This window comes from Mus caroli, unplaced genomic scaffold, assembly GCF_978045245.1.
Source record: "Mus caroli unplaced genomic scaffold, Mus_caroli_1 scaffold_14, whole genome shotgun sequence".
Taxonomy (NCBI): domain Eukaryota; kingdom Metazoa; phylum Chordata; class Mammalia; order Rodentia; family Muridae; genus Mus; species Mus caroli.
In genome coordinates this window covers 67,770,874-67,915,052 of record NW_028227269.1, presented here as the reverse complement: position 1 = coordinate 67,915,052, position 144,179 = coordinate 67,770,874, and the positions used below count along the sequence as shown (strand labels likewise).

Below are 144,179 nucleotides of genomic sequence, written 5' to 3'. Positions count from 1 at the left end.
GAGGGAGAGGGGGAGGGGGAGGGGGAGGGGGAGGGGGAGGGAGAGGGAGAGGGAGAGGGAGAGGGAGAGGGAGAGGGAGAGGGAGAGGGAGAGGGAGAGGGAGAGGGAGAGGGAGAGGGAGAGGGAGAGGGAGAGGGAGAGGGAGAGGGAGAGGGAGAGGGAGAGGGAGAGGGAGAGGGAGAGGGAGAGGGAGAGGGAGAGGGAGAGGGAGAGAGCCTCTGGGGAGAAGGACAACCCAGCTCCTGGGCTGGAAAGGTCAGGGTTAAGGGTAGGGTATGCCAGGGGATATTGGGAGAACCTGGTGGCTAGGTCTGCTCTGATATATAAAATATGCACCTCAGTCCCTTATCCTAGGGACCAAAATAAAATAAATCTTAAAAAAAAAAAGAAACATTTGAGTTTTTCCTCTTAAAAGGTCATATTCTCCTGAAGAAAAAGAAGTCAAAATTATCACTAAAAGGAAAGCACTGGGTTTAAAAAAAAAAAAAAAGTGTTTTATTTGCATAGTGCCTTCATTAATGACACAGGCTGTCTGGCTGACTGTTTATATGAAATTGGAATCTATTAGGGAACTTGCTATAAACTGTAAACTGTGGTAAAGGCAGAGATGGTAAAGTCCAGTGAGCTAGCAACATTTTATGTGATTCTGGCCTTTATGAAATATCCTTTGTGTGCCAACCAATCACGATGCCAGCTGCTTCTGAGAACTCAGGAGGCCCAGTGATGAATGGTGTTTGCCTTTGAGGCATTTAAGGTTAAATCAGAAAAGGCAGTGCTGAGGACACGGACATAAATATCCAACTCTAGCGGGGTATGGGCAGAGTAACCGGCAAGAAAGAGTACAGTGCTGGACGTGGGTACAGGACCTGGCTGGTTAGTGCTGGATGTGGGTACAGGGACTGGCTGGTTAGTGCTGGATGTGGGTACAGGGCCTGGCTGGTTAGTGCTGGATATGGGTACAGGGCCTGGCTGGTTAGTGCTGGATGTGGGTACAGGACCTGGCTGGTTAGTGCTGGATGTGGGTACAGGGCCTGGCTGGTTAGTGCTGGATGTGGGTACAGGACCTGGCTGGTTAGTGCTGGACGTGGGTACAGGACCTGGCTGGTTAGTGCTGGATGTGGGTACAGGACCTGGCTGGTTAGTGCTGGACGTGGGTACAGGACCTGGCTGGTTAGTGCTGGACGTGGGTACAGGACCTGGCTGGTTAGTGCTGGATGTGGGTACAGGACCTGGCTGGTTAGTGCTGGACGTGGGTACAGGGCCTGGCTGGTTAGTGCTGGATGTGGGTACAGGGCCTGGATGGTTAGTGCTGGATGTGGGTACAGGGCCTGGCTGGTTAGTGCTGGATGTGGGTACAGGGCCTGGCTGGTTAGTGTGGATGTGGGTACAGGGCCTGGCTGGTTAGTGCTGGATGTGGGTACAGGGCCTGGCTGGTTAGTGCTGGATGTGGGTACAGGGCCTGGCTGGTTAGTGCTGGATGTGGGTACAGGGCCTGGCTGGTTAGTGTGGATGTGGGTACAGGGCCTGGCTGGTTAGTGCTGGATGTGGGTACAGGGCCTGGCTCAGAGCCTTACTCCCAGCAAGGCAAGGACTGGAGGTTTCAAGAGGTTCGTGATCCAAGAAAAATAATGTTATAACACCATATTTTTAATAACCAAGATTAATACACTAAAGCTATAGTGTGCAAAATTAGCAGTGATTTAAGTTAAAGATATCTGTGCCAAGCCACGTGTGAGCCAGAGGCAAGAGAAAAAAATGTACACTACTTTATACTGTTACAGTATTTTTTCATCATTAATATTTCCCCAGAACATTAATATTGCTGAAAAGTATGTATATGGATGCTTCTGGTTCTATTTAAAGTTAAATATTTTAATGACACACAGAATTAGAAACAAAATTATATTCCTGGTTTTAATGGAAGTAAATATATTATAAACTTTGTAGTCCTGGGTGGGTTTTTAAAAAAACAAAAAACAAACAAACAAAAAAAACCAAAAACACCACACACACACAGACACATACACAAAATAAAATAAAATAAAATAATAAAAAACCAACAACAACCATCTGTGCCTTAATTTTCTTTTGTATAAAAAAAGGAGAGGGGGTAGCTTAGTGAGTAGAGTGGTCCCCTAGCATGCACAAGACCCTGGGTTAAATCCCTGACACCACATAAACTGGGGATGGAGGAACACTCTAAAGACAGGTCTGTCTCAAAATAGAGAACATGATGAGGGAGATAGAACTGGTGGTGGGTAGAAGAAGGAGGAGAGAGGAGAAAGGGGGAGGAGGAGGAAGAAGGAGGAAGAGAAAGAAGAAGATGAAGAAGAAGGAGGAGGAGGAGGAGGAAGAGGAGGAAGAGGAAGAGGAAGAAAAAGAAGGCCAGTCAAGGTGCCTGAGGCAGGAGGATCACCGTGAGTTTGAGGCCAACCCAGGCTACAAATGAGATCTTGTCTCAAAAGTAGGGAGACGGAGAGAAAACAAGCAAGGAGCTTAAGGCACAGACTCTCTCCCACACTGAACAGAAAGTTGAAGGTGTTTTGTCATAAGCTCCCAGGACAGCAGCTACCCCCAGCAAATAATCTTCAAGGCAAGTTCATGTCATTCTGTCATTATCCAGACGATTAGGATTCTGGGTATCAGAGGTTGGAGAGATGAGCGCCTTCCTAGCACCCAACCCTCAGCCTTGAATGGATGCTAGGTGGACAGAGGACTTTGCAGCTTGCTCTCCTCTGTGCAGTCTGACCAAGGCCCAGTCCTATAACAAACATTCAGGAATTATTTATTTTTTTGCCTGAAAAGTATATCAGAAAGTGCTTTGTTGAGATGAGACTCATATTTGACTTGAATAAATATTAAGGATAAAAGTAAGAGAGAAGTGGGGAGGTGAGGGAAGAGATGCAAAGGTTAAGGGTTTCTAGCAATATGCCCAGCTGGAAATGGCCCACATGGTATGGAAATTTGAGCTCAACACTTGGAAAAGAGACCAATCAACTTGCAAATACAGGCATCATTTGCATGGTTGTGATAGGAACATCATGTGACCAGGGGCCTCCCTGAGGGACAGGAGACGTTCTCTAAACAATAAGGTGGTGTCTCAATTAGGGTTTTACTGCTGTGAACTGATACCATGACCAAGGAAATTCTTAAAAAGGACATCATTTCATTGGGGCTGGCTTACAGGTTCAGTCCAATATCATCAAGGCGGGAGCATGGCATCATCCCGACAGGCATGGCACAGGAGGAGCTGAGAGTTCGGCTTCTTGTTCCAAAGGCAAACAGGGGAAGACTGGCATCCTCAGGTTGAAGAGGAAGCTCTCAAAACCCACCCCCACAGTGACATACTTCCTTCAACAAGGCCACACCTACTCCAACAAGGCCACACCTCCAGAATAGTGCCAGTCCCTGGGCCAAGCATATTCAAACCACCACAGTAGGCAAGGTCAATATGTGTCAGCAGTGAGTGGATGTGTGCTTGGGGTTGAAGGAAAGACACCTGAGCCTCGGGGTGAATCTCAACAACCAAGAACCTCCGCATCATCTCCCCATGCATCCCACCACAGCTCCCTGATTCCTACGTCAGCCCTGAAACAGGCAAGAGTGATATCTGCAGAACCGTCATGGGGGTTTATATCTGCAAGCCCAGTGTTCAGGAGGCAGAACAGCCCCAAGTCGGAGGCCAGCATGGGCTCTGTAAAAAGATCCTGAGTGGGAAAAAAATCCTGAGTGGAAAAAAAACAGAGAAAGAATAAGAAAGCTCATGAAAGATTCCAAGAAAGTAGAATATTTAGCATCATGACTTGACATCTGTTGTTGTAATTAAGTCCCCCAAGGAGATGCTTATAAATGAGCTAAGTGACACTATCAAGAGATGCTTTCAGAATCTGGAGAGCACAAACTCCACTCAGTGCTATTTCTTTTTATTCCGGACTGCTTCATATTGACCCCTACGTATAAATTGATTATTATTCCAAAGGGAAAAAAATCAGTTTTTTTTTTCAAGACAAGGTTTCTCTGTGTGCAGCCCTGGCTGTTCTGATACTCTGCCTCCTTAATCTTGAGATTAAAGGCATGTGTCACCATGTCTGGCTCAAAAATTTTTTTTTTTTTTTTTTTTTGGTTTTTCGAGACAGGGTTTCTCTGTGTAGCCCTGGCTGTCCTGGCACTCACTTTGTAGACCAGGCTGGCCTCGAACTCAGAAATCCGCCTGCCTCTGCCTCCCGAGTGCTGGGATTAAAGGCGTGCGCCACCACGCCCGGCCAAAATTTATTTTTTTAAGTCAGTAATTTGAAAACATCAGAAATGTGGCTTGGTTTGCAGTCTACGTTGTCCATGCAGCATCCCCACAGTGCCCTGAACTGAATCAAGATCGCTCCCTTTTCTCCCTGCTCGGTGGTAGAAACCTCAGCCCTGGTGTAGCCCAGTCTGCTTCTTTCCTGAATAATCTCATTGAAGACAGAAGCTGTGCTTTAATTTCTTCCTATCCTCAACACCCTTCCAGGATGATGTATTGTAGATATAGTATATCTAATATTAATATATATTAATCTGGGCATGGTGGCAAGGGCCTATCATCCCAGCATGTGAGACATAAAGGTAAGAAAATCAGGGGTTCAAGGATAGTGTTAACTAATAGAGATTCCAGCTTGGGCTACATGAAATTCTATTAATGGGCAGGGACAGGGGCACTGGAGAGATGGCTTAGCAGTTAAGAGCACTTACAGCTCTTGCATAGGGCACAGGTTCTGTTCTCAGCATCCATATGGTGGCTCATAACCACTTGTAACTCCAGTTCTCTAGGATCCTATCCCATCTTCTGGCCTCCAAGGGCTTCTGCACACACACATGGTGTTTACAAACTCAAGTGTACACACATACATAACAAACAAATAAGTCTTTCATTTTTAATCCTCCTCCAAATAAAATTTAAGAATAATGACAAAAGGCCAGGCAGTGGTGGCTCATGCCTTTAATCCCAGCACTCGGGAGACAGAGGCAGGCGGATTTCTGAGTTCGAGGCCAGCCTGGTCTACAAAAGTGAGTTCCAGGACAGCCAGGGCTATACAGAGAAACCCTGTCTCGGAAAAAAAAAACACACACACACACACAAACAAACAAACAAACAAAAGAATAATGACAAAAGAATAGATGGTGTTCTGATCTTCTAGTCTTATCCCCAAAGAGGGGATCCTCTCAAGTTTTAAGTAGAAGGCTTCTGGGGACATGAAATGGGGGCACCTGGTGAGTGTGAGTTGGAGAACACACACCCATGCCTGGTAAGTGATCTCTGAAGCTCAAGAACTGTGGTACAGCTTAAGAACTGGGGTAAGCTGGCGCGACACACAGCCCTGCTGCTAACTCCCTTCCTTGTAAAGAAATTGTCCCTGAGCCCCAATGCTGGAAAGGTCATTGTCAGGTCAAGCCTTGGGGGAAAATCTCCATTCATTTTGAGCCAGTGAATGGGGCGTGACACTGGGGGCAATTCTTAACCTGTTCAGTTGGGACAAAAAATCTGATTGTCACAGGCTTGGGAAGCCACACAGAGGATGGCAGGATCCGGCTCTTCCCGGATGTCACTAACCCTCCCCCAACCCCTACCCCTGAACAAGCCAATCCTAGAACCAACCTACCACTGTCCCTATTAAATGGAACAATGAACACTTGTCTGCTGTGGGCCCTTTTGAGTCAGGGTCCTTGTGATTCACATCTACACTGGTAGTGGACTCCTAAAGACCTGCCTGCCTCCTTCTCTTTCAACTGATAGTATAGTGATGGATCGATTGTGCTAGGATCTGCCCTTCATATTGGTGCATAGCAGTTTCCTCCCAGATTAAAACCTTCCATCTTGGAGGGAACATATTCAGACCAGGACGTTAGAAAGGAGGTGAGACAACAGGATATTCTAAGGGGAGGTGAGGCTTTCCATCCTGTGAGGGATGGAAAACAGGGTTTTCCTTAGCTCAGGAAGTAAACAACTCAAAGTCTTCAGGAAGTCCCAGAAAGTGACCAGACACACTAGGCACCTCCTTTCCCAATCGTATGTAAGCTGTAAGGATTGCTAAGAGACTCTCTCAGACAAGCTAAGCTGCCTAGAAGAAACAGAGATCAGCCAAGCCATCAGGAAGACTGTCAGACTGCCTTAAAAGAGACACTCTACAACCTGCTGAGCCACCTGCAGGCTGGGCCCCCGTGCTTCCGGTCCCCAGCTGAGCTGTCACCCATGCTGGGGTGGGCTTTGGTACTAAGCTGACTTTGGGTCATTTCTGCTCTTGTTAGTAACCTCTAACTCATTCTTGTAAGTAACCCAAATAAAACTCATTGGTTCATCAAGTTGGATTTTAGTGGTACCTGCACTTTGGTCTTTCATCGGTTCTCTATCTGGTGTGAGTAGGCGTTTGTTTGCTCATGTCTCCCCAGAAATAGTGACAGATAATATATATGTATGACCTGGGGATGTAAATTCCAAAAATGTGGATCCGTGGCTTCTCAGAATCAATATTTATAATGACTGTTTGAAAAATAGTATAAGCTTGTTTTCAGCGGTACAATGAATTATTGGGCTCAACTGCCAATAGATATTCCTCACCCAAGTGGCTTTGCTGCCCATGTCTGCAGCAGACATTTTCCATTCAGAGAAGCAGCTGCACTGTGAGAGCCATAAGGAGCTAGACTATGGATTCTATAATGTGCTAGTTCATTCCTAACACAAATATTTGTTTTCTGTTGAAGTAGGGACTCCATTCTAATTAGAGATAAAGTTCCTGGCTTGATTTACCAAGGGTGAATAAGTAGCTCTCCTCATCTAAAGGTCATTGGTGATTGAGGAGGGAGTGACATCCATGGGATGTAGCTTAGGGATCACACAGCCTTTCTCAGAAAACCCCAAAGACTCCCAGGAGATGGTGACATTAAATAAAAATCCAATTAACCCTTCTACTTGGCAGCCGATAGCATTTAGAATTTCTGTTTTTCCTCTCATTAATTTTAGATAGTGTTGACAAAACTGTTTTTTAAAAAAATCAATTAATTTTTAAAAAAATTATCCTCCAACCCCCCCCCCCATCCCGGTAGGGACCTATCCTCTCCTTCTCTGTGAAAAAGAACAGAAAAGGCTTTGTGCATCTGGCCTGATGAAGGTTTTCCATACGGCAGAAAGAATACGTTCTCATGTGAATTTCCCCACCCCCACTTTGACAGGTCTTGCTATGTAACCCAGGCTGCAAACTCACAGGGATCCTCCTGCATCAGTGTCTGTAGCACTGGGATTATAGATGTGTACCAACATACCTGACTGACATTCTCCTTTAGGATTTTTTTTTTTTTTTTTTTGATTTTTGGAGACAGGGTTTCTCTATGTAGCCCTGGCTATCCTGGAATTCACTCTGTAGACCAGACTGTCCTTGAACTCAGAAACCCACCTGCCTCTGCCTCCCAAGTGCTGAGATTAAAGGCTCCTTTAGAATTTTTAATTTAAAAGTTTAAGCTATTGATTTTATTAAGTAGTGTAGAGGGCCCTATAAAGGAAATGTAAATATATAAAGAAAGTGGAATGTTTATCAGATTAAGAGAGTCCTGGAAACAGGAAGGAAGGTCAGGATTCCTCCATCGTCAGCAACCCGAGCCATTTCCTTGGGAGGTTGTCACATCTTCAAATCTTAACTTTGTGGAAGACCCAGGGACGCATAAATCTAGGCAGTGGCCTTGTCAAAAATCCTCATGATCCAAAGACTACCACAAAAACGAAGAGGGAAAAGCCATCTGGTTTGACATGTCCTACACTGGCCAGGACAGTGGTGGTCTCAGCCATCATTAATACAATTTGGGAACTAGAAACTCTCTGGATGTCAACACTGCCACACTCTGAGCTTCCAAATAACCCTTGAGAATTAAAACACTGTAACAACAAACAAACAAACAAAACAAAACAAACAAAAAACAAATGATCCTCAAGGTTCCGGGAACCTGGGACAGTCTAGGACGAGTGAGAAGATAGTTTCTTAATCTTAAGTAGGAAAAAGTAAAATTAAAATCAAGTTGAAGAATGTGACAATGTGCACTTTTAATCCCAGCACTTAGGAGACAAGTAGATTTTCTGCCGAGGCAAGCAGATCTCTGGGAGTTCAAGGCCAGTCTGGGCTACACAGGAAGACCCAGTCTAACGACAAAGTTCTCTTAAGTTGATTTCAGCAAGGCCTGGTGCTTCAGTCTTCTGACTCCATTACCTGGAAGACAGAGGCAAGGTGCTCACAGATCCAAAGTCAGTTTGGGTAACCTAGTGACACCTCGTCACCAAAGTAAAAAGAAGACTTCGGATCTAGCTCAGTAGCAGAGTGCCTGCCTAACATACATGCGTTCAGTTCCTGGTGCTGGAAAATTAAAATGTTAACTTAAATATATGAAAAAATTCCGTTTCTCTTGCTACTGAAGTGTGGGGTTTGTAGAGACTGTACTCTATGGGATTTCTCTGTGCATTCAGATAATTGTGTCCACTTTAAAACACACCCAAAACCTTGTCTGTAAGTACAGCTCTCTCATGGAGGAGCAACCATGCCTGCTGCTAGATTATCCAGTTAGAGGCACCGTCTTAGTCAGGGTTTCTATTCCTGCACAAACATCATGACCAAGAAGCAAGTTGGGGAGGAAAGGGTTTATTCAGCTTACACTTCCACACTGCTGTTCATCACCAAAGGAAGTCAGGACTGGAACTCACACAGGTCAGGAAGCAGGAGCTGATGCAGAGGCCATGGAGGGATGTTCTTTACTGGCTTGCTTCCTGTCTTAGTCAGGGTTTCTATTCCTGCACAAACATCATGACCAAGAAGCAAGTTGGGGAGGAAAGGGTTTATTCGCCTTACACTTCCATACTGCTGTTCATCACCAAAGGAAGTCAGGACTGAAACTCAAGCAGGTCAGGAAGCAGGAGCTGATGCAGAGGCCATGGAGGGATGTTCTTCACTGGCTTGCCTCCCCTGGCTTGCTCAGCCTACTCCCTTATAGAACCCAAGACTACCAGCCCAGGGATGGTCCACTCACAAGGGGCCTTTCCCCCTTGATCACTAATTGAGAAAATTTCTTACAGTTGGATCTCATGGAGGCATTTCCTCAACTGAAGCTCCTTTCTCTGTGATAACTCCAGCTGTGTCAAGTTGACACAAAAATAGCCAGTACACTTCCCCTGGCTTGCTCAGCCTGCTCTCTTATAGAACCAAGACTACCAGTCCAGAGATGGTCCCACCCACAAGGGGCCTTTCCCCCTTGATCACTAATTGAGAAAATGCCTTACAGTTGTATCTCATGGAGGCATTTCCTCAAATGAAGCTCCTTTCTCTGGGATAACTCCAGCTGTGTCAAGTTGACACAAAACTAGCCAGTACAGGCACCAAAGCCACCTAAGTTTATGGGTAGGAGCCAGTCGAACTCTTTGATGCAGAAGTGTAGATGTAGCACTGGTTAGTTTTTCCTAAGCTGGCGTGAACTGGAAGAACTGAATAGTCCACAAGGTGGGCAGGAGGGCTTCGGAGCAGGGATTAGGAAATGGACTGGAAACCAAGAGTTGATGAGAAACCACAATGGCCATCACTATCACACCGTAGGACCCCAGGCACAGCATGACACCACCAGCACTGGAGGCTTTGCCCATCCTTAAACTTCTACCTTCCTCTCTTGGTATTCCAAGTCCTAGAAAGGAGGGTCTGGCTAGCTGAGCATGCCTTAGGCCCCAGACCCTCCATGTCTTTGGTAGGGAGATGAGGGTCACACCTGAATACACTATAGAGCATTGCCTACTCAAAACTATGGGACGAGGAATTCATTCCTGAATGGGACACAGAATGCTAAGGCAACAATAACTCCAAGGCTGAGAGTGTAGCTGAGTGATGAGTGCTTTTCTAGCACACCCAAGGTCCTGGGTTCAATCTACAGACACATACATGTATACACACGCTCATAGACACACATATACACATGCATATGCACACACATAGACATATACACATACACACATACACGTACACACTCACACATGCACACACACACGTGTATACACTCATAGGCACACATATACATATGAATATGCACACACGTACACATATAGACATATACACATACACACATATACACACTCATAGACACATATACACACATACATACTCACATAGGCATATATACACGTACTGAAGTATGCACTCACACACACACACACACACACACACACCATCCATACAGACAGGCGCAGTCACATCCCTAGAGAGAACAAAGGGTATTAAGGCCTAACCAGCTTTAGCTTTCCTTTAATTCCCTTGAGGGATGGCCCTTTGTTTCCTGGAATGTTGCTTCTGCAAAAGCTCCACTCAGGCTCAGAACTTTGCAGATTTCTGACCCCTGACCCCGACTCCTGCCATGCACTTGGCCCTCCCTGCCCCTTGACTCCTGCATCACTTCCTGTTCAGTGTATATTACTGTAGCGACTCCCCAGCTCGGGGACTGAGCGACTTGTCAGGTGCCTAAGTTTAGAATCACATTCTGCACTTCCCAGCTCTTACTCTGACCCTGAGCATGAATCCTGCTGCTTCCTGGCTGTTAGAAAAGACGGTGAACTCAAGGACCACAGATGGGAGAGCTGTTTCATTCCCCTGCTTATACACAGAATATCTCAGGAAAAAATAGAAAGAGGTCCATGGTTAATCTCTCCAAGAAGCAAGAAAATACTGTGATCAATACAGCAGTAAATAAAGAAAATGCTGTTTTAGAAGAGTTAGCAGTGTGAGGGACAAAAGAGGTGTTCACAGACATCTCCAAATCAAAGTGCATAGAGGAAAGGTGACAGTGGCCAGCAGTGCTCCCTCCCCATGGCTGTCACCCCTCGATGCCTGTTCAGCATTGAGGTTGAACACAGAGAACAGGTGCAGAATGCAGCCTAAATCCAGGCAGAAAGGTGTCCCATCATGGACCTGGAAGCAACAGGAGGAACAGCCTCAGAATGTGTCTATCAAGAGAATCATCTTAGAGAGGTTGGTTGGAATCCAGGACTCAGGACAGGGGACAAAGGTTCTGGTGGGGATGAGAGCGATGGGACCTAAGAGCCCATTCCAACCTAGACTGAGACAGTGAGCACTTTTTACTTTCTAAAGAGTACCCAGAAGGCATTTGCAACCAATCCACACATTATAAATGTTTACTGCCTAATTTTATTTTTAAAGAATAAAAATGGTGCTTTTCACCTCTTGCTTCTCTCCTGCTCTTGCTCTCCCCTTCCCCATCCCTTCCCTTCCCCCTCCCTCCACGTGCTCATGGCCATGGCCGGCCTCTACTTCCCTACTCGCTCACTCCCTCTGCCTTTCTCTGCCTCGACTACCCTCTTAACTCCCCACCCCATGCCCTGAATAAACTCTATTCTATACTAAAGAAAAAGAAAAAGAGGAGGAGGAGAGGAGGAGGAGGAGGAGAGGAGGAGGAGGAGGAGAAAAGAGAAGAGATGAGATGAAAAGAAAAAAAAAAGAAAAGAAAAGAAAAAGAAAAAAAAAGAAAAAAGAAAAAGAGAAAAACGTCAAGCCAGATAGCTCAGTGGATAAAGGCACCTTGCTACTCTGCTTGAAAACTGGAGTCTGTACCTAGGACTTTCTTGGTGGAAGGAAAGAACTGACTCCTGAAAGGACAATTTATTCTTTGACCTCTGTATGTGTGCTGTGGCAGTATGGGCACATACTAAATGTAATAAAAGAAATAAAAGGGAAAAAGTTGAGCCAGGCATGGTGGCACTTGTCTGTAATCCCAGCACTCAGAGGCAGGAGGATTGTAAATTCAAATCCAGCCTGGACTGCAGATCAAGATGAAGGGGTGGAATTGGGTTGGGAAATTTTAAGTAGAACCAAGATATTTTTAAAGATTATTTTCCTTCATTTTCTACTGTATACTTAAAGGTCTTGTTCGTTTAGCTAAAGTAAGAACACTGTCCCTCTGAGATGTGCCTCTGTGTTCTCCAGCTCTATGTCTCTGAACACACCAATTAACAAGATTTTGAGAGCCACGGCTCTAGGGGCCTCCAGGTTGGCCACTAGCCAACAGCAAGCAGGTTCTGGCTGGTTGTCCTTCAGGTTTGGAGAGCTGCTAGGGGCCCGGCCCTGAGGCGTGGTGAGTAGCCTGAGCAGGCACAGGCAGGCTTCTTCCGTAGCAGAGTAGGTGAGCCTGCCCCTGTCCACAGGAGTACCCCAAATTCGGAGGCAGGAATCTGGGGCCGAGATTCAAAGCCCCAAAGCAAAGCAGAGTGAGGTTTAAAATTCAGAGAGGCCTGAGTACCCCGCACCTATCATTTTCCTCATGGCCGACCTCTCTTCTGGTGAGGAAGTTTCCATCACGTGAAGCAGCAAGTGTTAAACAGAGCAGGAAGTACAGCTACATGGCTGAGACTCCTCCAGACCGGAAGCTGCAGTCCACAGTGGTTAAGAGCTACTACGCGAATACACCAGCCCTTTCCCGAATGTGATTGACAGTGGCCGAAGGATACAGAATGCAGATTTTGATTGACTCATATTTCTTTCTTTCCGTTTCTCAGCTGCCACACCTACCCCGACTATAAAAGGCTTTCTAGTCTATTATTACATCACGAACAGTACAGTTTCTCAGGGGGACCTCCCTACCCTAAGGAGTTTTCCACTTTCCTAAGGAAGAGCTCAACATTCTCGTGTTCGTTGATTCATCGCGTTTGCTCAGCCATCCATCTTTATGTCAAGAGGACTTGCACGGAGCTGGGTAGATTCACCCCAGTAAGCCAGGTTGCACACTAGAACCAGGCTTTCAGCTGGTCAGAAGTTCCCGCATTGGGTCCACTGCCCGACCTTAGACGTCAGCTTTTATTTCTTAAGCATGGCCACTGAGGTTCAAAGGAAAACAAGTCAGAGTGTCCAAAGTAGAAATGTAATATATGAGGCCTAGAAAAGAGAAGACCATATTTCTTCATTTGTTTGTTTGTTTGTTTGTTTGTTTATGGGGTGGGTAAATCTATCAGTATGTACGTGGACATTCTGGGACAGCCCTGAGCATTCTTTTCTTCCCCCAAGTGGGTCACGGTGATTGAGTTTAGCTTTTCAGCCTTGGTGACAAGAGTCTTTACCCACCGAGCCATAGCATCCACCAATGCCTCCTTTTTATTTCTAGAGACCGCCAAGCTTGGGGGCTTCATCCTGACGTCCTGGCGCTCAAAAGGCCGAAGCAAGAGGGTCCCTGCCATTTCAAAGGCCAATTGGGCTGTGTAGTTCCAGGCCAGCCTGGCCGACAGTGTGAGATGCTGTCTCAACAGAAAAACAAAGGCAACCATTTCCAAGCTGGGGATGGTGGCTGAGTCTAGAGAATACAAGTTTGAGAAAATAAAGCCTGGGTATCAGGAAAGGCGGGTCAGCGGATAAACTGTTTGCTGCACTAGCATGAGAGCCTGAGTTCAGATCTTCAGCATCCATGTAAAAGCCAAACATACAAGACACATCCGTAACCACTGCTGATGGGGTGGAGACAGGCAGGTCGCTGGAGCTCACCGGCCAGCTGGACTGGCCTGAGAAGCTTCAGTGAGAGAACTGGTCTTTACGGAAACTGGAGCGGGAGTGCGCGCATGGGTGCAGAGAATAAGCGCTATCTCACAAGCGCTCAGCCCTAAGTGAGATATCCCTATCACACCCCTCCCCCCAAGGCTCCAGGATCTGCGCAGAAGAGCAGATGCAAAGATTTTAAGAGCCGGAGGTGCCGATGACTTCAACGCGATCAGGCAGATGCTTGTAGGAATTTACAGCAATTGTGACAGTACACGCCTGATAAAGATCACAGCATGTAGAAAGAGAGGTAGACGCGAGGTTCCAGCCCTAACAGAGGGGCTATTGGCACTTGATTGCTACTGGAAAAAAAGAAAGTTAGTTGTCCTTAGTGGAATGACAATTGGTATACAGACCACACTCCAAGGGCAGACTCCATGACTAGGAGTAGTTGACAAACTGGGGTTTTGTTTATTTGTTTATCTTTTTAATTTTTAAAAGAAAACCCTCCACTTTACTTACCTTCTGTGACCAGGCTGGCCTCAAACTCACTCACTTCCCTGACCAGCAGCAGCCTGGACTTTGGGAGGATAGGGTTCCTTCCCAAATCTCCTGCTTCTTTGACTGCTGGGTCTTCTTCCTCTGTCCATCCCATAATGCCGTTTTAAAACCTATGCCCTCTCCGGATCTCTGCTATCCTTGTGGCTTTGCCTATTGCTTACAAGCTGATAAATCCAAAGATCTGTGTCTACCTTTGAACTCTCTTATGAGGCCATTTTCCAGACCATTTCCAAGTGTATTCTGTCTCCACCTTCGTAGCCTGGAGGCCACTGAATGAACAAGTCTACATCCATACTCGGCCATTCTTTCATTTCTTATCTACCCTCGACCCCCTGAAAATGCCTAGATTTTTAACAACTTAAGTGGTATCTTCAAATAATGGAATTGTGTGAAATGTTATTACCAAGAAAGGGCCATAAGTTTTAAGTTACAGTCAATGATTCCAAAGATACAGGGTAGTACAGGGACATCTAGAACACCGTGACTAAAAGAAACCAGTAAAAGCCCTGGGAAATGACCTGAGAGATTACTGAATAAAGAGGTTCCAGAGGGATAAAGATGTTAAAATGGGAGTTTAAGTGGTGTGTTAGAGAGAGCTGGTAAAGACCAGACATGCCTAAGAGTTAAGAAGTAATTAACTGGTGTGGCTTGCTTAGATTCAAGTTACTTAGGCTTATTTTTCTAATCGAAAAGATCAAAGGGCACCACTGCCTGAACTATAGCATTTACTGTTGGCTGAGTGGCTTTGCCTGATGGATCTGCCCAACAGGGCAGGAAAGCATTCTTCCAAGAAAGGAACTGTGTGACTCACAGCCTTCCACCCGCTCTCTACAAAAGCTCTCTCTGCAGACTCTCTCTCTACAGCAGGGTTTTGCCTAGGGCACACACCATGGCAAGCCAGTGCTGGAGGACCAAGGGGAAGTGCTGAAAGGGAAGACCAATGCTGGGAAGCTTTGTCTAGCAATAATGAGGCCATGAGTTCAATTCTCAGTCCCCACTTACCACCCCTCACCACCAAAAAATAAAAAGGGTCCAGTTAAAAACTTTACTTCACCAGATCTGATGATATGCCTGTAATAAAGGTACTTGGGAGGCTGAGGCAGGAGGATTACAAGTTTGAGGCGTGGCTGAGCCCTGAGCTATCTAGCAAGATGACTGTTGCTAAACAAATGAACAAACAAACCAACCGTGCAACAATATCAGACCCAAACTCAACCAAAATGTTGGAAACTTCTAGCCTTACCAGCTAGCTGACTTCTGGACGGCTCAAACATAACTTTCCACTGCAAACGATGGACTAAGGTTAGCTAGCATTTCTAGGAAATGTCAGATGAAGCAATCTGAAAAAGCCACGGGCTCTCCAGAAGCCCCACAATTTAGAAAAGCAAACAAACCATTTTTCCCTGGAATTTGGGTTCTACTGAATTAATCTTTTTACTAGAGGAGAGCCTGAGAGTAAATATGATGAGTCACTCCCCACACCACGCTTGCCTGTGCAGCACTCGGAACTCAGCCTTCCTTGTCAAGCGCTTTAATGCGACTGTAATAATAAGTAAACAGAGGAGTGAGCAAGCGAGCATCCGCATCTGAAGCCATGTGAGCCCCAGATGCTCAGCTCCATTACGGGCACTCTCCCAGGAACATCCCCCAGATTTAATTATCCACTTACCTGAAGCCCACCGACCAACGGACCAGGACCTCTGAAGCATTCCACTGCTCCTCACTGGCTCTCTGTACAGAATAATGCCCAACCCCACCATCTTGACGCAGAAGTTTTTGAGGGAGATGTTGAGGCAAAGAATGTGCGTGGTTTACTGCAGACAAACTCATTCTCTAGAAACTGCTGGGAGTACTGGGAATGTAGCCTAGTTAATAGAGTGCTTAGCTTAGCGTGCAAGGAGCCCTGGGTCAAATCCCTAGCACGGCATCAAAGTGGAACTGGTGGGACACACTATGATCCAGTTCTAGGGAGGTGGATACAGGAGGACCAGAGGTTTCTGGGTTACCCTTGACTACGAGCTAGTTCGAAGGCAGCCCTGGCTACATGGGATTCTGTCTCAAAAATAAAAGGCTAAATTGTCCTGAGAGTCGTCTGAACTGAAGCCTTCACATGACGTGGTAAAAGAAATCCGGTGACACACAGAGACCTGTGTTAGCAAGCTAGCTCTTTAGCTAGGTTAACTCCTAACTCATCTTTCCTCACTTACTCTCCCTAGTTAGTGGGACAGAGGCGGCCCCAGCTGCTGTGCTGTGTTACTGTTCCTGTACCCAGCCACTCCAGGAGTATAAATGCTCAGAACACCCGTCTGCTAGAAGATGAGCTTTCTAGGAACTGATATAAGCCCATGAAAGGCAATCACTTTAGGGACCCTGTTGGCTCAGGAGGCTGGTGTGAGGCTGGAGCAGAAGGCCTGCTGCCCATGGGGTGTTGGCAGATGGTGTGGGGATATTGGGCAGGTCTGTTCCCTTGTCTGGCAGAATCCCTGACTGTGCGCAGAACTCTTTCTTGGTGGGAATGAGCCAAGTCCTTGTGCCCAGCTCAACCCAGGCCACCAAGGCCACAGTAACTGGGAGAAGGAGAGACCTGCGACTCAGGCCACAGCAGAGATCACTCTGAAATTGTCTAGGGGTCCAGCAGGGGCTTTGCCTGGTCACTGAGGTAATGATGAACGTCTTGCTTAGAACTTGAAGACAGCCTGCCTGTGAGATTGGGCAGGAACCTTCCTTCCCTGGCTCTGCCATCTGGGCAAGCCCAACCTCGAGCCAAGTTTAGGATAGATTTTGCTCCGTTTTGCTTAAGCTACTTCCCACCACGTGGCTATTTCCTGAAAGTTCCCTTGTTCATTAACATCTAACCTCGTGCCCTCCCCGGGGACTGCCTAACTCTTTCAAGCTATAACCTCTATTCCTCTCACTGCCTTTGCGGTACACCCTCCAATCTTTCTACATTTTAAGCTCAGGCTGACATCTAACGCCTGGAGAGGGATTCCCCCTCATTAACGCCTACCTCGAAAACTCTCAGAGCATTGAAAATTGTGCATATAACTATGCTCCATCCCATAATCATATCGCGAGCTCTATCCCATAACGCTCACTCTGGCCTGTTCTTTAACCATGATGTCTTAAATTTCCTCCTGAAAAGGGATGGGGGAAGGGGGAGTAGAGATTGATTCTTATTTAAAATGTCTTACTGATTTAAAAAAATAAAAGAGGGAGGTAATGGGTATGAGACACTGTGTGGTGTGTGTGTGTGTGTGTGTGTGTATGTGTGTGTGCTTGTGTGTGCTTGTGTGTGTGTTTAGACAAATGTTTGAGTGCTTACTGTGAGCCTGACAATATACTGAGCACCTTGCATACATTTTGTTTTCTCACAAGTCCTTACGGGGATCTTATGAGTTAGGTACTGTCATCTTCTATTTAATGACATATCAGGCTCTGAGGCCACACAGTTAGCGAGTGCATGCAGAAGCTATGCGTTCTGAGTCCAAAGGCCACTCTTAGCATCCCCTGCTCCCACCCACACTCTGGGGACCTGGTGAATGACTTCCTGGAAAGCCCGAGTGGCTTCCTTTGGAGTTGCCCTGCCCTCATGATTCAGAACAGGCAGGTCGCAGTGTTAACCCTCACAGTGTTAACCAGGGTGACTCACAGCCCCTCCACCCTCATTGATCCAGGCAGAGATATCCTCCAGTCTGAAGCCAGACCGTGAACAGCCCCACCAACTGTGTTCATTGAATGTTGCTATGGAAGCATTACATTAGGCATTTGTCAATAGTATCGATGTCTGTTTTGGACCTTCAAGATTAAATATGTTTTTGAATCCTCGTCCATGGCTGTCTTACACAAATGAAAACTAGGAAATGGAGACGGGGGATGTAGCTCAGTGGTGTTTGGCTCCTGTCTTAGTTAGGGTTTCTAATTGCTGTGAAGAGATACCATGTTCATAACCACTCTTATAAAGGAAAGCATTGAAAGGGGCCTGGCTTACAGCTCCGAGGTTTAGTCCATTGTCATCATGGCAGGAAGCAAGGCTGCTTGCATCAATAAATCCTCAGGGTGAGTAGGGACAGGAAGAGCCTTTAGAGAGGCATAGGGATGGGGCAGGAGCTGAGAGAGAGAATCAAGAAAGACCAGCCAGCGTGCCAAAAGCAAGCAACTAAAAGCTGAAAGAGTTCTGTCAGCACCAAACACCCTAGCTTCAAGTATACTCTTCCAGTATACTTGGTGTTTGGTATCAGACTCTGTGTGTGTGTGTGTGTGTGTGTGTGTGTGTGTGTGTGTGTGTGTGACTGGTAGTACTAGGGACTGAGCCTGGACCCTCACATACTAGGTCATTGCTCTACCCTGAGATATTTCTCCAGTCCTGAAGTAATTCCATTTCCTTATTTATTTATTTATTTATTTACTTTTCTTCACTATTTGAGACAGTGTCTCACGTAGTCCAGGCTGGCCCCTCACTCGCTATGGAGGTGGCATAACCTTGAACTCCTGATCCGACTGCCTGCCCCTGCCAAGTGCTAAGGTTACGTTTCCCACCCGAAATGACTCTGGTCTGGTGTCACTCACAGCCTCGGGTAGTCTCCTTCCACAAGAAACAGACCTGACCTATGTGACTGACCTGCCCCTGGGGAAATTATGGAGTGTGACACATGGAGCTGGGGGAGGCACTCACCGTACAAGCATGAAGTCTTGAATTCAGATCCCCAACACACACATAAAAGGATGGGCATGGTTGCACACATGTGTAACACGTGTGTAACTCCAGCATTGTGGGAATGGGGCAGTGACAGAAGACTCCTGGGGCTTGCTGGGTCTAGCTAGCTATAGGGTCAGTGAGGGGACTGGCCCAAGGAAGTAAGAAAGAAAGTGACAGAGCAGGACACCTGATGCCCTACTCTGGCCTCCACACAGGCAAGAGTCTAAGCACACACCAGCCCACTGTTAAGTTTCAAACGTGTTAAGGGGGCTGAGGTGCCTATTTAACATATCAAAGCCTCCAGGTTCTCCCAGCATCCCTCAGTTCCTACCTGTCACAGGGCCCTCCTGGCTGACTTACCCTGTTTCCTACTCTAAACTCCGCAGCCCAGGAGCTCCCTTCCCTATATAACCCAGCCATCTTGTTTACCTGCCCCTTTTGTACCTTTGGCCTCCTGGCTACTGCAGCTGGTTTCCCTCTGTCTTCCCCTCCCTCACCCCTCCCGGCCTAGCTCAGTCTGGTCACATCTGGACTTTCCCAGATGTCCCTGCGTCTGCTTCTGTTCCTCCTCTTATCTCCAATAAACCTTCTCCTCCACCATACCCAGGAGCAATCATGTCCTTTTCCTTTTTCTTCCTTCCTTCCTTTCTTTTTTTTTTAACAGAGAGAGAGAGAGAGAGAGAGAGAGAGAGAGAGAGAGAGAGAGAGAGAGAGAGAGAGAGAGAGAGAGAGAGAAGATGAGGAAGAGGAGGAGGAGGAGGAAGAAGAGGAGGAGGAGGATATAGTAAGAAAGGGGCTCGGTGAGATGGCTCAGCAGCTTAAGGCACTGATAACCATGATGATCTAAGTCCAGTCCCTGGGAATGGCACTGCTGAATCACAGAGCTGAGTCTAAGCTGTCCTCTGACCTCAGCACATGAGGCTTGGCACTCCAGTGCTCTCCTACCCATGCCCACACTAAACAAATGCAATTTTTAAAAAAAAAAATCATAAAGTTTCAAATATGTTCAAAGTTTTTATTTTCACATAGTTTCTAGAGGCTTTAACCAATATCAAAGTTTGGAGGCTATGGAGACAGAAGGGGTCGCATGATCAATTTGTATAGCCACTAAGAAGCCAGTTGTTGTGGCACAGGCCTGAGTCCCAGCGCGAAGGAGGCAGAGGCAGGTGGAGCTCTGGGAGTTCTAGGCATCCTGGTCTATTGAGAGCATTCCAGACCAGCCACATACTGAGGTTTTGTCTCAACAAACAAACAAGCAAACAAACAAACAAACAAAGGTCACTAGTGTGAAGGTTTACCAGTAGATGCATCAGATCCAAGCAACAAACCTCTTCAGACCTTGTTCCGGCATATAACTGGCCAAGATTATTAAAGGAAGACCTTCTCATTCATTCTGTTGGCCTTACATTTAATGCTTAAGCTCAGCCCAGTCTGGTAGGCAGCTTAGAGTTTGTGTATATGTTGGTATGTCTATACACACACGAGCGTGTTAGCATGTATGTGCATGTGTGTGGCACACATATGTGCTGTGTGTATATGCCTTACAGACACTTACGAAGTTAGTGTTGTTTTTTTTTTAATTCTGTGTGTGTGTGTGTGTCCATGCACATAAGTGTGAGCATATGAGTGCAGGTGCCTTTAAAAGTCAGAGTTATTGGACTGCCCTCTGGAGCTGCAGTTATGGGCAAGTGTGAATTTCCCAGCATGAGTGTTTGAAAACAAACTTGGGTTCTTAGCAAGAGTTGTATGCAGTCTTAACCACTGAGCCATTTCTTCACCTCCTCCCCCACAAGGTTAGGATGTAAAAGTGATAAAAGCAGCCAGGCAGTGGTGGTGCACACCTTTAATCTCAGCACTCAGGGGGCAGAGGCAGGTGAATCTCTGAGTTTGAGGCCATCCTGGTTTACAGACCAAGTTCTAGGCTAGCCGGGGCTACCCAGGCTAGCCAGGGCTACCCAGAGAAGCCTAGCACCTGCCCTCCAAAGCTTGTTAAGGAAAATTCAAACATAAGCAAGAAACAATAAACACATGCAGAAGAAAGCATGAGTTGAAAAAACTGATAGAACCGCAGCTCACATTATTAATCTCATCTTCACGTCTACCCAGGCACATCAATGCTGGCCCTTGGCAGTGAATACGGCAGCGTTCAAACCCAGCCCTGGTGACCCAAGTACAAGCTCTGCTTGACCCTTCATCTTTTTCTTTTTATAGTTCATTTCCAAAGATACAGAAATTACAGTTATAGAAATGTGTATGTAAATATGTAAATAAACATGTTTGCATAAATGTACATTAAGTGAGCTTTGGTAAAATTTTAAACAAGCGATTCTTCAACATTTCCTGTATATGCCACATTAAAACAGCTGTTTCCGGCAATTCTAAAGAAGACAGTTCCACCCTTAAAGTGGAACTTAAAGTCGAAATCACATCTTATGCTACTGTTCAGTTAATATCAAAGCACATTTGTCTTGTCATTTCTCTTAATTGCTTTATAAAACTGATGGCTTTCTAAACATCAACATCCTGTATTCTCCTAGGACCCATTAAAGCTCCAAATATGATGTGTATGCACATACATATGATATGTCTTCGTGTTTCTAATCACACTTCTCCACTGAAGAACAGAAACACCACAGTGAAGCGAGATCCCAGCTCAAAACAAAACAAGCCAAAGAATCAAGTCAGTGCCTCTGTCACCGAGCCGTTACTGGTTATGTACTTGTATTCTATGTAGACCATATCTGATCCTCACACCAGCATTAGAAGGCAATATTTATGGATCAGAACAAGATTCAGAGAAGCCAAGTCTCTTGCTTAGATCACCCAGTTCCTCTCCTCAGCTGAAGGCTGGTGTGCTCTAACTCACACTATCCCACCCATGACACATGACACACGTTGCACCTGACCCCACCCCCCCTACTCCCAGGTCTCCTGTTACCTTCACGAAGCTATCTTTACAGGTTTTTCTACTCCAGAAGAAAACTGCACTGTCTCAGGAGTGTCAAGGCAGGGTGTGTGCCAATGGGTAGGAAATACAAAGGAAACAGCCCAGCTTGGCCACCATACTTCTACAGAGTTTGTGGGAGTCAAACACCTTGCCCCAAACACCTTGCCCCAGGCTTTTGTTAAAGATGCGTTAGTTTCTTCTAGGTATAATGACACAGACCTGCAAGGCCAACACTTGGGATGTGGGAATAGAGTGAGCACAGGTTCAAAGCCAGACTGGGCTACACAGCAAGACCTGTCTGTGCTGTCTCAAAACAAAATGAGCCTCCTGAGGCTGATGTTTTACTCCAAGTTAAACTGTTCACAAAGCACACATGTCTTGTCCCTGAAAGCTGAGCTCCTGGCCCTTATTTATTTATTTATTTATTTACTTATTTATTTTTACAGGAGACACAATTTTTTTCCAGTTGGAAACCATCCTGAGGTCCTTGCTCCTCCTTCTTAGCCGGAATGTGTGTCTGAACATTCTCACTCTGAAATGACCTTTGGTTCTCCCAACTCAGCCGACACCCACAGAGGCCCATGTCCGGGACGTGCTGCTTGGAGATTTCAGGTGTTTTGTTTTTTGTTTTTTTCTCTTGAATGGAATTTCCTGTCTGGTAGATACTGACGCTCAACTTTGGAGTCCCTCCTCCACACAGAAGCTCCCGGGTCAGTGACTGATTCTAACAGTGGTTTCTCAAATCAGCTAAGGTCGGTAATTCTAGTGGATGGAGAGCCACCCTGGTGGTTTTGCTCTGAATCCAGGCAGTAAAGGAAGTGAGTAAGTAGTGCTTGTCACCACAGCCGATGCTCAGGCAGTGGGTCTGGCCACTTCAAAGTGTCTTACAAACAGTAATATATTTTATAGTCAGGTGTGGGGGTGCACCTATAAGCCCAGCACTCTGGAGGCAGAAACACTCAGATCTCTGTAAGTTCAAGGCTAGCCTAGTCTACATAGCAAGTTCAGATCAAGCAGGGCTACAGAGTTAGACCCTGTCACAAACAAACAAACAACCCATACTCTACAGGCAGAGAAATTGAGGCAACAGGGAACTTACAGAACTTTTCCTGGGAGGCAGCAAGATGGCTCAAAGGGTAAAAGCCCACAGCAGCCAAATCTCATTGATCTGATCCCAGAACCAACATAATGGAAGAAGAGAACTGACTATTGCAAGTTGTCTTCTGACCTCAACCACACACACACACACACACACACACACACACACACACACACACGCATGCACATAAACGTGATTTAAAGTTTTATTTTATTACATATTTATTTATTTTAAATTATGTCATTATTTATTCTTATTATATAAATGCATTGCCTGCATGTATGTCTGTGTGTCTGGTCCCTGTGAAAGTCAGAAAACGACATCAGATTCTCTGGAACAGGATTTACGGGAGTTTATGAGGCATTATGTGGGTGCTGGTATTGAACCCAAGACCTCTGCAAGAGCAGCCAGTGCTCTTAACCACTCAGCCATTTCTCCACTCCCCCACTTTATTGTTTTCTTTTTAGTATAGGGTCTCACTATGTAGACCAGACTGGCCTTGGACTGCCTGCCTCTGCTTCCAAAGTGCTGTAATTAACCACAGCCAGCCAACATTTAGATTTTAAAGAAAAATCTTGCCCAAGCTAACATGGGTATTAGAAGCAGAACCTGATGTAAACCCTGGCAGTCAGGCACAGAAGTGTCCAGAGATGAACGTTGTTCCATTAGGTTTCCCATGTTTACCTTAATGATGCCTAGGGATGCTCAAAAGTCAAAAAAATCCCAAATACCAACCCTGACCAAAAGTATTTCTGTAGTTTCCCTTGCTTCTCACAATCCTGAGCAAATAAGCAGTTAAAGGAGATGCCTGAAGTGTTCAAGTGGTTTTGCCTTCTGTGCGAGCAACCATATCCATTACTCAGCATGCATCACTCGGTGAATGTAAGTGCTGATTCAGCACTCTAACATCGCGCTGAGGCCAGAGGGGCATAACTTCAAAACGGACAGGCTTGGAGAGACTGCAACAGTCAGACCTGCTATTAGCCCTTAATGGAATCAAGTATTTAATAGAACATAGTGGAAAGTATTACAGGAATAAATCTCAATGGATCAGCAGATTCCAGGAACATTTTAGAGCTAAGAATTTTTGCAGCCTTACTGAAGAAAGGAATGGCTATTCTTGGAAATGAGTCCCTTAAGTTGACAGAATAGATTTAGGTTATTTTTTTTTTTAGTGTCTATTTTCAGAAATGTCCTACTTGAGTGGGAGGAACAAGTGATCTGAGCAAAAATTGTTAGTATTATCAACAGCTTTTCCATACTATATAGTTATAGAGATGCGGTCCACACCTATTATAGACTGAGAGAAGTAAAAGACAAACTATAAGAAAGTCAAACAATGTGTTGGTCTAGGAGTATGTGATCCCCATACCACATGAAAAATTATTACTAAAATGATATGATAATAGTTATTAGATTAAGGTAAACAGCACAGCTGTTTATGGTGACTGTAATCTCAATTCCAATCCAGGAGGATTCCCACAAGTTCAACCGTAGCTTTGGTTACACAGTGAGTTACAGGCCAGCCTTGGGCTACAATGTAAAGTCCCATCTCCAGAAATAAGTAAATAAACAATAGACTCCATGTGCATTGGGATGACTATTATTTAATAGAATGATTCATCTGTTATTTTAAAAACAAACAAACAAACAGTATGGAAGTTCCTCCCAGAATTAAAACAGAATTGTCACACGATTCAAGAATTCCAATTCTGCTGGGCAGTGGTGGCGCACACCTTTAATCCCAGCACTCGGGAGGCAGAGGCAGGCGGATTTCTGAGTTCGAGGCCAGCCTGGTCTACAGAGTGAGTTCCAGGACAGCCAAGGCTACAGAGAAACCCTGTCTTGAAAAACCAAAAAAAAAAAAAAAAAAAAAAAAAGAATTACAATTCTGTGTGCACATCAAAAAGGACACTTCCAAAGAGGCATGGTATCTGCAGCATACCTTCAATTCCAACACTCAGGAGAAAGAGACAAGTGGGTGTCTGTGAGTTGAGCCAAGTCTGGTCTATATAGTAAGTCCCAGGCCAGCCAGGGCTACATCATATCTCTCTCTCTCTTTCTCTCTCTCTCTCTCTCAATAAATAAATAAATAAATAAATAAATAAAAATAAAAAACCTTCAAGGCATTATTTGTACACATCACCATAGTTATTAAAGCTCACTATTTAACCTAGGTTGGCCTGGAACTCACAGCAATTCTCCTGCCTCAACCTCATGGGTCGTAGGAGTATAGGCAGAAACCATTATATTATGCCCAGCTTGTTTCTGGAGTATTTGTGAGTTTTTTCCTTAAAGAAATCGACATGTAGGTTTCTTTCCTTTCTTTCTTGTCACTTTGTATTGGAGATGGGACCTAGAGCCTTAGCATAAGTTACACGCGTGCTCTACCGCTGCCTCATGGCCAGCCCCAGAGGTTAGGCATCTGCATCTGCATCTGCAACCTGAATGAAAAGATTACCTTCAGTGTGCAGCAGGCAGCATCCATGTGCTGAGGGCCTGGGTAGGACAAAAAGGTAGAAAAATGGTGCATTTGCTCCTGGCTTGAGTTGGACACTGCTCCATCCTTAGACAATGCGGCTCGTGGTTCTCACTGAGGACCCAGGAGGGGATTTCCAATGAGGCTCTTCTGGTTCCCAGGCCTTTGGGTTTAGATGTTGCAGCAACAGCTTTCCCGCACTTCTAGCTTGCAGATGATGGGTGATGTGACTGCTCAGCTTTCTAATTGCAGGACCACATACCTCTTAGTAAGTCCGTTTCTGTATACATTAAGCTATTGGCTCCATTCTATAGACAGTATGCTATTGGCTCCATTTCTATGAAGAGCAAACACACCTTTTGCTCATGAGTCAATGAGCACAATAGCCCGTGAGGCAGGAACAACTCACATGCATCAGCACGTGTGTGGGTTCACAGCACATGTCCTGTGCACATACTGGAATATTACTTAACCTTTAAAAAGGAGGGAAAGTAACCCTGGCCTGTGTGCATGCTTATAATTTCAAGACTTGAGAAATTGAGTTCCAGACAAGCCTGGGCTACACAAGACTGTCTCAAAACCAAACACAGTCAGGTGTGGTGGGGCATGACTGTGGAAGGCAAAGGCAGGCATGTCAGGTGTGTATAGACAGACAGACAGACACAGAGAAATGTTCCTCTCTTTTATTTAAAAAGGGACATATGACTTATACGACTCTGCTGTGAGGCAACTTCCCTGCAGTGGTAATCCCCCATGTGTGCTTTTCCACATTTTATGCATCAAAAAACCTTACGTGACTTCCTCCTCCTCAAAAGGGAAGAATAAAAAAAAATAGAAAATCAAATGTCAAATAACTGTCACGATGAAACACCACCACAGAGCAGATGAGAATGCAAACGTTTTGCTGGGGAAAAAAATTAGTTACATTTTGTTCACTTTGGTGTGTGTGTGTGTGTGTGCTCACACATAGTTATGGTCTGCAAGTGGAGGTCAGAGGACAATTTGCAGAAGTTAATTCTCTCCTTCCTGTGGATCCTGGGTATGGAACTCAGGTCACCAGGGTTGGAAGCAGGTGACCTGGTGAGTCATCTCTTCTGAAGAATAATTAAGTAGTTAAGTGGAGGGAGGGTGAGGGGTCAAAGGTGAAGAAAGAAGCCCGCAGGATTCGCTGAGAGGAGAGAAGTGCAAAGCAGTCCACACTGACCCCGTATCGGACCTCACCTCATGTTAGAGTACATACAGCCTTGGCAATTAAATATCTTAGACTTCAGGGGACTGTGGACATAGATCTGGGGTAAAACACTTCCTCAGCATGCAAGATTCTCTTCATTCAATTCCTAGCACAACACACACACAAAAGTTAATTTACAAAGAAGACCAAGAACTGGAAAGATGGCTCATTGGCGAAGGGCACTAGCTGCTCTTGCAGAGGATCCAGGTTCGGTTCCCAGCACCCACACAGCAGCTCACAACCATCTGTACTTCCAGTTTCAGGACTTCTATCACCTTCTTCAGACCCCTGCAGGCATCAGGCACATATGTGGTACACAAACAGACATGGGGACAAAACACTCATATACGTAAAAACAAATCAACTTAAAATATTTTAAAGGGAAAAAAAGCAGTGATGGAAATATATGCAAAACTGGGAGCAAGACAAGTATGAAGACGCACAGTGTGGACGAGGAAGAGAGAAAGCAGAGGTTTACAGAAGGAAATGTAAATACAACAAACGCGCTCAAAGAGAAATGAGCAATTATAAAAGCAGGGACGGCGATACAACATCTGCAGAGTCGGATAACCTAGAGAGGACGACCTGAGTAACGGAGGAAGACAGTGAGCTGGGGCTCAAGGGAGATTTAGGGTATCCCATTTCCATGGCTGAGCAAGGGGATGAAAAAATAAGAAAGATGTAACAGAGTAACATAAATAATAAGATGGGTTTAATAGATACACCAAACACCAGCCTGAAAATAAAGCCTTCTAGTGCCAGTGGATCAGTCACCAAAACTGACCGTATTAAAAATACAAGAAGAAAAAATTTAGTACAGTACACAGAAAAGCTCCAGATATTATTCTCTGTATTCGATTTTATTTATTTTATTTACAAAATTGTAGTGTGTATGTGTGTGTGTGTGTGTGTGTGTGTGTGTGTGTTTGCATGAGCATGGTTGTCCATGAGCAACACTCTGCATGTGTGGAGATCACGCAATGGACAGGGAAGAGTCGGTCTCTCTTCCTCCATCATGTGGCTGAGGAGGATCAAACTTGGCAGCCAGCACCTTTCCTTACTGAGCCATCTTGACCCTCTTGTGTTCGACTTTTAAAGAGCAGAGAGCAAAAAGAATGCACCACCCGCACATGTTAAATCTCTTTGGGACAATTACTAAGTCAAAGGAGAAATAGAAACTTATATTCAGCATACCTGAAATGACAATGCTAATGAAATTACTATAAACCGGTCCTTGGGGTTACAGCTAAAACTATGGGGAATCTCTTGTGGCCTTAGTTAGACAGCACTTACAATATGTTTTGTTTTGTTTTGTTTTGTTTTGTTTTGTTTTGTTTTGTTTTGTTTTGTTTTGTTTGAGGTTGGATGAGACAGAGTCTCAACATAGAGCACAGGCTGGGCTCAAACTCATGACAATCCTCCTGCTTCAACCTCCCAAGTAGTTGGATTACAGTTATGAAGAGTCATACCTAGGTAACATTTATAATTTAAAAGGAAAGGACAAATAAAAGCTAAGTCCAAATGACAAGATCCTACATTTATTTTTGCTTGTTTGTTTGTTTGTTTTGTTTTTCTAAATGAAATGTTAAAAATGCTAGACAAAAGTGGAGATTAAAAGGATGAGGATGGGCGTGTAACATGCAGCGATCATGGCCAGCCATCTGGAACTCAACAACTGCACCAAGATGCCCACCCTGGGCCTGAGCACCTGGAAGTCCCCTCCTGGCCAGGTGACTGAGACTGTAAAGGTTGTTATTGACATGGGGTACTGCCACATGGACTGCTCCCAGGTGTGCCAGAATGAGGAGGTGGGAGGGGCCCTCCAGGAGAAGCTCAAGAAGCAGGTGGTGAAGCACCAGGACATCTTCATCGTCAGCAAGCTGTAGTGCACGTTCCACCACAAGAGCGTGGTGAAAGGAGCCTGCCAGAAGACACTGAGCTAGCTGCAGCGGGACTACCTGGATCTCTGCCTTACTCACTGGCCCCACAGGCTTCAAGCCTGGGCCCGACTGTTTCCCACTGGATGCCTCAGGAAACCTGATTCCTAGTGACACTGATTTTGTGGCCACTTGGACCTCTATGGAACCAGTGGATGAAGGTTTGGTAAAAGCAATCGGTGTCTCCAACTTCAACCCTCTTCAAATTGAGGGGGTCTTGAACAAACCTGGCTTACTGTATAAGCCCGAGGTGAACCAGATCAACTGCCATCCATCCCTAACTCAGGAGAAGCTGACTGAGTACTGCCATTGCCAAGACATCGTGGTGACAGCATACAGTCCCCTTGGTTCTCCTGGCAGGCCCTGAGCCAAACCTGAAAACCCGTCTCTCCTGGAGGATCCCAGGATCAAAGCTATTGCAGCCAAATACAATAAAACTACAGCCCAGGTGCCGAGCCGGTTCCTCATTCAGAGGAACTTGGTAGTGATTCCCAAGTCTGTGACACCTGCACGCATTGCTGAAAACTTTAAGGTCTTTGACTCTGAGCTGAGCAGCGAGGACATGAGCACTTTACTCAGCTACAACAGGAACTGGAGGGTGTGCGGTGATGAGCTGTGCCAAACCCGAGGATTATCCCTTCCACGCACAAGTCTGACGCTGCGGCGGGCAGATCCCCGCTCCTCCTCAAACAGCTTGCACCTGTTCTTTCTGCCCCCTCGCAAGTGTCCTGTGTTCCTCTGCACTGAGTGGCACCTTGCAAACCAGATGGTGAGAGTTAGTTAGTTTGACGTAGAATCTGGAGGGCAGTAACAGTAGCTGAGACGTTTCTTCCAGCCTTTCTTGTTCTTTCTTCTTACCCACCTAGAGGACTTTAGCAAGAGTACCCTTTCCAACCAAAGAGAAGCAAGATTTATAGCCCAAGTCATGCCACTAACACTTAAATTGGAGTGCTTAGAACTGTAATCCTTTGGGTCAGACTTCTTGCCTCAAATAAAAACTGCTTTTGCGAAAGAAAAAAAAAAAAAAAGGAGGATGTAATTTGGGGTAGAGTCCAAGCCTAGCCTGAGTAGGGTCTTGATTCTATCCCTAGAACTGCTGTACCCTGCCACCCGCCCTAAAGAGTAATATAAACTCAAGAGTTCAACCAAAAAGGGAAAAGGGAGGTATGCTATTTTGAAGACACATACACACACACACACACACACACACACACACACACACACATTACTAAGCAAAATAGTCAAAAGCCAGAAATTAAACACTCAAAAGTTGACTTTGCCTAATCTTTCAAATAAACTTGAGAAATCTGTGATTTAAATATTTAATCAATAAAATGATTTAATTAAACTACTTAATTACAGAAACTCTAACCAGAGCCATCATAGAGAAGAAATTGAGACAGTGGTCAAACACCCGACCTCTCAAAAGGATATATGATGGAGCGAGCTCCTTCCAGATAGGCTCAATAAGCCGGCCGTTCTCAAGCTGTAGGTCGCCCTGATCCTTTTACAGGGGCCGCCTAAGACTATCTGCATATTGGATATTTACGTTGAGATTCAGTAGCAAAATTACAGTTATGAAGTAGCAATGAAAACACTTTTATGGTTGGGGGTGAGCACAACGTAAGGAGCTGTATTAAAGGAAAGTCTAAACCAAAGGATCTCTGTTCTGGCTTCACATAGCAACCACCCGAAGAGTTCTTTTAAAAATCTCAGGGCCTACTCCGTTTCTCAGAACCATAAGGGGAGCATCTCTAGAGTGCTCCACGGTCTTTTTTTTTTTTTTTTTTTTTTTTGGTATATAAACTATTTATTAACAGCAAAGGCCCAGAGACACCTTTCTTCTTGGATACACCCACAGTATGGCCCCTGCAGCCAGTGGTCTTGGTGTGCTGACCGCGACACGAAGGCCTCAAAAGTGGCACAGCCCTCTATGGGCTCGAATTTTCTTCAGCCGCTCCAGGTCCTCACGCAGCTTGTTGTCTAGACCGTTGGCCAGAACCTGGCTGTACTTCCCATCCTTCCCATCCTTCTGTCTGTTCAGGAACCAGTCTGGAATGTTGTACTGTCGTGGGTTCTGCATGATGGTGATCACACGCTCCACCTTATCCTCCGTGAGCTCTCCAGCCCTCTTGGTGAGGTCGATATCTGCTTTCCTCAATACCACGTGAGCATAGCTCCGCCCCACGCCCTTAATGGCAGTGATGGCGAAGGCTATTTTCCGCCGCCCATCGATGTTGGTGTTGAGTACTCGCAAAATGTGCTGGAACTTCTCGGGGGTCACTAGAGACATGGCGGCGGCACAGACCGCGGCGTGTTGGCCTCCTGTGGAAGGGCTCTCCACAATCTTTAACCCCCTCCCAATGATTCAATATAGAGCCAAGTTTGAAAATCAGTTTCTGTTTGTTGAAGACATTTACAACACTATGGAGTTCTTGCCTTCGTGAAAACAACCACAAGTTAATTATTTTCAAAGAAAGTTCTTAAAAGTAAGAAGCTGTGGTCTGAATGTCTCTGAGCACCCCAAATTTCTATGTTGAAAACTAATCCCTAGTGCAGTGGATAATTAGATTATGAGGCTGATCTAATTAATTAAGTGGGATCAGGGTCAGTATAAGACCAGAGGAAGCTAACCTGTCCCCTTCCACCCCATAAGGGTCCATAAAACACAGGGACTAGTCCAGTCTGCCCACATTTGCACTTGGACTTCCTAGATTTCAGTACTGTGAACAGCTGCTCATAAATAATAATAACACATTGTATTTAATAACACATTGTATTATTTTGTAGTGTTGCTGTGTAATAATATCAGTGAACTATAACACTGGCGAAAACACAACAAAGACAGCACATACGTGAGCAAGAAAGCTGTAGGCCAGTATCTCTGATGAGTATCACGGCAAGCAAGCTGGGTTTTGATCTAAGAATATACGTCTGGTATAATTTTAGAACGGGTGTTAGGGGTAGTATAATGCTCATCTATGATGGCAATGGTAAGAACAGCCTCCTCTCTTACCTGAATGGTGTTTGGACTCCCTACAGTTTCAAAGGGTAGCTCCCCACTCCTCCTCTGCCCACAGGGAGCAAGAGGGTGAGAACCCGAGCCAGTGGCTGCACACCAGGGACCTCTGGTTTTTCTCGTTTTCTGTCTAACTCTGCTCAAATTCAACCTGCCTTTTGACTGGATAAAGAGAGGTTAAAGTCAACCTTGGCCATGCCTCTGTCATCCAGAAACAGTGGAGCACATAAGTCCCTGGGCAGCCAACATTGTCCAAGTAGGTCCCGTGTGGTATGTGCTGAGACATCCAAGTAGAATGTGTATAAAAGAGAGTTATAGTTCATTATGCCACTAACTGAGGAGGGTGTGAGCCACTAGCTCTAAGCAAGTCCCACGCCCTACCAGATGGACTGTGTCTCCCTCCTAGCCAGGGAAGATGATTGGGAAGGGATCCCACACAATGCCTTTAGAAAGGCCATATATTCCCAGGAGTAGCTATGGTCTTTGATCAGAATTAGATGCCCCTCCCTATCCTGCCACATCAGTTTCCAGTTGGAATCTCAGTGGTGTCCCACACCAGTGTCCCAAGAGTACCTATTCTGTCAATACCTCACCATGCCTTCCACCATACTTATATTAAAACATGAAATATTACTGGCACCATGCCTATCCTCTACTGTAAACCAGGCTATGCTTCCCTCTCTGGATCAAATCTTGCACCCCAGAAATCACTATGACCTTGGGATGCCGCAGGCTGGGCCTCGGGCATTGCTAACTTTAGCATCCCAAAGCTCATTTGTGATCCAGCCAGATTGCCAGGAAGGCCTTTTCATATGTGAGCAACCTGTAGCTGCTATGCAGTGCACAATGAGTTCCAGGGCTCCAAGAAAGGCACGGAGGAGAGGACGTCCAGTTTTCAGGCCTTCTGCCCATAAAACAACTATAGAGAAGCTTACACTAAGGGCTCCTCCCCTGGGTCACCAAGACAGACACTCAAGCTGAGAAAAGAAGTCCCACAAGGGCAACACAGAAGGCTGGGCAGTGTCTGTTTCCTGTCCCAACAGGCTTGGGTGACATAGAGGACTGAGGTCAAGTATCAACCACACAGACAGAGTGTGGCCACTAATCCATGAGATCCATTTCAGATGACACCAAAGGACTCCTCAGCAGATGCCAGGGTCCCCACACCTTCGGGCCAACAGTGAAAAGGCGGGTGGTCCTCTTGCTCTTGGCCACTCCCATTTCAGGGTTTCTCCCACCCCCATTGGATTCTCCAACCCTGCTCCCTGTGACCAGGGCATCAATAGAATAAGTAAAGGTTTAAATAGGGATAGGAAAATAGGAAGTGATGATAAAGCCACGAAGATTCCTGACCCTAAAAAACAGCTCTAGTCCCCTCTCTCAGGGATCACCAATGTCTGCTAATTAGTTGAAAGTGGACTATGGAGCTCAAGGACTTTTAGAACTCTCTCGTCCCATCCAGGGACCCTGGGGGCTTTTTCCAGTCCCACACCCTTCTTACAGCTTCCCCCTCTCGACTTGGATCAAGGCTAGGCCAAGTTCCGTTCTCCACCCACAGGAACATTCTTGAGTAAAAATTTCTCATATGTACTGACTGATAGTTACCTGACCCTCTGGAAAGTCCCAGGTAGAGTTCAAACACATGCCATGCTTGCTAGCCAATAGATTTAAAGGTCAATATGCTTAGCCAGTAAGTTTGAACTGTAACCTTGCTGATGTAACCTGTGCCCCTAAAAAGTATAAAAACTGCTTGTTATAGCCATTCGGGGTCACCTTCTCATCACTCGTCTCAAGGGACTGATTGAGGGTTGACTCCCACGTGCCCGGAAAATAAGCCTCTTGCTTTTGCATCAATCGGTGTCTCCGTGTCTCACTTGGGGGCACCTCGAATTACCACTGACCAAGGGTCAGGGGTCTTACACTATGTCACTCCCTGGCTAGAAACACTTCAATGACTCTGGTTTCCCTGCACCATAGAACCCAGGTTCTCTACTTGTGTCTTCCAGTTTCCAGAGCTAGACTGTATTCAAATCCTGAAATCACCACTCACTAACAAACGACCTTGATCTTTGAATTGTAATTTCACCTTCCAGAAAATAAGAAAACAACTTCAGTTAGTACTGGCTGTGTCACGTGGACCTCACCAGATTCTCTCCATCCCGGAGCATCCACATGACTGTCTCCTCCTGCTAAGCTTGGATGGAATGTCACACCACAGACGTGGCATCTGGCATTCCACAAAGCCACAGCAACCAAGCTTGAGGGAGCTAATTGTCGTGGAGTAAATACTGACTAGTGAGCAATGGAAGACGGGAGACATTCTGCTTTCTCTCCCTTCCATTAATTGTTGCCTGACACTGTTTCTTCCCCACAGCGTGGCCTGAGGGGAGACCTCCCTGGGAGATGCCTGCATCTTCCAGACTGGTTATGAAGCAGTGCCCAGCATGGAAATGTGTGGCCTGGAACTCATTCTCATCCTTCCAAGCTCATCTTACATTTTCTCATTCCTATGCCTTGGCTTTAAATGCCTCAAATAAAACATCAGTATTTTTTTTAAAAAGATTTATTTATTTTATTTGTATTTTGTATGTATACTTTATATGTATACTGTATATGAGCACACTGTCACTGTCTTCAGACACACCAGAAGAGGGCATCTGATCTCATTACATATGGTTGTGAGCCACCATGTGGTTGCTGAGATTTGAACTCAGGACTTCCGGAATAGCAGTCAGTGATCTTAACTGCTGAGCCATCTCTCCAGCTCCCAAAACATCAGTATTTTAAAAAAGAAAAAAAGAAAGAAAGAAAGAAAGAAAGAAAGAAAGAAAGAAAGAAAGGAAGGAAGGAAGGAAGGAAGGAAGGAAGGAAGGAAGGAAGGAAGGAAGGAAGGAAGGAAAAATGTATTCACACAGTTCACCATATTTCTAGATCTATAGAGGAAAGTCTTCTACAGGATTCTCAGGATCACTTGTCAATTACATTGTTACAATTTTTGTGTGTGTCTGTGCATACATGTACCGCAACACATGTGTGGAAATCAGAGGACAGTTTTCAGGAATCAGCTTTCTCCTTCCACCACGAAGACCTCTGAGATGGAACTTAGGTCGTCAGAGTTGGCCGTGAAAATCTCTTCCTGCTGAGGCATCTCACTGGCCCCAGGATCACTTCTTGAATAAAACCTCTCACTAAAACATTGATAGATTGATGCTTCCTTAATATGATGAAAATGATCTCTTTCCCCACCCTGCATGTAGAATCCTGAGAAAAGAGGACGTGCTATCTCTGCACTACCTCATAGTGTTTACAAGCCTCATGACCTCATTAAACATTTCCTGTCGGCTCTCTCCAAGCCTAATTGACCCATGTTCTGGGCTCAGTGTGTGTGTGTCCCCTCCTCTGACAGACCATGGAAGTAGATCACTCTTCCAAATTCATTGACTTCTTCTTTCCATCTGTTTAGACTGTAAACTCTGGCAACCAGTTCTTTCCCAATTCCTGGATCAGTGCCCAGCTTATAAAATAAGGGTAATAGAACAGAGAGAGGAAGGGAGAAAGGGAAGGAAGAGATGGGAGGGAGGCAAGAAAGGAGGAAGGGCACTGAGAGGCAGAGAGAGGACCTCAGCATGGAGCAATGCAAATGTTTATTTGTAAATAACTAAATACACATATTTTAATTGGTTTTATTTCTTACTTCAGATCAAACAAAGCATCATCCCCGTTGCTTTCCTATGCATCATGTCTTAGCCAGGGGCTTTGCTGCTTGCTTCATTTTACCTAATCTGCCTTACTTTGCAGGATGTGATTTTTGTAGCGCCTTTTCTTCTTGCAAGTAGCCCTAAGGTAGCTTAAGCTTGAGGGAGGGGTCTGCCTTACCGCATCATCAGTTCCCCCTGCCCCGCCTCCACTTCCTTCCAGACCAAGGCTACAGGCACCTCAGCAATCTCACTGTCGGAGGCATCTGCTTGCCAGTCTTGGTATGAGCAGGTTTGTGTATCAAATCAACCCAAAGCCTTGCCTACAGAAATAGCTAGCATGGGCCTGGTGGAGCACGGCATTTCTGGGAGGGTGAAGGTATTTCTCCGTACTCTTGCTCTAGTGGCTGGTGAATCTCAAACTTGTTAAATAAAAAGTGGGTAGATATGATGGCAAGATGGGCAGTGTATACAGATTCTGGTGTTCTGTGGCATAACTGTAACTCTTCTCCATCTCTCTGAGAGATTGCTAAGACGTGGTCTCGCCTGAGATCATGTGTAGGCCCGACGTCTTGTCCCATAATGGACATGCTACCAAGGCAAAATATATCAAAACATACCAGTGCTAAACCACCCTCCCCTAAAACCTTCAATGTTTAGAACCATCCAGGAGCTAGTCTCAGCATCTGTGATGGTTTGAATGAGGCATCCCCTACGTCTTTTGAATATTTTGAATTTGAATATCTAGTCTCTAGTTGGTGGCTGTTTGGAAAAGAGATGAGGCCTTGCTGGAGGAAGTGGGGTGTAGCTCTGTCGTGGAGTGTTTGTGCAGCTTGTGTGAGACTCCAGATTTTATTCTTGGGGGCTGGGGGACATGGTTATAGTGGATGCCTCTGTGGCTCCTGCCTGCATCCAACCATTATCTTTTCCTTATGGTGGTCCTATTACACTAACCATTCCTCGTTCCTCATTACTATGCAAGCAGTGTATGAACAAGAATGTAATATTCGCTTATATCCTTATATGAATTTCACATACCATGATAAACATAATTTAAGCATGTGTTGGCTGGGTTTAAACAAATGCACCCATGTAAGGCAAGCCCCTGTCAAAATATGGAACATTATCACTCCTTCCAAAAGTTCCTCTGCACATTCCTAGTTAATCCACACTTTCATCCATTCAGTACATGCTCTTACCCCTGATAATTCACCATAAATTAGTTTTCCCTATTCTGGGATTACATATACATGTAAACATGACATACATACTCTTGTGTAAGACTTCTTTTGTTATTAATTATGTGGTCTGCTGTAAAAAAACAAAAACAAAAACAAAACAGACCATGGGGTATTTATCCATCCTCCATTAATGGATACACAGTCCACAGGGTATTTATCCGTTCTCTATTGATGGATACACAGACCACAGGGTGTTTATCTGTCCTCTACTGATGGGTACATGGGTTAGCTTCATATTGGGCCTTCTAAGTAAAGCTGTATAAGCACTTTGCAGAATTTTTTTTTTTTTAATTAACCTGGTCTCATCTTTCTGCATCGCAGGTTGAAGCTGTGATGTATATGATTGCACTGTAAGTTGTCACATGCTATAGAAGCTTACTGAAAGCAGACTATAGGAGTGAGGAGGGCCCTTCTGTCCCGTGTTCCAACCTGTTTATTTCAAGTGTTCTATCCAAAACCTTTACCTGGATCTGGTCCCCCTAACTGTGACAGGAAGCAAAGAGAACAGCAACACAGCCTAAGAGTGAAAACATTGTGCCCTTGAGAACAGCTATTAAATAAACCATGTCTCACAGACGTTACTACTGTATATGCTGTAATATAAAAACGCCTGTGGTGGGATGGAGAAGCCTAGAAACCCATCTATAAAGAGGATGAAGAAAAGAAACCCTCTGCCTAGGACTCTCAATCAAGAACTTTAGCTGAGGGCTGGAGAGATGGTTCACTGAATAAGAGCATTGGCTGCTCTTTCAAAGGACCCAGGTTCGATTGCCAGCATCCACATGGCGGGTCAAAACATCTGTAACTCCAGTTCTAAAAGATCTGACACCTTCTTCTGGCCCCAGCAAACACCAGGCATGCATACAGTGCACAGACATACACATGCTTGCCAAACACCATATACACAAAATAAAAATAATATTTAAAAATTTTTATTTAAAAAGATCCTTTGCAGAGAGCCTCAAGTTTCCCAGTCAGTGCCAGCTCCATCATTGTATGTCATCAATCTGATGAGGTTCACATGTGCTTGCCTTTTCCGTTGGACCACTCCAGTTGTCTGGCAGATGCTCTGAGCCCTGATTGGCTTCTCACTGTTCTTTTACTATATGCTAATATACTCATTAAATCAGAGTCAAGAATATGACTACCATTAATCATTTTCTAGACTTACAAAAGTATATTCTTCATTTTATAAGAAACTATCAGACTTTCCCCTAAAAAGTCGGGGTATTTTCCATTTCCACCTCTAAATTTGTAGGTTCTGTTGCCTTGGGAGCAATGGGATTAGAGATGCATACTGCTGTCCCAGCTTTCTGTGGGTTTGGGGATTTGAACTCAGGTCTTCATCCTTGCCTGACAAGCACTTTATTCTCTGATCCATCTCCCTAGCCCCAGAGTTGATCTTTACAATCCTAAGAATTGATGTTAAATTATCAAATTCATTACTGTTTTGAAATATATCATCCTCCACTTTTTTTCCAAAATAAAATGTGTGCAACATTTCTTTTGCTTAGGTGTCCCCCCCACACATACACACACAAAGGTGACCTTAAGCCTTTTGTGAATGTAATTACTTCCTCCATGATTAGATTACGAATTCCTCAATGGCAATCAATGACAATGTCTATATGTCAGTCAGCAGCAAATAGGGTCTAGGCAGTTGCTGGTAGAGGCTGGGAATACAGAGCAGTTGCTGAGCATGTCCTAAGTCTGAGGTATCCGTTTATATAGAAAGCAGAATTCACAGCAGGGCATGATAGTACAAGCCTATTCTCCTCACACTTGAGAAATGAGTCAAGAGAATCATGAAGTCAAGGCCAGCTGAAGCTACATAACAAGATTCTGTCTCAAAAAACTAGGATGGAATTTATGGCTTTCTTTAAAACTAGAAAACTGCTCAAACAAATATAGAACACCATATGTCTATTATACCAAATGCCTAAACATAACACCTTTTTGCAAACATCACTATGGTGCATATCCAGGTGTGGTGTTTGGATCCTTCAAACTGGACCCTCTACTATTTGTCTTTTACAAACATCTCAGATGTCCTCAATTGCTTATAAGAATGTGTGATATGCAACGGGCATCCATTCAATATCAAACGTTGTAAAATGGCCTGCTCAGTAGGATGATGACAAGACCTCCCTAGAACAGAAGAATACCAACAGACTAGCCTATGAGGCCAAGACCTTCTCCTACTTTCCCTCTGCCGAATAAGGTATCAAAATTAGTGTCTCCATTTTCTGGATGCTTTGACAGCTTCCAGAAGTCATGGCACCTACCTTGTTGGCTGATAGGGCATAATGGATGTATGCTAGTACCTCTTATTGCCTTTCCCCACCTTCCAGCCTCATCTCTAAAGGCAACAGCTATATCCTAGGGCTATATTGCACACAATGGACAAAGGTTTTCCATGTGTGTGGTGGTTTGACTAGGAATAGCCCCCAAAGGCTCATATATTTGAATGTTTGGTCCTTAGGGAGTGGCACTCCTTGACAGGGATTCGGAGGTATGGCCTTGTTGGAGGAAGTGTGTCATTGGGGGTGGGCTTTGGAGTTTCAGAGGCTCAAGCCAGGCCCAGTGGCTCTTTCTTTCTCTTCCTGCTGCCTATGGCTCAGGATGTCGAACTCTAAAGCTACTTCTCCAGCACCATGTCTGCCTGCATGCTGCCAAGCCTCCTGCCATAAGGGACCAAGCCTCTGAAGGTAAACAAGCCTCAATTAAATGATTTCCATTAAAGAGTTTTCCATGGCCATGCTGTCTTTTATCAGCAGTAGAACACCAACTAAGACAGTGAGGGATGGCTATGGCTAAGACGGAGTCAAAGTCCAGAATGACTTAGATAAGAGTCTCTAGCCAGTTGCTGTTTCCTGTCATTGTAGCCGGCATGTAAGAGGGCCCCCAGGGACACAAACTGCTGTTATTCACATCTTTGGGTAGACATCTCCAGCAATGAATCAGACCTCACCTGTGTGATAATGGAATGGCACAGAGGTGAAGGTGGATCCTTCTTTTTCTTTTTCTCTTGTTTTTGTTTTTGTTTTGTTTTATGTTTTGTTTTGTTTTATGAAACAGGTTCTCTTATAACCCACACTGCCCTTGAATTTACAGCAATCCTGCCTCAGCTTCGCAAGTGGTAGGATTACAAGCCAGAGCCACCACTCCCTTATGCCGCCTTACAGAAAGACGTCAGCTGCTGCTTGGTTTGCTCTGCTTGGGGAAAGTGAGCTGCCATCCTGGGAGGACTGCAAGGCAGCCCCTGTGGAGAGAAACTGAGGCTGCCTGCCAAAGGCTAGTGTCTATTTGCCAAGCATGACTCTGAGCCACTACAGCAGCATGTCCGCCAGCCCTGCAAGCCCTCGGATGATCATAGCGCTGGCAGCTGCCAGCAACCTCACCAGACGTCCCGAGACAGAATCACCTAGCCAAGTTGCCTTGAATTCTTGAACACCAAAGAACGTGAGATGATAAATTATCATTGTTCCAATCATTACTTTTTGGGGATTATTTATTATGTAACATTATAAAATAAATATGTTAAAATTCTTATGTAAGTTGAGTTTACAGTCAGTTGAGTAATTTTTATCAAGTTTGCAGTTAGATAGATATTCTAACTGATCAAGTATGCATGGAAATTAAAGAGGAAAAAAAGGGGGGCAGGCAACTATAAAATTCCCGAGTCTGGCAATTTATCCTAAAAGCTGCATTTATGCTAAATGATAGAATGTGTGCTTACTTGCAAGGTCCCAAATCAAGTCTCCAGCACCATAGATACAGCACCCATTATTATATCCAATTTCAGGACTCATTAAGGAATAAAGTCGGGAAACAAATCTAAACCCTAGCCCCACCGCCCCCCACCCCCGTCACTGTTGTAACACTTCAAAGACAACTCACAAACCTTATTTCTCTCATTTGAATGAAGAGAGGGCTAGAGTAGACAAATGCTATGATGCTCTTTAGTGCTTAAGGTCTGATGCTCTGTGGTAGAAGAGTTCATCAGGGGTGTCTTTCAAGAACACTGCAAGAGGGGAACACTACAGTAGTATAAAATCAGCCTACATGCAGTCAAGTTCAAGGCCAGCTTGGGCTACAGGGAGAGACCTTGACTAGAAGCTTAGGGGGAAAAGACGCAGTTCCAGAAAAAAATGCAAGGAAATTGACACTGCTGCTTGATCACTCAGGACAAAAATTGATTAGATGGTCTTAGAAAGCAATTTGGTACTGTGTCAACATTTGGAGGGGTGGCTTGTGACAGAAAATAATAACATTGTAAATGTAAATATCGAACAGATAGTATCATTTAAAATTATGTATAGATTTTGTATCTATAGATTTTGTAATGCAATGAAATTTATCTTCATGCCAAGAAAAAAAATGTAATGATAGAAATATTTTCCTTTTGCATTTGCACATAAGAACCATGACTCATTTTTACAATTTTCACATTTTAAGATTAGGGAAAGTACATTCAAAGAAAAAAAAATCAAGACTCAAAAATATTTAAAAGAAGAAAAAATAATCAGGAGGTTAATGTTAGGTAGGGTAAATTAAACCCAGGAACCATTGGGTTTCATGGGTTGATCAAAGGGAGACGTCTACAGTAAGACAGGTTAGTACACAGACGGTTGAAGGGGCTGCTGGTTGGAAAATTGGATTAGGAAATAACCAAACAGGTGGCACATATCCACGTGGAATGGAGGTTATAGCATCCTGAGAGGCAAGGCCAATGGGAAATAAAAAACGGAAACACTCAACAGAATGTGAGAAAGTTGCTCGCCCCGAAGGGAGTAGGAGGGGTGACCAGGGCAGCAGAAATCCCCTTGTTAAGTGCTGTATAGTGTTTTTTAGTTAATCTGGGTCAAAGCCACCTACTAAAAGTCAAGAATTTCCTTTTCCTATACCACAGAATTGAGTATAAACACCAGAGTATACACAATTGGAAATGAACATTTGGGGTATATTTATTGGAGGCTCTTGCTCTCCTATTTTCAAGGGCGAGCAGGGTTTCACTGAGAAGTAGAGGGACTGTTCACTATAGCAGCGCTCCCCAGGTCCCTGCTTCTGGCTAGAGTTAGTGTCATTTCTTTAGTGAACATTGAGAAGGAACTGAGCACCACGCCCAGGGTCAGCTTTCACTCTCTCAGAGCTGAAGATGAACAGACCAGTGGTAAGCATGCTTAACGACATCCCCAAGAAATACACCCGACCCCCAAACTGCCAATTTGGTAAAAATCTGGGAACTAAAGTCCTCACAGACTTTCAGGCATTTCCCTGTGTCTTCTCACAAAATCAAAATCAATTTGGACTTCACTACAGAAACTCTAAGTATTTTAATATGACAGTAGTTATCAATATGTTTGAAGAGTTATTTAAATTCTTTTTTTAAAGTTTAATTGAACGTGAGGCATTTAGTCAAGCCCTTTATCATGGAACTGTATCTCCAGCACAGTTTTTAGATGTGGTCTCTTAATTGTCAAGGCTGGCCCTGAACTGCCTCTGTGACCCAGGCAGCCTTGAACTTGCCATCCTCCTGTCTTAGCCTTGTGAGTAGTTGTAATCACAGGCCTGCACTGTCAAACCCAGCTTAGTCTTATGTTTTTCAGAATAGATAATTTCAGTAAATTTGTGTTTACTTGTGGGGCTATGGAGGTGTGTAGGGGAAGAGGGGAGGGAGAGATAACCTGAGTCCAGCCAGAGTTCCTACTGTGCTTTGGGCAGGAGGACATGGAAGGCTGCCAGACGCTTTTTACTCGGCCCCAGGTGGGCATCTAAGCCACTGACCCCACTCGATGAGGGGGTGGGGAGTGGACAAGGGGCAGCCCCTGATACCAGGAGCCCTGGGGTGATACCCTTGGCCCCGGATATACAGGAGAGAGGGCAGAGAGAGAGAGAGAGAGAGGTTCCCACGCAGGCAAGAGTCCTTAGTCCCTGTCTGTGGCTGGAGCACAAGAAGGCCTTCCATCAAGAGATTAGAAACAGCTTATTAGGAGAAAGCCTATCCCATCATCCAAGCACAGCGGGCCTTGATGAACAAAGTGTATGGTTTTAGAGCTTTGTTATAGAAAGGCAGGGAGAAAAACAAAGGTAGAAAGAGAGAGAGAAACAGACCATGGCCAAGAGGAGAGAAGGGGGAAAGAGAGAGAAAGAGGAAAGGCTAGAAAGTAAGAAAGAGAGAGTAAGCGGGAGAGTAAGGAAAGTAAAAGCTTAAGAGAGTAAGAGGGCGAGAGAGTAAGAGAGAGTGAGAAGAGAGAGTGAGATGGGGCCAAGCAGCCCCTCTTATGGTGTGGGCTGATATCTGCTGTTGCTAGGTAACTGGGAGGAGTCTAGCCTGAAGGTCAGAAGCTTGAGGCCTTGTCTATGTGACTACTAGCCACATGCTTCTGTGGGGGCTGTGGGAGTGGTAACTTCGACAGGAGCCAGGTGTCCAGGAAACATGAGGGAACGCCTTCCACCCATGTAGGTGAATTATCACTACCACGTCCTACCCAGGTTCCACGCCTCAGCTTGACTGGAGACCAGACTGTCTGTGCATAGCCCATTGCCCCACATTAACTTTGGCTGTAGAGTGTAGTAGCTATGTTAATGATCAACTCTTCAGTCTTATGAAGCCAACATGAAGAACCTGATGCTGATTTTTTTTTCTTGTTTCAGTAATAAGTAAAATAATTACAGAAACCAAAAAACCTCAGATGAGTAGTGGTAGAAGCCTAAACAACAGAGTGGCGCTGAATGTACCAAACTCTATCAGATTGAAGAACACAAGGATTTAGGAGTCAAGAAGAGACTGCGGGCAAATCACAGGATCTATCCTATCAGCTTGGATGTTGCTGTCACTAAACAAGATGAAGCTATGAAATAAAATGGGGTGTGTTGGTATAAGAAGGCTGAGGCAGTAGGATTGCTGCAAGTTCTAAGGCTATAAAGCAAAAACCTTGTCTCCCCCTGCCCCCAGGACTGAGTAGGATAAGGCAAGGAAAAGGACAAGAACTATCTCTTAGATACACTGCTTAGACGCATCCACTGAGTAGAACCTGGAACCCCAGCTCTTGAGAAGCCAAGGCACAAGAACCTTCAAGGCCTTTCTACAAGCCAGACTTCCTTCTCAAGAAAAAAGAAAAATGTCCACTGAGATATCCAAAAGGTGGATGGCTGTTGAGTACCAGAATATGAAGTATAGAGCTTAGAAATAAATATGGTGACCTACACCATCACCAAAGACAGCTTTAGTGTTGTAAGGAAATAAGATTGCCCGGGTAAGGTAAAATAAAGGTGTAATTTTGCCTAGAAATTCACATTTTCCTCCAAAATTCAACCCCCAGACACACTGTCTTCTAGCATCATCTACACATACCGATATGTTCCACTGGACATCAGACTGCCATCTCAACTGTGAACAAATTTATTCTATTGTAGGTCAAGCTGGTTGCTGTTGGAATTAGCTATGCCACATTGGCTGGCATTTCACAGCTGCACAGTCACAGCTGCTCATGGTTTTCTCGCCTCCCTGTGCATTTACTTATAACCCAGATCGCCAGCTAGAGTAGTTCTCACACGCTTCTTCACATCTCATTTCCCTATCCCAAACCCTTCTGCACTTCCCAGTTATTACAACCAGCCTAAGCCCCACCCTCACTTTCCAATGCTCCTTAACACTGTCCTCCACCTAGAAGGGCTGGGCTCCTCCTAGCAGCTATCCTCTGCTACCTGTTCTATGGAGACCAGCCCACAGTTACAGCACACAGCTGCTATTAAACAAAGTTTCTAGGTGGTTGTGGCACCACCCACCTGTAGTCTCAGCATGTGGGAAGCTGGCTAATCCAGGAAAATTGCCAAGAATCCAAGGCCAGTCTAGGCTACATAGTAGCAGGCAAGCCAGATACTTAGCAAAACAAAAACAAAACAAAACAATCAAATTAAAAAACAAAACAAAACAAAAACGTAAAACCCCTCCCCCCAAAAAAACCTCCAAAAGATTTCAGTTCCTAAACTGCAATATGTTTACATTCTTATAGGCATTTTATTCTCCTTTGCTAAAACTAGAAAATGGGCAGTTCTACAGCTTTAATAATAATTTACTGTGTACTTTCCCTCTAAAAACAGATGAGCAGCTTATCAGAGTGGAGCACACAGTGCTACCTTCTGTCCTGATTTGGGCCGATAACCATCTCATGCTAATAAGCATCCACTGAATGCTAGCCATTCCCACCTCCTGATAGCTCCACTGCTGCTAAGTCCCATCCCAGCCAGTGGGTGGACTTAATTACCAGATCATATGGGAACTCTGTGATAGCATTCCAAAGAAATGCCAAACTCATCCCTAAACTGGCTGCAGCGTTTTCCAGTCTAGAATAACTAGTTTTTATGTGTGGAATGATCATGCAAATTCTTTAACCCGAGTTTCCCATCATGTGTCAAATGAGAGAGTTCCAAAACAAAGATTAACATTTATTGAGTACTTACTGGCACCAGCCTTGGTCTAGATACTTTACATGGTTGGCTGACTTTATTTCCTGTAGTAAGTCCTAAGATAACAGAACACTGTTAAATTTCAATTTCAGAGTTTTCCTTTTTTCAAAGTTAATACAGTAACAACCCTTTCAACTGTTGCCCAAAGTCTTTTGGAGTTAGGTGCTGCTATGTTCCAGGACTGAGCCCCCAATCAAGAACTGCTGGTAATTTCAGGTACTTTGAGAAGTCCAAGCAATAATAAAGAAAAACGTACTGGGTTTCATAATGCGTGGCTTTTATCCCAGCCCTCGGGAGGCAAAGGCAGGTGGGTTCCTATGAGTTCAAAGCCAGCCTGGTCTACATGGTGAGCTCCAGGCTAGCCAGGGCTACACAGTGAGCCTAGTAGATAGACCCTGTCTCAAAACAAACAAACAAAACACTTAAGAAAATATAGTTCCGGGGCTAGAGAGCTGGCTCAGCAGTTAAGAGCACTGACTGTTCTTCCAGAGGTCCTGAGTTCAATTCCCAGCAACCACTGGGTGGCTCACAACCACCTGTAATGAGATCTGATGCCTTCTTTTGGTGTGTCTGAAGACAGCAACAGTACACTTATATATAATAAATAAATAAATCTTAAGGAAGGAAGGAAGGAAGGAAGGAAGGAAGGAAGGAAGGAAGGAAGGAAGGAAGGAAGGAAGAGCAAAAGAAAGAAGACAAAGCCCCTACAAGAGTAACTAATAATAAATTCATGATAAATGACTGTCCCCTTCCAGGTCACATACTTCCCTTGCTTGACCCTCCCTCCTCACTCCTGATGCCATTAGAGCTGAGTCATTCCTTGTAGATGCTCACGGAACTCTACTGACACATCTTCATAATATTCCGTCACGCTCCTAAAGGATTAGGGTATTGAGTAACCATAATTCTTGAATTGGAGCTTTAATGAAAGAATCATTGTGAGCTGAGGTGTGAATGAAAGGCTATTGGGATATGAATTGACCATCTCAGTTTCTATAGATCAGATGACAGATCAGCCTGACCCTGCCAACTGCCTAAGTGCTGGGATTAAAGAACTGCACCACCAGGCCCTGCCCAGGACATACCTACCGTTAACAGACCTTGCCGTTAACAGACCTTGCCGCTGGAGAGATGAGTCGGTGGTTAAGAGCACCCACCGGCTGCTCCAGCAGAGGAGGCGGCTTTGGTTCCCAGCACTCTCTTGATGGTTCTGACGCTCCAGTTCCGGAGGATCAGATGCCCTCTCTACCTCCGTAGGCACCGGGCATGTATGAGATGCGCGTTCATACACGCAAGCAAAGCACTCAGACCCATAAAAATAAAACTAAATAAACCTGATGTTTGTTTTGTGTTTTTGACATAGAGACTCGCTATATAGATCAAGCTGGCCCCAAACACAGAAATGTGTGTCTGTCTCAAAAGTGCTGGGAGTGAAGGCATGTGCCACCAAGCCTGGCTAAATCTGTGGTGATGATGATGATGATGATTAAAAAATAACTCTTCAGCTGGGCTTGCTGGTGCACGGCTTTGATTCCAGTGCTCAGGATATCAAGGCAGGTGGACATCTGTGAGTGCCAGGCCAACAAAGGCTGCACAGTGAAACCATGTCTCAAAAAAAAAAAAAAAAAGTTTAAATAAATTAAATTTTTAGGGGCTGGGGAGGTAGCTTGTAGAGTACTTGCCTAGAAGGCAGGTCTAGCACTGCCTAAGTTGGGTGTGTATAGCAAAACTCTGTACTCCAGCACTCAGACACGGAGGCAGGAGAGCCAGGGGACTGCCCTCATCCTCAGCTACATTAGTGAATTCCATGTCAGCCTGGGCTATAGGGACACCTTGTCTTCACACAAGTAAATATTCTAAAAAATCAGTAAATATTTTTAAAGCTGGGTGTGGTGGTACAAACCTATAATCCCGGAATTGAGGAGAAAGTAGCTCCCTTCGTTCAAGACAAGAAGACCCCGTTCTCAAAAACAACAACAACAACAACAAACAAACAGTTCCAGGGCAGCTCATACATAGCAAGACTCTGTCTCAAATAAATAAATAAGTTTAATGATCAAGAATATCTACTGGTCTTATTTTTATATTCCAATTGCCAATTATTAAATGCAACAATGGTAATCTTTTTTCCCAAAGTTTCTCAAATACATTAGTATTCACCCCACAAGCCAGACAGTGGGGCACACGCCTTTAATCCCAGCACTTGGGAGGCAGAGACAGATGGATTTCTGAGTTCGAGGCCAGCCTGGTCTACAAAGTGAGTTCTAGGACAGCCAGGGCTACACAGAGAAACCCTGTCTCGAAAAACAAAAACAACAACAACAAAAAAAGAATTCACCCCACAAGATCTCAGAGAGTTTTAAAAAGCTCTTGCTAGCCATGGTGACACTTGCTGTTTTCTTCTGCATCTAAATGTTGGATATAGCAGCTTTGAGATGCCTGGGGGCAGGGGGGGGGGGTGCTTGCTGGGCAGACTGGGAACCTGAGTTCAGTCCCCAGAAGTCATGGTGGGAGAGGTTAGACTCTGAAAGTTGTCCTGATCTCCAGACTCACCGTGGAGATTTGAGTGGTTGTGGCATTTGCATGGAAGTGAGCATGTGCATGCAAGCGCGCGCTCACACACACACACACACACACACACACACAGGAGAGGAGCTGGAGGGATGGCTCAGTGGCTAAGAGCACTTGTTACTCTTACAGAGGGGCTCTATTTGATTTCTAGGTCCCATAGATGTTGACAGGAGCCTTACCATGGCAACTGCTCACTGGAGTGACTCAAATGACTGAACAAACGCATTTAAACCTCTTCAGGAGTTTTCAGGCTCCACCTTGGTCAACTCCTTCCTTTTAGTCAAAGAACTGGTGGGTATGTATTTTGTGTGGTTTGAGGAAAATAACATTGCCACAATTCTCTTTGTGAGGGAAGGGGAGGATTGCTTTGAGTTCAGGGTTACCCTGGGCTATATAGCTTTTACCTTACCAACTAAAACTACATAGCAAGACACTGTCAAAATAGGAAAACATCCAGTCAGCCACAGAAGGCTGAGGCGTTCACACACACACACACACACACACACACACACACACACACACACCACTCACTAAGTTTCAAAGTTAAGCCATAATCAGTGTGTTCATTTCAGTTGTGATCTCAGAGTGCCTAAGAAATAATTTATGGATCAGGGGGGAAAAATACCAGCAGTGTAACAAACAGAAATACAATGTGTCAATAGCCACCAGTGCCAAATGAGTCATCAGATGTCAACCTCAAAGAAACTTGTTTGAATAGCAGATTAAGAATCACTATGGGTTACCACAGCTAAATATATACACAGAGACACCGACTGTCACCCATACTTCTAATTACTACATTTTTTTTCAACAGGAAGCATGTAGGTATTTACTACTTTTAATATCTGTGTTTTTAGTAAAATTTCTTGACAGGATATATGAATCTTGGCATTAGAAGATTTGTGAAACAAAAATGAATTTTTAATCCATTGATAGCAAGCAGGATTTCTCAGATAATTCACCACTCAGCAATCAAGTCAAAAGTTAGGGTTCACAGTCACTCATTTCCTGGGGCGAACTTGGCTTCCCTTCCCGTCTCTTTAGATTTTAGCTGCGAAGTTGGGGGGCTGGGGGTGAAGTGAAGTGAACTCGGATACTTTAGGGTTGGTTTCTCTGTGTTGCTGTCTGATTAGCTCTTAAATTAACTAAGCCTTTCTATAAGCCTTTACACACTTTTTTGAAATTAATATAATCCAACTAACAGTGGGTCAAATTCAGAACATGTTACACAGATTTTTTTTTCTAAAAGATATTTTAAATTTTTAGGAATTTTTTTTTAATTTTTAATATTTTTTATTACATATTTTCCTCAATTACATTTCCAATGCTATCCCAAAAGTCCCCCATAGCGCCCCCCACTTCCCTACCCACCCATTCCCATTCTTTTGGCCCTGGCATTCCCCTATATTGGGGCATATAAAGTTTGCAAGTCCAATGGGCTTAGGAATTTTTTTTTTTAATCTCTTAAAAATAGTCAATTTTTTTTCTTGGCACAAAGATAATTTCATTAAAAAGCGTGGTTTTCTTCTACCCTACATAAACCTTTGAAAGTTAAATCTGAACTTCATTTTATTTTCCCTCATGTGTTCTTTAAATACTATGCACAGGCCGGACGTGGTGGCGCATGCCTTTAATCTCAGCACTTGGGAGGCAGAGGCAGGCAGATTTCTGAGTTCGAGGCCAGTCTGGTCTACAGAGTGAGTGCCAGGACAGCCAGGGCTATACAGAGAAACCCTGTCTTGGAAAATAAATAAATAAATAATTAAAAAATTTTAAAAAATACTATGCACAGTAAATATGTTCCTTATGAATAAGTTCATGAGTCTACTTAATGCAAAATATGATGAAAGAAGAAAAATAAATAGAATGGAACATGACAGTGCATGCCCATGACTTCTGGCCAAGTGCACAACAGTGAGAGATTGCATCTGGCCCCTCCTCAAGCAAAGACAAGACAAAGCCATTAAGGGTTCTGAAATCAGGTTCTCCAGTGCTGCTGTTGAAAAAGAGCAACTGCCGGGCGTGGTGGCGCACACCTTTAATCCCAGCACTCGGGAGGCAGAGGCAGGTGGATTTCGGAGTTCGAGGCCAGCCTGGTCTACAGAGTGAGTGCCAGGACAGCCAGGGCTATACAGAGAAACCCTGTCTCGAAAAACCAAAAAAAAAAAAAAAGAAAAAAAAAAAGAAAAAGAGCAACTTTGAGCCCAGAGAGATGGCTCAGTAGATAAAATCAATCAATACTGGCCCAAGGAAGCCCAAAGGACTCCATCCTCGAGAACCCCTGCAAAAGCTGGATGCACTGGCAAGCATGTACAGTGAGCGAAGAGAATCTTCTGGGAGCTAAATGCCAGCTACCCTCGAGTACACAGTATAGAGGCAGGAACGAGAAGGACCCTGCCTCAGAAGGTCACAAAGTTGCCCTGACCTTCACACAGGCAACATGACACACACGCCCATGCTTGCCCCAGACACACAAATACACATAAATAAATACTCCTTAAAATGGCATTGTGAACCTGATCAAAGGCCTATTGCCAGCCCAGGAAGAGGAAACAACTATGCTGTTTTATTAATGGGCAGGTCAACTGCCTTCTAAATATTTATGTTTAGACCCGAAGACTAGTGCTGCTCTCAGACTTGGTCAGGGAAGTGTATTTGCTGTAATGCAGAGACTTACAAGTGGCCAAAATGCTAGATCACACACTCCCTCCCAGGCTCAGAGAACACTCCAACTGTAGGTTGGAGCACAAAGAAAGCCAGAGGCAGAAGAATGAAGAGGAGTGTCAGGAAATGCTGTCTCCTGGACGTGATGTGGCCATTGCAATTGTGAACTCACAACAGCTATGGTGACTTGTACTAGATCCACTCGAGATCTAGATAATCAACCTTCCAGTGTGGACAGGAGAGGGGTTCACGAGATCACCCTTATCTGAGGGACTATTGCCATTTGATGGCTTCTAGGGGGGGAAGGAGTCATTTTTCTTTGGGGGTATGGCCATCAGTAGATTGCCCCATGCTCTGGTTCATGGCCCTGCAATCATGAACATGCAGACATCACTAATTGGACTCAGTATGTTATTTAAAAGAAGAAGCCTGGCATGGTGGTGCATGCCTTTTATCCCCAACAGTCAGGAGGCAGAAGCAGGCAGATCTCTCTTGAGTTTGAGGCCAGTCTACAAAGTGAGTTCTAGGATAGCCTCTATTACACAGAAAATGCATGTCTTGAAAAAACAAAATATTACTACTGCTACTACTACTACTACTACTACTAGGGGGGAGGAGGAGGAGAGGAAGAGGAAGTAGAGAAGAAATGGACGTGGAGTGAATGAAGTCTTAGAGGAGTCTGGGTGGGATGGATGGGGGGAGATTTGGGTTGGATATGATCAAGACATATTACATACAGGTATGAAATTAATAAAATAAATAGAAAAACTTTTTTTCTTTTGCCATGCAAGCAAACAAGTCTCTTGATCGATAATATACAGAAGCAAGCTCCACGAGTATGACGCTACTTGCTCTCACGATGCTGGAGAAGAGAGAGCAAGTTTGTTCTCTTGCCCCTTACCAGACCCCACCCTCAACCCTTTCTCTTCAGTCAGGCTCTGGGGTCCACCTGACATGTGAACAGCAATGTCTGCTAGTTAGTTGACATTGCCAACTCCCTATTGTTGGAGGGGAAAGCCTCCCTCATATACTTCAACTAAGTCCCTGCCTTTCCAAACTGTCGTCTTCAGCAGCTCACACAGGCACCTGATGATGTGGGCGGACAGATCTGATGCATTACAGCCATGCTAGCTTCCTAGATTTAATATTTAAGATCATACACATGCCCACAGTTTGTGAGAAGTCTCCCCTTCTAAAGTCTTCTGCTTTGTAGTCAACAAGACTTAAGTCTGAGTAGACTCTGTCCCTTAAACTTTGTTATCAGGGACAAATGGCTTAAATTTTTGTGCAGTAAGTCTCTTATCTCTGAAATGGGAGATAGCACCTCCTCCCTTGCTGCTCTGTCCTGAAGGTTATATGTTAAGCCCACAGCACACGACAAGCACATAGTCATTACTCTATTATTTAACTATCTGCTCCATTTTCTGATCCTGTATATGAGCTGAAATATTCTACAGCTCAGAACTGAAGCTAACAAAGGATCAAGGCTCAGTTTGCAAGTCTTGAGAAGCTTCACAAAGGGACTGGAGAGATGGCTCAGGGATTCAACTCTCAGCCCCCATGTGGTCCTCACAGCTACCTGCAACTGCAGTTCTAAATCCTCAGACGCTCTCCTCTGACTTCTTCTGTGCACCAGACACACATTTGCTGCTCATATATACATACAGGTAAGACATTCAGAGACATACAATAAAATAACTGCTCAACATTTTGTTCTAAATAAAGACACTTCATAGAAAATGTAAAAGAGAAAGAAGGGTAAGTGTGGTGGGTGGCACACACGTTTTTTAATCCCAAGGTTCTGTGGCAGAGGCGGGAGAGTCTCTGTGAGTTCCAGGCCAACTTGGTAAACATATCTAGTTCTAGAGAAGCCAGGGCTACAGCATGAGACCCTGTCTCAAAACACACACGCACGCGCACACACACATGCACACACACGCACACGCACAGGGCTCAAGAAATGAGCCAGTGGGTAAAGGCTCTTCCCGCCAAGCTAGATGACTTGAGTTCTGGCCTAGAGCTACATGGTGGAAGAGAAAAGAAATTCCTAAAGTTGTTCTTTGAGTTCCATGTGCAACACACACACAGACATTTTTAACTTGGTAATTTTTTATATTATATAAGAGATTAAGTTCATCAGCATGATTAACTTTTCCTTTTCACTGCTTGACTCTTTGAACGAATGATTCTATTTAGAAAATAGGAATCTAGTGTTAACTGCTTACTGCTATGATTTGTGGTGCTAGTCTCAGGCTACGAGCCTGTAACTTATTTTGTATGTTTTTGTTTGTTTGTTTGTTTGTTTGTTTGGCTTAGTTTTGGTTTTGAATACAGGACTTCTCTGAATAACAGCCCTGTCTGCCCTGGAACTTGCTTTGTAAGACCAAGCTGGTCTTGAACTCAAAGAGATCCTTCTGCCTCTGCCTCTGCCTCTGCCTCCTGAGCACTGAGATTAGAGGTGTGTGCCAGCCACCACCCAAGGCCTGTTTTGTATGTTTTGAGAAGAGATACAATGTTTGCATGCATCATTGTTGTGGGCCTATAAACACTTAGATGTAGCCACCATAAACTCTCCAGGAGACCTAGACGATGAAAAAAACAAAACAAAACAAAACAAAAAAAAAGGGAAAGGACAAGGACATTTTCCAAATGGTTCCTGCTTCCAAATTTCCCCTTACCTCACAGAAGTTTTTGAGGAACTCATGATCCTCGCCTACTCGACCCCCTACTCAGCCAATCCCCACAGTAGTTATGAGGAGAGATGGTCTGAGACTCAAAGAACTCTGGCACATCCAAGTGTCTCTATGACTTTCACCCACATGCCCTCTGGCCACCACCTCAACACCTAACATCCTCAGCTTTGGGGACATCTCCGTTAGTAGCTCACGGCCTTCTCTTTCACTGTTTCTGACTATGTCATTAGAGCAATGTTAAAAGAAAGTCCCAAGGACTCCAGTGTCAGTTCTAAATGGTTCCTTTAGGACTGGTGAGACTGCTCAGCTGATAGAGTGCGTGTCCCAAGCCTGATGTTTGATTTCTGGGACCCACTAGGTAGAAGGAGAGAACTTACTTCCAAAAGTTGTTCTTTGACCTTGCAAGTGCTCTGGACACAAATACACAAAATAAAATGTAAAGGAGCCACATATAACACACATATAACACACATATAACAAATGAATGCCTGAGGGTATGTTTTGATAAATTCTTATTTACAAAAACAAGCAGTGGACATATTTTGTTTTACAGGCCATCATCTGTGGTGTTCAAAATTCATCACACCTAAATTTTCTCAACTTGAACATGTTCATGCTTATAAAGGTTTAAGGACAGAATTAGAAAAAACAATCACTTTGAAAAAAAAACTATTTTAAAATGTTTTAGTATATGTGTGTGTGCTCTGTATGTATGTGCATGTGAGTGCAGACCATAGAGTCCGTAAGTGTGGGATCCCCTGGAGCTGGAGTTAGTCACAGACCACTCGATATGGGTGTAAACCACACAACATGGGTGTGTAAGCCACACAACATGGGCGCAAGGAGCCAAACCCACGTCCTCAAGAAGTACATTCTCTTTAACCACTGGCCCATCTCTCATCACCTTCATGTCGGCCACTAACTACTCAAGTTTCTGTACTGGAGAAATGTGGCAAGAAAAAAACTACATCTGGATCATGAAGATTTTTGTATAAAATAAGTGAATTTTTTTTTCTTCTATTCATTCATTTCCTGGTGCTGGGGATAGAGTCCAGGTCCTCATGAATGGTAAGGATTTTTCCACTGAGCTGTCTTGATTCATTGTTTCATTTATACAAAGCCTTCAGGAACCGAATCAGACTCCTTTTCCACCTTGCAGGTACTGGGGATCTAACTTTGCAGGGCTTGGCAGCAAGCACATCTAACCACTGAACTGTCCTACCAGCCTTTAAGATTTGTTGTTTGTTGTTTTCCAGACAGGCTTTTTTTGTGTGTGGCCCTGACCTGAAACTTGATCTGTAGAGCAGGGTAGCCTGGAACTCAGAGATCCATCTGCTTCTGCCTCCCGAGTGCTGGGCTTAAAGGCGTGGGCCACCATGCTGGCTCCCCAGTACTCTTATTTGCTTCATGAAACGGAGTCTTTAGCCCAGGTTGCACTGGAAGTCTCAACGATCCTGGCCTGGGCTCCTCAATGATGGGATTACCATAGATGTATATATGTATAACATCTTTACAGAAATCTCTCAAGTTGACTCTAATATTAGTTGATTCAAAATGACCAATTAGAAAATTAAGAGAAACTAGTTAAAGCAAGCAATTTTTTAAATACTAAAAAATATTAGGAAAATTAAAAATCACTGTGTTGTCCAGTAACATTCATAGTAAGGGACAGACTACCTGCGTCTAAGTCTCAGCCCTGCTGGTTATCAACACGAACCTCTCCATGCCCATTTCTTTTTTTTTTTGTTTGTTTTTCGAGACAGGGTTTCTCTGTGTAGCCCTGGCTGTCCTGGCACTCACTTTGTAGACCAGGCTGGCCTTGAACTCAGAAATCCGCCTGCCTCTGCCTCCCGAGTGCTGGGATTAAAGGCATGCGCCACCACGCCCGGCTTCCATTTCTTCAACTATAAAATTGGAGCCTTGTGAATGTATATGCAGTACATGCTTAGGACAATGACATACATGTGGCAGACATTCAGCACTGCTAGAATTGTTAGAATGCTCCCTGGTCTTGACCCCTTTAGGTCCAGCTACAACAAAGAACTTGTTCATTCGCCTTTCTCAGTGCTGGGGATCAAATCCAGGGCTGACCCACGCTAGGCAGGAATCCTCTCTGGAGCTGGATCCCCAGTGGGCTTGTCATACAATCAACTTTAAAGATCCAAATCCTGGCCTCAATTACCCTAAAGAATTGACTTCATTTTCCTCTCACGTAGTCTCAGCTGTACTAGAAAACATACTCACTGAGTTTCACATAGTCTATAAGTCACACGTTTTCACTTTAGTTCACTCATGGAGGCCAGAAAAATAGCTCAGCTAGAATAAAGGTTCACATCACCACACTGAGGACGTTTTGGAGTGTTTTGTTTTACTTTGTTTTTTTGTTTTTTAAGACAGGGTTTCTCTGTGTAGTCCTGGAAATCATTCTGTAGACCACAATGGCCTAGAACTCATAGAGACCCTCTGCCTCTGCCTCCTGAGTGGTAGTTTTATCCTTGGGTCCCACACAGTAGAATGGGAAACCGACTTATTCCCCGACACACAGGCCTGGGCACTCGGGTACCTATGAGAACATGTACATATCATTTTAAAAATGTGATTTAAAGCACAAAGTGCTCATTTGTAAATGTCCTCCGTAGGCATGGCTTTCAGCCATGTGTGGTAGTTTATATCTGTAACTCTAGCATTTTGGTGCAGGGGAATTATTGTGATCAAGGCCTGCCTAGGCAAAACTATGTGAGTCCTTGTCTGAAAAACAAAGCTAAACTAAAAACATCTTACTTCCATAATTTCTTTAAGTATAATTCTTTAGTTCTCACATCCTGTTATATTAGTATAGAACAACTTTACAGGCAAGAGAGCCACATATGGAGTCAACTATTTTTTCTAATTTGTATGGAATAGGATAATACAGGAGAAACCAAATATATTAGTTGCCATGCCAATAAAACTTTTCCTCTTGAAAAGTTTCATAATATAAAAAACTGGATTCACGCCGGGCGTGGTGGTGCACGCCTTTAATCCTAGCACTCGGGAGGCAGAGGCAGGCGGATTTCTGAGTTCAAGGCCAGCCTGGTCTACAGAGTGAGTTCCAGGACAGCCAGGGCTATACAGAGAAACCCTGTCTTGAAAAACCAAAAAAAAAAAAAAAAAAAAAAAAAAAAAAAAAAAAAAACTGGATTCAGAACTGATTACAGTAACACCAAGCAAATAAAGCCACAATTAAATGGTGTTATCTGAACCTTTTCCAAACTAATCTAGGCTCTCTAGAAGGAAGTACACCCAAGGGAAAAAATTTTTCTCCTAACCTACGTATTTTCTGCTAGTAATATATGTATTCAAATACTATAAGCATATAGGAAATCCACCATTCAAAGCAGGTTCCCACAGGGGCTCTGGCCCAGCCTCACAGGCTGCTTTAGCTGGGCCTGCACACTCCTACCCAGAGATGGTTCCACAGCCCAGACTGTAGTGAAACAACCAGGTCTCTCAGGACTTGACCAGCATCCCAGTTTTCTTAAGGTCCCCCAAAATGACGTCACCCCCAATCATCAGGAAGTAGTCTAAAGAACACAACACCCTCATTCCTGCCCCACCATCACCACTTCCTAGTTCCTAATTTTTAATTAAACAAACAAACAAACAAACAAACAAACAAACAAGAGGAATGTTAGGTTACAGATGATTCCATTAGGCTCTTTTCAGGGAGCTAGCAACAGCTTAGCAACAGCATCTGCCACCACCAGGTACACCAGGAACACCAGGTACTCTGCACTGCGTATAAAGGATGGCCTGACATCACAGCTCTCCCTCTGTTCCCACGCGTTCAAAGATTAAGCACCATAAAAATAAATATTTTAAATAAAATAATTCACAAATTTCTCAAGAAACAGAACCGAAACCCACTGGTTTCACACATTTACATGTTAAAAAAAAAAAAAAAAAAAAAAGCAGGCTGTGGTGGTGTACACTTGTGTTCTCAACACTTGGGAGGCTGAGACAAAAGGGCCACTATGAATCTGAGGACAATCTGGGCTACATAGCGAGAGTCTATCAACAAACAAAACCATAGAAAAACTCCACGTTAGCCTGTAATCCCAGAAGTCACAGACAACTCTCAGGGTTTATTAAGTACATAAATGGGGTAACTTATATAAGCCACCATTTCTCAAAATTATGATTCAACTCATTTGCCTACCAGTAGGCCTCTTTGAAGTGTTGGATTTCCCTACATGCTTATGGTGTTCGAACATGCTGGCTTTGGCCGCAGTTGGCATTTCCCATAAAGGAACAGATGGAAAGTATCATGGGTTTTCAGGCGGTACACTGTCCCTGTGTCACACTGTTTCTTACAAATTTTTTCCTCCACTGATATGGATCAAACCCAGGGCCTCCTTGCAAATGCTAGGCAAACACTCTGCCACTAAGTTACACTCCCAGAACATTTTTATCAAAACTCCTTTGAAAACATAAGAACTATTCTTAGCACAACCTCTTGTAAAAACAGGTCACAACTAGATTCGCCCTTGATTCTGAGTTTCCCAGTCCAGCTTTTACACTGCATCTTTTTGTTACAGTACCAATTACACTGTTTTCTTCCTTCAAATATTTGTTCCAACATAACCTGGGAGCATTTTGGACTTTTCCTTACCTCTCCCTCTCTATATAACATACTGTGCAACAGTGTATCACCAATATTTATACTTACCATCTCATCTTTGTTCCCCACCCACCCATGTAAGTCCATGAAAGCAGACATTTGTTGTTTTGCACTACAGGAAAACAGTTGCAGGAAAATTAGGCTCTCAATAAATAAATCTACCCTCAAAATTACACAACAGATACCTCAAAGGAAGTGTGTACTTTATAAGAAATAATCCAACAGGTTTAAAGAAAAATGCTCAAAGACAAAGAAGTAATTTAAAGTTGTTTTGATATTTTAAATAAAGGGAGGTGTTAAAAGTTAAAGCACGCTAGGCAGTGGTGGCACACGGCTTTAGCCCAGCACTTGGGAGGCAGAGGCAGGCAGATTTCTGAGTTCGAGGCCAGCCTGGTCTACAAAGTGAGTTCCAGGACAGCCAGGGATACACAGAGAAGCCCTGTCTCGAAAAACAAAACAAACAAAAAAGTTGAAGCACTTGTCCTGAAGTGGTGAGCCACAAATTTAATCCTAGCACTCCGAGCCCGAGGCAGGGAATCTCTGTGAGTTCAAGGCCAGCCTGATCTACAGATTGAGTTCCCTGACAGCCAAGGTTACAAAAAAAAAAAAAAAAAAAAAAATCAAAATAACCAAAGGTCTCAAAACCCTAAATTAATAAATAAGAAAATAATTGTTAAAGCACTTTTGCCATGAAGGTTTGAGATAGGATTACAAATTCTAATCTAGACTACATATTAAGCCTCTATCTCAAAGTAACAAAAGTTAAGTACTTTTCACCATTCCACAAAGCAAGCTTAGTTCTTAGTCTAACTCTCTTGAAACATACCATTATTTTAGTTAGCTAAGCTAATAAGCAAATTTCAATTATAATTCCTAAGTCCTTCTACAGACCAGTTCTACTTTCTTTGATCTTATCCGCAAGTGTTCCCTGCCAGTTCAACTAGTTTGGCAGCTTTAAAGTTTGGCAAAGCAAGAAGTTACTTTGCTTTTTTTTTTTAAACAACTCCTCACAATATTTCAATACTACAAACTTCTGAATACTATCATTTCTCCTACTGTCCACATTTGATTAAACAAACAAAACTTTAGATTCTATTGACAGCTAGGCTCCAACTATGGTATACTTTGCTCTATGTTGTTTTATAAAAATTATTAGCTGTAAGAGACAAGACTTATCTGACAAGTCGTGTGTGCATGTGTGTGTGTATGTACACACCTACACACACAGAGTAAGATAATGAGTAACGGAATGTGAAAAAAGTATCACTTCCGATTGTAGTGGCTCAATTTCTATCTAAAGCATTACATACCATTGTAAATACTTTCTACTCTTATCACTGAAAAACTGATCTTGGATATTTCAGTAAGTCCTAGTACTAGATATACTAGGTAAGAATCAATATGAGCCTCGTTGGTTAGTTAAAACCAACGTCTCTAATAAACCAGGCTGACCTCAGACTTGTGATCCCTCCCTCTCCCAAGTGCTGGAATTACAGGTAGGCACTAACAAACCCAGCCTTGATGTGCAATCTAAATCATACTATATATATCACATCAAGACAGTATAGTATCAACAACAACAAAAGAAAACTTGATGGATTAGTATAGGGAATGCTTCTAATATTTTAAAATTCATTTTAAGCTATTCATCTACATTTTACCTTTTACCTGACTATAATTCTGCCCTTATTGTCAAACAAGCAACTGTGATCTCTAAAGCAAACTTTAAAACCCAACTCTACAATTAAAGATTAAGATAACTAAAGAAGAAAAGGACAACTCTGAAAGTCAATTCCTTCTAAACTCAATTCTGTACTTTCAAAATGCTAAAACTGTAATTTGGGTGGGGGTTGGGGGAGGGGAACAACAACAAAAAGATTCCTGAGGCCTGAGGTGGAGATGGTAGCACAGGCTTGCAGGATGAAGCAAGGAGCACAAGTGCAAAGTGCACTGGAATAACTTATCAAGTCCCTATCTCAAAAAGCAAAGCAAAAAGGGGTCAGGGATTCACTATGTGATGGAGGGTGGGGGACCTAAATATCTTCAACTGCTACTGTACCCTCAGTTGTCAAAAGCCCGGTGAAACTAAAACAGGGAATACCTTAAACAGTCACTATTTAGGGGAGAAAGAAAATCTTTTTTATCTTTTATCGTAAGAGCCAGTCTGAAATTCACTTTTTACCATATATCCCTGGAGAATAACATGGCCCAAGATACCAATACATCCCACTTATCTACTCCAAGTAACATAACCAAGAAACTGCACTGTGTAATTCCTTTATTTTCTGCATGTTAGTGCTTCAGCAACACTACAACCATAAAGAACAATTTCCAAGTACTGCACTTTTTCAGCTGGGGGAGGGGATCACAGTCTACAGACTCATTTACTTATATTAGACAAGATTTACCTCATTCAAAACTTACTGCATGTTTATAAATTCACACAAATACAGAAATTGATGCAATTAAAACAAAATCTTTAGATTTTTTTTAAATCCTTCCATTATAACTTTTTCTGCAGGCTCTAATTTTCGCTTCATAATCACCAATGGTTATGGTTTGACTTAACTACATCAATTATAAATCTCTTAAAGTCTTAAAGAAATGTAAGTGAAAATTACAATTTCTTTCCAAAAGGTTTAGGGTTTTCAAATTTCAAATGTCTCCCCCCCCCCACCTCTTCAGACATCTCAAATAAGCTAAAAATAACCCATCTCACCTGCAACATTCAGTAACAGCAATCACTTGTATAAAATTTTAACTATGCCCCCAATTATTTTAAGACACAAAAAAAATGGCTGTCTACCAATCTGTCTGTCACAAGTAGAACACTACATTTAAGAATCAACATGAGGGTTTCAAGTTTCCTCCAGTTTAGGCATTTATACCTTTGTGCTTATTTTGTTTCAGGATGTTACTATAGCATTGATATTTGTATAACCATATTTATGAACCTTAAAATGTAATCATTTAAAACACTAAGAATTACATTTACGGTGGAGCTTTGGGAACTTTACAAAGCAACTAAAATGTTCTTAAGTGTGCGTCGGCCTCATTTCTAGAGCTACATCTATTAATGTGACACTGAGGACTTCAGGCTTTAGTTGCGTCTTGAATCAAAAATCCCTCTGCACCAATGAGCCTACAACATAGCACCTTTTCTCATCTGCTTTAGGTTAAATGTTTTACTTACAGCTCATTTTTGTATAGCCTTCTGCTTCTCCTACATCTTTGGTAAAAGCTCCATTATACAATATGGCCAAAACGTGAAGGACCAATACTGTCCAACTTTACCATGATATCCGGCTTGATTTTAATTTTCAGACACCCTCATAAAGAAAAAAACAAAACAAAAAAACCAAAAGCATTCCACCTTTTCCTGTATACTGCCTGTGCAGTCTACATTTCCCAAATTCCCTAAGTTTAATTCCTTGAGGATCGCTAAATTAATCCTTAAGGCTACAGAGGAACCAGAAGCTGCTTCACAATTCGGAATGACATTAACATTTGGTTCAAAAAGTTACTATAGTGGTCTCCATCTAGTTACAGGTCCTAACCAGATCATCTTAAGATCTGGATACAACCAGCACAATGCTTACCCTTAATTTACATTCATTGTCATCTGTAGGTTCTTCCCCTTTGTCATCCACATCTAAGCCATTCATTCAGTACATTTCCTTCCTTACAGGAGACAGATATACTACCGAATCAACAGGATATCTGGATGAGTAAACCCTACAATCAAGCAAAACTAAATACCTTTTTAAAATAAAACATCTTTTCCAGTGTCTTAATGGAGATGTAGATCACTCATCTATTTAAAAAATGTCATGTTTCTTGGGTCTAGTCAGCTGCTGTAACGTGAAAGCAGGAATGTGTATTTTCTTTCCAGCTAGGTTAAAGGGGCATATAATTTTACTTTTTAAATGTTTTATTAGTGAGCAAATGTTTAGTAATTTTAAAACTACTGGTCTTAAGACATTTGAAACAAGGTAACATTCCAGTTTTGCCCAAAAGTCACTTTAAAATATCTACAAATATTTCATCTGTGTGAGGCATACACCATTATTGCTCCATTTTCTGGAAAGAGTATTTTTTAAAGGTAAGAAGAGGGAAACAGCGAAGTTGCTAACTTTGCAGTGGAAGAGACCTGTAGGCTTTACAGGCTGCGCTGCTTGTTCTATGCGGCAGGGTAAAGGGAGCTCGAGCCGTACTCCTCCTCATGCACGTTAATGGCTGACACTGCCAGGGCTCCTGACATTACCTGTCTGACACACTCATGTGCAACTGGAACATCACACTGCTATTACTCATTATCTTGCCACTGTGGGCTTAGTTCACCATACTGGTCTTGGCTATAAAAGGTCACATTTGAAACTGCTAAAGTTAGCGCTAACGAGGAAGGGGAGGAAGGCCTTAAATATAAAAGACAAACGGCAGTTTGATTAAGCAATAATTTTCAGTTTACTAGATGAAACAGACTTGGAACATAGTCTGCATGAATGCAAAATAAGCCATCTACAGCAAGTGATAAGAAACTGGGCAAAAAGGAAAAAAAGCATACATGGGGGGAGATTCTCTCGAAATAAAAAAATCAAACCATTATTATAAAGGACTTTACCAAGAGTTGCTATTACCCCACCCCGTTTGCTGGAAGTCACAAGGCATCTAGCACTGTATTCGTGTCAAATGTCAGATCAGAGCATCCTAACGCAAAGCCAAGAGGAAAAAAAAAAAAAAAGGAAACAAAGAAAACCCCCAACCCCACTAAACTGTAGAACAGTAACTCCAGAGTTCAGATTCAAAAAAGAGAGTGGCAATTGAAAGAGGTGATGGAGGTGGCGATAATCCTATGAATGGGTTTTGGATTTCTCTCCTTCCGGGGGCTGGGTGGAGGACGCTCATTAGGATTTGTAGTTAGAGGTTAACCATGTGAGCCCCTCATAGAGTCCGTCCCCGGAGGTGGCACAGGAGGGCTGCACATACCAGTTCCTGTCCCGAATCCGGGTCAGGCCCAGTTTCTCCTGGATCTCATGGGGTTTCATGGCATCGGGCAGGTCCTGCTTGTTGGCGAAGATGAGGATGATGGCATCCCTCATCTCCCGGTCATTGATAATGCGGTGCAGCTCCTGGCGGGCCTCGTCTATGCGGTCGCGATCGGCGCAGTCTACCACGAAGATCAGACCCTGGGTCCCGGTGTAGTAATGCCGCCAGAGCGGCCGGATCTTGTCCTGGCCGCCCACATCCCACACGTTGAACTTGACGTTTTTGTAAGTCACCGTCTCCACGTTGAAGCCCACCGTGGGGATGGTGGTCACCGACTGGCCCAGCTTCAACTTGTACAGGATCGTTGTCTTGCCGGCTGCGTCCAGGCCCAGCATGAGGATCCGCATTTCCTTGTTCCCGAAGATCTTGGATAGCACCTTCCCCATCGCGTCGGAAGAGCCGGGGCCGGGGGCATTCAGGTGTCCCGGGTCCCCTCAAGCCTACAACGCCGCCGCCGCCGCGAGCCCGAAACGTCGCCGCCCCGCTGCGAGGACGCCCTGCGGCCTGCACGAAGCTGCCGGCTAGGGGGGCAGGGGCCCGGCCTGCGCTCACTCGGGCATCGCCCGCCGCCGGGGCCCTGCGTCTGCGCCGGGAGAGCCGCCGCCCTGCTCAGGCTAGGCGAGGCGAGGCGAGGCGCGGCCGGCCCGGAACTGCCCTTCCCCCCCGCAGGCGCCGCGCGAACGAGCGAGCGAGCGAGCGCCGCCGACAGCTCCTCCGCCGCCTCGGCACGCGCCGGCTCCAACTGCGGCCCTCCTGCCGGCCTGCGAGCACCGGGCTCGGCACCGACCCTGGTCACCACCCCGACGACGAGCGCGGCTCGGCGCCCGGTCAGGTCATGGATCCTCGCGGGAACTCGCCTGCAGGGACACAGAGAGGGAGAAGGGAGTTACCGCCGGGCCTCCGAGGGGGCGCCGAGACCGACGCGGCCCGCTTTTTGGGCTCGGCCCTTGAGGTTACCTCCAGCCGCCGCCCCGAGCGCGGATTCCCTCCGGCCTCCACCTCCTCCTCCTAGCTCTGCTGCCGCCGCTGCCGGAAAAGGCGCCGAGGAAACCGCCTCACTTCCCCTCCCGACTGCGCACGCGCGCCTCGGCCCGACCGTTCGGAAGAGCGCGACCTCTGAAAGGAGAGTGGCCCGCGCGCTCGACGTCACGGGCGCCACGCGCCGGGGGGCGGGGCTACGGCGGCTCGCCGGGCTCAACGCCCGCGCCTCGCGGAACCTGCTGGCGTGGGGCTGGCCGTGTGCCCACCTGTCGCTCTACCCGGGGTCTCCGCGGGTTTCCTTCTCCGCCACTCGAAGGTGGGGCACGGTTCCACCGAGGGCGGGCTCCGTCGGCCCTTAGGACCGGCGCCCCCAGCCACGCTTCCCAGGCTCGCTCCCGGACCCCCTGCGCGAAGCCCCTCCCGCTCTCCCCAGCCTTCCTTCAGTTTCCTGGAAGACACGTGGGAGGCCAGTGTTCCGTAGAATCCGCCAAAGTAGCCCGCACTTTTTGTACTCGCGTTGGGTCTGCCCCTAAGCCCTGCCTTTGAAAGTTTAAACTCGTTCTCTTTATAAGTCTCGTCTGAACCACCCGCATTTCTTAAGAGAGATGGCTGTGTGGGTAAAGCCTGCCACCGAGAGGGCAGACCCGCCTTCGTTCCCCAGAAAAGAGAAGAACCAACTCCCTTAAATTGACTTCTGATCTCCACGCACTATAAGGAAACTCTTTGGGTTTTGTTCTTATTTTCAAATACTTTTTTTTTTGTTTGTTTTTCATTTAGTGTGCGTACGCACAGAGAGAGGTCAGAGGACAACTTGCCAAAGTCAGTTCTCCCCTTTCTTCATGTGGGTCCCAGGTATCAAGTCAAGCTTGGCGCCCGACACTTTTACCTAATAAGCCATCTTGCTGGCCCAGGAAACCTTTTTGTATTAAACGGATAGTGTTAAGGTTAAAGTAAGGTGAAATTTTTAATAAAAATAAGGACAAAAATAAACATGGGGAGAAAACAAGTTCAAGGAAGTTGCTACAACCGCATATGGTAATATACTGTTTTTATTTTATAATTAAAAAAAAAAAAAAAAGAAGTCATCCGCTAGCCTTGACGGCGCACACCTGTCCCAGAACTGAGACTGAGGTAGAGAGGGTTGCTGTAATCTAGGTCAGTATAGGCTAGAGAGTGTGTCATTTTATTTAACAAGTACTGGCCTCACAGTCACTCAGGGTTATCTGAAATTATTCTCCAGCCTCCACCTCCCAGGACAGGGGTGACCCAATGGAGCAACAGGTATTTGAAACCACAGCAGGCTTTTTACTTGACTGAAGATTCGAACTCTGGTACTTACTGCTTACAAAGCAAGTGCTTTTTATCTACCAAGCCATCTTCCCAGCCCCAATAATAAATGATTAAAGAATAATTATAGTACAAAACAAATAGCAATAGTCAGAACCTAGTCGCTAATAGTAAGGAGTAAACTCTGTATGCCATGCTTTTTAAAAATAGGTCAGTTTGGGGCTGGTTGATACTGCTCAGTGATTAAAGCACTTGTCACCCACCCTGACTTGGAGGACACCAAGCAAAATGTAATTTAAAGACATTCAAGGTGGTGTATGCCTTTAACCCCAGCACTGGAGAGACAGAGACTGATGGAATATCTCTGAGATTGAGGCCAACCTGGTGTACATATTGAGCTCCAGGCCAAGTCAAGGTTACAAAGTGAGGTCCTATCTCAAAAAAAAAAAGTAAATTCTAAAGTATTCAAAACACTTCCAAATAGTAATAATTTAGGCAACTATTAAACCATACCACGGATGAAACATCTTATTTTCTTGACCCCTTCTAGAGAATAATTTTTATTTGATGTTTCTATTATATTAATTATACATAATCATTTTAACCTTCTCAAATGTGTATATAATGTTTTTCAGTTATACTCCCCCTCTGTCACCTTCCCTTGCTCCCTTTCACTGACTTCCTTTTTAGTAGCCCCTTCTACTTTCATGCCTTTTTTTTTTCTTTTACATTTTTTTTTTTTTTTTTTTTTTTTTTTTGGTTTTTCGAGACAGGGTTTCTCTGTGTAGCACTGGCTGTCCTGGAACTCACTCTGTAGACCAGGCTGGCCTCGAACTCAGAAATCCGCCTGCCTCTGCCTCCCGAGTGCTGGGATTAAAGGCGTGCGCCACCACGCCCGGCTCTTTTACATTTTTGAGACAGTGATTTCATTAGTGTTGTTTATGGGAACATGGCACCTGACCAGTGGCTCCACCACTTACAACCTGCCTCTCCCTCTCCTTTCAACTGTTAGCTGCATATAAAATGGCTCTCTAAGGAGTACCATGGCAGGCAAGAGCGAGCGTGTGGTGAAAGGTGGATCCATTTTCTAAGAAAGACTGGTGTGATATGAAAGTTCCAGCTAGTATTAAAAACATTGGGAAAACAACAGTCACAAGGGACTCAAGGAACCAAAACTGTATCTGCTGGCCTCAAGAGTCCTGTGTTTGAAGTGAGCCTTGAAGATCTACAGAATGACGAAGTTTCATTTAGAAATTTTAAGCTAGGGCTGGAGAGATGGCTCAGCGGTTAAGAGCACTGACTGCTCTTCCAGAGGTCCTGAGTTCAAATCAGCAACCACATGGTGGCTCACAACCATCTGTAATGGAATCCAATGCACTCTTCTGATGTGTGTCTGCAGACAGCTGCAGTGTACTCATATAAATAAAAATAAATAAATCTTTTTAAAAAAAAGAAAAAGAAAATTTAAGCTAGTTATTGAAGATGTTCAGGGCAAAAACTGACTAATTTTCATGACATGGATCTTGGGACAAAATGTGTTCCATGGTCAAAAAGTGGCAGACCATGACTGAAGCTCATGTTGATATACAGCAACCATTTTAACCTCTCATATTTGGACTTATTCCCAAATGAAGAGTAAGGAAAGACGAAGATGAGCAAATAAATCACTCTCCTACCTTGCTGTTCCATTCCTGTGAGTGAGCTGTGCTCGACCAATTAGCTAAGTGGTATGGTGTTCCAGGATTTGAAATATGAGGCATTCAAAGTTCCAAAGTTAGCTGGGTGTGGTGGCGCACGCCTTTGATCTCAGCACTTGGGAGGCAGAGGCAGGCAGATTTCTGAGTTCGAGGACAGCCTGGTCTACAGAGTGAGTTCCAGGACAGCCAGGGCAACACAGAGAAACCCTGTCTCCAAGAAAACAAACAAAAGAAAACAAACAAACAAAACCACCAAAGTTCCAAAATTTTAGCTGGATGCGCATGCCTTTGCTCTCAGCACTCCAAAGGCAGACGAACCTCTGACTTTACCTACATTGTGAGTTCCAGACCAGTCAGAGCTACATAGTGAAATCCTGTCTTAACCAGAAATTCGACTTTTTTGTTTTAGTTTTTGAGTCCAGCAATGGTGGCACATGCCTTTAATCCCAGTATTCAGGAGGCAGAGGCAGGCAGATCTCTGAGTTCTAGGCCAGCCTGGTCTACAGAGTAAGTTCTAGATCAGCCAGGGATACATAGAGAAACTTTGTCTCAGGGGAAAAAAATAAATTTGACTTTTTAATATCAGAAGAATAATTTTAAACTAAAACTCGTCTATTATTTCAGTGGAAACTGAGACAGACTTTATAATGTTGATAGTCTTGAGTTATTTAAAAAAGAAAACAGAGAGGCTCAGTCATTCAGATTGCTTTTAATTCAGTTAATTACTGAATATTCCCAATTTAGTAGTTTACTAAGGCAATACTGCATGCAGCATTTATGACGACACTCATGGGGTCTGTATTATTAGCTCCTTGGTTGTGTAGCTGATACAATGACCCAGTGGCTGCATCTTGGTGCAGAGCGTCTAGCATTCAGGAGATACTCAAGAGAAACCAAGGCTTTGGGGACTGGGATTCTTGTCCTTCAAAGAACTCTGCTATCTAATATTGTCATTTTCAAGTATGTTGGTCCACCTTCATAGCTATCCAGGGAGAAACACGGATTGAACATGGTCTGGAGGTTTCAACTTCAAATTTCCCAGCATCCAGGTTTTCTGCTTTCATTCTGCTTTTACTTGTTTTTTCCCTATATATGCAAACTAACTTCTAGTTAGTGATGTCAGAATGGTACTTAACAGTCAGTAAAGTATCTCACAAGATTAGCTCTGTCTGTTGCTCTTTTGTCTCTAGCATAGAATTTTGCACTTTATCTGCCTAACTTGTATGTTAAAGGTCATCTTTTCAAAGGAGTCCTAACTTGGTGGTAACCCTTAGAAGAGCATTACATGTATACAATCTAGGAAAAGAAAAAAACAAAACAAAACAAAACAAAAAAACACTAACACTCCAAATCTCAAACAAAGAATCGGTAAAATAGCAATTTTTCTAATTTAAAACTTAGACTAAAGTAAAGTGAGAATAAGATAGTAAACGTGAGCAAGAAGGAAGTAGGATGAAGAAGGGGAATGAAGACCACCTGGCAAGCTTGGAAACACAGGGCAGGCACTGTGCAAACAGCTTCAGGACAGAAGGGGAAATGCCACCCAAACAAACGCCTGAGACTCTCTGTTCCATATCCTTTTGAGGTTTGCTTTGTAAGCACACATAGTGTATGTACCAAGAACAAACACAGGAGCAGCTTTGATGCTTCTCAGAACCTTTGAACCATCAGTATGTGTTTACCTGCTGTAGCTTCTACTCTGAGATCAGTTTTGAACACAGAGGCCAAGATTTATGAGTGTGGAAATGGCTGTAAAATGTTACACTATAACTAAACAACAGCTTAGCTAAGCACAATATGGGTCTGTTTCTATTTTGGCCAAAAGCAAAGAGAAAAATCTCAGCAAAAATATGGAAGATATATTCATGAAACCATGAGTTCAACCCCTAATACTGCCTAAGTGGGGCATCCTGGCACATATTTGTAGACCCAGCATTTGAGAAGTGAAAGCAGGAAGATGAGGATTTCAAGGTCATCATTAGTTACAAAGTGATTTCAAGGCCAGCCTGAACACATAAAACCCTGTCTCAAAAAAAAAAAAAAAAAATCTGACTGGGTGTATTGGCACACATCCTAAACCTAGCAGTTTTTTTTTTTTTTTAAAGCACAAAGGACAAAATGCCCAATGTCAATATTATTATATAACTATTATAGTTGAGGCTGCATAGTGTTGTTGGGGGATGGACAAACAGACCCATGAAACACAATGGAAAAAAGACCCATACAAATTTTCCCAGCACAAAATGTAAGTGTGGCCATTTTAATTATATTCAAGTATACAATATTTAAGTATACATTTTTTTGTTTTTTGTTTTTTCAAGACAGGGTTTCTCTGTATAGCCCTGGCTGTCCTGGAACTCACTCTGTAGACCAGGCTGTCCTCGAACTCAGAAATCCGCCTGCCTCTGCCTCCCATGTGCTGGGATTAAAGGCGTGCGCCACCACGCCCGGCCAAGTATGCAATTCTTGAGTATCAACTACATTCATGATGGCGTGCACTCACCAAAACCTAGGTTTCTATTACTGCTATCACAGAGGGCCTGGAGTTGTACCTTATTGTTTTTGGGGTTTTTAAAAATCAGAATTGTTTTTCTAGAGTTTTTAGAAAAAACTTTTTTTTTTTTTTTTTTTTTTTTTTATGTAGCGGTAGCTTGTCCAGCTGGTGGCAGATGTGTACTCTATGAAACATCTGCATGTCTGTGTTTTGACCTGTGGATTCATGTAGTTTAGGCAGTCTGGAACTCCATGTGTAGCCAAGGATGGCCTTGAACTCCCTTTCTTTCTTTTTCTTTTTCTTTTTCTTGGCTATTTTCTTTATTTACTTTTCAATTGACCTTGAACTCTTGATAGCTAGTCTGCCTCCACTGGCCAGGGAATGGAATTACAATCATGTGTCAGTTTTCCTAGCTGTTATTAATAAGCCTCTTAATCAAAATAGATAAATTACTTATTTTATATTAACATACAAAGCACTGATATTAGTCTTCAATAATCAACGATAAGTCACAAAAATGTAAGTATATATATATATATTATATATATGTACCCTTCTGTATGTATATATATGCTCCTCTTTGAGAGTAAACTGACACAAAGTGAATCAGAGCTTTGTCATTGTTTAGTGGAGTGGGGTGGAGGGCAGTTGCAGCCTGCACCTCCTGTGCATTCTACAAACAAACAGAGTTGCTTAGCTGCTTGCAGAGTGGAGTGGCCCCAAATGCACCTCAAAAAAGGAGTGAATCCTGGTGGTCATAAAAAGTGGGACAAAAGCCACAGTGTAATGCAACATTCTGGATTACTGACAATGTGAATGGTGATAATATACAATATTTAGGATGCACTCCTTAGCATTAGCCTTGACTCTATGTGCTCAATAGTCACATCATAAAATCGAAACAAGAAAATTAACGAGTTGACTAACCAACCCCACACACAAAAGCTTGAAATTCCACCTCCACAATGAAAGAAGTGAAAGTTGGTCGCTATTTGAGCCTTGGACAGCTATTTACAATTTCAGTATTCTCATAATGGTTCTTGAGAGGAGGAAGTCTTCAGGAAGGTGCTACTCCCCTAAAACCGCCACAGAAGGAACGTCCTTGGATTTTTGTGTTACTCATGGTCAAGGCCAAGCGTCATACAAGATTATACACATTTTCAGTCTTTACCTAGAGATGATGCCCGCTCCCTGGGATTCAAAGCGAACAGGCATTAATTTGTACATGGTTAGGCTGCCTGTAACATATTGAGTAAATTACTCCTTGCTTACAGTTTTAATTTCAATACTTACCATTTATCCCCCAAACTAACACTTCAGGCCACTTAGAAGACTACAGAGGCTCAGTATGCACTTGTTAGATGAGGAAACAGAATGTTTTAGAATAAAGAGTGTTACCTTAATCTCTCACCATAGTACGGGAAAGCTTATACAATTTGAAGAGTTTGATTTCCTATCAAACCTAGGCTCTTCAAGGATTAAATGTTAGCATTCATGCGAATTAGAGGAAATGGCACACCATGTTTACAACTCTGCTATATAAGCCTTTGGATTTAGAAATAATTGTGTGTGTTTTTTTAAATTAGCCTGTAGTTAAAATACATTAACTGTGGCAAATAATTAGACTTGAGAATAGAAATTCAGGCACATTGATATGCTAAGTATTTTGACTGAATGTGACTGAAGGTCAGGCTTAGGAACATTCCTAAGGATTCCTCAAAAGAAGAATCCTTCCAACATTAGCTGACTTAAAAGAAGTGTTGGAGCGATTTTCAACATAAGTAGCAAAGTGTCTCCATCACACCGCTGGAAAGGAACAGCATGGGTATTCTCAATACATTCTGTTAAATATTGGGGAAATCCAATCAGAATTGTAATAAATAACGATGCTGTAATGGGATTCTGCTACATTCTAAGATGTCAAAACATTTATGCTTGGTTGTTAGATGCAAGTCAAATATATACAAACAGAAGAAAATCGGCCTACCAAATACGACACTTGTTTAGTAATTTTTAGCCTTTGGATGTATTCTGAATTAACCTGACACAAGAAATTCGTTTTTGATTTTTTTGTTTGTTTTTGAGATGGTTTCTCATCTCAAGTGTACACAGAACTCTTTATTTACTCGAGGCTGGCCTTGAACTCTTTATCCTACTACCTCCAACTGTCAGGTGCTAGGTTTACAGGTAAGCTCCACAAAGATCAGATTCTGAGGTGTGGGGGAGCTAATCTATGAAGCCGGGGAAGATTCCATGCAGGTGGGCAAGCACTATGCCAGCTAGGCTGCATTTCCAGCCTAATTTTTGTTTTGAGAAAACATTAATCCCATTAAAGGTTTCTCCTTCAATCAAGGTGCTGCCATTAAGAAAACCTGTAATATAGCAAAGTGTAATTCTAGTTACGTCATGGCTCAAATATTAAATGTAATAGAAGCAAAGTCAGACTGCAACGAACACGTCCCTAAAATGAAAATAAAAGTTATCCTAATAAATATTCTGCATGCAGTATCAGGTGACCACTATGGTGAATCGCAGAAAAGTCTGTTCACGATGGGGAAGCGAGGGCTTGGTATGGAAGACACAGCTCACGGACCACTGCTTCAAGTGCCCACAGAGCTCACTCTCCAAAACCGGTTTTCTTTTCACTCAGCAGGGACCCTATCCACCCCTCCCGGGCCCGCCCTTCCGTTACGAGCCCCGCCCTTCCTCTGGTTGTCGGCTCCGCCCTCCCTCATGGAGAGAGCGGGACTTTCTCTTCGTGGCGAGTCCTCCCGTCCCGCAAGTTTCTTCCTTGAACCCCTTGAGTTGGTGTTGGGGACAGTTCCCTCGAACTTCTCTGTAGCAGCCTCGTCTATAAACTCTGCGCCCCCTCCAGCCGCCTAGCGGCCCTCTTCCAGCATCCTCTCTCCGCTTCCAGCTTCCTCTGGTCCTCTGCTGCTTCCCCAGGTAGCGCCTCCAGCTTCCTCTGGTCCTCTGCTGCTTCCCCAGGTAGCTGCTTGTGTCTCAAGACGAAGACCCTGAAGAGTTTTTCTGTCTGACCGCTTGCTCTTCCTGATTTAATGTTTAATAGGACTAATTATGAAACTTAATGAGTTCTAAGGTGTGCTTTGTAGACAGGTTTACGTTCCAGTTGCAACGAGGGTGTTAATCTACAACAATGTTCAGGGCCCAGATTCCACATAATACAGGTTACATTTCAAGAGATAACCTGGGAGTTCAAGGCCTGCTTAATCTTCATGGGAAGTGCCTGAGGCATAGTGACACCCCATCTGACTCAAAAGGAAAACCCCACACAACCAGATACTTGTTTGTTTGTTTGTTTTGCAATAAGAAGCAAACAGATATCTCTGATGGCATCCTCCTGTTTTAGCTATTAAGCTATTGTCACTTCTAGCTGTTATTAATAAGCCTCTTAATCAAAATAGATAAATTACTTATTTTATATTTACATACAAAGCACTGATATTAGTCCTCAATAATCAACTATAAGTCACAAAAATGTAAGAATATATTATATATGTACCCTTCTGTATGTATATATATGCTCCTCTTTGAGAGTTAACTGACACAAAATGAATCAGAGCTTTGTCATTGTTTAGTGGAGTGGGGTGGAGGGCAGTTGCAGCCTGCACCTTCTGTGCATTCTACAAACTGGCAGATTGCTCTAATTTGGGATTCTAGACCAACGTGGGCAACACCTCAAAAACTTTCTTAAACTCAAAAAAAACCTACTTGGCTTATACAAAATCCACTAAACAGCTCTAACTATTGTGTTGATCACTAATTCTTTTTTTTTTTTTTTTCTTTTTTCTTTTTTCGAGACAGAGTGTCCTGGAACTCACTTTGTAGACCAGGCTGGCCTGGAACTCAGAAATCCGCCTGCCTCTGCCTCCTGAGTGCTGGGATTAAAGGAGTGCACCACCATGCCTGGCCACTTCTTACATTTTAAGGGACAGGACATCAGGTGTCCTGTAGATGCCGGAGTTCTTTTGGGTCTTCACTTTTCTGAGTTCTAGTTATCTGGGTGTTTTTCTCCTGTGAATGTCCCTCTAATCAGTGCGGTAGTTCAAAACCTGTGGGTTGCATATTAGATGTTCTGCCAATCAGATATTCACAATTCATAACAGTAGCAAAATTACGTTTATGAAGTAGCAACAAAATAATTTAATGATTGGTGGGTGACCATAACTCAAGGAACTGTATTAAAGAGTGGCACCATTAGGAAGATTGAGAACCACAGAGTTAGAGCGTACTATGACAATGCAGAGGCTCCCAAATATAGTGACTTAAACGAGGCAGAAGTGTATTATTGACTGTCCAGAGGTAGGAAACCCTGAACTGGCAGAGTCGCTCAACATTGCTCATCCTTAGACTCTGGTTTCTTTCTTCCTAGGGCTGAATGTCCTGGATCTGATCACCAAGTATCCTCTTAGTTTGCATGCTAGGCTAGGCCAGGAGATGGGTGGGGGTCGGGGTGGAAGGCTGCAGCCTCCTCATTGGCTCCCTCTAGTCAGTCTCTCTGTCTCTGTCTCTCTCTTTCTGTCTCTCTGAGTGTCTTTCTCTCTCTCTCTGTCTCTGCTCTCTCTTTCTGTCTGAGTGGTAGAAGATGGCTTTTGAACTCTTAACCGTCCAAGTCGCCTGTTGCATGGTGGGATTCCAGGAGTGGTGTGCCGCCCTGGACAGAAGTTATTTTATTTTTAAACAAGAAGTGCAAATCACACCACTTTCATTCAGGTGCCACTGGTGAAAACTCAAAATGGTATGAGACCATGAAATGTGGTTCACTGGAACAAAAATATCAAACAAAAATGTATAATAATAAGGGCAAAGACTTTGGGTACAACTAACCTTCTGCCACATCTTTGTTTTTATTCCTTAAGATAAGTTCTTTAGTTTACACTGAGTCTACATCAAAATCACTGTCGACCCCTTCAGGTGCCCGTTTTTGGTTTATGTTGGAAAGAGTCGTCAAGAGAACAACTGTTTTTGACTGAGCTAAGAAGAGGCCACAGATTTTCCTTCTCCGAAGTCTAGCTAGGGATTACGCTTAGAGGAGGGGGAAATAGGAAAATTCAAAGGTCTGCTTATTATGGTTGGAAATGCCTTCTTCACAGAAGCTTGTTCTAAAAGCAAGACATCACAACTGTAAGGAATCCCCGCCCACCCCTATCTACCCACGGACTAGCTTTCCTCCACAATAGGAGACCAACACCAGGAATAGGTGAAGGCAGACAGATATTCTAAGTTTCGTTCCTTCCAGCTAGCTTCAACACCTTTTCGGACCCCTAACCTCTGCCACGAGGGGTCATGCTATACACTGTATGGTATACAGTATTTAGAACAGACGGTTCGCTCGAAACCAGCATTTTCCAATGCAGAGATATAGCGGAGACTGCAGGCCTACAAAGCAACGCGACAACCGTTTGAGGCTCTCCCTTCCCCTTCGCGACCAGTTTTTGAGAGAATACACACGGTTTGTAATAAAACACAAGACTCCAGGCTCCAGCGGAAGAAGGCGGGCCCAGGTGACATCACACGGTCTCAGCCTCTGGACCGCCCGCGCTGGGCGTGTCAGCAAAGGCTTTACCCTGCCTCCGGTGACGTCACGGCCTACCGAAGCTCTAGTATCTCCCCGCCGCCCTCAGCGCTCGCCGGGCGCGGTGGCGCACGCCTGTAGTCCCAGCTACTCGGGAGGCTGAGACAGGAGGATCGCTTGAGTCCAGGAGTTCTGGGCTGTAGTGCGCTATGCCGATCGGGTGTCCGCACTAAGTTCGGCATCAATATGGTGACCTCCCGGGAGCGGGGGACCACCAGGTTGCCTAAGGAGGGGTGAACCGGCCCAGGTCGGAAACGGAGCAGGTCAAAACTCCCGTGCTGATCAGTAGTGGGATCGCGCCTGTGAATAGCCACTGCACTCCAGCCTGGGCAACATAGCGAGACCCCGTCTCTTTTGGCTCTTTAAATTATTATCATTATTATTTACTAGTGTTTTTTTCCTCTCAAACATTAAAAAAGGTAAAGTATGTTTTTAGGGTTTAAAAGATTCAGTCATACAATAAAAATATACCTATCTAATTATATTTTATCTTAATCTCTGTATTTTTATTTAAATCTTTCTCATTCCCACTTTATCTCACCCCCTTTATTCTCGAATCTTTGGTTTTATCTTTCCTTCGTTGTTAAAACAACAAATTTGTTCAAGATGTTCATGGACTGGTGGCTGCCTCACTACTGACTCCTACCGGAGTACAGTCAGAATGTGTTTATAAAAAGATGTTATTGCCAAAAGAACCAGCAGGGACTGCTAGTTCATTTAAAAGCGGTTGGTAAAGAACAGCTGCCTGACAAAAAAGCGCTTTCTCTAACAGAGTACAGCTTAGTGGTGAATTATAAATTTACCTATGTCTATGTTCCTGAGTTAGGGAAATTTTTCTTTAATGTCTTTTTAGCATTTTTATATCCACTTATGTTAAGTACTATTGAAATGAATATATAACAACCTTTAAAACCCTGGAAACCTAAAGGAACCGTAGTAATTTTAACTTAAAATTCAAAATGTGTGGACTCTGTTCATATGACTGCAAAAGAACAGAAGGACTTTAAAAGTCATACATATTTATCAGGTGGACACAACAAGAATGCTGAGTATTTTAAAAACAAAACAATAATAACAAAAAGTCTACTCTCTCCCTACTTAAAAAAAAAAAATAGAGACCAAACAATTGTTTTGTTTTCCCCTCTTCTAAACAGATCCCTGAATTTGGTACACAATGGCTTAGCTGTACCTGTAATTCCTATATCAGAGTATCTGGCTTGCTTCTTAGCCATGGCGTTCCTACCCTCTTAGTCCTCTCTAAGACCTTTAGAAGAACTTCTCAGCTTCTGGAACCCAAGCATGAGTAGTGGAAAAAAAATGAAAAAGAAAAAGGAAAAAAAGAAAAAGAAAAATCTGGAAACAGCCAAGGGACATCATAGGGGACAAAAGGACTTCACAGATTCCTCTAACTTTGGGGTTGTTAATTAGAGAGGTTAAATACAATCTAAGGGTCCTTATAAAAAGACAAGAGTTGGGGTTATGGAAATAGATATGGCCTGGAAGCACACGTTGAAGCCATCCGGGGTCACCAGTCAAAGAATATAGCAACTTGAGAAGCTATGAGAGACAATGCAAGGAATTTTCCTGAGACACCATTGACACCACCCCGCCCGGCCCCTGCCCTATTCCCACCCATGCCCCCACATAGATGCAGCTCTGCAGACCCCTTTGGGATGTCTAACCTTCAGAACGCTAAGAAAATAAATATTATAGGGAGTGGAGAAAGCCCTGAGTGAATATTTATTGTTGACATTGACAAAGCCATGGCAAGGGCTCCAAAGACCCCATTAAGATCCATGAAAGAATGGCACAAATCTTTCATCTAGGGTGAGGATCAGAGGCATGACAAAGTCTTCCTCTAATTCAGTCATGGATGTTGACAGTGTGGCAGAAAGTGTCCACTGTATCTTTCTCCCCCTGAATGTTACCACCTGAAGACCTACAGAGACTGCTCCTACTAAAATGAGCTAAACCTGTCTCCTTATCCAGCTGTATACTGTAAACCTGCCTGCTTGTTCAACTATATGCAATGACCCCACCTTTCTGTTTAACTCTAAATACTAAATATGCTGAGCTTGACCTAGTGCCGGTAGTTTCTTCAGTGGAGAGCCCAGACTGGTGGATCTGGACCTCTTTGAGGATTGGAACTACCCTTTCACAGCAGCCACCTAAGACCATCAGAAAACAGATATTTGTAATTCGTAAGAGTAGCAAAATTACAGTTATAAAGTAGCAACCAAAATAACTTTATAGTTGGGGGTCACCACAGCATGAGGAACTATTAAAGGGTTACAACATTAGGAAGGTTGAGAACCACTGGCCCAGCCCATCTGATCCCAGCTTTTTATCTATCTGTCTGTCTGTCTTTTTCTTACTGTGTTCTTACTGCCCTAGTCAGGTCCATCCCTGGATGCCAAGCACAGACACTGCGTTGTATTGTTTATATTTCTACACGTGTGGCTGGTGTAACAGTAATTCAAACCATTTACAGAGGCATTGAAGCTGCACGGGCACCAGAGGTCCGCACTTGACTCAGAGGAAGAAGAGCTGAAAAGATTCAGGTCTGTTGCTCTCTTCTGTAACATGGTTGTACTTTGATTTTAAATATACTATGTTGGTCACAATTTTCTATCAAATTTCCCCATGTCCAAGACTCTGTATATGTTTTGACTGTACATTTAGCCTTCTACTTGTATTTAGGGTAGAATAAAAATTGATGCTTACTACAGAATGCTGTGTTTTAGATCCCTTTCCAGTGCCGGAAGCTTGGTGCCAGGTGTAGTGGTGAAAGCCTTTAAAAATCAGAAATGCTGCCGGGCGTGGTGGCGCACGCCTTTAATCCCAGCACTCGGGAGGCAGAGGCAGGTGGATTTCTGAGTTCCAGGCCAGCCTGGTCTACAAAGTGAGTTCCAGGACAGCCAGGGCTATACAGAAAAATCCTGTCTCGAACCCCCCCCCCCCAAAAAAAAATCAGAAATGCTATTGTTCTTGAGAGAAACCAGTTTCACTCATGAAGAAGCTATCATAAGAAGAAGCCTGGTGCGTGCACCCCTGCCTGCTGCTTTGGTGTCACCTCGGAACTGTCCCCTCCCTTTCCATGTGCTTCTATCAAGATGCTGGAATGTAGCAGGGCGGCTGCCCTTGTTAGATTGAAATAGATGTGGTTACTCAGTTTCAGAGTTCCAGCTGCTAAAACTGTGAACTTTGTACATTGTTTAACTGTTGGTATTTTGTTACAACAACAGAAACTAGATTAAGACATTTGCCAACATTAAAGGTTCATGATCTATCTGGGCATGATAGTATACACCTGTAATTCCAATACCAATGAGGCTGGAATCAGAGGGAGACTGAGGACAGCCTGGGTTATAGGGTGAGTTTAGACTAACCTTGACCATATAGCATGCCCTGTCTCAAAAACACAGAGTAATAATTACAAAAATCCTTATGTATTTAGATATACGAATTTGACACTTTCCCTGCCTTCTTTTGCTTTTTTGGTCACCCATTCTAAGAACTTATAGCCATGTGAATGCTAATGACTTTAAACTTTTAAATACATGTTTCACTGATTTTAAAACTCCTCCAGTTTCTAAATGTGTTAGTAATTTCAGCACTCAAAAAGGCAGAGGCAAGAAAATTCAGAGTTCTAAGGTGTCCTGGGCTACATAGCAAGACCCTGTATCAAAAATGACCATTACAACCCCCCCCCCACACCCTCCACTGTTCAAAACTAGTAGATTTTTGTTCTTAGTTTTAAATTTGTTTATTACTAACATTAGAACTTTTAAAAAGAAAAATTTAGACGAATTAACTATCGTATATTTGAACCCTGAATAATTTATGTATGAATTGGTAGCCTGCAGAACTAGGAGCGGTTCAGAGAACGCTGGGATGTGTGGGAGGGGTACTTTTTCTCCTTCTCCCATGGGAACTCTTACTTTATTTTTATCTGACATCTTTACTTTGTGAAAATTTTGAGTATTTGAGGTGCCAAGAATTTATGAAACTCGGGCTATATAGAACCCCACCACATTCAACTTGAATGAGAATTCTACAGTATGCCGCAGACTCCTACTTCGGAGAGTAATACCCAGCAAAATAGGAACCAATCTCTACGGCTTGTCAGAGTCAGGGAAAACCAACCGTTGGTTTTTGTCTGGTCTCAAATTCGCGTTTAGAAAGATCCCTTGCTCTTCCATCCCGAGCGCTAGCGCCTTCCTGGGGCAATTGATTAATGGTTAATGACCTACAGGATCCTAATGGAGACCCATTTTAATCCCCAAACATAAGGGATTAACCCGGTCATTGTTCAAGGAAAGGACGCAGTTTCGAGAAGGTAGTTAGTCCTATGTCGAGTTTTTTTTTTTTTTTTTTTTTTAAACACAGTGAAAAACTAATTGATCATGATTTGACAACAAACAAACAAACAAACAAACTTGGGTTAAAATAACGCACTTTCGCTATAAGTAATATTGGGTCATTTCGGTTGCCGTAGACATAAGCCAAGCGCTCATGCGCAGAAGCGTAGTGGTCCTGCGTTGGCTCAGTCCCTGAAAGGACTGCGGTAGCGACACTCAGCCTAACCATGAAGAGCCGCTTCAGCACGGTTGACCTCCGCGCAGTGCTCGCGGAACTGAATGCGAGGTATGGTGGTGGGAGTGGACAGGCTCGTTCACAGCAGAGGGAGCGGAGGCCGGGCACCGGGTGGTCGCGAGACGGAGAGCCTCACGGTCGTCCCAGTGCCTCGGGGATTCTCTAGGCCTGGGGGCCGAGCCCGGGGCCGGTGCCCCCGGGAGACGCCCGGGAGACCCCCGGGGACCATGCCTGCATGCTGTCTCTCCCTGGCGCTGGTTCCGAGAGGTCGTGCCGGGGTGGCCTGAGTTCCGCAGCGAGCGTTTGGTAGAACGGGAGTGATGGTTTTTGCTCCAGACTGGCGGCCTGGCTTCTTCAGAATTCCCGTCCTTCTTCCCAAAGAGAGGTAGCAGGGCGGGCCTTCCACCTGAAATGGGCAGATTTGGACCTGTGTCCTGGACTTGTCGCCTATTCAGCTGTGTGAGCTTTGTCGCATTTTCGGGGACTCGGCTACTTCCACCGCTCGGAATAAGTCATTTAGACTTAATTTTACTGTATTTACACCGCCCCCCCCCCCCCCACCACCACCAGCACTGGGCCGTTTCAGAGGAAGGCAGTCCGTAGTCTGGTGTTACTGAGGTCAACAGGCCACTTTTGTGCTTAAAAGTCTACCTTTAATTTGAGGATACCTTTATAGGCGGTGGAGGTATCTTAGCTGAAGAGTTCCTCTTCCACAGCACCAATAAATGATGGAAAGTTTTGCTTCAACCAAGAACAATGATTTGTTATGTTTCTCTTTTTTTGCAGCTTGCTAGGAATGAGAGTAAACAATGTCTATGATGTGGATAACAAGACATATCTTATTCGGCTTCAAAAGTAAGAATATTTTATAAGATTGTTTTTGTAAATTATGATATATATAACACCTGCATTTTAGGTTTTGTTTTTTAAATTCAGAGAATAAGTTTTGGCAAATTCCCTAAAAAATTTGGCTTTCTCTTGAACAGACCTGATTTTAAAGCTACACTGTTACTTGAATCTGGTATACGTATTCACACAACAGAATTTGAGTGGCCTAAGAACATGATACCGTCAAGTTTTGCCATGAAGGTAAATTTTAAGTTTGGAGCTAATTTTTAAAACTCTATTTATCTATCTATCTATCTATCTGTCTATCGTGTATATGTGTGTGTGTGTGTGTGTAGGTGGAAACAACAGACAGGTACAACTTGGGGCTCTCAAGTGAATGTCAGAAGACAACCTGGGGGGAGTCAGTTTTGCTGTGAGATGAGGGGTCAGGGGTAAGATCCAACTTAAATCCCCAGACTTGATCCATGTGCCTTAATCTGCTGACCTGGAACTTGCTTCGTTGTTGTTGTTGTTTGAAACAGAGTTTGCCTGTGTAGCCTTGGCTGTCCTAGAAATCCCTCTGTAGACCATGTTGGCCTCAAACTGAAGAGATGGGCCTACCTCTGCCTCCCAAGTACCAGAACTAAAGGAGTGTGGCTTGGAACTCGATATAGAGCAGACTGGTCTCATATTTAGGATGATCTTCTTGTGCTAGACTTGTAGTACTTTGCCATCATCTCTTCTCAAAGAACGTTGAGCTGGGTTTGGTTGGTAGTTCACACCTATAACACCAGCATTCAGGGGACTGAGGTAAGAAAGTGAGTTAGCCTGGGCTACTGAGTGACATTTTGCCTTAAAAAATAGTAACCAATAACAGCAACCTCTTGGCACTTTTATGAGTTAAGTGTATTTGTTTACTTAAATGGTAAGGTTTTTTCCAGTATGATAAATCAATAGCTGCTCTGGATCTTGTATTTGCTATTATCTAAAAAATAGAATACAAAAATAACTATTTCAGTTATAAGTTACTAGAATAAAGGCTTAAGGACCCACTGGGACCTGGCAAGATGACTCAGTGGGCAAAAGTTACCTGAGTATGGTCCCTGGAGTTCACATGGTGAATGGAGAGATCCAATTCATGAAACTATTTACTGACCCCTACCTCTATACCGTGTATTACCACACACACGCCAAATAAACAAAAATGTAAACAAGGTATAAAAAATTGTCTCTGATTATCATAAGCTTTTGTTTTGTGATCATAATGTTTTGTTTACCATTTAAATATTCTTGATGTTGTAAAGATAATTTCATAAATTAATACCAATTGCTTAGGAATTTACTTTTATTGTACAAATGCCTTTTCTGTTTCTTGCTAGTGTCGAAAACATTTGAAAAGTCGAAGATTAGTCAGTGCAAAACAGCTTGGTGTGGACAGAATTGTGGATTTCCAGTTTGGAAGTGACGAAGCTGCTTATCACTTAATCATTGAGCTCTATGACAGGGTGAGTGACATCGAGCGATGTAAAAGAAGAGGATCATGGGCCCTGTTTGTGTTTCACTCCCTTCACTGAGTGTTGTATTTAGTTCATCATGTTCTGTAACACAGTGTCATTTTAGTTAATGATGTTAAGAGAGGTCTTATAATCATGCATCTTCGCTATTCCTTGTCTATCTCTTTGCTGCTGCTGCTGCTGTTTGCTTGTTTGTTTCTGTAGCCCTGGCTGTCCTAGAACTCACTTTGTAGACTAGGCTTGCCTCAAACTCAGAGATTCATCTACCTCTGCCTCCCAAGTGCTGGGATTAAAGGCATGAACCACCACACCTTGCTATAAATAGGTCTTATGAGAATTCTTTTTCAGTTTTTAAGATGTTTCAAGGCTTATTTGGAAAGGATTACTAATCTAAATTAAATTAAATTATTTACTCTATTGCAGGGGAACATTGTTCTTACAGATTATGAGTACCTAATTTTAAATATCCTAAGGTTTCGAACTGATGAAGCAGATGATGTTAAGTTTGCTGTTCGTGAACGCTATCCCATAGATCATGCCAGAGCTGCTGAACCGTTGCTGACTTTGGAAAGGTAACAGTATTTGTACAATTAATGTCACTAGGTTATGTTTCACATTAGAAAACATTCAATTAAAATGATTACTTGTATAATAAACTGAAGTATATAAATGTGAAAATAGCAATTTTATTTGTGGTCAGCAAATCTCTCCCCCTCCCCTCTCCTCCTCTCTGTCCCTCTCCCTTTCTCCTTCTCCTTCTTCTTCTTCTTCTTTCTCTCTCTCTCTCTCTCTCTCTCTCTCTCTCTCTCTCTCTCTCTAGCAAGGTCTCACTCTGCAGCTCTGACTGGCCTAGAATTCTATATGTAGACTAGGCTACCCTTGAACTAAAAAAAGATACATCTGCTTTTGCCTCTAGGTTGCTGGGGTTAAAGGTGTACACTGCCTCACCCAGCCTTCAAGTATATGTCTTTTTATGCTATGGTTTGGGTTACATAAAATACTTTGGATTCCTTGGCAAAGTAAGGTCCTGACTTGGCTGTTCTGTGAGAAGATAGACAGACAGACAGAATGTAGTTGGGGGTAGATAGTCTACTTTAGGAAAAAGGGAAAGAATAAGGTGAAGATTAATTATAGCTTCTGCCTGGGAGGCTTTGCTACCTAGTGGTCCACTTGGTAGTCCTCAAAGAATCAGTGAGACGGTTTGAACTGTGAACTGTTGTATCTTTGCTAATTCTGGAGATCCAGGGGGTACATTTTTTATAGGTTCTCAGATATTGTTGATCCTATGGTGGCACTGAGCCACATTGAGTTCTTAGTAGATATTTAATTAGGTACAACTGTTGCAGGTGTTCAGATATGGCATGTAAATTTACAAACACATGTAACTTAGAAATGTACATGTATATAGAAATTTATCTTTCATGTCACATTGATGATAATTCATGACTTTGTTGAAAAATACTGCTTTCTTTTATAAAACTTGGATTTAAGACTTGGGTTTCAAGAACCTTTTGATTATGGATAAATGATGGGTTTGTGCATATGTGTGTTGAGATAGAATCTTGTTGTGTAGCCCAGGCTGGCCTTGAATTCAAGTGCTCAATGACCCTCAGCCTCACTAGTATACACATATTTTACCACACTCAGCTCTAGATAAAAAAATTTATCCTGTATCCGTGTAAGTGCCACAGAGGCTATAAGAGGGCTTCAGGTCCCTGAAACTGGAGTTACAGATGGCTGTGATCTACCTGTTGCGGCTGCTGGGAATTGAACTCTGGTTCTCTGTAAGAACAAGTGCTCTTAACTTCAGGGCTTATCTCTAGCTCCATGGATAAATTGCTTTTAAGACTTGTTTTTCATACCTACAAGAATAATTTCTGCTATGTTTCAGACTCTTGTAAAGATAAGATAAATGGTTGATATAAGGCTTATTAAATATAAAAAATATGCCAATCTTGTTCACAGGTTGACTGAAGTAATAGCTAGTGCTCCTAAAGGTGAACTGCTGAAGAGAGTTCTTAACCCATTACTTCGTGAGTACTCTTGCACATTGTACTAAGATGTCTGTGAGACAGCACTTCCATGAGTGTATTTAAATCACACGCTCTCTCTCTCTCTCTCTTTTTCTTTTCAAAAAAATTGAACAAGGGGCTGGATAGCTACTCAGTTCACAGCATAATGGCCAGTGGTTCATAGCCATCTATAAGTTCAGCTCCAGGGGGTCTGACCTCCTTTTCTGGCTTCATGAGTATCCACACAAATGAGGCATACATTTACACAAACAAATACGTGGGAATAAAAATAAAGCATTATTTAAAAAAGAAAAAGAAAAAACAAAAACAAGTTTAAAGTAATCTTTTGAGTAAATAGGGTTTTTTTAGACTTATTTATTGTGTATACAACATTCTGCCTATGTGTATGTCTATAGGCCAGAAGAGGGCACTAGGTCTCATAGATGTTTAAGAGCCACCATGTGGTTGCTAGAAATTGAACTCAGGACCTCTGGAAGAGTAGCCAGAGCTCTTAACCTCTGAGCCACCTCTCCAACCCCCAGGTTTTATCCTAAAAGAGATAAGTTTTGTTTGTCTTGTAGTGCTGGGGATTGAATCAGGGTTTTGTGATCATGAGCAGATATCTGTCACAAAGCCTCATTGTCCCAAAAGCTGAACATTTTTATGTTGGTTAGATTTTATTTAAAAACAATGCAGATGGGACTGGAGGTATAGCTTAGTAGAGTGCTTGCGTAGCATTCACAAAGCCCCAGCTTTAACCCCACCATTATATAAAAGTAGGCCTGGTGACACACACCTACAATCCCATTACTCCTGGGAGGTGGGGGTCAGAAGTTTAAGGTCATCCCTTGGCTTCCAAGTAAGCTCACGGCCAGCTTGGGATAGAGAAAACCTTTTCTCACAGAATAAAAGCAGCGGCTGGAGAGATGGCTTAGGGATGCAGAGTGCTAGCTGCTCACACAAAGGGTCTAGTTCCGTCCCAGCACCCACATGGTGGCTCTCAAATATGCTGTAGCTCCAGCTCTAGAGCATCTGATACTGTTTTGGTCTCCATGGATTCTTATATGCATATGATACAAATAAACTAATGATCACACATATATAATATACATAATTAATAGGTTTTTAAAAATAAAAGTGGTGTAAACTTCAGAGCAGTTGCTTTTTTTTCAAATAACTATTTTGTTTAATAATTGCTTGGCTTAGTTGTTTGTATTTATTTTATTTTATTGCAGAATTTGCCAGCCTCACAGCTGACAACATCTGCCAGATAGTAATTTTTCTCTCCTTCTTCCTCTCCCTGTCAGCTTTGCTAAGTCCCTTTGTCTGTTTGATTTTGTTTTGTTTTGACCTAGGCATGGCTCAGCTAGCCTTGAACTTGTCCTGTAGCCCAGGCAACCTTAAACCCTTGGTGATCCCCTGCTGCATTTTACCTTGGCAGATTCCTATGGCTTTTGAAATCAGGTAGTTTACTCTTAGCTCTTTCTTACTGTCTCCCAAAGCCTCTGACTATTCTTTTGTATTTCATTGTACAATTTAGGGTTGGGGTGTTGCTTTCTATAATAAAGACTTGCCAGGGTCTTGATGAGGATTTCAGTGATTCTGTAGGGAGAACAGCAGTCTTACTTTTCTTTTTTTCTTTCTTTCTTTTTTAAGATTTATTTATTTATTATATGTGAGTACACTGTAGCTGTCTTCAGACACTCCAGAAGAGGGCATCAGATCTCATTATGGATGGTTGTGAGCCACCATGTGTTGCTGGGAATTGAACTCAGGACCTTTGGAAGAGCAGTCAGTGCTCTTAACCGCTGAGCCATCTCTCCAGCCCGGAGAATAGCAGTCTTAATTATACTGAGTCTTCTGTGAATATAGACCGTCTCACTATTTATTTAAATGATTTTTATTTTAAAATTTTATAGCTTTTATATATAAATTTTATTCTTAAATGCCCATATTTTCTTCTTGTGTTGTTGTTAGGTCTTAAGCATTACTAGACTCATGCTTTTAATACCAGCACTTGGGAGGACAGGCAGGCAGGTCTCAGAGTTGAAGGCTAACCTGGTCTCTATAGGGGGTTCCATGTCAACCATGACTACATAGTGAAACCCTGTTTCCAAAAATAAGACAAAACAAAAGTTACATTTTAATTTGTTTGATAGGGCGTGGACACATTGTTGCCACAAGCGGGTATCAACCAAAAGGCCAAGGAGTCAGTGTGGGCGCTCAGGGTTAAACTCAGGTCACTAGGCTGCGCAGTGACGCCTGTGCTTGTTGAGCCATCTCACTAGCCATAGAATTGTTTTCTTCATTTCACTCTTTTTTTTTTTGTAAGAATATAATTGTTTTACTTGAAAAAGATTTATTTTGTGTACATATGTGAGCACCTGCATGTATACCACATGTGTGTCTGGTGTCCACAGAGGTCAAAAGAGGGAGTCAGATCCCCTGGAACTGGTGTCACACTGGTTGTGAGCTGCTGTGTGGTTGCTGAAATCAAACCAATGTCCTGTCTAAGATTAGCAAGTTCTCTTAATTACTGAACCATCTCTCCATTCCCCCAATTGATATTTATATATTTTGATATTTATATAAACTTGATTTATATATATATATCTTTCAGAGCTGATAAAGATATTTAGTCTAGAAGACTGTGTGTGTGTTCTTTAAGGATTTTTAGCATACAGGGTCATACCTCCTTTGAGAATAAAGCTGTTTTTTCTGTTTCAGTCTGAATACTTTTGAGTAATTCTTCTTTTTTTACAGTTTTTTTATACAATTTTGTGTGTATAGCTGTTTTATCTACATTTGTTTGCTAAGATTTATTTATATATTTTATGTATACAGGTACTTTGTCTACACACCAAAAGAGGGGATCTGATTCCATTATAAATGGTTATGAACTACCATGTAGGTGCTGGGAATTGAACTCATGACCTCTACATTTCTAGTTAACCTTATATATGTGTTGTTAAATGCCTGTAACATGTACCAGTTCTCTGCTTATTGTGATTTCAAACTCCTCTCGTTACTTCAGGTCTTAATTCTAATACCATTTGAAAAGAAGTAAAATTACTTTCAGTGGCTACTTGTATTAAGTAGATTGTTCATATTGAGCTATAAATTTATACTGTGTTGGGGCTGGAGAGCTGGCTCAGCGGTTAAGAGCACTGACTGCTCTTCTGAAGGTCCTGAGTTCAAATCCCAGAAACCACATGGTAGCTCACAACCATCTGTAATGAGATCTGACGCCCTCTTCTGGTGTGTCTGAAGACAGCTAGAGTGTACTTACGTATAATAAATAAATAAATCTTTAAAAAAAATGTATACAGTGTTTTAAATGTGAAGTTTTATAGGAAAATAATAACAACAATCCTGCTTACGTTTATACAGCCTATGGACCAGCTCTTATTGAGCACTGTCTGATAGAAAGTGGATTCTCTGGCAATGTTAAAGTGGATGAAAAACTTGAGAGCAAGGGTATGTCTGCATGGTCGATATTTGTACATTTTCATTTGTTTCCCTTTCCGTTGATCTTTGAAGTTTTATGGTGCTGGAAATTGATTAGACCTAAGGCCCTACAGGTGCTAAACAGTGTTCTACTGACAAATGCTTCATTTATTGTTTTGTTTTGAATTTTTTTTAAAAAGGTTTCCCCTACATTGTAGTGCAGTGCCATTGAGCTCTGAATTTTCCTGCCTCAACTTCCTGGATCTTATAAATGTGTACTGGCATGCCTAGCTCTTCCTTCTCTTTTCTTCTCTTCTTTTCTAAATGCACGAATGGTTTGCTTCTTGTTCGTCTGTTCAGTAAATGCTTGCCTGGTGCCCTGAGAGGTCAGACATTCCCTGGGACTGGAGTCCAACTCATGTGAGCCACCATGTGGATGCTGGGAACTGAATTTGTATCCTCTGAAAGAGCAGCCCATACTGCTAAGCCATCTCTCTAGCCTCTTGCACGTTGTTTCTTTTCTAGAAATAATTTTAGTTTTTTTTTTTTTGGTTTTTCGAGACAGGGTTTCTCTGTGTAGCCCTGGCTGTCCTGGCACTCACTTTGTAGACCAGGGTGGCCTCGAACTCAGAAATCCACCTGCCTCTGCCTCCCGAGTGCTGGGATTAAAGGCGTGCGCCACCATGCCTGGCTATAATTTTAGTTTTTAAAGTTAGAAGTGAATGGAACAAAACTTTGATCTGAGCCCCGAGCGGTGGGGGCACACGCCTTTAATCCCAGCACCTGGGAGGCAGAGGCAGGCGGATTTCTGAGTTCAAGGCCAGCCTGGTCTACAAAGTGAGTTCCAGGACAGCCAGGGCTATACAGAGAAACCCTGTCTTGAAAAAAAAAAAAAAAAAAGCCAAGGAAAAAACAAACAAACACACTTTGATCTGGGATTGGCAAGATGCCATGTATCCTCATTGTCTCCAGTGACAACAGATGGTGGTGGTATTTTTTGTTATTATAAAATTATATTATAAAACTGGTTGCTTAATATTAGCTATATAACCATATAACCTTTTCACAGATTACAACGTATCATGAGGCTATAGTAATAAAATCATTTTCTTTCTTTTCTTTTTTTTTTTTTTTAAAGATTTATTTATAAGTACACTGTAGTTATCTTCAGACGAGAGCATCAGATCTCATTACAGATGGTTGTGAGCCACCATGTGGTTCCTGGGAATTGAACTCAGGACCTCTGGAAGAGCAGTCAGTGCTCTTAACCACTGAGCGATCTCCCCAGCCCAGTATCTCATTTTCTTAAGCACTTATATTATTTCATAAATGCTTTTCTGGTTGTTTTAACTTTTAAAAATTAATATATGTGTGTGTGTGTGTGTGTGTGTGTGTGTGTGTGTGTGTGTGGACACACACCTGCCTGATATATGTTGGGGAAGCAGGACCCATGCATAGTATGTGTGTGGAGTCTTCTTTTTTCCACTTTTATGATGTATTCTGGGGGTTGAATTCATGTGTAGCAAGTACCTTTACATACTGAGCCATCTCACTGATCTGTTTTTTGTTTTTATTATTATTACATTTTATTTAGTGTGCTTGTGTGTGTATTCAGAGGACAGCTTGTAATGAGTTTAGTCGTCTTCTACTTCCTGGAGACCTGACAACATTCCCAGTTTTATGGTTGTTTTTTTTTTTTTTTCTTTTTGTTTCAGATGGGGTCTTATTGTATAGCCCAAGCTAGTTTTGAACTCATGATTGTCCTGCCTCAGTGTCCTTAGTGCTGGGATTACAGACCTATACCATCATATTCAGCTACCTTTCTGTTGTTGATTTTTAATAAATATATTGAACCAGGCATGGTAGCACATGCCTTTATTATGGCACTTGGGAAGCAGAGGGAAGTTGTTCTCTATGAATTCAAGGCTATCCTTGTTTTACATAGTGAGTTCCAAGCCAGCCAAGACTGCATAGTTTGACCCTGCCTCAACAATAAATAAATATCATATCAATGTGTTTAATTATTAATATATTAACATACAAATATATTCATACTCTATTACGTTGACCATGTTATGTTGATTATGTTGATTATTTCTAACATAATTACATTACTTATTTTTATATTATAAAAATATAATGAATTATACTTTTTTGGTATTTTGGTGTGTTTTTTTGTTGTTTTTTTTGAGACAGGGTTTCTCTGTATAGCCCTGGCTGTCCTGGAACTCACTTTGTAGACCAGGCTGGCCTGGAACTCAGAAATCCGCCTGCCTCTGCCTCCTGAGTGCTGGGATTAAAGGCATGTGCCACCATGCCCAGCTCTATAATATACTTTTTTTTTAAAAATATTTTTTATTAGGTATTTTCCTCATTTACATTTCCAATGCTATCCCAAAAGTCCCCCATACCCTCCCCCCTACTCCCCTACCCACCCACTCCCACTTTATAATATACTTTTAATTAATTATAATTATGTATTTTGAAAAGCAAATCAGAGCATCTCAGACTTGGCCATTATGAGACAACTGCTCTGAGAAACATGTTAGTTACATGGGCCAGAGGGAAAAATTGTAGTAATTATAATTAACATTATAATTAATTATAATATTACAACAATGTTAATATATTTATTGCATTTATATTTATAATTAATTAGTATAGTATCAGCATTAATGTTATATATAAACATTAATATCTTGGTATATTGATATGTTGATATTGTTAATAAATAATATAAAGTATTATATATTAAAATGGTAAATAGTTTAATGGTATTATTCAACTTAATTGGCATTCTTTTCCCCCTTGTTTTTATTTCTTCCATTAGATATTGAAAAGATACTGGTTTGTGTACAGAGGGCAGAAGACTATTTGAGAAAAACATCCACCTTCAATGGAAAGGTAGCAGCACTGTGTAAATACTGTGTGTTGTTTCGCATGGGTAGAGGGCAGTGATAGCATTCGAGAGGTTAGACAGCCTGCAGTATGTGGCCAGCTCCAGTTACTGTGTAGGTCCTAGTGATCCAACTCAGGCTTGTCAGACTTAGTGACAAATACTCTTACTCATTGATCCATCTCACAGCTTTCATGTATTATTTTGGATTTTCAGAAATAAAATATTTATAATTTAAGAGTTTTGTTTTCTTGTATGAGGCTTGAATCCAAGGTCTTCCACATATGCACTCATACTATACTGTTGGACTGTACACCTAATTCTAGGATAGTCTCTTCCATTTTGTATTGCTTCTTGTAAAAAATTTTCTATTCTTTATTTTTTATAGAAAATACTACATTGGGGCTCAATATAAAACTAGCCTGCCTTTAGTGCACTAGGCCCTGGGTTTGATCCCTAGTACTGTCTAAGTCAGGCATTTGAGTGCATATCTGTAATCTTAGCATTGAGAGGGAGGGGAGGAAGGAAATAGGGTCAGAAGCCTTGATCTGAAGAACAAGTTCAAAGCCAGCCAGGGATACACACGACCCCACCTTTTACAAAAGCAAGAAGCAATAGTTGAGGAATTTGTGTTAAAAAAAAAGTTTGTCTTTTTAATTATGTGTATGTATATGTGTTTATATGAGTGTATGCACAATGTGTGGTTGCCCTTGGAGGACAAACGAGGTTGTCGATCCCTTGCAACTGGAGTTACAGGTGGTTGCAAGCCTCGTTCTGTGGGTACTGGGACCTGAACCTGGTGGAAGAGCAATAAGCAGTCTTAGCTGAGCTGGCTCTCCAGCCACTTGGTTTTTCTTTGACTCAAGGTCTTGCTGTGGAGCCCAGGATGGCCTCAGGACTCAACATTTTCCACAGCAGCCTCCCTAGTACTGGATTTATAGGCAAGACTGTACTGACCTGAGGAGAACTGACCTGAGTATGTCTTGAATTGATTTTAGAGAAGCATTCTTTAATTTGGTATTACTTGAAAACAAAATGCGTGGGTTATAATTGCCTCATAGCTAAACAATCATAACATTACCTCGTACTTTAATATTAGTCTTCTGTATTCCAAATGTTTAGCTAGAAGCTGGGCGTGGTGGCGCACGCCTTTAATCCCAGCACTCGGGAGGCAGAGGCAGGCCTGGTCTACAGAGTGAGTTCCAGGACAGCCAAGGCTACCCAGAGAAAACCTGTCTCGAAAACCAAAAAAAAAAAAAAGTTTAGTTAGAAAAAATATCATTCAGATAGTCAGCCTTTTGTTAATTGTGAATATAGTTGAGTGTAATCCTAGTGTTTTTTGTTTTTGTAGGGCTATATAATTCAGAAAAGAGAGGCAAAACCAAGCCTGGATGCAGATAAACCAGCTGAAGACATACTCACGTAAGTGTGGGGCCACAAGCCAGTTTGCTTCGTAGGAAAACTAATATTCTATTTGTTTGTTTGTTGGTTGGTTTTTTGAGACAGGGTTTCTCTGTAGGATGATTAATATTCTTAATTGTGATGTTTTGAACACTTTACAGGTATGAGGAATTTCATCCTTTCTTGTTTTCTCAGCATTTACAATGTCCATATATAGAATTTGAATCATTTGACAAGGTGAGTCTTCTAGTTCTATTGTTTGTTTGTTTGTTTGTTTTTGTTTGTTTTTACTAGTTAGCATGACATAAGTTGTAAGAATTGTTTATGCTGTCTTGGGGTTGGGGATGTAGCCCAGTGTGAGTGCATGCATAAAGTCCTGGATTTAATCCTTAACACTGCAAAAGAAAGAAAAGGAAGAAAGGAAAGAAACTTAGAAAATATTCTTGCCTTGCAGTCACTGTGAATTTGGGGATTGATTAAAAATCAACACACTCATAGGTACAACTATTAGAAACAATTACTGCCATTTTTATTAAAAGATAAGACCAATACTCCATCTTAGTTTTATTCTTGACATTGCTAGTTGTAGAATAGGTCACTGGAAAGGTGGTCAGGTAGTAAGGGCACTGTGGTATAAAACAGACTGACGGCTGTGTGTGCAAGGAAAGTAGAGACCAGACTGGTTTTTTCCTTACAACCAATTGTTTGTCTCTCTCTCTCTCTCTCTTTTTTAAAAAATAAGGCCGTGGATGAATTTTATTCCAAGATAGAAGGGCAGAAAATTGACTTAAAAGCTTTACAACAGGTATAGTATCATTTAAAACTTTTATATTAAACTAGCTAGTCAGAGTGGTTTGGAAGGTAGATATTGTTTTTATTTAAGAATCAGTTGCCAGATGCTGAGAACTGGACTCTAGTCCCCTGAAAGAACAGTAAATACTTTTAACCACTAGCATCTCTCCATTTTGTTTTTGAGACAAGGACTCACTGCAGTTTTGGCTGACACTAAATATTTAGACCAAGTTGGCCTCAAACTTGGAGATCTGGAATTAAAGACATGCTACCATAACTAGCCCTTCTCTTAGTTTATGATAAAAGCTCGGGAGTCGCATTGAAAAGTATGCCCTCATTCCATCCCCACTCTCAGCCCTATTCTTCTAATTTCAGATCCTTTAAAGGCAATGAACTCTAGTGGGCACATTAGTCAGTGTTACACCCTAGCATGACTCGGTGTATTAAAGCATCCCAGAGCTCCTCAAACTTGGCCATTGTGAGCTCTGAGAAACACGGCAGTCACATGAGCCAGTTTTGTTATCATAAATGCTGCTTTAAAAGTTGGTCCTTGTCTGATCTGTTTCATGATCCCCCAATGAGGATTTCACATTCACTATTTTTGGAGCACATTTGACCATGTTTTTAGAGTATGTGCTGTAGATCCGTTTTATAAACTGATCAAAGTCACTTTTGGAAGAGATTGGATTTTTAAAAAATACTAATCAGGGGGCTTCAACCCTAGACAAAGATTGTGTGAGTGAAAGGTGTTCCAAAAAACCCTGGAATATCATGCTGAGAGAACAGAATGTCAATAAAACAACGATCTGTGCTTTCAAAAACATTGTTTTTAGATGTATTTATGTGTTTTGCCTGTATGTATGTATGTATGTATGTATGTATGTATGTATGTATGTATACTGTATGTGTGCCTGGCGCCCGTGGGGTCAGAAGAGGAGGTCAGATTCCCTGGAACTGAAGTTACAGATGACTGAGTCACCTGGGTCCTCTGTAAGAACAGCAGGTGCTCTTAATCACTGAGTCATCTTTCCAGCCCCTAGTTTGTATTTATAAAGAATTTATTGGGATGCTAGAGAGATAGCTCAGTGGGTAAGAATGCATAATGCTCTTCCAGAGGACCCCAGTTTGGTTCATGGCACCCACACTTGGAGGCTCTTAACTGCCTGTGACTCCAGTTCTAGGAGATTTTAACTCCCTCTGGACTTTGCAGGCACTGCATTCACATACAGAAATCCACACACATGCACATATGAATGAGAATAAAATACCAGATTTATTTTGTGTGTATTAGTGCTTTTGCCTGCATGTATATCTGTGTATCTAAGGAAGTGGTGCACCTCCATGTGGGTGCTGGGAGCTGAACCCGGAACTTTTGCAATAACAAGTGCTCTTAACTACTGAGCCAACTCTCCAGCCCCAAGAATAAAATTTCTAAATACTTCTTTTACAAAAGAATGTATGGCGGTGTGGAGAGCGCTAAGGTGTTACGAGCACATACTGCTCTTACAGAGAATCAAAGTTTAGTTTTTTGTACCAGCAATGAGCTGATCAGAATCGTCTCTGACTCCACCTCCAAGGGATCCAGTGTCCTCTCTGGCCTCCATGGGCATCTTCAGTCCATTACACATTCACACACATGGAATCAAATTAAAATTTTTTTGTTTGGTTTTGGTTTTGGTTTTTTGAGACAGGGTTTCTCTGTATAGCCCTGGCTGTCCTAGAACTCACTTTGTAGACCAGGCTGGCCTGGAACTCAGAAATCCGCCTGCCTCTGCCTCCCGAGTGCGCCACCACGCCCGGCAAATTAAAATTTTTTATTTGAGGCTACTGATATAGCTCGGGTAGAATGCTTTCTTTGTGTGCATGAGGCCCTGGATTTGATCCCTAATACCACTTTAAAAAGAAAGATATATCTAGTATGTCACAGGAAATCTTGAATTGTGCCTGTTTGAATAATGCCAAGTGAATTGGGGTCATACTTTATATATAATTTACCTGTAACCAAAGCACACATTCTGTATAGAGCATGGAAGGTAGGCAGAGGTAATGTATCAGCGTGACATTCCTAAGACGGTAAGACTTGGGGGAGCGAACTTTGGGGAAACTTTAAGTTGCCTGTGTGACAACATTGACAGAGTAGAACCACTAACACAGTAAGCTTTAGGAATTGAGGTGTGGACGTGCCGTGCATTGAAAGAAATCTAACTTTTGAAAAATCTGTTTTGTACCCTAAGGAAAAACAAGCACTGAAGAAATTAGATAATGTCCGAAAGGATCATGAGAACAGGTTAGAAGCTCTTCAGCAGGCTCAGGTATTAATGTTTAGCTTTTACAATGCTTTCCAGAATGTGACAGTCTCAGCTGGCATTACACTGCGTTCATTTTTTGTTTTGTTTCTTAAGGAAATTGATAAACTGAAAGGGGAGCTCATAGAGATGAACCTGCAGATAGTTGACAGAGCCATTCAGGTAGTCCGAAGTGCGCTGGCCAACCAGATAGACTGGACAGAGATCGGAGTGATTGTGAAAGAAGCACAAGCTCACGGAGACCCGGTTGCGTGTGCGATCAAAGAGCTAAAACTGCAAACCAACCATGTTACGATGCTGCTACGGTAAGTGTGGGGCTTGCCAGTGAGTGCTTGTGTTTATCTTGTTAACTAACTGTTCATTGTGTTCTTCTTAATTTTTTCTTTGGGAATTCTCAGAAATAGAAGACACAATGAAATCATTTCTAATTTTATGAGGAAATTTTGAAATGAAAAGTGATATCATCGACATTAGTGAAATACTATTGAATATTTTTAATAGAAATCCATACTTGTTATCAGAGGAGGAAGATGGTGATGGTGATGCCAGCATTGAGAACAGTGATGCTGAAGCACCAAAAGGGAAAAAAAAAAAGCAAAAGAACAAGCAGCTGCAGAAGCCACAGAAGAACAAGCCGCTGCTTGTCGATGTGGATCTCAGCCTGTCAGCCTATGCCAATGCCAAAAAGTAAGCATTTACCCAGTGAGTCTACTTAGGAATATTTTTGTCTGCATGTATTATGTACACCAGTATGTCCCTGGTGCCTGAGGAAGCCAGAGAAGTGCATCAGATCCCTTGGAACTGGAGTTACAGGTCGTTGTGAGCATCAGTGTCATGTCATGACAGGAACAAAGCTTGGGTCCTCTGGAAGAGCACCTCGTGCTCTTAATGTTTGTGTCATAGCTCCAGCCCTATTGTAAACTCTTGGTAGAGTAGGTTAGTAAGTCAGTAGGATAGTAACAATAGTCATCTTGCCTGTTGTATGAGTGACTTTTTCTGGGAAAATGAAACACACGCATGCACGCACCCCTAGAAAGAAATCCATAACAAACTAAGGATTGCACTAAAGTCTAACCTGATGAACCGTGAATTTTTATTGGTGTTACTAACTGTGTATGAGCAAGAGCTGACTTACTGGAGCAAGGATAATGCAGGAGCAACCACATCTCTGAAAGCCCACCTCAGCATGGGGGCTTCAGGAAAGCTGTCTATCTGGAGGCCTGTGCTGTTGGAGGCACATCAACAAGTCCAAGAGATCTCTTGCAATTCAGTTGGCAGTCTCCTTCTTAAGCAGCTGTTTACTGGTTTTCTAACAGGAGGGAGACCCTGAATCTTGCAGGCTACAGCTTTCTCAGACAAGTGAAGTATGTTCACTTCCTGGGTCTCTTAGCAATACCCTCCTCAGAGGTGGGGATTCAATGTGGGGGAAACTGCTTCGGAACTTAGGTGTATACTTCTTTTGTTAAAAAGTAATTTTGTGCTCTATACAACTTGTTTCTATATGATTTAAAACTGTAAATTAAAAACTAAAAATAGATTTCACTGAATATTTAAGATAGATTTATTTTTCTAGATATTATGATCATAAGAGGTATGCTGCTAAAAAAACCCAGAGGACTGTTGAAGCTGCTGAGAAGGTAAGGTGATAAGAGCAGCGCTCATTGTTTTGGGCATCATTAATGGCTTTTTCTTTTTAAGTGGGGTTTTCTAATTTAGAAATGTCTTAGTTTTAATTTTGCTTTAAATGTGCATATTTCTTGTATTTACTTTCTTCCACTGTCCTGCACTTCCCTCTTTTTCCATCTCAGCAAATAGCACTTTCATTCTTACCACTCAAATGTTAGGAATATCCTGAGCTCTTTCCTTTTAAACCATATGTGTGTGCATGCGTATGCTCATTGCACCAGAGGGAACTTGTCAGCCAGAGGGCAGTCTTTTTTGTTTGTTTGTTTGTTTGTTTTTCGGAGACAGGGTTTCACTGTGTAGCCTTGGCTGTCCTGGAACTCACTCTGTAGACCAGGCTACACTCTCAGAAATCCGCCTGCCTCTGCCTCCCAAGTGCTGGGATCAAAGGCATGCGCCACCACCGCCTGGCTCAGAGGGCAGTCTTATAAAGTTAATTCTCTCCTACCTTTCCTGGGCTCCAGGGTTTAAACTCATGGTGTCAGGCTTTGCAGCAAGGGCTTTTTACCTCTTTGGCCATCTTGCCAGCCCCATTTACTTCTGGTTCTCAACTTAATGCCTAAGCAAAACCTACTGAGTACTGACTGTGTCACTTGACCATAGTTCCAGGATTTGGGAAGTGGAGGCAGAATGATCATGAATTCAAGGTCATCCTAAGCTGTACAGTAGGTTTAAGACCAACCTTTGACACAAGAGACAAAAGCATGTGCGTGCACGCGCGCGCGCACACACACACACACACACACACACACACACACACACCCCAGCCACAACAAAGTGTGAGCAGAATCTGAGCACAATTCCTTCTTCCTTTGGTTCAGGCCTTGGTTATCTGTATTCACGTGAGTGAGTTACCGAATCCCTCCCTCTCCCTTTCCCCGCCTGCATTCGTTCTCAACCCAGCAGCATGGTGATATTTTAAATCATAAGCAAACTCCATTGTTCTTTCCTCCACTCAAAAGCATGCATTCCCACCTTAATACAATTTAGAGCTCTTTTTCGAGCCCCGAAAAGCATGCATTCCCACCTTAATACAATTTAGAGCTCTTTTTCGAGCCCCGCATGATCCGTTTACCTTTTACCTCAGTGCCTGAATTTTTCTTTCTACACACCTCTTTCTGGCTACATGGAATTTTAGCTGTTCCCAGAACCATAGTGCACTGCTGTTCTCAGGGTCTTTGTACATGCTGCTCTTTCTCAGTGAAATGCTCTGCTCTCAGGTTTTCAAGGTTTTTATCCCTTTACTTGTTCATTTACACATCTACCTAAGTGAGACATCAGAGAAGCCTTTGTTGACCAATTTTGCTAAAAATAATGCCATCTTCAATCTCACTTTACTTTGCTGTTTTTCTTAACTCCTCAACTGATATAAAATTATTGGAATATTTGTGTTTTCCTTTAGAATATAAGCCCATAAAAATATCATTGTTGCCAGGTATAGATAGTAGCATGTCTTCAATCCCAGCACTAGGGAGGCAGAGGCAGCGGCAGCGGCAGGTGGATATCTGTGTTTGAGGTCAGACTGGTCTATATGGTGAGTTCCAGGCCAGCCAGGCTATATATAGTATAACAATAACAAAATGTGTCATGTTGGTCCGTTCATTGTTGTGTTCTAGTCTCTAGAGCAGTGGTTCTCAACCTTCCTAATGCTGCAACCCTTTAGTACCATGTTGTGGTGACACCCCCCCCCCACCATGCCACTTCATAACTATAATTTTGCTATTATAATACAATCATATTGTAAATATGTGCTGTGCAGGATATTTGGTATGTAACCCCTGTGAAAGTGTTGTTCAGTTCTTAAAGGGGTTGGGACCCACAAGTTGAGAACCAATGCTCTAGAGTATTATCTGGAACAAAGTAGATACTGTATATCTATTAACTAAGTAACCTCCTTGATCTAGGCTCTAGGATCCAGGCTGGCCTCATAATTGATTTATAGCTAGCCTCAAACTCAAGATCTTGCCTCTGCCGCTCAGGTGCTGAGATTATAGGGGTACATTACCATTTCCAGCATTAAGGAAGTTCTTAATTTATAGGTCTTAAAATTTTGCATACAACAAATAAAAAATACAATATTAATTTTACTTCTTAAGGCAGATACCTTTTATTTTCCATTATGCATATATTTGTGTGAATAAACCAAATCACTTTATGACATAAAATGTTTCTTCCATTAACATTTCTCCACATAGGACATATATGGAGATTAGAGGGCAACTTGTGAGGCTGGGGATGAGACTCAGGTCATCAGGTTTGGCAGCAAGTGCCTTTATTTACTGAGCCGTTTCATGTGCCCTTAGTAGTATTTATTAGGCCGGGCAGTGGTGCTGTGTACAATCTATGAGCCTAAGACAGAATGATCTCTGTGAGGTAGATAGAGCCAGCCTGATCAATAGACATAGTGAAAGCTGTCTGAAGCAATTTGTTATGCTATTGTGTACTTTGGTGTTATGTAAATGTATCTTAAAGTTATTTAAATTTTTATATAAATAGGCATTCAAATCAGCAGAAAAGAAGACAAAGCAAACCTTAAAAGAAGTACAAACAGTTACTTCTATCCAAAAAGCACGAAAAGTGTATTGGTAAGTGTTCTGCTCTTTTCTTATGTTTAGTTTTTCTTTTTACTGGAATTATATATATCATTTAGAACTTCAGGCACACATACAGCGCAAGCTGTGAAACCCGTAGTCCTGTAGTTCATCGTCCTTATCCCAATGGACCTACTCATTAGCCCTAGGTCTTTGTATTTGTTACTCATTCATTTATTGTGTGGTGTGTGCGTGTGTGAATGGGGACTCTGCCGTGGAGCTTGTAGGGTGGGGAGGTCAGAGGACAGCATTCAGTAGTTGTTTCTCTCTCTCCACCATTGGGTTCTAGACATTGAACTCAAGTATGTTGGTGAGTGCCTTTACCACTGAGCCATCTCTCTAGCATCTGCTTTTATCTCTTTTAGGCCTGGTATTTATATTCTCCTGGTTCTCTCTGTAATAGCTCATATTATACATGGTGGATTTTGTTATTCTAAAATCTTTCATTGACCTCTTATTATAGGAGATGAGGATTTCAGTTTCTTTCCACTTGTGTTGCGTTACATACAGATATAATTTTGTCAAGGTTGATGATCAACTTTAATATTTTTATAGACTGATTCTCTGTTGTAGTCACGGCTGAACCATGTAGTGTTCTGTCTTTCTTGCTGTTTTTCTGTTGTTGTTTTGTCTTCCTTTGAATTAAAAAAAAATTATCTAGGGCTGGAGAAATGGCTCAGTAGTTAGGAGAAGAGCATGTATTACTCTGGCAAAGGACTTGAATCAGTTTCCAGTACCTATGTCGGGCAGTTTGCAGCACTGTGACTCAGCCGTGTAACTCAGCTGTGGAGTGGGAGGCAGTTGGGTGCTTGCTCGTGCAGTGGCATACAGCTGCATGCTAACTACTTGCTCGTGCAGTGGCATACAGCTGCATGCTAACTACTTGCTCGTGCAGTGGCATACAGCTGCATGCTAACTACTTGCTCGTGCAGTGGCATACAGCTGCATGCTAACTACTTGCTCGTGCAGTGGCATACAGCTGCATGCTAACTACTTGGGAGGCTGAGGCTGGAAGACTGCTTGAGCCTAGGTGTTTGGGATCAACCTGGGCAATGTGAGACCTTACCTTAAAACGACAAACCCAGTCCACAGGGGGTAGTGTACCTTACGTGAGAGAGTGCTTGCCTAGCATGTGCAGTGTCCTGCATCAGTCCCCAGCACTCAAACTGTGCAGGGAAACACAACCCCTGCAGTCCCAGCACTTGAGAGGCTGAGGAAAGGAATTGACTTTAACACTAGTCTTGCTACACAACAAGGCTCTATCTTAGAAACATACCTTTAAAAATGTTAAACTTGCCTTTTTTTTAAAAAAATCATAAATTCAGTGTCAAACTTTCAAGTATATATAAATATATTAGAATGCCATTAGTATTATTACCTCTTTGGGTATGTCAGAGATCTGTTTTTATTTAGTTTTATTTATATTTTGGTGCTAGACTTAAACCCAAGCCTTCACAGATTAGGCCACATGCTTACTCTTGGAGATTTTCTAACTATAATATATTTGGTTTTTGTTTTGTTTTGTTTTTTGTTTTTGAGACTGGATTTCTCTGTATATCCCTGGTGGTCCTAGAACTTGCGGTTGTAAACCAGGGTGTCCTTGAACTCAGAGATCATCCTGCCTTTGCTTCCTAAATGCTGGGATTCAAGACTTGCACCACCATGACTGGCTTATATGCATTTGTTGCCATTTAAGCATCTGTTTGTTCATCTCCTTTTTCTTTTTTCCAAAACTTCATTTTGTTATTAAAATGTAATTACATCACTTCCCACTTTGGCTTTCTTCCTTCCAACCTCTCCCATTCTCCGCTCCACTCCCTTTCAAATTGATGGACTCTTTTCTTTCTATAATTTATGTTTTATTAGGCTGTCACAATCTAAAGAACCTAGTGGGAGCAATACATGGTATGGTGACGTGACCATCGTATTAGGCCTTTATTGTTCCTGTTTCATTGATGGCTCATGTATGCTATATGCTATAGAGCTGGAAAGAAGACAGAGAACTGTGTGAGCAGACTCTTAGCCAGTCCTCCTGTCTTAAACCCCATCTTAAAACTGTTTCTTTAACTAGCCATCTTTTGCCCTTTATTTGTTTGTTTATTTTTGAGACAGGGTTCCCTGTGTAGCCCACACTAGCCTTAAACTTCGGAGCCTTTTGACTCAGTTTTCAAAAGTCTGAACTACCACATCTCATTTATGTCACATTTTTGAGTTTTGGATTGTAAAAGGATTTGTTTTCCTGGGCTCAAGTGTCATCTTAGGACTCAGCTTCCTAAGCCAAGACAAGATCACCTGTCTGCTTTTCATTTTTCAGAGTTCTTATGTGTTTTTCCGCTTTCCTTCTCTTTGTGTTTAGTTTGATTATATTTGACATCTCTTGGTCAGATTGACCTATAATTCTTATTTCTTGTAGCATTCTTATCAGGTACACATATCAAGGTCCTATTGCTTCTGTCTCTCCTTTTTTTTTTTTTTTTTTTTAGTTGTCATTAAATGTGGATAGAATTTATTTATAAAGTAGGATGGCCCCAAATAGTTCCTTATGGGAAAGTGTTTCAAAAGCTGGCCATGGTGGCACACATTTTTAATTCCAGCACTTAGGGAGAGGCAAGTGAAAATCTATGAGTTTGAAGACAGCCTGATCTACAGAGTAAATTCTGTGGCACACAGAGAAACCCTGTGTATTGGGTGAGGGGTGGGGAGTTAAGTGTTTATTACAAATTTTAATTCTTTGTTATTTTGTTTTTATGGTTTTGTTTGTTTGTTTGTTTGTTTGAACACAAAGTCAGTCTGTCTGTCTGTCTGTCTATCTATCTATCTATCCATCTATTTTTGGCTGATCTTGAATTCACTGTGAGGCCAGGCTGCCTGGTTGCAGTTTTCTGACATAGCCTCCCAAATACTCAGATTACAGACCTGCATCACCCATTATGCCTGGTTTTCTTTGTAGAGTTTGATTATTTAGATTCTCTAGCAGTGGCTTTATTCTCAGAAAGTTTATAAATTGTTGATTTATCCATTTTCTTTTTTCTGCCACTTTTGCTTTCTTTGAGGCTACAATCAATAGAAATGTGGAGCTGTCATCTAATTGGGCTTCTTTTCATTAGTGCGTACATGCTACATCTTTTCCACTCCTAATTTCAGTCTTTCCATAACCTGTGTTTTACACACACACACACACGCACGCACGCACACACACACATACACACTCTTACTGCTTTTGCTTTCTGGTCTGATAGTTTTCTGTATACAGAGGCAGTTAGTGCATTTATGCCACATGTAACCTCTTGTTATTTGGAGCTTACACAGACCCATCTTGACATCTGCTTTCTATTTGCCCCATCTGTCCTGTGTGCCTTCCTTATTTGTTTGTTTGTTTTTGTTTTTTGTTTTTGTTTTTCCAGACAGGGTTTCTCTGTGTAGCTCTGGCTGTCCTGGAATTGTGAGTTTGAGGCCTGATGTTTAACATAGTGAGTTCTAGGAAAGCCAAAGATACATAGGAAACTCAGTCTCAAAACACCACTGCCAACAACAACAACAAAATCACATTGGGGCATAGATGTAACTCATTAGTTAAATACAGTTGAGTCTGTGGGTTGTATCTTTGGCAGTGTTAAAAACATACAAACAAAAAAATATTAGAAACCAGGTATGGTGTCATGTTTCTATAACCCTGACATTCATGAAGTTCAGGCAGGATGATCATAAATTCAAGGCTAGCTTGAGCTACTTAATTGAGACCCTGTCTACAAAACAAAAAAGTGATGTTGTTCAGTGATAAGAGTATTTGACTAACACATCCAAGTTCCTAGATATTTGTTAACAAATAAGTCAAAATTAACTTGAGTTCTGTCTCCAGCTCCAAATAAGTAAATAATCAGAAAATAAAATCCTTTCCTATTATATTTTGAGGGATATGATAGAGTATTCCTTGATGCCTATATGTCATATTTTAAAGTTTTAAATGGTATAGATGTAATCATACAAAGATATTTCTGTTACATATAATGTACCAGATTTTTATTTTTTATCTATATTGTCTATCATTTTCTAAATGTCATAAGCACACACTGTTATAGCTCTTTTATTTAACTTGAATTTTATAAGTATGATTGTGGAATGTCTATGAATGGCTGCGATCTACTTGTGGCCAGTAGAGGGTGTCAGATTCCCTGGGACTGGAGTTGTTACAGCTCACTCATTGTGAGCTGACATGTTTTGTTGTTTTTTGTTTTGTTTTGGTTTTTTTCGAGACAGGGTTTCTCTGTGTAGCCTTGGCTGTCCTGGAACTCACTTTGTAGACCAGGCTGGCCTCGAACTCAGAAATCCGCTTGCCTCTGCTTCCCAAGTGCTGGGATTAAAGGCGTGCACACCACCACCCGGCTAGTGAGCTGCCACGTTGATTCTGAGAATCAAACCCAGGTCCTCAGGAAGAGCAGCAAAATGCTCTTAACCACTGAGCAATTCCTCCATTCTGTTATTCATTCTATGTGGATAGTAAACTAATTAATGAAACCCCAGTTACTTTGTCTTTTGAGAAAAGCCATAAGAGTACTCTTTTGGAGGGGAGAGGGCTGTCATAGGGAGACAGTATCTCCCTAGATAGCTCAAGCAGGCCTTGAACTTTGATTCTCTTGGCTCATCCTCCCAGGTGCTGGGATTATAGGTATGTACCATCCCACCTGGAATAATTTCTTGCTTTACCAGTGGTCCAGAACCTATTTGGTATCCTGATGAAAAGAAAGCTGAATCTTTGGGCATTTGATATTTTGTACCTTTGATTTGTATAGTTAATTCATTGTTTTGCCATCCTTAAGTTTAAGAATGCTACCTATATAAAGTAAAATAATTTTGGGGCTGGAGAGAGAGATGCCTTAGTGGTTCAGAACTATGTACTACTCTTCCAGCGGATTGGAGTGAAGTTCTCAAGCCCCTACAGTAGGCAGTTTACAGTCTTCTCTAACTCCAGCTCCACCTGCTTTTATGTGTACATATTCATATGCAAATACTCACATATACATCTAATTAAAAATTTTTTTTTAAGAAATAAATAGGCCAGGCAGTGGTGGCACATGCCTTTGATCCCAACACTGGGAGGCAAAGGCCGGGGGATTTCTGAGTTCAAGGCCAGCCTGGTCTACAGAGTGAGTTCTAGGACAGCCAGGACTACATAGAGGAACCCTGTCCCCCCAAAAAGGAAAGAAAGACAGACAGAGACGGATATCTGGGCAGTTTGTGGCACATGGCGCTTAGAAAGCAGAGGCAAGGTAGATCTCTGAGTTTGAAGACAGCTGGGTCTACAGAATGAGTTCCAGGACAGCTGTGACTACACAGAGAAACCCTGTGTCAGAGAGACAGACTTGGTTTGATAGCCTAGATTAGCCTTAAATTCATATATAGCTGTGCTGGCTGCCCTTGAACCTCAGCTTCTGAGTGCTAGGAACATCGGTATGTCTTACCCACCATACCTAGTGAGATAACTTTTTTTAATAGAATTTAGTTCCTCCTTCTCTTCTTCCCCATCTTTGCCTCTTCTGCCCCTCCCCCTGACAGAGACAGAGTCTCATTGTATCACTGGGTGGCCTAGAACTCACAGAGATTTCTTACCTCTGCCTCCCCAGTACTGGCAAGTGCCACTATGTCCTGACAGAATTTAATTTCTTTGAAGACTATTGTAAAAACTGTATTCCATGTTTTTAGTAAGATTTGCCTGGTGCTTGAATGGTAGCTGTGCCATAGGATTGCTGATATTTTGTTCTATACAGGCATGACAACTTCCTGTTTTGTTATAGTTTGTTTTGAAAATGGTATGAATTCAGGCTTTTTTTTTAATAAAAAAATTGTTAACTTTGTTTTCTTTCTATAGGTTTGAGAAATTCCTGTGGTTCATTAGTTCAGAGAACTATTTAATTATAGGTGGTCGGGATCAGCAGCAGAATGAGATTATTGTGAAAAGATACTTAACACCAGGTGAGATTAAAATCGTATGAGATTTTCTCTTAAACGACTTAGCAGTTGCTTCGCTAGTAGGCACTGGTTTTTATCCTTTACTCTGTTTGACAATTAATTCGAGATTCAACACTTTAGGGCTTACATTTTGTTGACGTCTTTGCCACTTTTTGTTAAGTGGGTATTTCAAAAGTAGTATTGCCATGGTGATCTGTTTTTTGGACTTTTGATCTTCTGCTGTATTTACAAAATAGTTTCCAGTCATGGTGGGTCACATTTTTTAAAGGTTAGTGTTTTGGTGCTAAAGTTTGTGACTATTGTTCCAGGTTACAAATAGGACTTCAAGCTGGGCGTGTAGTGCATACCTATAGTTGGAGCCGGTAAAGAGGCTAAGTCTAGAGGACCACTTGATCCTACATGTTCCAGACTAATTTAAGTAGTGTAAAGAGACCGTTTCAATAAAGGAAGGAAGCGAGCTGGCGAGATTTCTCAGCACTGAAGAGCACTTACGTCTCTTACAACAGATCTGCGTTTAGTTCCCAGCACTTGCACAATGGTTCACAACCCCCTGTAACCACAGTTCTAGAGGATCGAGTTCCTTTTTCTTCCTTCTGTAGGCACTGCATATGGGTGCTTCACTCACACATTTGCAGGCAGAACATTCATGCACATAAAATTTTAAAATAAAGTAAAACATTTGTAAGAAAGCAAAACAAAACAAAAGAAATAGGACTTAAAGTATCACTATTCCACTCTGTTTTTATTTAAGGAGACATTTATGTGCATGCTGATCTTCATGGGGCTACCAGCTGTGTTATTAAGAATCCGACAGGTAATATATTTCTACTGTCTGGAACTTTCTTTTTTTTTTATAATATATTTCATGTTTGCATGTGTCTATGGGAATGTACACAAGTAATCCATGCAGTGCCCATTGAGTCCTGAAGAAAGAAGGAAGTGTTGGTTCCCCGGAAGCAGAGTCAGGGAGGGACTGGGCTCTGGGACTGACCTTAGGTCCTCTGCCAGAGCAGTGTGCATTCTTCACTGCTGAGCCATTTCTCTGGCCTCTTTATAGCATTCTTTTTTTTTTTTTTAAGAATTATTTATTTTATGTATATGAATACACTATAGCTGTTTTCAGACACACCATAAGAGGGCATTGAATCCCATTACAGATGGTTGTGAGCCACCATGTGGTTGCTGGGAATTGAACTCAGGACCTCTGGAAGAGCAGTCAGCTCTTAACTGCTGAGTCAACTCTCCAGCCCCTGAAAATATGCTTTTTTGCTTTGTTTTGTTTTGTTTTGTTTTTTGAGACAAGGTTTCTCTGTATAGCCCTGGCTGTCCTGGAACTCAGAAATCTGCCTACGTCTGCCTCCTGAGTGCTGGGATTAAAGGCATGCGCCACCATGCCCAGCGCTTTTTTTTGGCCCTGAAAATATAATGTAACCAATAATCAAGAATTAGTAGTCAGCCTCCAGTGCTGCAGACAACAAAAGAGAAGAGAAAAGACGCAATGGTACAAGAACATTGCATGAATGGAAGAGTCATAACATACCTGTCCAGCATTTGTGTCCTATAATATATGAGGGGAAACCAGACAGTAATGGGATTGGGTAGATATAAGTATATGCAATAATATTTTGAGATGTTAACACTGAACATGAATAGAATAATTAAAACAGTAAATTAACAAGGAAATAGAAGACTTGAACACATTGATATCTAAACCTAGCAATATCTTTAGGACACCACCTAACAAGTATACAGCGAACATTCTTAGTATAGATTATATGATAGAAGAAATAGAAAATTGAAATAAATCCATAGCAAGTAAAGAGACTGAGTTAGGTAGTAAATATACAAAAACACTTCATAAAGAAAACCCCAGCTGGGTAGTAATGGTACACAAGTTTAATCCAGTACTCGGAAGGCAGTTGTATATCTGTGAGTTCAAGCCTAGCCTGGTCTACAGAGGAAGTTTCAGGAGAGCTAAGGCTACACAGAGAGACCTTGTATGGAAAATAAACAACAAAAAAAGAAAGGAAAGAAAAGAAAATCCTAGACTCAAAAACTGCACATCTATTATCTCAGCACTCTGGAGCCTGAGGCAGAAGGATAACCAAATTTCAGGCCAGTTTAGACTATGTAATGAGATCTTTGGTCTTAAAATAAGTTGTTCGATGTGGGAGGGTCCCACCTGTTTCGGGTAGAGACAGGATAGCCCTGGACTGGTGGCCCTTGATGCTATAAGAAAGCAGGCTGAGTAAGCCAGGATGAGCAAGCCAGTAAGCAACACTCCATGGCCTCTGCATCAGCTCTGCCTTCAGGTTTCTGCCTGGTTTGAGTTTCTTTCTTGGCTTCTCGCAACACACTAGATCCTCCTCAAAGTTGCTTTTTTGGGTTGTAGCATTTCATCACAGCAATAGAAATAGAAACCCAAACTAAGATGGTAATAAATGAAATTCAAGATGCTTGAATTGACAACTAAAGAATATGATCATACACACACACACACACACACACACACAGACACAGACACACGGGGGGTGGTGCAGGGGTGCGGATGTTGTTTGGTGTGGGGATATGAGTGTGTGTGTTTGGTTTTTTTTTTTTTTGGAGACAGGGTCTCTGTATAGCTTTGGCTGGCCTGGAACTCAATATGTAGACTAGGCTAGCCTCCAATTCTCAGAGATCCACTTGCCTCTGCCTCCTGAGTGCTGATATTAAAGGTGTTTGCCACCAGACCCACCCTTGTTCTTACATTTTTTTAAAAAAAAACCTAAGGAAATTACCAAACTTTTAGAATCACAATAAACAAGTAACAATATCCACACAGCCTAAGATGGACACAGAACAAGTTGTAACTAAGTGTGATGGCACAGTTGTGAAGTAGAGGCAGTAGACTCATGTTCCAGGTTATATGCTTGTATCTTAGTTACCTCTCTACTATTGTGATAAAACACTGTAGCCAAAGTAATTTACTAGAGAGTTTAGCTAGGCCTATGTTTCAGAGAACTAAGAGTTTTTGATGAAGAGACAGTCTGCCAACAGTGGTGGAGCAGGAGCTGAGAGCTTACATCCAGATGTACAAACAGGTCAAAGAGATTATACTGGGGATGGCAGGAGGCTTTGAAACCTTATAACTCCCAGTAACACACCTCCTACATCAAGGTTACACTATCCCCCAAATTCCTCCTAATAGTCACCCACTGGGAACCAAGTATTCAACTGCCTGAAATGTATAGGCAGCTTCTCATTGAAACTACCATAACTAGCAATGAATAAATTGATAAGCAGACATAACAACATTAAAAGAATAAAAATAAGGGGTGTGGGATATAGCTCAGAAGGGTGCATTTATCTCCAGTGCCATATGGACCAGACATGATGGAACAAGCCTGTAATTCTAGCATTCAAGAAGTAGAGGCAAAGGGATCAGAAGTTCAACTTGGTCGTCAGTTATACAGCAGTTCATATAGCTGCCTGGGCTGAAGATCTTCTCTTTACAAAGAAAGAGAAACAGGAGTTAGGACTCGTTGGTACAGTACCCCCCCCCTTTTTTTTCCTTTTTTTTGGGGGGTGGTGTGGAGTGGGGTTTTTTTTGGAGGTTTGAGACAGGGTTTCTCTGTGTAGTCCTGGCTGTCCTGGAACTCACTCTGTAGACCAGGCTGGCCTTGAACTCAGAAATCCACCTGCCTCTGCCTCCCAAGTGCTGGGATTGGACAGCCAGGGCTACACAGAGAAACCCTGTTTCAAAAAACCAAAATAAATAAATAAAATTTAAAATATTTGGTTTTGGTTCCTAACAACAACAGGTAGGTAGATAGCTAAATGAACCCTTGAAATGAAATGTGGTATCTTTGTTATCCTGTCTTCGTTATTCAATGTTATACTAAGTATAATTTTGACATCTTGCTCTGTAGAAACCCTATACTTTGGTATTGAAATGTGGCATTGCTATTGTAGGAGAACCCATCCCTCCAAGGACTTTGACTGAAGCAGGCACAATGGCACTTTGCTACAGTGCTGCTTGGGATGCACGTGTTATCACTAGTGCTTGGTGGGTGTACCATCATCAGGTAATAAGGGCTGTGGTCCACTTTCTTGATCTCTTAAGAGCTAAACCTCATTATAAATGGCTAAGCTATAGAAGGTAGGCAAAGTACCTACCTTGTTAAGGCTTATGTTTAAGCAGTAGAGAAAAATGTATGCATACTAGTAGGAAGTGCTGTGAAGAAGAAAACGAAACAATTTTTGTTTTTGTTTTTAGCAAGGTCTCACTATGTAACTTTGACTGGCTTGGAACTTGCTATGTAGACCAGGCTGGTCACAGAGATTTGCTTGTCTCTCTTTTATGAGTGCTTAGATTAAAGGTGTGTGTGCCACATTCCTGCTGCTGGGGTTGGAGGGTGGAGACCTTATTTATTTATTTGGTTTTTCAAGACAAAGTTTTTTTTTGTATCCTTGGCTGTTTTTTAATTCACTTTGTAGACCAGGTTGGCCTCAAACTCAGATCCGCCTGCCTCTGCCTCCTGAGGGCTGGGATTAAAGGTATGCACCAACACCAAAAAGTTTAAAGCTACCATGTTGAATAAAATAACAGGTATTGGTAAGATTTGAATAAAGAGCCAAATGACGAGGGTAACCTATGGAGTTCTGCTGGGTAGAGAATGATCTACTAGTGCCTGAAATGGTGAACTAAAAAAACCTTTTTCCTATTCATCTTGGTTAGAAGTTTCTGAGTTCTCTTTTGCCTTTCCAGAAAGCAAGCATAACTTGTGTTTTATGTACTCACTTGGTTTTAGTCATTGCCCTTCTTTGTGTTGAGTGCTGTTCTGGTTTTGCCGTACTGGAGATTGCACTTAGAGACCTGCATTCTGAGCAAGTGCCCTTGGCCCGTTGTTGTGAGATCTAAGTTTTTCTAGCTGGTATTGAACTCACTTTATATCCCACACAGGACTTGAATTCTCAGTCCTGTTACCTCAGTCATCCAGGTCCCTGGACCGCAGGCCTGTGCCACCAAGTCCAGCTGTTAGTGCTCCTTGATATTAATCCATTTTGGATTTGACTTCCCACTGAAAGGAGATTCACATTTTCAAGAATTATAGCTGATAATGATGTATTAATTCTACAAGAAAAAATCAATTTCATTATCATCCTTGAGATTTGTTTCATTTTTATGTTATTTATATTATTTGCTGTTCTGTGGTGTGGTTTTAGGAAATTAATAATGTTTATAACTAATTGATTAAAGTGGTTTTCTGTTTAGAACTAAAAAGATACTCTCAAATTTAGAGTAATCACAAATGTGTAAAATCTTTGGAATAGGCTCTTTATTTTGTTTTATCAACTATATTTTTTAAAGTTCTGTTATCCTTATTTCCTAAGAAGAGGTGTTTTAGTGGCTGGGAGGTGGCTCATAAAAGCCCTTCTCATCAAGCCTAATGACCTGAACTCAGTCCCTGGGATCCAGATAGTGCGAGAGAAACCAACTCCTCGCGAGCTGTCCTCTGATCTCCACAGCACACACAGTGACACACACAGTGACACACACACACACACACACAGTGACACACACACACACATATTAAATTATTAAATTTTGGGAGCTGGAGAGATGGCTTAGCTGTTGAAGCATGTGTACTGCTTTTTTTAGAGAACCCAGTTTTATTCCTAGCACCTTGATTACAACTACCTGTAACTCCAGCTCCAGGGGCTCCAGCACCCTCTTCTATACTCAGCAGGCACCTACACTCACATGCACATAATCACACCCAGCCACACAGAGATAGACTTTATTTACAATCTTCAAAGGTGGGAGGTGGTAGCAGAGAACCTTCAGTCCCTGCACTTGGGAGGCAGAGGCAAACTGATCTCTAAATTGAAGGACAGCTAGGGCTACACAGAGAAACCTATCTTGGAAGAGAAAAATCTTTCAAAATATTTTTAAGGAAAAGAAAAGCTGTTTTACTGTCAAAAAGAATCCCAGAAAGGGCCGGGCGGTGGTGGCGCACGCCTTTAATCCCAGCACTTGGGAGGCAGAGGCAGGCGGATTTCTGAGTTCGAGGCCAGCCTGGTCTACAAAGTGAGTTCCAGGACAGCCAGGGCTATACAGAGAAACCCTGTCTCGAAAAACCAAAAAAAAAAAAAAAAAAAAAAAAAAAAAAAAAAAAGAATCCCAGAAAGGGATTTTAATGACTATAATTTTATCTTCCAGCAAGATTTTGTAGTAAGCTTATTAAACTTATTTTTCTAAAAAAAAAATATTACTGTGCTAGAAGAAAAAGCTAGTTTCAATGCAGCCTGTGGCATTTTATTGGAGTAGTAGATCTTTTATTATTTCTTCATTTATTGTTGTCAAGTATATCTGTCATTGGAAGTATATATCTGTGTCTTCAGTATTGAGAATTTTTACTAAGTTATAACGTTTTCAGGGCCTGGAGTTGCTCGCTTGAATGTTATTATTTCCTTCTCTGGGGTAGAAAAAAATCTTTTTGAAAGTGTCTTTGAGACGGAAGTTGTAGCTAATTTGGATAGAGTACATTCCTGACACGCATGGTAGGGCACTGTTGTAATCCTGGTACTCAAGAGATGGTCAGGTTAGCAGTTCAAGGTCATCCTCAGTTCTATAGCGAGTCAAAGCCAACCTGTAGCACCCGAGAGCTGTCTTAGTTTCTTTTTCTTTAGATAAGAATATAATGCATTATTGTGTTCCTCAGGTGTCTAAAACAGCACCAACAGGAGAATATTTAACAACAGGAAGCTTCATGATAAGAGGTAACAGCTTAACATGATAAATAATGATAAATATCCCTAAGTTGGATTATGGAGGCAAGAGCCATTTTAAAGATACTCATAAAGTAGAAGTGGTTTGTTGTAATTGCACATATAAATTTTGTTATGAAATAAATTTGCCATGGCAAATTCAGTATTTATTAATGAAAATGTATTTCATATAGTTTAATTATAATAATACTTATAGCCTGACCTTTTTAAAGTAAAAAATAAGATTATTATAGTTCTGACAAATCCAAAGATGGTAGCAAACATTCACACTTTTTCTTAATAATTATTCCTATATATAATATTAAATTGTGTTCATGTTATAGTACAAGGTAAAATGTATATAATTATAGGTATAGCATATTTTCAGACCAAAAACTGGAGAAAACAGATTTTTATAACCATTAATGTGTATTATCTTTTTAGGAAAAAAGAATTTCCTTCCTCCTTCATACCTAATGATGGGGTTTAGCTTCCTTTTTAAGGTACTCTTTACTTTCTCTAGGCTTACTTTTACACTCTTCCTAAAGTCCCCGCAGTGAGGAAGGACTTTTTCTCTAGGTAGATGAGTCTTGTGTCTGGAGACATCGAGGTGAACGAAAAGTCAGAGTGCAGGATGAAGACATGGAAACACTGACAAGCTGCACAAGTGAACTCATGGCGGAAGAAATGGAACAACTAGGTAGTTGTGTGTGTGTGTGTGTGTGTGTGTGTGTGTGTGTGTGTTCCTGTGCTCTTGTGTATGGAAGCCAGAGGGTAATAACAGGTGTTTCTCGGGCACTGTCTGCTTCTCTCTGGAGACTGGGTTTTATACTCCTGGTCTGGAGTTTGGTGATTAGGCCAGGCTGAGTGGGCACAGGAGCCTGTCTCCTCCCCACCTGTAGTAGGATTACAGGTGCTCACATACCGTCTGGCCACAGGCTTTCTGTGGATTCAGCTTACATCCTGTGCCTGAAAGGCAAGCACTTGACCAACTAAATTTTTATCTTCTCAGCCAGGCTTGAGACTTTGGTTTTCTCTTGAGGCAAGCAAGATACCACTGTATAACTCTGGCCTGCCTGGGATTTGTCATATGGATCAGGCTGCCATTGAACTTGCATCAGTTCTTCTGTGTTTGTCTCCCAAGGGCTAGCTAGTATCATAGAAATTCACCATCATATCTAGCCATGGCTTGTGATTTTTCTTTTTAAGTTTATTTATTTTATATATGTGAGTAACTGAAGAGGGCACTGGACCCCATTACAGATGGTTATGAACCACCATGTGGGTGCTTGGAATTGAACTCAGGACCACTGGAAGATCAGTCAGTGCTCTCAACCACTGAGCCATCTCTCCAGCTCATGGCTCATGATTTGTACTCTCTAATTTTATTTCTAAATCTTAAGTCTCTTCTATGATATCCAGAATTTTAAAAATAGTCCAAAGTACTACCAATTTCTGGATAGATGAAATACGCTCTTTTTTTATACTAAGGATTGAAAAAAAATTTTTTAAAATTCATTTATTTTATGTATGTGAGTACACTATAGCTGTACTACGGAGCCTTCATGTGGTTGTTGGAAATTGAATTTTAGGACCTCTGCTTGCTCCAGACATCCCAGCTTGCTCTGGTGAATTCTGCTCACTCAGTCCCTGCTTGCTCCGGCCCAAAGATTTATTTATAATTATACATAAGTACACTGTAGCTGTCTTCAGACACACCAGAAGAGGGCATCAGATCTCATTACAGATGGTTGTGAGCCACCATGTGGTTGCTGGGAATTGAACTCAGGACCTTTAGAAGAGTAGTCAGTGCTCTTACCCGCCGAACCATCTCACTAGCCCTGAAAAAAATATTTTAACGAATTAAAAATGGTTAAATTTACAATCAAAGTACTTTTGGTAAAATTTGAGCATTTAATGGATAGCTTATAAATATATGTAACAAGTAAATTTGGGTACTTATAAGTTAACATTTCCATTTGAATTTAGGAGTTAGCAATGATAGGAAGATGCTACAGAGATACTATGATTGCCAAAATAAATTTGCCTACCTAAGGAACCTAAACTTCTGTAGCCTTTTGTAGTTATGTTGTGTTTTGTAATTTAAAACTGCTATGGTATTAGATTCTATTGATTGATGCATGCCATGTCCCTGTCATAAAGTTATATATATTATTTAATTTCATGACAGTTCTTAAAAATGGCAATTGGACCTAGTTATTAATATTAGCATTCCTTTTGCCTAAGTGTAAAGCTAGTTGTATAATGTATATTGGTTTACATTTACAAATTAATGAAGTTGCAGAGTTTATACAACTACTTTTATTGTCTTGCCTTTTGGAAGTAGCAGTGACAGACAGCTTCAGTTCGTTACAGAAATAGTAGCCATGTCCAAAAATCTTGTGGTAAAATGATCTTGGAGGCCATGTAAGGGCTAGTCTTTCAGAATAGATTCAGTGCATTGTGGAGATGCTCAGGGATCTTTTGATGCCCCTTTGGGGAACCTGGGAATGACTGGAATCATGCAGCCCCATTGGGAGTGGCACACTGACTTTCCTTATGGGAATTCTACAGAAGGGGGTGATAGCAGTGAAGAAGAGACTGAGGAATTACATGGAATGCCTGGAGACGTAGAACTCATGACTCAGGTTGATCAAGAGGACATTGCTGTGCACAGTGGGAGAGATGATCTAAGCTCTGAAGATGGAGAAGCCAAAGCAGTTACAAAAGATCAGGAGTCCATTGGTGAAATGAAGGAAGAAGAGGAAGACACCTTTGAATATCCTGATACTACCATTGACTTGTCCCATCTTCAGTCCCAACGGTAAACTTCAAAAGAATTTTTAGTTTTACTTGTAGACTGAAGATGACATTGAGGCAACCCATATAAAACAGTGCACCGAGATTGACATTCACTCACACTTCCTGTGTTCCTCGGGGCTAGTCTGGGACTTGCACCTTCCTTTGAGGTCTTGCTTTTTCAGCATTTGATTGGTGTCCTGCTAGAACTTCCTAGGACCAGAGGAGAGAAGTGCGTACACTAGCCAAAAGTAGGTCAGACTGGAAACAGCAGGCTCTGGGGATGCGGCCAGTGGTAGAGAGTTTGCTTTGCATGCTTAAAAGCCGGGTTTAAACCTCAGCCTTGCAGAAACAAATTAATCAAGTTTTCAGGAAAATAAAAAGTTAAGGAAGTGATCCAACTCAGAAAAACAAAACCCTAACTTCTAATGTGTATAGAAATGGGTGTGTAGCAAAAAGCCTAAAACTCGAGAAAGGAAGACCGGCCAAGAGAGGGTAAAATAGATGGTGCAGATGGACACAGAGCATGAAAGAGGGAGGGAGACTACAGTGAGGTTACCAGGGGAACTCAGGAGATAATGGGAAAGAAGAACCCACTGAAATACACTTTATTTGAAAATACTGCAGTGGCGCTAGGGAGAAGGCTCAAGAGAAAGCATATTGCTTTCATAGGGAACCTGAGCTTGGTTCCCAGCACACATATTGTGCCGTGTACAACCGCCTGTAACTGCATCTCCAGGAAATCAGTGCTGTCTTCTGGCCTACCTTCACTCAAGGGCACATACCCACATGACACAGATATACATAAATACCAGTTTCAAAGCTGGGTGTAGTGGCTCATACCTTCAATTCCAGTAGAGGAAGGTGGATCTCTGAGTTTGAGGCCAGTCTAGTCTACAGAATTCCAGGACAGTCAAACAAGAGGAAAAAACAAAACAACAACAACAAAAAAATCAGAATTCAACAAAAAGAAAAAAGAAAAAGAAAAATAGTTTTAACAACAGTCTCATTTTAAACAACAAAAAAGTTGATGTTTTAGTCTTCATTGTCTTACCACCAAGTGAATAGAACATTGTTCTTGTTTGGTTTTTGTTGTTATTTGAGACAGGATTTCACTGTTTAGAACTGGATATGTAGAAAGTCTTAGGGTATCTCCTTAGCCAAGCTCCTCTGTGTTTAGGCATTGATTTCCCTGCACAGGAATTTGGTGGAGATTTCAGTGCATAGCATCCAGCAGTAATCTGGCACAGGGATTTCAGCTCTGCAAGTGTGTGTGGTGCTGATATGAAGAACAGGCGTTCAGGGTCATCCCAGTTATGTAGGGGGGTTAAGGACAGCTGGCCTCCAAAAGAAAAGACTTAGCACTCATATGAAGAGTGTATATACAAGGACAGAGAGATGCTTCGGTTGTATTTTGCCAAATTTGAAGATGTGTAGGATTATAAGTAAGACTGAGGATTACATTGTGGCTTTGCAACTGAATGGCTTTACTAGGTTAGTAAATCTTTTGTTCTCACAGGCCTCTACAGAAACTGCCTCCAAGAGAAGAATCTGTGAATTCAGTAAGCTATCCTTGAAGTTATGCTTTTTTAAAATGTTCTTCTGAATAGTTTTCTTTTAAAATGTAATAGTATTCTCATGGTTCCTTGCTTTTGTTTTAATAGAATGACAGTAAATCACAGGGCCGAAGACATTTGTCAGCCAAGGAGAGAAGGTAAATGTGTTACATCACCTAGTCGTGGCTAAAATCCACAGCTGGGTGATGGGATGACTCCGTGGTAAAAATGCTTGCTGTGCCAGCCCGCTAGCCCAGGTTCACTCCCAGCTCCTGTAGCATTAGAGAACGGACTCCTGAAGGTTGTCCTCTGACCTCCACATGTGTGCCAAATAGCATGTGTTCACACGTCATGAACACAGAATAATAAATAATAAATGTAATGATATCTGGTGCCCTCTTCTGGTATGTTTGAAGACATCTACAGTGTACTCATATACATAAAATAACTTAATCTTTAAAAAAAAAAAGAATTAAACAATTTGTCTTATTTCTATGTATGCACGTATCTTGCCTGAATATCTACATAGACCACATTTGTGTTTGATGCCCTCAGAGGCCAGAAGAAGGCATCACCTCTTCTGGAACTTGAGTTACAGGTGGTTCTGAACCACTGTGTGGATGCCAGGAAGAACAGCCAGTGCTCTTTACTTCCGAGCTGTCATTCTAACCCTAGCACATGATTATTAAAGAACCAATAATAGCACTGATTTTGTTTTGGTTTGGTTTGGTTTGATTTGGTTTGGTTTTGGTTTTTTCCAGACAGGGTTTCTCTGTATAGCCCTGGCTGTCCTGGAACTCACTTTGTAGACCAGGCTGGCCTCGAACTCAAGAAATCCACCTGTCTCTGCCTCCCAAGTGCTAGGATTAAAGGCATGCGCCACCACCGCCCGTCCATAACACTGATTTTGTAAAAAAAAAAAAAAAAAATTTTCAATTATTCATTTATAGTGGTTGTAAAAATGAATGAATTTTATTTTCTGTGCATTGGTGTATCACCTGCACATTTGTCTGTGTGAGGTGTCACATCCCCTGGGTTGGAGTTACAGACAGACAGTTGGGAAATATCAGATGGGTGCTGGGAATTGAACCTGGGTCGTCTGGAAGAGCAGTTGATGCTCATAACTGCTGAGCCATCTCTCCAGCCTCCTTGATCTTATTTCTCTTTTCCCTTCTACATGCTTTTGCCCTTTTCTTTTCTCCCCCTTTAATTCTAAGATATTAATAAGAATAAATAAATTGAAATTAATCAGGACATTTTTGTATAAAACCTAAGCCTAGGGACCGATGGCTCAGGTAAGTACAGTATTTGTTGTGTGAACACAGGACCCTGAGTGCAGAGCCCCGGCTGAGCACGCAGTGAGCATAGCTGTTGTCTCAGCACTGGGAGGAAAAACAGGATTCTTTGTTTTTGCTGGCCAGCCAGCCCAGTCAGAAACCAAAAAGACTTGGCAAACTTTGTTCAGTGGGTGATCCTGTCTCAGGATAAGATAGAGTTTAATAGAACAAAACACACATCTTCCTCTGGGCTCTTCATGTACACACATAAGAAATATACCTTAGATATTTTAGCAGTTAGGTACATGAGGGTAAGAGAGACTCCAAGGAGAATTAGCATTACAACGAGGACAAAAAAGTTTGGAGGTAAAAAAATTGCTTTGGTGAAATAAAAAATAGACTTGAGATGAAAGAAAAGGAAAGTTTATGTATATGTTATAAAAATCATAGATGTTTAGGTTAGAAGGAAATTAAAAATAGGAGACCATGGGATGACTAAGCGTTGGAGAACCTTGCAGTTTAGGTCCCAGTCCTCCATGACAGGTTGCAGTTTAGGTCCCAGTCCTCCATGACAGGTTGCAGTTTAGGTCCCAGTCCTCCATGACAGGTTGCAGTTTAGGTCACAGCCCTCCATGACAGGTTGCAGTTTAGGTCACAGCCCTCCATGACAGGTTGCAGTTTAGGTCACAGCCCTCCATGACAGGTTGCAGTTTAGGTCACAGTCCTCCATGACAGGTTGCAGTTTAGGTCACAGTCCTCCATGACAGGTTGCAGTTTAGGTCCCAGTCCTCCATGACAGGTTGGTTGTCTGCGCTCTGCACAAAATGACAAAAGGAGGGGCTCCCTTTCTCAGGGGGGGCTTCCTGTCTCTGCCCCTTTGTCCAGTGGCCTTGTCTCAGAGTGACCTTGTAAGAGCTGTCTGCAAGGCTGCATAACTCAACCTAGGTAAGGAAACAGGAGGTTAAGGGAAATCTGGGAAGGGAAGGTTGTAAGGGATACAGAGGAAATCTGACAGGGAGTGAGGACCTGGGCTGAGACAGCAGCACTGAGATCGAAAGATGCCAAGGCAGCAGAATACACCCTTCTTCTTGAACAGGTTTGTATTTGGAAACACTTGTTTATTCCATTCACCAGTGCCTAAGATGTGGCAGAGCCTTGCTGATAGAATACTGCAAACCCCAGTGTCTGCACATCAGGGTGGTTAGCTGAATAAGTGAATGTGGAGTTGAGGAAGGATAAGCCAATAATATTTTTAAGTCTGGGGTTATTTAAGCCTCTATATATAGTGCTTTGGTGTGATTATCAAGCTAAGGAGAGGCTACCACACACTTTACATCTTCCCTTTTCCTTTTACAGTTTTTAAGACACATTTGACATTCTTAAAATTTGATATTTCTGCTTGATTTGTATGTAGAGAAATGAAAAAGAAAAAGCTCCCATGTGAGTCGGGGGATTTAGAAGTGATAGAAGAAAAGGACAAAGAAAGAGAAAGTGCTGTGCACACTGAAGCTTACCAAAACACAAACAAACATGTGGCAGCTGGACAGCCAATGAAAAGAGGACAGAAGGTAAGAAATCGACTTCTAAAGGATCTTTTAGTTCAGTATGGCTCACAAGCGAAGCTGAGGGGCTCCTCTTGGTTTTGTAAAGTTTAAAAATGAGATAGAAAGGGCTGGCTGCTCTTCCAGAGGACCCGGCTTCAGTCCCAGCACTTACATCGCAGCCAACAACTCTTACGTTAGTTGCAGGAAATCCAGCATGCTTTCTGGTCTCTGTGTGGCACCAGGCATGTACGTGGTACATAGATACACGAGCAGACAAAACACCCATAGACATAATTATTTATTTATTTATTTATTTATTTATTTATTTATTTTTGATTTTTCGAGACAGGGTTTCTCTGTATAGCCCTGGCTGTCCTGGAACTCACTCTGTAGATCAGGCTGGCCTCAAACTCAGAAATCTGCCTGCCTCTGCCTCCCAAGTGCTGGGATTAAAGGTGTGCGTCACCACGCCTGGCAAAATCATTTTTAAGTAAAATAGAATATGTATAAGGATTTTTTTTTTCCAATTCTGTGACTGAAAATTAGCTGGAAAAGTAAGAGTGTTCCAGATGAAGGTGTTCATCTGGGAAGGGCTTCCACCAACACATAGAGACTTCTGATGCTGAACACAGCTGAGATCCTAAGTACCAACTAGCACTGAAATGGTAGAGAATGCCTCCTTCATTGTTGCTAGACTGGGATTTGAAGGTTAGACAAGGCAGTCATTGTGAAGTAGATTTCATGTTCTCACTGTGGCAGGACATTTGGAGGGGCATTATTTGCTTCAGATGGTGGGAAGCAGGAAACAGAAGATCCATGTCCTGGCAGGAGGGCTGCCAGTGTGTGTCATCAACAACCTGGGTCACCAAGTGAAGTCACTTAGACAAGCCTGTTCAGTCCCAACGCTCCACCCACTTAAGAATTTACTATACCTGTTACTATTCTTGCACAGGGGCCCAAGAAGGGAGGGCTCAAAGAGAGTGGTCGGGCAGTGAGCCAGACTTGTTTAAAGACACTTAAAAAAACGTTGTGTTGATTTACCATTACTTGTATTTATGCCTTCTGTCCCATCGTGGCAAATTCCTTAAGGATGAGGGCTATGGCATACCCATCTTCCTGTGTTCCATATTGTTCTTTATAATGCTTGGCACCTTGTTCAAAAGCATATTTGATAGAATGAAAGAGGCATTCTAAAAGTAGGCTTTACTGCTGATTTTTTTTTTTTTCAAATCTTCTGATTTCAGAGTAAAATGAAAAAAATGAAGGAAAAATACAAAGACCAGGATGATGAAGATCGTGAACTTATTATGAAGTTGTTGGCAGTGAGTAACATCTAAAATAATTTCTCTGGCTTTTTAGTGGCTTCTAGGCTACGAGAAACATTCAAAACTTAGCAGTGTTTGGGCTAGTGAGATGCTTCTGTGGGTATAGGCACTTTCACCAAGCCTGAATTCAGTTCCTAAAACCCACATGTTCAAAGGAGAAAACTAACTCCTGCATGTCAACTCCACATGTGGACCCTATACTCGGAAACATACATAGACTGAAAAGTAAGGAAACAAACCTGAGATTCACAACATAAAGGCACATTGTTAGTAGTGTACTAATAATAATTACACTGACTTTTCCCCCTGATGCATTGAAAGTCTGCAGGTTCGAACAAAGAAGAAAAGGGGAAGAAAGGAAAGAAAGGAAAAACAAAAGATGAACCTGTGAAAAAACCCCCACAGAAACCAAGAGGTGGACAGCGGGCTTTAGATGTTGTTAAAGAACCTCCGTCCCTGCAGGTTTTAGCTCATGACTTACAAGACTTAGCTGTCGATGATCCACATGATGACAAGGTAAGTGTCCTCAGCTCGGGTGACCAGGGCCTGGAACTGACAAGGCTAGCCCACGGCATGCCACTGTCCTTATCATAGAAACAGTCTCAAAGACTAAAATCCATTTCATAAAAATGGGGAGTGAGAAACTTGTAAAGAGAGGGCTTTCTGTAAAGTGCTCCAGAGAGCCTGAGTCCTCGCCCTAGAACTGGTGTACTTTATCTGCTTATGATCCCAGCGCCTGGGGAGCACGTGGAACAGACCCCAGTCAGCAGGCTCCATGCCAATAAAAGATCCTAAAGGGGACAGTGTTCCTGAAGATGGCATCCACAGGTGCACAGGCAGGGTATATGTACTCACAAAAGTTTTATGGATGGCATCCACAGGTACACAGGCAGGGTATATGTACTCACAAAAGTTTTATGGAAGAGATTTTACATTATTCCCGTGGAACTCAGTTTAAGAAGAGAAAGAATTGGGTTTGAGTAGAAAATAAATTTTACTTCTGTAATCTTTTCTACAGGGTTATAAACTTTATTGTGTTACATAATATTAAAAAAATAACTTGTTAGGAGTTAGGTCTCAGTTATAGAAGTTAATTTTCTCCAGCTAGGTAGTTTTATTTGATTGCTTTATCAAATCGCTTAAAAGCCAGTTAAGTGTATCTTCGTTCATAAGCAGATAATGTATTCTTGAAGTGCTGAGCTTTTACAAAGAGATGTGTATGCGGCGGACAGCTGTGGTGATCACTGGGGTCCCAGCACAATCAGCTATGTTACTTCGATTTTAGTTTAGTTTATTTCAATTTAGTGAGATGTTTGCAGGGATTTCTTGTCACTATTTCCCCCTCTACTCAACAGTGTTGTTTATGGTTCTAAACTTCATTTTGGTTCTCGAGTTTTTATATATACTATTGCCATATCTGTAGTTTTATCTATAAACCTTAGGCTCAAAAATGTCCGTACCAGATATGGACATTTATAGCCAGAATTCCAGCACTTGGAAGGCCAAAGCAGAAGGAGCAGAAGGAAAGATTCCTAAGAGGAATTATTCATCTTTTGTGGGTAGAGATTATGGTCTAGCCCAGTGTGATAATGTTGAGAACTGGAGCTTTCAGGAAGGGAAGTAATGCTCTTATAAGAGATTAAAGGCGTCTCTCAGATGAAGAGCTGGCATCAAATGCTAGTTTTTACTATTATAGTTTTAGCTTTTGTTTTTTTGAGTTTCGTGTAGCACAGACTTGGATTACAACTTGCTTTACCTTTAATCCTCTACCTCTCAGGATTACAGTGACTCCCACGTTCTTCTATGAGACCATTTGGAGGCACATCTTCACAAAGCCTACTGCTGTCCTGATCTTGGACGGTTTAATCCTACAGAACTATTAGATATAAATTTATTATTTAAAAAATTGTGCACTCTAAAGTCCTAAACAGCCTAAAGACTAAACTGACTGAGACTAGTTTGTCTCCAAATAGGTATTGTGCACGCAACAAATCCACAGGATTAAGTCTATCTCAATATTTGAAGGTTATCTTAAAGTTGTTGGCCAAACTCTTTTTGAAGTCCTTTTTGTAAGAATTACTTTTTTTTTTTTTGGTTTTTTTGAGACAGGGTTTCTCTGTGTAGCCCTGGCTGTCCTGGAACTCACTTTGTAGACCAGGCTGGCCTCGAACTCAGAAATCCGCCTGCCTCTGCCTCCCAAGTGCTGGGATTAAAGGCGTGCGCCACCACGCCCGGCAAGAATTACTTTTTAATTTGCAAACATTTAGCTTAGTTGTCATTTCCGGTTGTCTCTACAACTTATACCCTAAGTAAAAGGTTTTGTCACTGGTTAAAAACGCTGTATTTTTCTCTTTCAGTAGCAATGCTTTTTAAAATATTAAATATGAGTCTTAGGGGACCTAAGTTGTAGTCTTCAATTTTTATGTTATACAACAGTCTTATATATTTTTTTTTCCTGCTTGTGGCTTATTGGTACAGAATTTTATAGCTGACTTTAAGTTTTGTGTTTGACACTAGGAAGAACACGATCTGGATCAGCAGGGAAGTGAGGTAGGATCTGAGTTTCTGTTCTATTTCATTGCAATCTTTGCCCAGAATATCTAACGCTACTCAAAACTGAAAAGACAACTGCAGCTCTGCAGCACTGTCTGGGTTGAGGTATCTTCTGTGCTGTATATAACTGTGTAAGTCTCAAACTGTTCTTGGGGTTTTGTTGTTTTGGTTGATAGGGTCTCATTGGTTGATAGGGTCTCAGTATGTAGCCTTGGCCAGCCTGGAACTTGCCTCCATTTGTCTCCTGAGAGCTGGGTTTAAAGGTGTGCCCACCATACCTTGCCTGAAAATAACCCCCTATTCCTCCCACTCCTTTGTGCTTTAATATTCTTCTTATTATGGGGATAATTTACTTGAAAGCCCAACATCAAAGCATTTTGCCCCTGTAGATAGCCTACAATTGAGAACTAGTCTAAGGAGTTCTCAAATTTTTCCTTAAGAACACAGCACCGGGCTGGAGGATGGCTCAGTGGTTAAGAGCACAGACTGCTCTTCCAGAGGTCCTGAGTTCAAATCCCAGCAACCACATGGTGGCTCACAACCATCCATAATGAGATCTGATGCCCTCTTCTGGGGTATCTGAAGACAGTGGCAGCATACTTACATATAATAAATAAATAAATCTAAAAAAAAAAAAAAAAGAACAGAGTACCTCCTGCCCTCTGTCAGGCCACTCAAAACCAGTAGTAGCTGTAGATTTAGACTTGATATCCTCTTGTGGTGTGCATGTGCTTGTGTGCACACAACACCCCACAAGTAAAAGTCGTCTTTCTCAACTTTGGCACTGTTAACATTTTAGAAAGTATGATCTTTTGTTGCAAGGCCTGTCTTAACATATTATGAACTGACTAATGATATCTGTTGTCTAACCCACTAGATGTCACTCCTTTCTTTCTGAAAGCCAAAACTTTATTTTATATATATATATGTATGTCCTGGTCTAGCCAAGTTTGGTAGTACATGCTTTTAATTGCCATACATGGGAGGCAGAGGCAGATGGATCTCTTCGAGTTAATTCCAGCCTGGAATACAAAGGTCATTCCAGGACTTCAAGGGCTACACAATGAGATTCTGTTTTGTCTTACGAGATAGCTCAGTCTATAAAGTGCTTTCCCTGGACACATAAGGACCTGAACTCAATCCCCGGCACCCACATGAAAAACTGAGCAAGGCAGCATGCACCTGGAGTCCTGGCAAGAAGGAAGTGGGAGAGAGGCGCTCTGGAGCTCTAGGCTTGTGAAAGACTGTTAGATAGTTAGAGGTTAGTAGAGGCTTCCACACACCAAAAGGAAAACTCATGGTCTGGTCCAAGTGTAAGTTGTTTCCTTATAACAGACTTAAACTCCTTGTAGTTATTAGTACTGTGTATCATTTTAATCCACAGTAGCTCCCCTGTGCAGCTTAGCTGCAAGTCCAACTTGTCTTTCTCCCACTCTAAAACACATTAAATGGTATGTTGAAAACTATTCCATTGTTCTATGTTGTGAAGAATATATATTGAAACATAACTCTTTAGTTCTCTGGACCTGTAAGCAGAATTTGGGCACTGTTGTCAGATTGTGGTCAGAAGAGGCTAAACGAGTACTCAGATACTGATGTGTTGTTTAATCTTGGCTTTATGATGATGTCATCTGAACAGAATTTGCATGTTAGGCAAGGGTTCTACTACTCAACAACACCCCTCCCCAGCATCTACTGTTCTTTTTAAGTTTGGCATAAATTCCTTTTATAATTTTTTTTCTCCTTTAGGAAAATCTATTTGACTCTTTGACAGGGCAGCCACATCCTGAGGATGTACTAATGTTTGCTATTCCAATATGTGCCCCTTACACCATCATGACAAACTATAAGTAAGTCACTGTTGTCTCGCTCATACTCATTGCCAAGTGGCTTTAGGAAATATTTGATCTCCATGTAGTAACTGGTACAATCTTTTTTTTAAAGATACAAAGTGAAACTTACGCCTGGAGTTCAGAAAAAGGGGAAAGGTAATTTAGGTGTTTTTTTTTTTTTATTGTGATTTTGAAATAGTTTAGTGACTAAACCAGAAGTACATTCTTGTGTGCTCTCCTTACAGCTGCAAAGACAGCCTTGAACAGTTTCATGCACTCCAAAGAAGCCACAGCAAGAGAAAAAGACTTATTCCGCAGTGTGAAGGTAAAGCTTCCCTTCAGCTCTGCTCTGTGGTCTTGACACAGTGCTGACTCCCCAGGACCCTAAGTAGGTTTACCTGGCAAAGCTATAAGTGCCTTTCTCCTGACAGTAGAGTACACATAATTACCCGGAATAGGATATGACAATGTTAAGTACTTTTGTTTTTATTTGTTTTAGGATACAGATTTATCAAGAAACATTCCTGGAAAAGTAAAAGTGTCCGCACCTAATCTTCTGCATGTGAAGAGAAAATAGCTGGAGTGAGAGCCTCAGCACTGAACAGCCAGTTTGTAGCCTTTGGAAGTTCAAAGATGCAGGCGTGTTCACAGGACTTCCACTTTACAAATGAACATACTGCCTTGCTATATCACCAAAAGGACTTAAGATTTTTTTCCCAAGTTTTATATATATCTATATAAACTATGATAGTATTTCCTAAAATATTTGTGAAAACTTAATGATACACATCTGTAATTGTATTGTTCTACATTTTATTGAACTTCTTGAGGTTTCATTTCATGATGTAACGACCCTGAAATAGCTCAAGTGCATAAACTACTGACGTAGTGGTCTACTGTATATAACATCTAATACATAGTACAGCCAGTCACGAGAGGTTTCGTTTGGTTAATGGAACAATTAAACATTTAAGGTTTGTGTCTTGAACACTTTGCCAAATTTTACATCAAATGCAAAAAAAATAACACAAGAAAATGACAGTTGTTTCCGTGTATTCATATCTATCACTTTCCTCCCTAACTTCTTCCTTGTAATGTCTCTCAGTTGTTTGCCATTTTCTCTCCCAACCCCCTACCCCCAGCAGCTGTCAAAGAGTTAAAACTGTCTTACAGTGATTTTGGTTTTTCCAAGTCAGGGTTTCTCTGTAGACCGAACTGGCCTTGAACTCAAGAGATCCGCCTGCCTCTGCCTCCCAAGTGCTGGAATTAAAGGCGTGCATCACCACCACTGGGCTCAACCTGTAATAATAGAAGTGCATTTTCTTGCTAGGTGGTGCTGGCAGCATTGGGGAGGCAGAGGCAGGTAGATGTCTGTGAGTTTGAGCTCAGGATAGCCAAGGCTACAGAGAGAAACTCTGGAGTCTGGGAGGGGTCAAAGGTGCTTTTTGGCTTTTAGGCTTATCATTAAAGAGTCCTGGACCAGTATTCTTCTGGCTCCTATGAGAATAGAGAATGAAGCCATACGTGATCTGTCTGTTCATGAGGTATAAGCTGCCACTTTTTAGTTAACTGGGTAGTAGCCATGACCATCACATGTCCCAGGACTACACCAACACTTGAAGGTTGGAGCAGTGCATTAATTGCAGCTTGGGCTGGCTCACTGCCCGCCCCAGCGTACACACCCAGGGTGGCAGTGCACTTTGAGTTGCAACGCTTGAGGGGTGGAAGCTAGAGGATTACTGATTCAAGACCAGCCGTAGCTACATAAGGTTAAAGGCTACATACAGATGGAGCATCTTCACATTTCTACAGTTACATTACATCCACATTATCAAAAGATAAATGTTAAAATTGTTATACCCAAACGTGGAATAAAAAGTCAATGCAGGGGTTGGACAGATGGCTCAGTGGTTAAGAGCACTGGCTGTTCTTCCATAGGGCCCACGTACAGTTGCCAGCACCCACATTGCAGCTTGTAACTCCTGTTCCAGGGAATCCAACACCCTCACGCATGCAGGAAAAACACCATTCAGTATACATAAATCGTTAAAAAAAAAAAAGCCAACACAGTAATTTTTAACTTTAACAATAGACAGGTACTGGTGGTGTTAAATACATTTATTGTAAACTTTAGACACAAAAATAGGTTCTCTAGGCCATTCACATGCACATAAAACCCAGGAAGCTGCAAACTACAACGATGCATATAATTATACAAAGGATGACACTGTGTGACAAATACGGGGTTGTTTTCCATGCAAGTAGACCAGAAGTATTATCTACAAAGCCTTATTATGATCCAGAAGTGTTGTTACTACCAAACCTCTGATTAACGCTGTGAAGTAAGTGTTTTGGAAGGCAGCTCCACGAGTTGGCTAGCATCTCTTTAAAGCAGATGACTGCTTCTAAGCTTAGCCTAAAGTAGACAAGGAAAGTGAAAATAATTTTACTAGATAGCACATTAACTTGAATGAAGACTAATGCCTTTAAATAGTCATATACCTGGTGCCGAATACTTACCGTACAAGAGATTTTGGTTGAACTGAAAATATAAGTACTTCATTACTGTGTGCCTGAAAAAAAGAAGGAACAGGTAAAATGCAAGTGCTGAGAGCAGGCTGCTGTGGTACACTCCCTCAGGAAGCAAAGGCAGGAGTACTGGGCCAGAGCTGGACCAGAGCTGGGACTACACTCAGTAGTGAAGTGCTACCTAGCATGCACAGGCCTGAGGACTGAGCTATGCAGAAAGAGGGTCTGGAGAGATAATTCGGCTGTTAAGAGCGCTGCTCTTCCAAAGGACCTGAGTTCAGTTCCAGCACCCAGTTGGGGCTGTTTACAATCACCCGAAACCTCACTCTAGGGTGATTTGATACCCTTTGTTTTGATCTCCATGAGAGCTGCATGCATATGGTACACAGACATACATGAAAGCCAAAGACCTATCACATGAAGGGGTTTGGTTTTTTCTTTGTTTTTAATTTTAAAACAAGCAGAGCTGGAGAGATGGCTCAGAGGTTAAAGAGCACTGACTGCTCTCCCAGAGGTCCTGAGTTCCAATTCTCAATAACCCTGTGGTAGCCCACAACCATCTATAATGGGATCTGATGCCCTCTTTTAGTGTGTCTGAAGAAAACCACAGTATACTCATATACATTAAATAAATAAAGTTGTTTTTTTTTTTAATGTGGTAATGCATGCCTAAAGGAGGCAGAGGCAGGCAGATCTCTGAGTTCAAGGCCAGCCTGGTCTACAGAGTGAGTTCCAGGACAGCCAGGGTTATACAGAGAAACCCCTCTCTCAAAAGGCCGAAAAAGAAAAGCAAAAATACTTCAGCAACTTTCACCTCTATGTATAAAAGTCTTGTCACCAAGGATTAGATTCCCCAAGACCCACATGATGGACAGAATTAACTATTGTCTTCATCCCATGGCACACATGTATGTATGCCTACATACACAAAATGTTATTTTTCAAAATAGATGTTGAGTAGCAGTGAAGGTGTTACTTACAGCTCTGTGATGAACCAGCAGATTGTTAGCACAACCACCAAAAACAATGACTTCTCCTTCATCGCTCGCACAAGCTGTATGCCATAATCTGCATGGAAAACCAAAGCTTGAGTTCAGTGTAACTGATCACTTCAAACCACACTGTAGAGCTGGCTATAGTTAGAGATTCCAAGGCAGTTCAGACCAAATCTTCCATGGAAAAGCAGCTTTTAAGGCCGGCCTTGGTGGTGTACACCTTCAATCCCAGTACTGTGGAGGAGGAGGCAGGCGGCTCCTCCCAGGCCAATCTGGTCTACATATGTTCCAGGTCACTGAGGGCTACATAATGAGGGTTTTTTTGTTTTTTGTTTTCTACATAATGAGGGTTTTTTTGTTTTTTGTTTTCTTTCTCTCTCCCTCTTTTTTTTTTTTAAAGATTTATTTATTTTATGTATATGAGTGCTCTGTCTTCAGACACACCAGAAAAAGGAATTGGATTCCATTACAGATAGTTGTAAGCCCCTATAATTAGGTACTTTTAACCAAACAATTTAGGTCGTGTTAACAATTAAAAAAAATTCTTGGGCTGGCGAGATGGCTCATTGGTTAAGAGCACAGACTGCTCTTTTGAAGGTCCTGAGTTCAAATCCCAGCAACCACATGGTGGCTCACAACCATCTGTAATGAGATCTGACGCCTTCTTCTGGTGCATCTGAAGACAGCTACAGTGTACTTACATATAATAAATAAATCATTAAGAAAAAAAAATTCTTATGAGGGCTAAAGAGTGGCAAGGTGAGCTGGCCTCACAGTGTCTGACAACAGCTCTCTAAGCTAGATGGCTGTGTGGAAAGTCATCTCTGCCAACGTCTTAGCAGCATGCTTGGGCTAGAGGCTTCGATGAAAAAGTGAGGTTGGAACATTTAAATTCACCTTAAATACCAATGCCAAGTATGTACCTGCCTGTAGCAATTTCTTTTGAGATTAAGATGACTCTTATCTGCTTAAAAAAAGAGGGGGAAAAAAAAAAATCAAATTTTTGTGTCTAGCCCAGAGGTGGCCTAGATCTGATCTTCCTGCTGCTGGCTTCTAAGGGCTGGGATCACAGGCAGGCGCCTCCTTACCCGTCCCGCTCCTCCCACATCACATGCCTTGGAGAAGTTTACTTTCTCTTCCCTGAATAATGCTAATACAATATAAATATACAATATAAAGAGAGGTTCTTGGTGTGACACCTCTCCCCCCATGTACATTCTTAAAATTTTAAAGCATATAAATAATGGGAAAGCAAGCTTCGGACACTTGGTTAATGCTTGGAAGTATGATGTTAAACCTTAATAAATACCAAGACTTTCCTAAGAATGTTGGATAAAATCCAGCCACAGCATCCTCAGTTCTTACCAGCCCAAGAAATTACCTTTCATGGAGCTCCTACCTTGGTTTTTCAACATAAGGATGATTAAACTGAATCCATTCATTTTTACTGATGCAGTAAGTCCAGGCATCACCTGATTAAACCAAAGAAAAGGCCATGAAGAATGTTCATCTTAAGGACACAACTTCAGCAAGCATAGCAGTTAGTCAAATCCTATTCCCAGTTCCTGTGGTTAAGGAAGTTAGGCCACTGCACATGCAAGGTTTCAGCAGGGATTTTTAACTGCTCCATTTTTTGGGTAAAATGTATTTAGGTCATAATATGTGCAATTATAAGGTGTTACAGATCAAAATTAATAAACTAGCCTGAAAGGATCCAGCTAGGATTGACTTTGAGTGAGTAGTATACACAGCATACTGCTAATGCTTATGATGTGTGACTAAAGGACTCACTTAGTGGCTGTTTTTCAGTGGTAAATCCTCCAAAGAGAAAAAGATGGTCTGAAGAGACTGGTGTCAGTGAGTGCCAGGATCTGCCAACAGGGCACACACCTTGTGGAATTCTAAAAATAACAGATAGCTGAGTTATAATATCTGTTTAGAGTCTGGGGGGATAACTTAGTCAACAAAGCACTTGAGAACCCAAGTTCTATCCCCAGAATCCACACATTATTTAAAAGGGGGCAGGTCTGACACATGCTTGCAATCTCACTGCTAGGAGGTGAGCCCCTAGAGTCTGCTGCCCTCTCCCACTAGGCAAATGCCAGTCCAGGAGACCATGACTCAAAAGGAAAAGGAGAAAGAGATCTACACTCAGAATCCCAGCACTTGGGAGGCTCCTGAGGTAGATTTTTATAAGTTTGAGGAGAGCACTAGATACTAAGGTCCGTGTTAACTTGTACTGTGTTGTAAGATCCTGTCACAAGAACAAAAAAAGCTAAAATAAAAAAGGTGGACAGCACTGAGACTATACTTAGCCTCCACATGCACACATAATCAACCTTATACATGAGATCTATGTTAAAGTAGATACCAGCGAGAAATGCTGAGGACTTCTTTAAATAAACAAACAAACAAACAAACAAACAAATAAATAAATAAATAAATAAATAATATCAGATAAAGAAACCTGGCTTGACAAGGATTCCTGGGGTCTCCAAGGTGGCTCAGCAGGGAAAGTGCCTGCCATAAAGCAGCGGCCATTCAGCTCCTCAGCGCCTACTTAAGTAACAAGAGGAACTGGGAGGGAGCACGCCTGTCACTGCATACAGTGGCTCTCACTGGCTCTCAGAAGGCCACGATGAGCTCCTCCAAGCAAGCTGGCTAGCAACCATATTGGGGAGCCCTGGGTTCAATTGAGAGATCCCTTCCTCAATGATACAGTAGATGGTGTCTGAAGACCCTCCTAATGTTAGCTTTGGACCTACACACACCTACACACACAACATGCCCCACACACATCTTACATCCAGACACATGCTAAAAAGAGAAGCCTCTCTCAATATTAACTACATATTTTCTACTCAACTATGTTCTTTGAAGGCAGAATCAACTTTAGACATTTTCTTTCAGCAAACATTGAACACATGCTGTATCAGGCACATAGTTAGGGAAACTAGAAATAAAAATAAAATTCCTTAAGGACCCCAGTATTCATGTTTACTTAAGTCCAAAGTTACAGAAACTTGAAGCACATTCATTACATACTAATCAGGAATGGGGTTGGGATCTGAAATGTATCTTAAGATATCTAAGGTAGGGGCTGGAGAGATGACGCAGCAGTTAAGAGCACTGACTGCTCTTCTGAAGGTCCTGAGTTCAAATCCCAGCAACCACATGGTGGCTCACAATCAGTAATGAGATCTGACTCCCTCTTCTGTTGTGTCTGAAGACAGCTACAGTGTACTTGTAATAGTAAATAAATCTTTAAAAAAAACAAAACAAAAAAGATATCTAAGGTAATACCTACAGTTCATTCCACTCCCACGTATCCAGATTAAGATAGTGAAGATCATTCATTCTAGCATCCTAAAAAAGAGCAAGTAAGAGTTACCGTGTGACCTGCCCCAAGCAAGCCATTAAACCCTGTCTCTATACTCACCCGGTATCTGCCACCAAACACAAAGCCCTTGTTTCCAACAGTTGCACAGGCATGGGCAGCCCGAGGTGAAGGTGCCTTACCCTGTAAAAAGAGAAACAGCTTCATAAATGTGAACTTTATACAGAGAGAAATAGCAGTGTTTTCTGAATATCATAGAATAAGAATGTCAGAAACTTGGGCACTAGATAGCAACAGTGTCAAACCTGTTGGGACTTGGTCTGGTGCTGCTATGTATTCGAATACTAAAGACTGGCCCTGAAGTTCTGGTTGCCCCTGATCAGAGGATCCTTACATGCACCGAGTGCTGCTATGGAACCCTAGTTCCTGATTTAAAACTAGTGGTTAAAATAGAGTGACTACAGTCAATTGCTGGGAGAACAGCAGAGAGGCAGTTCCAGTCACTGGGCTGGGGGTCTCGTAGGTAGGAACCATGAAGAAAGAGAAAGGGAAGGAGAGAGGAGGAAAAGAAAGGAAGACGGAGAAGGTCTCCAACACATGTGATGGACCAAGAGCACATGGCTGAGGTGAGATGAACCCTGGGGCTGCGCTGTGGAACAGAACTAACCCAGGTACTCAAACTGCAAGAACAGTCTAGTGTGAGAAAAGAGACTGGGCTACTCCCCCAGTAACTGTGCCAACGCTAAAGAAATACATCATGGTTTGAGTCTCATTCATTTGGAAGCTAATGGGAATAGAAATAATTCAATTACTTTATAGATACTACAACGGAGTATTTTAGTATTTCTGAGACTGTTACTGAATAAGCTAATTAGTATGTAAGAAAAGTTGTTTTAAAATGACTGGCACATTGTATAGTATCTTTAAAAGAAAAAAAAATCTAATCTTTAACTTTTCATTTAAAGCTCAGTTTAATTACTAGCAAATGAAAGTACCACAACAAACTGTGTATTCCTTCAATTTCTAAGGTTTGTACTCCTTGGAAAGCAATAACACTACAGCCAGCCTCATTTCAGAAAACAAGAATGAACTGTCAGCTTCAGATCCCTCCCTACTCTGGTGAACCCCCTTGTAAGCACACTTCACTCTTCAGTGACTCACAGTGGTGATGGGCTGGCTCCAGGCAAATGTTTCAGTGTCTAAAATATGGACATGATCATTCCATCCTCTTGGATGACTTGAATTCTACAAAAAAGAATTTACGTTATTGTACAAATACTGTATTTTACAAATTATGCAACTCTTTTTTTTTTTTTTTTTTTTTTTTTTTGGTTTTTTGAGGGGCAGGGTTTCTCTGTATAGCCCTGGCTGTCCTGGAACTCACTTTGTAGACCAGGCTGGCATCGAACTCAGAAATCCACCTGTCCCTGCCTCCCGACTACTGGGATTAAAGGCATGCACCACCACTGCCTGGCTAAATTATGCAACTCTTACTTGCCTAGTTTATCAACAAAGAAAATGAACACAACTACCAGTGACTGTAAACTTATCTCTGGGCTGGTAAGATGACTCAGCCCGGGTAAGGTACTGGCTGCCAAGCCTCATGGCCTAAGTTGAATCCCCAGTCCCCACATCATGGAAAGAGAGAACTAATTCCCCCAAGTGGTCCTCTGACTTTGACATGCACACTGTTTCACCTGCACCTAGGTAGGAGTGCACTCATGCATACAAACTTAAAATTTCAAAATAAAAATTTCAGAAAGCAAGTAAAAACAAAATAGGACACATTTTTTCACCATATCAATTCACCATGTGGAATTCTGAAACTTCACTTACCCAAAAAGATGTTTCATCAAATTCAAAAGTTCCCAATACTTTATCTTCAGGTAAATATCCATAGCCTCCAAAAAATATTAACCTGTTTTATATAAAGCCAAACATGAAAGATTTAAGTATCCATAAACTAGACCCAGGATTGTTTTGAGTCTTGACCTATGGAATGAGTTAACATGACAATTCGCCTTCAGTTACTAAGTTAATGAACTAGAGTATAATTTACTATGTAATATATTCCATGCTCTTTTATAATGCTGGGGAGGGGCGGGCACTTATGGGGCAACTACATTCTGCACAAAAGCCCAAACCGATAGCTTCTAACGTACTTGTTTTTATACACCCAGACGCCAAGTTTGTCCTTTGATGATGGAGGAATTCCTTGGCAGTCAATCCTTTCCCACTGTAACCCTCTGTCTGCAGACCTTGAATCCAGCATGTAGAACTGTCAGAAGCAAGGATTTCAGTTAGTTTTGTTACACAGAAAGCTCAGTATTAGCCTTTGATTTGACTGTATTTTGTCATAAAGGTGCCATCTGATTCAGTGCTGAGGCTGCCTGCAGACCGGCTGCCACACTGGTCTGGGTAGGATTATGAATTTACAACAGAATGTAAATTACTTAAATCAGTAACACGAAAAATGTACAGCTACGTTTGCTTTCATTAACTACACTTCTAAGTCAATAGAATTGGCTATATGTTCACATGTACCATAGCACTAGCTCCCCATCCTGCCCTAAACTTTAGATGAGTGCTTTGAATTTTACTGTTTTTTAATTAATTGGTTGATTGAGAGCAGGATCATGTTCTAAAAAAACAAAAACCGGCGGCCGGGCGGTGGTGACGCATGCCTTTAATCCCAGCACTTGGGAGGCAGAGGCAAGCAGATTTCTGAGTTCGAGGCCAGCCTGGTCTACAGAGTACGTTCCAGGACAGCCAGGTCTATACAGAGAAACTCTGTCTCAAAAACAAAAAACAAACAAATAAAAAACCCGAGGCTCTTCAAATTCAACTTAACATGTCTTCCTGCCTAATTAATTCTAAAGGTAAAAGATCAGTCAGTTCTTAAAAGGTTAAATACTCAAGAGTTGGCAGACGACCCAGTGGTTTAGAGCATTGGCTGCTCTTCGAGAGGATCTGGGTTTGACCCCCAGCACCCACATGGGAGCTCACAGCAGTCTGTAACTACAGTTCCAGGGGATCTAATACCTTCTTCTGGCCCCTCAAGCACTAGGCACACACATGGTGCAAAAGGACACACACAAGCAAAATACCCATACACATAAAATAAAAATAAATCTTAAAAACAAACAAACAAAAAAAAGGTTAAATATTAGTCTAAGGACTCGAATCCAGGTAACAGAACACACACACCTCACCCTTCTGAGACATCTGCTTCCCTTCTGGGCCTCATTTCAGTTACAAGCCGAGTTACGAACTATTAATCACTCTGCTACCCAGCCCTGGAACCAGGCCTCACTCCTCCTAAGCCTTTTCAGGGTGTGTCCACTTCCTGGATGAGTGTTTGCTTGTCTGAGGAAGCCAGGATCGTCGGCAGCTTACAGGACACTACAGTGCTCCTCCTCTGTGATCTCAAAACCACAGAGCACCTGACATCTTGAATGATCCTGCCTGCAGGTCTACACAGCGACTTCCTATTCAACTGAGCTCTGCTATGGAGTAAGCACCTGTTCTACCCCTCCTACACCCAACAACCATCGCTTTCAAAGGCAGAAGGCTCGTCAGCACAGTGAGGCTATCCTGCAGTCACTTAGTCACCTCTGTTAGGGGTCTCTTCCAGAATGTGAGCCCTGCACCACGCGTCCCGACTGTCCCTTTCCAACTCTGCCCTCTGCACACACAGTGTTCACGAAGTTGCAAAATCCGTGAGTTAAATAGAAGTTTACCTACAGACTATGGGACTTCTGAAGCTTCAGCTGGCTTTACTGGCCGGAAATGACCTGACATCTTTTTTCCTACTTGGAAAAAAACACGAGGACAAAGCAAAGCATTGCTACTTACCTTCCTTTTTCAATGGTAATTTAACCCGACAGCTTTGAGTTTCCCTTTACCCTTCCCTCCAAATCCTTTGTCTGTAATCATCCTTGAAACTGCTTTCTAGTTAACACTCACCTACCACCCACAGGGTGGTTAGGAGATCAAGTAATTGAGAGCACCAAGTAAATACACCTACGAAGTTACTACACAAAGGCTGCTGGCATTGGCTTCTACAAAGGCCTAGTAAACAGTGTAGTAGAGAAGATGCTACAACACACATTTATACCACAATCAAGTACATTCTTAACTAGAGGACACAGCAGCATCCAGCTTTATAAATCTGATGTTGAACGTGAGGAAGGAACTGCCTGGAACCCTAACCCTCAGCAGCACTGACCTTGTTTGTATTGCCTCTGGAATGGTGCCCACCAAACAAGTACAGCACCCGGTCCACGCACACAGCACAGCTCCCAGACATAGACGGGGGAACGTCACCTTCAGTGTTGATTTTCTTCCTACAAGGAGGAAGGTTAGATGATAAAGTTTCCCAGAGGATAAGAAATACAAGACTTATTAACTTATAGGCGGCTGATGGTATCCAGGGACTCTCCTAGCTTTAAGATAGCCCAGGGAATCAGTTTCTTCCACCTGTCTAGACAGGGGAAGATGGCCGCACCCCAGGCGGAATAAAACGCTCTGCAAGCCCCTCAGGTTCCATGAGCCATTTCTCAAACTATTTGCTTTTTATTTATATGATCTTATCTGACTGGAAGGTCTTTGTTTTATGTATTTCTGTGTGCTTGGGCACAGGTATGTCACAGCATACATACGCGGCATGCATGTGCAAAAAATTCTCGTCCTCTACCACGTGGACTCAGGGAAGGCAAACCCGGCCTTGGTGGACAGCACCTCTACCTGCCGAGCCGGCTCACGGCCCTGTTTTTAAGTAGGCCACGGACTCAAATGGAAACCTTCCCATGCCTAGTGCTCATTAATTCAACAGACATTTCCTATTAATTCACCCAGAACTCACAGAAATCTGCCCAATCTTCCTCCCTTAAGTGCTAGAATTAAACAAATACGCCATCATGCTCAGCTTTAGAGAGTTACAGGACTCAGAGTTCACTCAGGTGTCCTGACTACATCATCAGCTAATACTGCTTTCATCTTTGTTTAGCTTGAAGTAGGCTGATTTGTAAATTCTTCTTTTTTTTTTTTTTAGATTTATTTATTTATTGTATGTAAATACACTGTAGCTGTCTTCAGACACACCAGAAGAGGGCATCAGACCTCATTTCGGGTGGTTGTGAGCCACCATGTGGTTGCTGGGAATTGAACTCTGGACCTTCGGAAGAGCAGTCGGGTGCTCTTACCCACTGAGCCATCTCACCAGCCCTGATTTGTAAATTCTTAATCTTAAGAAATGTGTTAAATTCTTTGGGGAATTTTTCTTTAAAAAAAAAAAAAGATTAGCAAATAGCCCATATTAACTGATTTAATAATTACAAAAATTGTTGTGACCTTCCATAAACCTCCCTGGCTTTAATATCAACAGTAAGACAGTAAAGACAAAAGTCTTTTACAGTGGAAAGTTTTCATGTATGGGGAAATACATTTACACGCCCCCAGATGGCTAACTCAAATTTTGAGAAGCCCAGAGTCTCCCAACATATCCTCGACTTGGACTGCTAGACAGGCAGAAGACCCTCTTAGATTCTACCAGTTCATTTTTGTTTTGTTTTGTTATTTTTCAAGACAGGGTCACTCTGTGTAGCCCTGACTGTCCTGGAACTCACTATGTAGTCCAGGCTGGCTTGGAACTCACAGAGTCCCTGTCTCTGCCTCCTGAGTGCTGGGATTAAAGGCACAGGCCATCACACCAGGCTCATTTTTTTTATTTTTATTTTTTTTTTTTTTTTTTTTTTTTGGTTTTTTCGAGACAGGGTTTCTCTGTATAGCCCTGGCTGTCCTGGAACTCACTTTGTAGACCAGGCTGGCCTCGAACTCAGAAATCCGCCTGCCTCTGCCTCCCAAGTGCTGGGATTAAAGGCGTGCGCCACCACGCCCGGCTTCATTTTTTTTTTATTATTTACTTTATGAGTATTTTGTCCAGATATATATGTCTGGGCACTGCTGCAGGTGCATACTTGCTGCTCTCAGAGACGAGAAGAGGGCATCAGATCTCTGTGACTGGAGTTACAGATGGTTGTGAGCCACCATGTATGTGCTGGGAACTGAACCTGGGTCCTCTAGAAGAGCAGTCAGTGCTCTTAACAACTGAGCCATCTCTTCATTCCCTCATTTTTATTTTTAAACAGATCTTTTTTCTTTTTTTCCCAGTTGAAAAATCAAACCCAGGGCCTCATATCAGGCAGGCAAGCTTGTTGCCACCCACTCACCTATTAATGCAATCCAGAAAATACTACTTTAAATTAGAGACTTTTCTCAAAACTTCTTTTAAGCAGATGAAATAAACCAGGCAAAACCTAAGAAGGAAACTAAAAACCTCTTTCTTCAAAACGCCAAGCAGACTGTAGCACCCCCAACCCGGCTCTGTGCCGCCTTCCTTGCGGTACTTTGACCAGGCCTTGACTAGAGGCTTCTAAGATCATGACAGTCTCTGGTGTGTACTAACCTCAGCAGCTAATCTAAACCAGACCACTGTTTCCAGAGAAGAGAGCTTAGTATCCTAATTACAACAGGCAATGTGACACATGCCTTTAGTCTCCGTGCTCTGGAGGAAGACACAGAGACACAGGAGATCTTTGTGAGTTTGAGGCCAATCTGGACTACATAGTAAGTTCTAGGACAATCAAACCTATGCAGAAAAGAAAGACACCCCCCCACCCCCACCCCCACTTTCTTTGCAAGCTTATTGGAAGGTTAATCTCCAGTTACCATCTTCCAGTCTCCATGTTGTAGATCCACAGTTCTTCTCTGGGCAGATAAAAGTCATATAATCCTCTCACTTGATTACTCTATGAAGAATAAGAAAGATGACAAAGATAAACAACTGACATTTTCTTTTTAATTTGCACTAATGTGTTGAGTATGTATGTAACATGGAACACACATGTGCCACGGTGCTCTGTGGAGTCACTTCTAACCTCCCACCTTTACAGGGGTCTGGGGATCACACTCAGCTCACCAGGGCTGTGTATCGAGTGGGCTACGCACTCAACAGCTCCCTGGCCCAGTAACTGATGTTTCTAAAGAGGCTTTTCCTGGGTTCCTTTTCTACCTTACTGAGATACTATTCATGATACTGATCATATAAAATTAATTTTTGTATACAGATAAATATTAAATGCAGTCTCCAGGACCCAGGCACATACAAAAAAGAATCTTAGTGCAGACAGATCTGCAGTCCAACTTTTGTTACAACCCTTGCAAATAAAATAGTACAAGGGCCCCCTGGGGAGTTAGTGGCTCTCAGCCTTCCTAATGCTACACTTTTAATACAGTTCCAAAAGTTATGGTGACCCTCAACCATAAAATTATTTTTGTTGCTACTTTGTAACTGTAATTTTGCTACTGTTATGAAAACAGTATGTTTATTACTGTTGTGTAATGTAAATAACTGTTTTCCAATGGTCTTAGGCAACCCTGAGCAAGGGTCATTCAATCCCCTCCCCCAAAGGAGTCACACGCACTGGTTGCGAGCTGCTGTCTCCTGAACAGACCGTGGCCCTGATCTCAGTCACCTGACTTTGGAGGACTCGCAGCCCCACCCACGCTAACAGGCGGCTCGAGCCAAGCTTCCAGTCCATCCACTCATTCTGAGGGCAAAACTGCTTGTGCAAATCCTGAGTCTTCAGTCAGCTGTGGCCTTGTTCTGGTCTTCAACCCTTCAGATGTTAACTCTAACAAAGACCAGGTTTACCATAGGGCCTCAAATTCCCTTATTTAACAACGAGTTATTACAAGATTTGCCTCAGGTTACTCAGCAAGCAGGGGTGAGCCCAGGAATCTCCGTTTCCTGTGCAGGCTGCCTTATTTCATCCCTGCCTGGCCACTATCTCACAGGGACAAAATACAATAAAAACTGGCCTTCACTGAAAATGAGTGACTACTAATGGTTCGGTAATGGAGCAGCTAGCCATGAAGCTCTCCTCCTCTCCCTGCTGGAAGGACCTTATAAACCAACCATCAGAAAATGCCCACAGGCTGCAGAGATGGCTCAGTGGTTAAGAGCACTGATTGCTCTTCCAGAGGTCCTGAGTTCAAATCCTAGCAACCACATGGTGGCTCACAACCATCTGTAATGAGATCTGATGTCCTCTTCTGTGTCTGAAGACAGCTACAGTGTACTCATATAAATAAATAAATCCTAAGAAAGAAAGAGAGAAAGTTTCCACTCTGACAATTTCTCCGTGCACTACAGAAGGGTCTCATCCCCATGTCAACACTTGGGTGGTGGGAACAGCCGGATATGGAAAGAGTCCAAGGCCAAACTCAGTGACACCATGGCTCAATGCTAGTGTTCACAAACAGAATTATGAATAACATACGTTAGACCAAAGTGTGGTTGACCAACAGGTCTACCTTCCTCAAAGGACATTTATATTTTGAAAAGGTTTATTTAAGTTTATCAGTTTTGCCGGCATGCCTGTCTGTGCCCCCCCGGGGTGCAGTGCCCAGAGAGGCCAAAGGAGGGGCATGAGATCCCCTAGGACTGAAATGACAGTTGTGAGTGGCCATGGGGGTGCTAAGAATCCAACCCAGAAATGTGGCCAATGCTGGTAACCACTGAGTCACCTCTCTACCCCTGGAATTTATGTTTTGTTTTGTTTTTTTCCGAGACAGGGTTTCTCTGTGTCACCCTGGCTGTCCTGGAACTCACTTTGTAGACCAGGCTGGCCTCAAACTCAGAAATCCGCCTGCCTCTGCCTCCCAAGTGGGAATTTATGTTTTAATAATAGTCACTACACAGCTGGGCTTGGTGGCACACGCCTTTAATCCCAGCACTTGGGAGGCAGAGGCAGGCAGATTTCTGAGTTCAAGGCCAGCCTGGTCTACAGAGTGAATTCCAGGACAGCCAGGGTGATACAGAGAAACCCTGTCTCGAAAAACCAAAAATAAAATAATAATAATAATAATCATAGCCACTACACACCTGCTCTCTACTCTCTAGAATTCTCGACATGGACCTCTAAATACCTGACCCCTGGAAGCCAGGGACAACAGGATGCGTTAATTCACGCTGGCAAAATAACTAATGGTTAAACCGACAAAGGTATGGGACAGTTGTCTCAAAATGGCCACCTATGATCAGGTCGTCTGTACTATAAGCTATTAGAGTCCTTAAGCAAACTATTCCCAGCACAGGCGCAGAGAACTGGACTTCCCAGGGGGGCGGGGCGTCATTTTAACACTAAAATAGTATTCATAGTTTTAGGTCAAATGGATCAAATGAGTGTGCACCAGATGAAATCCAAGAACTAGAGTGTATCATGGAATTCTAAAACCAGTACAGAAGAACCAGTGAGCAGCGGTTTAAAGAGGTAACTAAGCAGTATTCCCCAGCTCGGGGTATAAAACAATGCAAATGACTAAAAAGATACTTGGTCACAAAGTCCAAAGACCTGCACTCCAATTACATACGCTGCTGGGGATTCACTGGCTATTTTTTTCCTTTAAAATTCGCAGTAAGGCCTACTGAGGAGCAATCCTTTCTCAGCTGAGACCAGTTAAGAAAAATGGCCCTGCGTTCAAACAATAGATAGGTGGGGGCATCTGCACAGGTGTTGATGACACCGTTACACCTTCGGGGAGGTTGAGCAAGCGATTCCTGTGGCCTTGGTTCACACAGTGACAATATTGTGTCTGTCGGCTAACTGGCCCCAGCTCCGGGCGACCTGGCCCAAAGGTATATGAGTGATTCTCACACACCCTCGCCCCCACCCTTTTCCGTACCTCGGGCCACAGTCACCCGCTACGCTACCCACAATAACAGAACCTCGCTCCGCTCACTCCAAAGACAATGCGTAGGGGGTGCGTGGGATAGGCTGACTCATAAGTTCAAGAGAGCGGTGACAATAGCCCAGGATCCCCGAGTCCACCAGGGCAGGGCGGGAAGATGCTCTCCTGAATGAGCAAGAGCCGCGGCGGCGATCGTGCCCACTCGGCCCTACTGACCTTGTAGCCGCCCCAGACGAACATGTGGCGCCCATCGCTGACAGCGACGTGGCCGCTGCGTTCGGCCGGGCAGGCCAGCTCCATGGCCTCGTAGTTCTCGAAGGCCGGGCCCGGCATGTCCTCCGCTCGAGCATCCTCGTTGCCATCAGCCATCTTGAGGCTGCACCGCTGGCTACCGAGACCGCTCCGGCCCCGCAGGCGGGAGACAAAGGAAAGCGGAGCGGTGGACCGCGGCGCGCAGCCAGCGCTGACGACCCGCCTCTCCTGCGCTGCGCCTCCGCCTCCGGGACGAGCGCTGGAGCGCGCGCCGACAGCCGCTGCGGGTCTCGCGGGGACCGCGCCGCGGCCGGGTCCTGGCTCGGAGCGGGAGAGCGGCCGACGGGGCTCGCACTCGCAACCCGCCCCGCCTCCGGCCGCCGGGGCCTTGTTTATGCCGCCGCCGGAAGTCGTCCGCAGCGGACACTGTCCCCACGCTCCGGAAGCGCTCTCGCCCCCTGCGCTGCTGAGCCTCCCGTCGTCCGGTCCCACCGCAGTGCTGTCCTACTGCTGTGTAATCCTCCCAGTCGGGCCCTCGGGCATCTGAGTCCTCCCAACATCCGTCCTCCCGCCTCCGGGTGCTCCCGGCCTGGACAGTTCCTAAACCATAATAACCCACCCTTGGGGAAAGAATGCGAATCCCACACTCACAATCTGGGTTTCTAAGAGGCCAAATGAAAATTACGAATTATTTAAACCCAATTCCTCGCCCATAAAATAAGGCTGGTCTGGAAAACACTTCAGGCTCCTCATTTAAATGGTGGCTCTCCGTGCTGCTCATCTTGTCTGTTTTATTCCTCTCTTCGTTTTGGGACTGCTAAATATACACTGAGCAAAATACACACTTAACAAAAACAACCAAAAAAACCTTTTCTCTTTGAAACTCTCACCAGTTGCTGGAGATGTGCTTGCTTAAACACAAGCGTTAAGGGTCTGGGGTGTGAGATTAAAGCGCTGGGATCAAAGGTGTGCTCCACCAGGCAGATTCTGTTTCTTGACCAGATTCATCCAGGTCTCCCTGGGACAATTTTGCCATGCAACAGATGTCCAGTGCCCTTGGTGCTGTGCTGAGGGGGGCCTTCCTCTCTGCCATTGCAAGAGACAGTCAGAGAGAGAAATGGCCTTCCTGCTGCTGCCCAGGGTGTATACTGTCAAAAAGAGATTGGCAGCATTTCCACCAGCCACTTCGTGCTGGATGACACTGGAGAAGAAAATCTAGCATCAGTTTCATGTTTGGCGGGTAGAAGACATCTCTCACTGTTGGCCACAACCTCTCACACTGCAAATCTGTCTGTAATGTGAATGACCAATTTGCACTAAGCTGAGGTTTGTGGTGAGCAACTGATCATCCAGCAGTGGAAATCACCTTGCCCTAGGGGTCAGGAGCATGCAAGTGGATATTCCTCCACAGATCAGCCTTATTCCAGACAAGCTGCACTTGGACACATCTTACTGCCCCGTGATTATTGTTTGCAAGAAAAATTTGATGGTGTTGTGGGGATAGCCACTAGAGAGGACAGCTCAGACATGAACTTAAGCCAATAGAAAGTCTTTATTAGTTTGGGATCCCAGTGTAGCAACGAGCCTTTCTCAGAGTGAGCTTTTAAGCACAAAACCCATGTTCTGGACGGATATACTTCAGTTAACAAGAACAGTTAGCATCCCAGAGAATCTTGCCACAGAAGCCAGATGAAGGTAACCTACATCACAGAGCCACTGCTGCCCCTTGTCCTCAAGAGACTAGACTTCCGTCATTCCATGAAACTATCAATAGTTACAAATAGTCCTGGGCCATTGTAGAAGGATTTTAATCCAGCGACATGGCTACTCTGATTGGAATACAGACACACCCTTAGCACACACTTTAATCTCAAACGATGAAGGTAAAGTTAGTTTGTAGAAGGAAGCAGCCATGTTTGAAAGTGATGTTTAGTTGAATAGCAGACATAGTGGCAGATCAGAGAAAGATTTGATAGAACAACAGGATATACCCAACGCTCACAAGGAGAGAAAAGAGGAGCTCCTTAAGGGCCAGTGCAGAGAGAGAGAAGAGGCAGCTTTACCTGGAGAGGGTACAGAGACAAGTTGCACAGAGAGAACATGCTAGCCACAGGTGAAGACAGAAAGCCAGAGAATGAGAAGGAGCGGACGATTAGAACATGTCACCAAAGTTAGTTATGAGGCCAAGCAGAGGAACCAGGAGAAGCCAAGAGAAATGAGATTGAATCAGGCAGCTTGGAGAGGAGTTTTGAATCAGAACAGCTGAATTGAACCAACCAGCCAGAGCTCAGAAAGAACTAGAGAAGGTGAGTTTAATTCAGCAGTAAGTCTCAGAGGCTGAAAACATTCTAGGCCTAGATTAGATTGTAGGAAGGCTAGAAGATTCCGGGACTAGGTTTAGGTTAGCAGACCCAAGTGGTAAGCCTCAGAGATAATGATTGCATCATCTGGCCAAGAAAAGATGCTGTTACAAGCCATTTCCACTTTTTTTTTTAGGTATTTTCCTCATTTACATTTCCAATGCTATCCCAAAAGTCCCCCATACCCCCCCCCACTCCCCTATCCATCCACTCCCACTTTTTGGCCCTGGCATTCCCCTGTCCTGGGGCATATAAAGTTTGCAAGTCCAATGGGCCTCTCTTTCCAGTGATGGCCGACTAGGCCATCTTTTGATACATATGCAGCTAGAGTCAAGAGCTCCGGGGTACTGGTTAGTTCATAATGTTGTTCCACCTATACCATTTCCACTTTATATATATATAAAGAGCCTGGAACCCCAGCACAAGGCTGTAGCTAGTGAGACTTTCTGCTGCAGTCCAGGCAGAAGAGTGGAGATGAAGGGCTCAACCTGTGCAGGTAAGGAGCTGGTGTATGTACAGTGTGGTCAGTGGAGGGGGTGGACAGCTGCTGGCCAGTGAGCTCGAGGAGGGCCTGTGTACAAAGAATGCAAACCTCATCTCAGGAGAGTAAAAGCTGGTCGGGAAGATAGACGGTATCCTCAATGCTCTGCAATCTTGTCTGTCCCAGCCAGAACAGCCCCAGGGTGCCTCCACTTTCA

General features: G+C 42.7%; 3 protein-coding genes, 1 non-coding gene and 2 pseudogenes across 5 annotated transcripts; 3 read left to right on the top strand and 3 right to left on the bottom strand.

Moving 5' to 3' along the window:
- The first annotated feature begins 28,182 nt into the window (after positions 1-28,182).
- LOC110307401 (aldo-keto reductase family 1 member B1 pseudogene) lies at positions 28,183-29,126 on the top strand (annotated as a pseudogene).
- Positions 29,127-29,977: 851 nt separating this feature from the next.
- LOC110307456 (small ribosomal subunit protein uS13 pseudogene) lies at positions 29,978-30,782 on the bottom strand (annotated as a pseudogene).
- Positions 30,783-59,746: 28,964 nt separating this feature from the next.
- Positions 59,747-63,634, bottom strand: Arf6 (ARF GTPase 6). Its single transcript, XM_021179347.3, has 2 exons — positions 63,489-63,634; positions 59,747-63,388 (listed from the first exon to the last, which is right to left on the bottom strand). Exon 2 carries the CDS (start codon positions 62,915-62,917, stop codon positions 62,390-62,392), a length of 528 nt encoding a protein of 175 aa, XP_021035006.1. The 5' UTR covers positions 62,918-63,388; positions 63,489-63,634; the 3' UTR covers positions 59,747-62,389.
- An 11,006-nt stretch (positions 63,635-74,640) lies between these two features.
- LOC147001252 (signal recognition particle RNA) lies at positions 74,641-74,940 on the top strand. Its single transcript, XR_015045301.1, has one exon.
- A 4,159-nt stretch (positions 74,941-79,099) lies between these two features.
- On the top strand, positions 79,100-125,294 carry Nemf (nuclear export mediator factor). 2 transcript variants are annotated; one of them, XM_021179023.3, is made up of 33 exons: positions 79,100-79,233; positions 79,969-80,037; positions 80,169-80,271; positions 81,390-81,515; positions 81,948-82,096; positions 83,490-83,557; positions 86,927-87,013; positions 89,814-89,887; positions 91,231-91,301; positions 91,442-91,517; positions 92,023-92,085; positions 94,307-94,384; positions 94,475-94,683; positions 94,880-95,065; positions 95,952-96,015; positions 98,558-98,646; positions 104,519-104,622; positions 105,371-105,433; positions 108,571-108,683; positions 111,324-111,381; positions 111,814-111,872; positions 111,949-112,069; positions 113,944-114,193; positions 115,688-115,730; positions 115,833-115,882; positions 118,416-118,569; positions 119,790-119,867; positions 120,192-120,386; positions 122,388-122,420; positions 124,173-124,273; positions 124,368-124,411; positions 124,501-124,580; positions 124,755-125,294. In XM_021179023.3, exons 1-33 carry the CDS (start codon positions 79,175-79,177, stop codon positions 124,830-124,832), a joined length of 3,195 nt encoding a protein of 1,064 aa, XP_021034682.1. In that variant the 5' UTR covers positions 79,100-79,174; the 3' UTR covers positions 124,833-125,294. The 2 variants fall into 2 exon arrangements, with proteins under 2 accessions (XP_021034682.1, XP_029340274.1); XM_029484414.2 differs by lacking the exon at positions 86,927-87,013.
- Positions 125,295-126,355: 1,061 nt separating this feature from the next.
- Positions 126,356-141,557, bottom strand: Klhdc2 (kelch domain containing 2). Its single transcript, XM_021178766.3, has 13 exons — positions 141,086-141,557; positions 137,846-137,925; positions 135,345-135,462; positions 133,279-133,394; positions 132,953-133,034; positions 132,278-132,361; positions 131,219-131,299; positions 131,087-131,145; positions 129,571-129,680; positions 129,179-129,251; positions 127,765-127,852; positions 126,776-126,828; positions 126,356-126,671 (listed from the first exon to the last, which is right to left on the bottom strand). The coding sequence occupies exons 1-13, from the start codon at positions 141,236-141,238 to the stop codon at positions 126,548-126,550; spliced, it is 1,221 nt and encodes a 406-aa protein (XP_021034425.1). The 5' UTR covers positions 141,239-141,557; the 3' UTR covers positions 126,356-126,547.
- Positions 141,558-144,179: the final 2,622 nt, after the last annotated feature.

Bases quoted from the DNA above. Each gene is read 5' to 3' on its own strand.
- Nemf (XM_021179023.3), top strand. From the start codon at position 79,175: ATGAAGAGCCGCTTCAGCACGGTTGACCTCCGCGCAGTGCTCGCGGAA. The intron at 95,066-95,951 runs GTAAGCATTTAC...TTATTTTTCTAG, and splicing joins GCCTATGCCAATGCCAAAAA to ATATTATGATCATAAGAGGT. The intron at 114,194-115,687 runs GTAAACTTCAAA...TTGTTCTCACAG, and splicing joins TCCCATCTTCAGTCCCAACG to GCCTCTACAGAAACTGCCTC.
- Arf6 (XM_021179347.3), bottom strand. From the start codon at position 62,917: ATGGGGAAGGTGCTATCCAAGATCTTCGGGAACAAGGAAATGCGGATC.
- Klhdc2 (XM_021178766.3), bottom strand. From the start codon at position 141,238: ATGGCTGATGGCAACGAGGATGCTCGAGCGGAGGACATGCCGGGCCCG. The intron at 135,463-137,845 runs GTAACTGGAGAT...TCCTCCTTGTAG, and splicing joins AACATGGAGACTGGAAGATG to GAAGAAAATCAACACTGAAG. The intron at 133,395-135,344 runs GTCAGTGCTGCT...TGCTTCTGACAG, and splicing joins CCAGAGGCAATACAAACAAG to TTCTACATGCTGGATTCAAG.